Source organism: Fundulus heteroclitus, chromosome 23 (assembly GCF_011125445.2).
Source record: "Fundulus heteroclitus isolate FHET01 chromosome 23, MU-UCD_Fhet_4.1, whole genome shotgun sequence".
Classification (NCBI taxonomy): domain Eukaryota; kingdom Metazoa; phylum Chordata; class Actinopteri; order Cyprinodontiformes; family Fundulidae; genus Fundulus; species Fundulus heteroclitus.
Window position 1 is genome coordinate 7,830,137 of NC_046383.1, and position 144,179 is coordinate 7,974,315.

Consider the following 144,179-nt stretch of genomic DNA (forward strand, 5'->3'; position numbering starts at 1 on the left):
AATTAGAGAAAGATACACAGGATTTGGTCTGTGCATAATTCCTTTATGCAGGTGCGAAGGCCGTTTGTGGCCCTTGGAAGTATTTTGTGTGGCCCCCAACTATATTTCAACAATGGTACAAATTTGGCCCAGCACAGGCAGCTGATACAGGTGGACACATTTTGAGCAGGAATTTTGCCGAGAAATTATAATCTTGGATAAAATGGAAAATGTTTGATCTATCACCAAGTATTCATTGTTTATTAATCCTGTTTTGCTCTAAATTTAATCTCAGTGAATAGCATAACAAGCGTCCAGCACCTCCCACAAAAACACATTTCAAAGAGCCTTTCAAACGTTTGAGAAGTTTTTATGTCTGGGATCTACGATGTTTTAAACATAGCTTTTCTATTAAAATGAGACTCTTTTCCTGGTTTTATTCAAGTATTGCACATTTAAGTTGTAGTTGAACAGGTAAATCTGACAAAAAAAATGACAAATTATTTTAGGGTGTTCAGTTGGAGAATTTCTGTCGCCTGCAAGTATTTTCAACTTTACAATGTTGCTCCTTGTGGCAAATTGTTTGGAAACCATTGCTCCATATTGTACCCAGCTATGTTGTGTTTGGTCAGTCGATTCTCTGTGGGCAATCAGTCTTATACCACTGGGAAGCCTAATTTTCCCTTTAAATATTGTCACATTTGTATTAGTCCCCTCTGCCTGTGCCAAACAGCTTTTGGTGGTGGAAGCATGATGGTGTGTAGCAGCCTCTGCCTCATTGGAAAGGCAAGGCGTGTCATCACTGGAGCAAAATCTTGATGTAAACAGATATCCAGATGTGATTCTGCAATCAAAGTTCTATCTCCAACCACATCGGCTGACTGGATGCAAAGGCTAGTTGAGGAATTGGATGCCATCCCACAGCAGCGTGTGACCAAGCTGGTGACCAGCATGTGGAGGAAACTTCAGGCTGCTGTGGTTATGGACGTTTCTTTCACTTAATACTAAGACCTCTGTTTGGTCAATCAATAAATAGTTAAATTGTCAATATGTTTCTTCAGACTTCAATCATCCTGTCAGACAATAGTCAATGCAGAATTAGCCGTCCAATTGGCAGAGAGTAATTTTTCGTGGGCCCAACAAACACATTCAATACTGCTTTCCAACCCACAAATGCAAATTCCTTGCAAATGTAGCCACCTCTAATAGGAATAAACAGGCTATCCCATGGTATAAAGTTTATAAGCCCAGAAGCAGTACTAAAACAATTAACCAAAAAAATAAAATAAAAAAATCAAACACAGAAAAATGTCCTCAATTTCTGTGCTATGAGGGGAAAATATATGAAAATTCTGCAGATTGGGTAGGAACAGATGCGATGCCCACGGTGAAGGACGTTCTCCAAATGCGCTGTGATCCAGCCATGTTCTTAATGGTTGTGGAAGTGGGCCATAGGTTTACCTAAATCTGGTGTAAAGGGGGTCTAAAATAAAATAACCCCCACCTGTCTGCCTCTTAAAATTAAATAGAATACGTCCTAACTCTATTTATGTGATGCTTAAAATTTATGGCATGCCTAAACTGCTGCTCTAATTCATATTATAGTTAAAACCAGGCAATAATCTAATTTAAATCGAACAATTACTGAAACACAACCGTTAACCTCACAAACGTTTAGTAAAGTCTTCCTCCATTTGAAAGCCTCTAGCTGATATGCAACAAACGTATAATTGATATTGCCTTTGATTTCAAATATGGACATCTCTCAATCGTTGCTGCAAAGTTTTTCAAACCTTTTTTTCGGAACCAGGTCTTCTCTGCTGCTCAGCAGAAAACTCAAAGGCACAAACAAATTGTCAACAGCTTCTTTCTGACATTTCATCAGGCATCAGATGAGAATAAACTCAATCGTATACAACACATGGTACGACACATATTGGATTTTTAGTCATCTTGAAACATAAATGTCACATGTTATGAAACATTCTTTCATTTCTTTTTCTTAAATCTTTTTTTTTTTTAAAAACATGTCATGGTTGTAGACCAGCAGCAGGACCGTTTTGCAGCTCCAATGTTCTGAACGTTCCAGAATGAACTTTCCTTGCTTTGGATCAGTCAGGTGTGTTGGGCTGCCTCGGATAATGGCTGCAACCCATAAAGGGCATTTAGTCTTCATTTAGTGTGTTTTAGTGCACACGGTTAAAGTGTGGTCGTGTATGGCTGTCAGAACGAGGGAGCTCTATTGCTCATCGCGTCAGTATGCATCGTTACGGCTGCAGTAAAGCAGCGTTATTAAGTTCAGGCTTGTATTGCGTGAACCATTGCAGCTTTTTTACATTTTTTTTATTTTATTTTAATAAACATCGTATAAGAAGTTTCACACTGACACTCGTTCAGTGTGCGCTGTGGGCGAGGCACATGTTTGCTGCAGAGCTGCAGGTTTTCGGGGACTCTAACTGGGGTTTCGTGAAAGGCTTACTGAGTTTATTCCCACGGGAGCCGCCACCAGCAGTTTGGGGACGGGGCAGAAATGGTTTTCCATGGGAACGCACTGCAGCTCCACCGGTTCGGGGGTCAGAAGCTCTGAGGAGTCTACTGAAAGAAGCAGAAAGGAGGGAGACATGAGGACCAATGAGATTTAATGACACGCATGTCCAGAATGATGACTGCATCTAGTGCGGTGAGGCCCATTTTCCTGTAAGGTAGATACTGAATGAAGTATAGTTTTAATTTCTCCTATCAAACTTTAAATACCTCATGAAACTCCATGCACTGACATCATGGGCCTTGTGTGCTTCCAGATTATGCGATCAGGGTTGCAGAACCCAATAACCTACAGCTAGGGCTAACCCACACACATCTTTGAGCTTTTTGGTGCGATCCTCCTGCAGGCCCACCTACTAAATATGCACAGTGCTTTAAATACAATCAAAGTATTGTGCACTGTTCTCAAAATGTTAATATCTGCAACAGATTCTGCTGATCAACATATTTCTCAGATCAGATGGACACTGGAGGATGATACACCGTCTCAGGCTTTGCACTGTGACACACTCCCTCCACAACTCTGTATACAGTTCATAGAGGTTATGGGTTTATGGCTACCTCCACATTATCATATAATATAGATGAGTTGACTTCAATCCTCTCAATTCGTGCAGAGACCTCTCAGTTGATTGCCAGGCGTAACGCTTGAGCTGAAAGGGGCGACAGATTTTGTGTTTCATCCATACAAGATGCACATGTAGTTTTCAATATCTGGTCTAAAACAGCTAAAATGTGTTAGTGTTTAATATCAGGTTAACCAGAGCTAATTATTTACATCTTTGTTTGGGCTCAATTTGAACAATTTGAGCTAAACAAAGCGAATTATCCTGGATTAAAACATAATGGGTTGACCTGAAATAGGTACTTCCTTTGTTTGGGAGGGACAGTGATAAGAAAGTGAAAAAAGTTGTGATTATTTTTTTGTTTTACTCCTGTTCAAGCTAGTATCTGACCATTTTTCAGAGGAATGTTTGTAGGTTTCAGGCATAAAAAGCCCCTCTAACTAGTGAAACCGCTTTTGTTTTCACACATTACAGATAACAAAACAATGTTAAATTCATTAAAAGCATCCTGTCACAAGAACACGATTACGTCCCAGAAAATCCTATTTTAAAACAAGCTTATTGTTTTTAAATTATCTTTTATGTTTCTATTCTCTGTTTTGTTTCAATGCTTTTTTTATTGTGAAACAATTTGTGCTATATAAATAAAGTTTACTTATTTACAAAAGATGAATCTTGTATAAAAGCCTCAGCCTGCGGTAGAGGATCAAGAGAAGGATTATGGTGGACCCTGAACTTTGTATTTGTTGTCCTTTTTTTCTATATCTTATATATATATATGCCTTTTAAATACTCTTCATTTCTACTCTTCAATTTTTCCAGGCTCTTTAGTTGTCCACTTTCCTATTTTATATAACCAAGCAGAGCTACAAAATGTTAGTAAATGTTAATGCCTTAATGTTCAGGTAAAAGGACACGATTACAAAGCCGTTAAACCCCTGAGACGATATCTGAAAGGCCTTCAGAAAGCATCGATCAAATAGTTAATGGACTGAAGTTTATATAATGCTTTTCTAGCCATATTGACCTCTCAAAGCGCTTTACCTTCAAGCCACATTCACCCAGTTACACACATTCATACACCGATACGGAGTTGCGTGCCTTGCCCAGGGACACATCAGCATGTGACAGACAGGAAATTAGACTCAAACCCACAACCTCCCGGTTGCAAGATAACTACCCACTGAGCCACAGTCGCCCCTCCTTTAAAAAAAAAAAAACTTTCAAGAAAGTGTTCTCATGAGTAGCAAAATGTAAAAAAATGAAGAAATAAATGTGATTTAAGACTTTTGCACAATAATGTAGTTTTCAGATTCAGAAATTAGCTGAAGTACTTAGGTGGGCAGATAAAAATAAATAAATAGAAATACACAAATCTATTTTGGAAATGATTCATTTCACTTTTACTTAAGTGGGAATGTGCTGTGCTTTGCAGAGATGTGCACATTTTAGCAAATTACGACCACAGGCCTCAATGTATTTAGTTGGTATTTGGCATCAAGATCAGCCACAGGCACAAAGAAGTGCATGATTGAAGTGAAAAGAAAACAATGACTGCTTTTTACTTTTTTTTAACCAATAAAACCATGAAAAGAGTGAGATATGACTATATTTAGCCCCCCCCCCCACCACAACACTCCTGAATAAAATCCAGTAAAACTATCCGCTTTCAGATAGTCAGCTAAATTAAAAACAGTTGACATATGAGCAGTTTAATCTCAGCTGTTCTGTGAAGGCCTAAGAGATTTTTTAAAGAACATTTTTGACCAATAGATTCATTCAAGCTGTTTGAATAAGGCATTATTTATAGATCAGTATAAGGGATTTAAATCAGTCTTAAACCAGAATGTTTAGTGACTGTTTTAGATGTTTGCTCTAAATAAGCATTTCTTGATAATATAATAGATGACAGAGTCTACATTAACTAAGAGATTTTTTCTTGTCATATTGAGCAACATAATTAAAAGGTTTAGGTACTTTTTCTTTAAGACAATTAAAGCCTGTTAGTAAGACTTAGAAGTGAAGACTTCACTGGTAAAAAATGTCTCCCATTTTAAGTAATCCCTGTTTACCATTTGCTCGTTTGACACTAAAAAAGCGACGACAGATGAAATGTGAACAGAACTCGATACAAGCAGATGGTTCGTTAACCTAATAAACAAAAAGAGACAAGTGAGCAGGACCTACAGAGCTAAAATAAATCACAACTGAAATGAAAGAGCAAACCTGATTCGAGGCGGCGGATTCAGCGAAAGGGACATTGGTGACGGGGGTCGAGGCCGACGAAACAGTGGAGGTGGCACCGTGCATCATGGGAACTTTAATTCAGGCGAGTCAGACGAAAGACAGAGGATGGAGGGGGGGGGGGGATGCGGGAGGGAAGGGAGAGGGGGAGGAGGAACAGGGATGATATGGTTATCATGGCAAAATGTGCAGAGTAAAAAAAAAAAAAAATAAAATAATGGAATATCGAGTGATGTAGATGAGTTTAAACAGATATCAGGAGACATGCAAACAAAAGAAGAGAAAGAAAAATACATATTTCATTAGCTAACCACTTATCAAATGAAATACTAACCAACAAATAGTTAACCAAACAAGGAGATACACAACCATACAATCTGATCAGACTGGAGAATCTGATAATTGTATTTAATGAGCTGAGTATGTGTATGAAAGGAGCAAATGATCCATACAAAAATAGATATATTTTCACTTATATGAACCCGTTAACACAACTAGAAGTTGCAGAAAAGGTGAAGTTGGGCTTTTCTGGTCATATATCTGCTTTGCTTTGAACTATTTAAACCGGTCAGCCCATTTTGACTGAAACAAGTCAGCAGCACACAGCTGGGTTAGTGAAAGCTCCCTCTGCATCTCTGTGAGTTAGTTGGTTATTAGAAAACCAACGCTTTAAATGAGACGCAGCCCGTGTTAAGATGCCAGAGTCAACAAGTCACTGTTACAAACACAGTTTTCACATGGTTTACAGATTCCTGCAGATTCTCTCTAGAGCTTATAGTCAGAACCAGATCCCATCAACCAGATACCGGGCTTCATTCTTCAGTCTCCCTCAGTTGGTCTTCTCTAGGTCTGCTTTGGCAGCATCTATTTGGTACGGTCATGGTTAAAGAAACAACAATTTGAATTTAACTTCTAGTGAACAAACACAAACATCTATAATGGCAAATCAAAAATAAATCCCCGGCCACAGCGGAATAAAATCGAACACCTAGACATGCAGCGTTGCTCTTTGGAATCCAAGAAAGGTAAAAAAAATAAAATAAAACAACTGAATCAGAATCAAGTTTAATCGCCAAGTAGGTTTGCACTTACAAGGAATTTGACTTGGTATTGATGGTGCAGACAAAAAATAAGAATACAGTAAAATAAGAAGTAACAGGATATATACACGGAAGCTGTATATATCCTTTTACTTCTTATTTCACTGTATTCTTATTTTTTGTCTGCACCATCAATACCATGTCAAATTCCTTGTAAGTGCAAACCTACTTGGCGATTAAACCTGATTCTGATTCAGTTGTTTTATTATTTTTTAACTTGGGATATTGCACAGGTGGCGTCCTGTTATAACTGATACTAGAATTAACTAAGTTCCTAAGAGCAATGTGCTGGTGAAGATTATCAGTTATCCAGGTCATGATCAATCCAAAAAAGGTTAAAAAATAAAACAATTGGACTTCTATTCTGAAGCTGAAAATGTTTCTACTCCCATCCAGGCAGCTTTCTCATTTCAAAATGTCTGGAGTAGAGTGGAGTTCAAAGCTATATAGACCTGCAGGCGAGGCCTCCTTAGAGCTTAAGATTCACATGTAGATTCACCTGGAAGGCGAATGCTACACTACTCCAGACATTTTGAAATGAGAAAGCTGCCTGGATGGGAGTAGAAATGTCTTCAGCTTCAGAATAGAAGACCAATTGTTTTATTTTTTTACCTTTTTTGGATTGATCATGACCTGGATGATTGAGAATCTTCACCAGCACATTGCTCTTAGGAACTTAGTTAATTCTTGTGTCACCTGTGCAATATCCCAAGTTGTGAAATTCCCACAATCAGCTGTTAATGGTCTTTAGCTCAAGAACAATATGTGGAGAACTTCATTAAGTTTACTACGCTGAGCTGCTCCATCCAAATCCTACATCAACAACTTAATAAAGCCGGGGGCCGCGGGACTCCAGAGGAGTGGAGACTTGTTCTCTGGCATGACGAATCATGCCTCTCAGTCTGGTAAACCGATGGGCGAGTCTGTTTTGGCAGCTCTCAGGAGAACAACACTTATTCGGCTACGTTGTGTCAAAGCAGGAACAGCTTCAACATACCAAAACATGTTGGATAATTTTATGCACCAAGCTTCGTGGGAAGAGTTTGGGGATGGGCCCTTCATGTTTCTGCATGACAGCACAGCTGGTGCACAAAGCCAGGTCCATGAGGACATGCATGGGTGAGTTAGACGTGGAAGAACATATCTGGTCTCCACATTTTCCTCACCCCCTCAACATAGAACACCTTAGTGGGGACATATCATGTAAAATCCACTTTTTTAGCCCTTAAATAGATTGTTTTGTTGTGTCCTTGGAGTCGTAGGAGTGCAGAAAAGTTGAATGTAGTCTCTCCAGGTTCTGTGTAGATGTCTTTATATTCTGTTTGGTTCCTATTTTTCAGTCCGATCACTTTTCTCTGTGTTTTTTCTGTTACGTTTACCGAACAACTGCATCACAGTATTTGCTGCGGAGCTGCTAAACAAGGTCGTGGACTTCTGGCTTACCGGTTTTGCAAATCCACCATTTCTATTTCTTACAGCTGTTTTGTAGTCCAAGCTGAAGGATGCTGGAGCTACAAGTGGATAAGTCAAATTGTTTGGATGTTGGGTGTTATTAGTACAGACAACTCATGACGCCGTCCTCCACCTTACTACAAAAATGGGAGAAAGGGATGGAGGGGAAAGTTGTGCGACCAGGAAGCTGGCGGGAAGTGCCTCTTGTGCATTTAAAGAGACAGCACCAAAACGAGTTGCTCTCAGACGGACACCAGAACAGGGGTTAAAAGAGGGGCTGTGGGGAGGCAATAACGAGGAATTCACACCAAAGCATTGCAGTTCCACTTTATATGGACCACAACTCAATGATTTCAATATGAAAAGGACGGTATTGAAAATCACCATATGTCACCTTTAAAATGGACGCTTCTCTGTCCAACAGCAGTGTCTGACCTCACCAATGCGCCTCTGGAAGAATTGTTAAAAATGCCTTTAAATCCACTTCTAAAACTTGTGGAAAGCCTTCACAGAATAGCTGAAGATGTTGTTGCTACAAAGGATGGGCCAACATGTCTTTAAAGCCTAGAAATGAATGGGGTGACACTCAAATCAGTGAAGGTGAAGGCAGGTTACTTTTATAGTGTATTCCTCTGTGTCTATTTATTCACCAAACATGTGGACAAAATTAAAAGTATGGGTGTAAACGTTCCAGCTGCTTGTATGACCACCTTTAGTTGTTTTCATGACTTCATGAAACTGTGGAGGAGTTTCACTTCACTTCTTTTAGTAAGACTAATGTTAAATGATCCAGTCTGGCCTATGATTTGGCTGTCAGACAGAGGAGCTCATGTTTGACTCTACAAGATCTTTGGTAAACAGAAGAGTTCAGGGTTAATGACTGAAAGGTGGTCAGGTCCTGTGGCAACAAAATAAGCCCAAATCCTCACCCAACCACTACCATGTTTAAGATGCAACAGTGTGTTGTATTGCCAGATAGTCTTAAGAGAGAAATTTCCGTAGTAGTTTCCATTAGTTTCTCTTAATGGGGAGACTGGACACTATCATAAATGTTAATCTTTCTCATTATGGATTTCAAGTAGTTAGAAACTAGGTTTATATTATTTTCTAAGGTCATTGCCAGTACCTTACCACCTTGACATTGTGTTAATCTGATCGCTGCAGACCAACAAACTTCCTCTGTTTTTATAAAGGTGATCACATTTGCTACAAAGCCGTTTATTGTGTGAACTTGATTAACAGCATTGTTGTCTGAAACTCAAAAAGGACCTCTTTTGAATGTCAGAATGACAAAAAAGCATCCCCCAGCATAAAACTGGTAATCCTATGGCGCTTGTGCAGCCTCAAAGCCGAAATAAGAAAACAATCCGAAATTCAACTGCGTTTTCAGCAAGAAAGATTTAACACAAACCGTTTCTCAGGCTTCTGACGTTTGTTGTTTTGCTCCATTTATCCAGACAGAACCAGTATGACTGTGTCAGGTTTAAAGGCCTCCCTGCTTGCACAGCTTATCACCTCTGCTTGTATGAGACTGAGATCAGGTCTTTGTGGTGAACACTGCAAAACGTTGACTTTCTGGTCCTTAAAAATTTGGCAACTAACTACACTTAGGGCCGCTGTTCATTAGGAAGACCCATTTGCGTTTTAATCTGTACCTTCCTAGCTCATGTCATGAAATGTTGCTTCAGTTTCTCTGCTTAAAGCCATTCCCCCATAATTTCATCTACTTTGTGAAGCGCACCATTCCCTCCAGCAGCAAAACACTCACAAAGTATGAAGCTGTCACACCTGTACGTCGCAGCGGGCAGGCCGTTCCCAGGTATTCCCCCGTTTGGTACTGATGTGACGATGGTGATTATGGTTAAACACTTCAGTTTTAGTTCCATCAGACCACACTGGAGATGTCTCCACAGCTTAGGTCTTTTCCCCCTGAGTGCGTTTGCAAACTGAAATCTGGATTTTTATGTTGATTTTAAAGTTGTGGAATTATTTCACTGTGAATAAAGACTTTCTTTTACAAGCTACACAAAGCATCCTCACAAGACCTTTTGCTTTTTTTTTTAGGGTTAATACACATATTTTGACACCAAAACACGTTCATGTCTTGGACACAGAGACAGCCTACTTCCTATGCAACATAATGGCTAAACATTTGCATGCTGTTAATACTTGTTATGGCTTGAATTGTTGCGCTTTCAGGCATCTGGAAAGGATACCTAAGTATGAACCAGACTTATAGAAGTCCACATTTACCTTCCTGACATCTCGATTGAGTTCTTTTAATTTTTTAATGACGTGTTACCTGTGCTGTGAGGTGTTAAAACCCTATAAATGTTGCAGTATTGCTAAGTCAGATCATGTCTGCATTCCTCTATGAAGAGCAATATCTTTTATTCATTTATTTTTTTTCAAATGTCAGGTTTATGCTTCTTTGTGTGACTGGTGGACCCTGATGTTGCCGGTGCATCCAGAGACTCACCAGCGGGGATGAAGGCTGGTTGCTGCAGCTGCATGTTAGCCAGGGCTTGCTGGTAGTGGAACATGCTAGGGTTGAAGACGGCAGCAGCTGCTCCATTGCTCTTCTCTAAGATCTGCCTCTTTGGCAGCGACTGCATGGCGCCTTGAGCTAATGCCTGGCCAGGTGGAGAGTTAAAGAGAGGAAAAGACAGGATATCTATCAACAGTCTAAACATACCTTTAAAACGATATCTAAGGCCATATATGGATCATTTTAAAGCTGCCCGTTTGCAGCGTGTAAACACTTTCAGAGCCACAAGAGGGCGACGCTGCACAAAACGTGAATTGAAACGCTGCAGGAACACCAAAAGGTCAAATCAAAAACAGAATAACAACAGCAAGTATTCATCTCTAAAAAAGGGGCCATGCTGAAACATATAAGTGCACAAGAGGATGATCACGAGGCGCTCGTACCAGTAAAATGCAAATAAAATGATCCACATGGGATTAAATAGCTGCAAGATGCAATGCCTGCCTGACCCTGAGCTATTTTTAGCTATATTTGATTTATCTCAGGTCAAATAGTTTATAGACAGACGTGACGGTGGAGAGCAGCCAGCAGAAATTCAGTATGCAGCATTGGGCAACAGAAGCAGATGCTTGGTAAGTCTTGTCCTTGTTTTAAACATGCACGCTGCACATTTGGCCAGCTTCAAGATGGCTCATGAAAACTGTGGCCTGCTTTAGTAACGAATGTAGAGATATAGAATAAAACAAGAGAATGCGTTGTGTTGGGAGGAGATACACCGCACAAGCTGATAGAAAACATCTAAACATCTTGCATCCGGACAAGGACGAGGAGTCACTTGTTTTTTAATGGCACTCCTGGGAAGAACTCACCAAGGATGCGGGTGCTGTGTTTTGACTGGCTTGGTGCTGTGAAGCCTTGATCCTGGCCTGCAGGTGAGCCGGTGGGTGGAAGTACTTGCACTTGTCCCGGCTGCAGCGGCCCTTTATGTAGTCCATGCACACAATGACGGAGTTCTCGCTGCAGTCCACCATGCCGGCCTCCAGGGGGTGAGCGTAGCGGCAGTCGCTCTCACCCCGTGTGCAGTTACCGCGCTGGAATTCCCTGCAAACCTGCCAGGGCCACCGGGAAGGCCGATCAACATCTCGCTTTCGTCGTGCTTTGACTAAACATAGAAACACGGCAACTGCACGAGGGCTGGCATACCTCGAGCTTGTCCGTGCGAGTGTGCTTTTGTGCCGAGGTGCCGTTGCCCATCGCTGTCAGGCTGGTGGGACTTCCGGGGACGAGAAGGGGAGTGCTGGGCAGCAGCTCGGGCATCAGGCCCATGGCCGGGCCCATGTGGCTCAGATATGGACTGAATGCCATGCTGGGACTGGTTGCCAGGGAAGGCGTCACTGGAAAGGTTGTCTAGGAGCAAAACGAGCAACGGGGCAAAAATAAAAGGGACAACATTTTTGACAAAACAACTCAGTTATCCAAGTAGGATCTTAGCAATCTATTCTAATTGCTTCAGGCATTTAAAGAGGTGCAGAGCTGAAATCACATAACAACGTACAATACTGCGGAGAGATGCACAGAAAAGTCAGCTGGTGATTGGAGTCGGCGGATTTTCATCTTAATCAGACACGTTACGATACAACTGTTCAATAACAAATACATAAATAACGAAAACAGATTTAAAATGAAACTATTTTGATATGGAAGGTTAAACGGGAAGGATTTTGAAAAAGTAGAAACCCTTTGGTAGTATTAAGCACGGTATCATGTAGGGATGGACTATATACACTGCAAAAATAAAACTAAAAATAAGAAAAATCTTCTTGAAATGAGAGTATTTTTCCTTGATTTGAGCATGTAAATAAGATTATTTGCCAATGGAATAAGATTTTTGCACTTAAAATAGGGACAATTCATCTCCATCATCCTATTTCAAGTGCTGTATATCTAATTATCTTATTTTAGGGTCAAAAATACTCATTCCTTTGGCAGATGATCTTATTTACCTGCTGAAATCAAGGGCAAATACACTCATTTTAATTATTTTTAGTTCTCTTTTTGCAGTGTATCTGCATCGACATTGTTATTGGTCAATGTTTGTCATTTTTTAACTTATTGGTATTGATACCATCAGTACACCTGGGCCACTATTAATAACCAATCTCTCTTTCCATGTTCTCGACGCTTGTGTATGTGTTTCAAGAGGGTTAGGAGGTTGGTCATGTGGTATTTGCCGTGTGACAGCGACGCAGCGCAAAACTGCAAGGTATTTAATTAAGGCAGGGAATCAATGAGGTCTGGTTTTCGTAGTGTTGCAAGTATAAGCAAATATATGTAAAATATAGGGATGTGTTAAAAAATTACATTTTCCAATTCTGAATAGTTTCTCATATTGATTCCTACAGATCAATTCATAAAACCAAAAACTGATTTTTGAAAAAAGCGTTTTCCACTGTGAACTTAAATGTGAACTTAAACTCCACTCCAAGAGGTGAATTTTTATTTTTAATAATACACCAGGTCAGTGTCCAAATAACAGCTGTAGATATCTCTGGAGTCCTGTTTTCTACTCTGGATCTGTTTGGGTTTTCTGCTCCTCAGCAGGTTTGTAAAAGCAATTGTCTCAACATTCAGAGACAAGTTTGGTCCTTACAGCCACCATTAACTACTTTATTAATTTGCGGTTGAATATTAATATAATACTAGTATCAACATGTTGCATAACTACACAGTCATGTAATTCAGGTAACAGCAGAAAAAAAAAGCAATCCAGTTTGATACCGGATCAGACTGAAAAGAATCGATTCTAAATCTTGAGAATCAAAATTTATTCTATGCTTGAAGTTTAAATCGATACCCATCCCTAGTAATATATACAATATCTGTGAATATACGCTATCGGTTCTAACTGTAATATCAATATAAGAGCTTAATATCAGCCCAGATTTTGATACCAGTGCATCCTTTATCATATATAGGGAATATAACAACAAAAAGATTGCCATTTTAGCATTTTTAGTAACAGTTATGCTAAAGACATTTAAAATATTATGCTCCATTTTTCTTTCCTTTTGTTTCAAAGTAGTTGAACTCCTAGGCCTCTTGCTGCATGTCTTACTCTTTCTGCCTGTTTCCTGCCTGGTAACTATGAATAAAGCCCACCAGAGCCACAGCATCTTCAAAGTTAAGTTAAACCCTGTTGCTCTCTCATATATATCACTTCTGCTAAATAAATAGCACCAATAATGAGCTCTTGTGATTCCTCATGACTGCTAAAACTGGTACTAGCATGTCAAAGTTTTGCAAAAATTTTATTTTATTTTTTTTAAAATCAGCCACAAAACTGATCAGCGCATCTCCAGTTTTGAAACATCCTGCATTTCTTTATAATTTACTTCCGAGAACACCAAACTTGTAACTTGCCCTTAAATAGTAGCTTTCCAGGTTTTCTTTTTGCTTTTTAGGATACAAGTGATTTACCAATAAACTGACCAGACGTCATTCAAATTTGTGAGACTTCAATCTACGTCCAGCTGTTGCTGAATATGCAAAGACAAGTGGACATTTACTCAGTATGCTCGTTGCTGGGATGCAGAATCCGTATTAATGCAAATTAAAAACAGCAGAGCATGAACATCTATTAAATAAATATTTTAAAAAACAGCACATTACAAGAGAAATCTTAGATCAGTTTTAGTCAGAGTTAATGTGTGTTGTAGTCTAAACTGCTCACAATCGGCTGCAGCTGTGCTCCGGGCAGCATGAACTGCATCTGTTGAGCCAACATGGCCGCCGCGGCCTTCTGCTGGATCAGGTTGTTTCTTCCGTTAATCTCCAGCTGGGTTTTCAGGTGCGGCGGTGGGTGCAGGTATTTACAATTCTCTCGTGTGCAGCGGCCCTGAGGAAGGGGGCGGGAAAGGAGGAGGCAACGGGGGTTGACAGCAGAGCGGGAGAAAGAAACATTAAGAGTGAGAAACCAAACGGATCAAAGCTGAGTTTTGGATGAGAACGACCACAGAGCGCTCAAATTAAACACAATGTGTTAAGTTATTGTTGCGGCTCCATTTAATCATTCAGGATTTAACTACATAAGCATAAATAATTTGCACTTTCATAGAAACATCTGTGTCCAATAAATTTTGGTTAAATTACACTGAAGGCACTGCAGAGACTTTGGTTTATTTTTAAAGGTTTTCTAATGTAAGCACAATTTAAAAAATGCCATAAAAAAACAACATTTGACTTTACATTCTGACACAGCATAAAAATAAACTCCAGGGATCAGAAATAAACACACACATGCTCAACTATTGCCATTCTCTAACCGATGCTGTCCAAAAAACAAATTAAATAAATAAACATAAAGAGAACTAAAGAAAATTACAAAACATCCATCCAGCCATTGTTCTAGGCGTTGAGATTATCCGTGCAGGATTGTGGGTGAGTGTTTCTCCAGCAGTCCTTGGGCAAGAGACAGGGTACACCCTGGACTGGTTCAGGGTATACCCTGGACATTCACAGATAACAGAAGTGTAGACTAAAATTAAAATAACTCTTCTGTAATTACTCACAAAGACCAATGCAGGACATAAGTCAGCTTCTATTCCATACACATGTGTGTGTGTATATATATATATATATATATATATATATATATATATATATATATATATATATATATATATATATATATATATATATATATACACACACATAATATTTAACATTTCTGTTTAACTTGAGAGGAAGAGTAAAATTGAGAAGCAAATACTTTAATAAATGAAAACATCACGCCATCATTCATATTTCTGTTGGAACAAAACTGTTAAATACCTGAATATATTAGAAAATAAGTGTGTTTAACTTGTAAATGCAGCTTTGGTCGGTATAATGTCAAAAAGAACAATATTACAACTGTATATAACAAAGAGTGGATGAAATGGGTCAATCACTTTAATCACGCAGCTTTATTCATTTCTAAAGGGCTTATTTTGTTATTTTTACACATTTTCCGGCCTTATTTGTATTCAGGCGTTTAGCTCAAAATAGTTATGTTCATTTGTTAATTTCCATGTAAAAAGTTGAGATATGTCAAAGAGAAGAGTGGAAAATATTAGAAAATCATGACATATGGGGTTGATTTTGTCTGTGATTAACATGTGTTCCTAACCCTATCTGAGCTTTAGCATCTCAGTCACTAAATCACATGAATATATAATAGATATTTATTCTCCAAACAGGGATTTATGGCACAATCAGCACGTGACATTGGCCAGTCAACTTATTACAAACACAACAAAAAGTAAACTAGCAAAGCCCACAGTCTACGTTTATGGCAGACAATCAGCAACATTCTTTGCTTCTGACTTCTGCGCATAAACACCAAATTATACACCAGTGTTGTCCAAGTTCAGATGATACGGTAAAAACATAATCAATTAAAACATGTTCTCATAACAGAAACATAGAGAATCTAACTAGATTATTTAATTGAAAAACAACCACATCTGGGAGAATAAAAAATAGTAAATAAAAAGCTGCAATAACCAAGCTGCATAAATGTGCTCAGATATAAACTAACAATTTGCTAAGTCACATTTTGATTTAACTCCAGCCTTCATTCTGCTTGGGTCCATCAATTAAAGACAATTTGATTGACTGGAAATAAGGTTCACCATCTTTATAGGATACTCTAGCCACTTTCTTATTTCCATTCTTTAGCTAAGGCCAGAGTTTGCAAAGATGTTACAATGAAGCAAAAATAATCTCAAAAGACGAAGGCATCCACCAGAGGAAGATACAAAAGATTTCCACTGCACAACATAATAATCTAATGTTTTCTCCATATGTCTGGAGAAACGAGGAGGGTTTACAGGCAGAAGCTTTTCCTTAGAAAGAAAACATCCAAACCTGCCGAAAATGTTCCAAAACCTGATATGATGAAAACACATTTCGGCTCACTTTCAAAAGGAAAGTTTGAGACAAAAGCAATGTTGCTAATATCCAAATATCGGAGAAATAAAAAACACTATTACCACAATGACAAACGGTGGCGGCAGCATCATGATGTGGGTTACTTTTCTTTAGATGTAACAATGAGGATTTGACCCAAAACCTTCACATTTCAGCTAAAAAGCGGAAGATGAAAAGAGATTTTTGTTTTCTAGCATCCCCGCGAGTCCACACACACACACACACAACAAAACCAGCAAATGGACTTCCCTTTACTGATGTTAAATGAAAAACTGCTTATAATAAGAGTTGGTTTAATTGTGTGCGCACTGATGAAAGGTTACTGCACATTTTTTATTCTTTATTCTTTTCCCCCGAACAGATTTGTTTGTTTTCCAGCTGAACTGCACCGCGCAGACCCCTCGTTAAAGATGGAAAAAGTTTGGGAAAGATTTATCAGCTTCTAATTATTCCTGTCACAAAAACCAAGACCATATTTTAAACCTTTGAGAGCTGTTTTATATCACTGTCAAGCAGGGTTTGAATGGGCTGCACGATAATTATGGCTTAGATTTGAACTCAAAAAGATGAAGATTTATTTGCCAGGTTGTCCAGTGAGGAAGGGGAAATCAGGAAAGATGAAAGGAGACCTAACAAACCAGCACCACACCAATTTGTGACGGAGGAGACACCCCAAAACAAGCAGGAAAACATTGGAGGTGTTTGTTATTAGTCGTTTCCTTTTTTGTTGTGCTTATTCATTAGTGGTTTTGGCAGTATACTGCACAAACACCTTCAAATTAACTTCTTTATTACATTAGTGGCGTGAATATTTCCCTGACTAAGCAATAAAAAACAGCCTGGCGAAAACCTGCCACTCTTGATCCGTGATATAAAGTTCTGGGACGCAAGTTTTTCTCTAACAGCGGTCCCTAAATTGTGCAACACGCCACTACCTCGGACCTCAGCCCCGCATCAGCCTCTCAATTATGAAACCTGAGAAGTAACTAGTGTACTATAGCCACCTAAATAGGCTATTCTATTAATTTATTTGGTATATTTATTTTGGTCACTTTTTCTGGTCACTTTAGTTTATTCTTTATCATTATTTAATAACATAACTCAGGTCTCTTAAGTTATTTTTCTTAAAAAAAATTCTGTTATGGTTAAAAAAGTTGGTTAAATAAAGATTTAATAGGATTTCTGTGTTTGTGTTATTTATTTAAATCAAATCATTTAGCAATATCATAAAATGTCCAGGCAGTGCTGCACATAAAATATGGTTTTAAATATTTTTAATAATTATCGATATCGATCAATATGCATTTTTTTTTTTTTATCTATAAGCTTTTTTTCTATATCGCCCAGCCCTACTTTGGAGAACACATTCTTTGGACTGACAAGACAAGTGTTGGACTTTTAGAAAAGTGTTTGTCCCGTTACATCTGGTGTAAATCCTACACAGCATTACAGATAAAGAACATCACAGCAGCAGCCAGAAAGGTGATGATACTTGCCATAATTTAAGGAATACTTTTCACATCACTGTATTTTGGACATTTTTGGTTACAAAAACAACAGACTAAGCATGTGTTAAGCTGGTTAATTTTTTTTTTTTTATTTGAAAAGCTAAAAGTAAAACAAATTATTTTAGAAATTTTCTGTTAACACATCATTTATTAAAACAAATTTAAGCTTTTAATGTTTCAATTAGCTAACTTTAGCTGCTATGGCCAAGAGTCATGTTGATTCATGTTATTTGTATTCAATATGTTCACCCGTATTTTAAAACTAAAAGTTTCAAACCAGAATAAAATCCAGCTGTCAGTTCACTCGGTCTCTGGATGTTGTAAAAGCAGAGGGCCTCTCTGGCAGAATGGGGAAACGGTGAAGACTGCGCTGCATGAATGCTGCAGACCATCACACAGGTAGAGAAGAAACTGCAGTCTTCATCTAAATCCTGGGCCAACAGCAGCTCTACAGCCCTGCAGACAAGCTGTAAACCCGCTAATCTACCTCCACAGAGCCTCAACCAGGCCGTATAATGGAGGCAGCGCTAAAAAGGAAGGGAAAATTAAAAAGTCCGATGACGAGCTGAGGTCATATTGCGGAGAATCTGACAGTGATGGATGGGGACACATAAAACGGTTCACCCCCAGGAGGACTGCACATGACAAGAGGAGACACTGCAGAGTCTGCCTTGCCGGCATCCTTTCACGTCAGAAAATAAGCACACAGGTGAGCCTGCAGCTGCATGACAAATGGTCCGACAGCACAGCGGCTAACACGAGCACCCACAGCGGAGATGTGAGCAAGCTTTGCGTCAGCGGGCTGTGTGTTCAGGGATGAGTTAATCATAGAGAGAAAGTCCCACGAGCCCAGCACTGCTGCTCCACCTCAGAGCGACAGAAAAGCACATCCTAATGATCTCATGGTTTGCTCCTAGCCTACCTAGGAAAATAAACCACAGCAGTGTCTGAATTTGGGGCCTTGTCAGAGTGAACATGAGTAGACATAAAAATGTGTTATGTGGCTGTAAAAACTAGAGACAGAGGCCTGTGAGAAGCGGTGCTGAGGAGAGGTCAGGAATCTCCTTTTTTTTTTGGTTGCCACGGCAACACGCTACGCAACGCAGAGATGCTCAGAGAGGAGAGAGCCGTCCCATTAACAAATATGATCTCCAGGACAGCTGCGCACAGTTTATACAGTTTATATCTTTATCTAATGTATAAAAAACAGCAAAAACTCGGGCGGTTTGTTTATTAAAAAGGCTCGGGGAGACTGGGCCTCTTCTCATGGGAGACAATAAGATCAAAAGCTGAATGTTTGTGAAACGTTTATTCATCTAAATGTGTAAAGCAAAGTCTTGATGAGATATAGATATATATATATATATATATATATATATATATATATATATATATATATATATATACATATATATATATAAGGGCTGGACAATATAGAAAAAAAAGCATATTGATAAAATACAAATCATATGATTGGTATCGATAATTATCACATTTTGCTGTTGCTTAGTGACCTATTTTTAGATAATCACAAACACTGAATTCAAAGTCAAGCTTTATTCAACCAACTTTTTTACCAAAACTGCATGTTTTTAAAAAATAAAAAAGAACACTATGAAGGGGGCGGAGTTGGGTTCCCGGGTCTGCGTTTGTGATTGGTTGGGAGGATTAATGACTGCAATATCAATCTACATGATTGGCTAGAATGTGGAAGGAAGCAAAAACTTATTCTATTGAACTTTTTATTGACCCAGCCCCTTTTTATTTATTTATTTAATTATATATATATATATATATATATATATATATATATATATATATATATATATATATATATATATATAGATATATATATATATATATATATATATATATAATAAAACACAAATAAAAGTAAAAGCTGTTCAACTAGGACAAATAAACATATTTGTCCTAGTTGTAGTTATATGGGAAATAAATGTTATATTTATTTCTTAATTTTTTTTTCAGTTACATCCACAAACCTAAATGTGTTTTTTTGAGATTTTTTTGTGTAAGATCTACACAAACTAAGGAATAATTATAGAATGGAAGGAAATAAATTCATGATAATAATAAAAAACAAACGTTTGTATATAAAAGTATTTAAAAAAAACACTTAGTGGTCAACTTTGTTGAAATAAAGCCAACAGAGGTCCTCTTTAACTTCTTAAGACCCATGAATTTTGGTCCAAAGGCAAAAGGCTTTTAGACACCTGAACAAAGACTGATAAAATGAGTCCCTCTTCAAAGATATTTTTAATCAGTTGTAATTCTCAATTACTGATCTGTCAGGAGAATGGAACATATATGTTTGAAGAGAAACATAATTACATTATTAAACACAAAAAGCCTATGTTTGGAGCACAACTCTCAGCTCTTAAAGAGGATAAAGTTTGCCACAAGCCATGTACATGACACAGCAAACAACAAAGGCACTCGGGTGAGATAAAAACTAAAAATTTAACTTTTTCCCAATATACAAAACCCTGTGCGAGGAGGGAAAACTAAGACTGCACATTTCTGTGGACAGACCACCATGGTGGTAGCACCCTCATGGGAAACGGGTTACAGTTGATGAGCAGGTGGGTTGAACTTAATCCAGACTCACTCCTGCCCTTCATGTTTCCTCAGCGTAGGGAGGAGGGAACTCTGACGTCAGGTAGGGCGCGTGGTCTCATTACGCACCTCAGCTTGTAGCAAGCCGGAGAAACGCTAGCTGAGATTTGGGAAAACAGAGATGGGAATTGGTTTCAAAGCCGAACGCGACAGCTGCAGTGTGGGAGCACTTTGGATTCAAACCAAATGACCGCGGTGAACCTGTGCGAGCCGGTATGTCGCATTTGTTGTAAAACAGCAGCAACTAACCGGGGCGATGCAGCAAAACATGCAGCTGGACCTAAAACATAATCGTCCCATGCATTTTTCCCAGGTGGGGAAAAAAAACAAAAACACAACTGATGGGTTGTCTATGTCTTCCTGACGGTGCACATTTCCTGGAGCTTGTAATCGACAAACATGGCGCACACTCACAGACAGTGTGGTTAAGGTGGCCAGATGTCCCCAATTTTCAGGGACACTTCCTGTTTTGGACATCCTATCCCTAGAAATGTCCCCGATTTCAGCGTTTTATGAATGAGAACAAAGTGTTGCGCGCAACAACAGTCACTATGGTAGCTGGTGGCGCCGCTGTTAGCATTACAGACAGAGCTGTAGAAGAAGAGACGAGCATGCTGTCCCCGACTCAACCACCCACCTGCCTTACCTGTCGTCAGGTTTATATTCCCCACCTCCCATGGGTAAATAAATTGTTTTCCAGTTCTTGTGTAAATTTTTCTTTAGAAATCAGCATTTATTGATCTTTGAGAGGGTGTACCTACATTATTATGCCATTGGCATTCTATGACAATATTATTGCTTATTTCAATCATGTCAGGGCCAATTAATTGTCCGTCTGAATTTGTTATCATGCCCAGTTAGAAAGAAAAGATGAACAAAAACTAAATAATGTATCAGGTTTATTATCTTGTTGTTGTGTGTGCATATTTTCATCAACAAAAGCAGGATCTGGTTTGTAGTAGTGTTGCGTCAATGCTATTTTTTAGCCCCGATACCGATACCTGGCTGTGCAGTATTGGCCGATACCATCTGTTTGAAATTGATGTGTGTGTGTATATATATATATATATATATATATATATATATATATATATATATATATATATATATATATATATATATATATATATATAGTAGAACTTTTTATTGCCTACCTGGAAAGGGTGATAGTTGTTGAATAAACTTTTAGCTCTCAAAGGCCAAAATAGTGCAACATTCGTGAAATTATAACATGTATAATAGTAGTGCAACAGTAAGACAGTAAAATTACATTAATAATTGAATAATCTCTTTTAAAGCCTGAGTTTTGGCTCTCAAATGCCAAAATAGCACAACTTTAATGAACTTATATAACACGTATAATACTAGTCGGGAGAGAGAAGGCTGCGTTCAAGTGACATACAAACATCAAAATGGTATCGGTGCCTATTTGTTGGTACTCACCGATACCATTTTAGTGCTGGATCGTGGCGCCGTCCCATACTGGCATCTGTATCGGTATCGTTATCGGTGCAACACTAGTTTTTAGTGAAAGTCCCTAGATGTTTGTGCTCCTGTTTACTATCAAATGAAGTAAAAAGAAAGAAAACACGGTTGAGAAAAGATCAAAACTGTGTGTTGCTCCGCACATTTTCAGTTTTAAGAAGACTTTCGTTTGTATCATAGTCAAATGGCCTTGCATCAGTAAAAACGTGCTTTCCTTGATTTTCTCTGACATGTAAATATACAGCATACCACATTTATACCATCCTTGAATTGTGGGCCAGACAAAATTAACCCAAAGGCTGCGAATGACCCAAAAAAGCCTGCTCTTTGGACACCCCTGGTTTAGATCAAAGCATATGCAATAGAAGGGCCCAGTCAAAGTCAGGAGCTGATTTCAATTAAAAATATGCAGCAAGAGATGATGCTTGAAGTTCACTGATACTCTCCATCCAACTGTACCGAGCTTGATCCATTTTTCAACAAAGAATGGGCAAAAATGTCAGTCTTTAGACGTGCAAAAGCACATCAACAGGTGGTGCTACATAGCGCATTGAATTAGGATAGTTGAATACAAATACAAAGTTCACCTTTCATGTTTTTATCTGTAAAGGAAGCCACCCTCTTTCTGCTCCATATATACTTTATGTTGGTCTATCACAGAAAATCCCAACAAAATCCTCTGAAGCGTCAGGGACAACATTTAAAAAGGTGAATGAATACCTTTACAAGTCGCCGCGTCTTCATAACATTTGGAGTGAACAAAGGAAATTATACACAAACAGAGGTGATTCAAATATGACATTGTGGCTGAATCTGCTGTCTGGTGATGGGCATACGGGATTTCCACACTAATCACATGAGATGACAGCAGCACTCCAGTTAACAAGGTAAAAAGAAGTAAGTGGAGAGCCGCTCCCTCCCTCCCTCCCTCTCCGCTGAAGCCCATTCAGACCTAATGGAGGAGCAACAGGGAATGACAGCGGTGGGCTTGTGTCGGCCTGGAGATGGCACATACAGGAGGGACGGAGAGGAGGGAAGCCATTAGCAGATAAATCCGCAAAATTAACACAGAAGGGAGGGACGGGCGGGCAAAGAGTGATGCCATGGGGGACGGCGCGGCGGTTCTTGACCAGAATCAGCTGAGTGTAATCATCAAACACACCGAGGCTAAGGGCTCTGCTTCAGGAGTTGTTTGTTTACTGTTACGGCACAGGAGCCCTGATGAGGAAACTGGTTCGACCTTCAGCTGACACCGACCTCGCAGCTCTCCTGAGATGGCCAGACGAGGCTTTTAATGGTTACTACCTCTAGTTTAAAAAAAAAAAACAACAACAAAAAACCTAAAACAAAAGCCATCTTGGTGGAACCAGCTCAGAACCAGGCTGTTGCTCTGTGCTAAAAACAGCCATGCCACTCAGGACGATCAAACTGTCCAATGGGTGTTCAGTCCTGCGCTGTTGCTAGGCCCCCTCGCTCTCTCTCTCTCTCTCTGTTCTCCACCACACCCACCCCCAGCTCTGTAGGACGTAACACAGAAAAATGGCTGAATAATAAATTCTAACTCAATAAACCAGGAGACAGCAGCTGCACTCAGACAGAAAGCCCCTTGTCTGAGTCTCGATTCTTTGCTGTAGAAAAGCTTTTGGAGAAAAATATCTCACAAGGGCACTAGCATAGATGCTGGGGAACACCACAGCGGTCTGTTTAGATTCTATAACAATTGTCTTTTGGGAGCGTAAGCCCCCTTAAAACGCAGTAAGTTATTATTAATTCATGGAGTGTTTTACCCCTTTATATACACAGTGCTGATGGTGTGGTTCTGAGGTGGAGGAGAGAGCAGCAGCAGGAAAGGAGAAGCAGCACAACCAGCGAATGAAAGAGGAACGGACCTTTAATAGATCAGCTTAGGTCACATAGGTCAACTGACAAAAAATTTAGTAACAAATAATAATAAAAACATAATTCTGCAATTTATTTAGCTTTAAATGGCAATAAAAGCATCATGACAATCATTAATCATACACTGCCTTAAAATCCCGACATTTCAGAATAAAAAAACACATTTCCACCCTTCTCATTTTTGTCTACTTCTGAACTCCACTGAACATCGTTTAGACCCAAAAACTGGCTCAGAGCTCATCTGCTTTTCTTTCCTAGATGAAACCACCTATGGAGCTAGGCTGCTATTACCTTTCTGCATTTCTGTCACATAGAAAGTACTCGTGAATCAGTAATGCTGTGTTCTTTTTGGGTGTCTGCTCTTTCCCCAAAAATGTATAAACATTGCTGCGTCTCTCAATATTTCACTCTCAGTAGTGCAGTTTAAATCCCATGCAGTTCAGAAAGGCGACTGCAGAGGGCAGCATACCTGGTGAGCACCCTATCACATGACCCTATCACATGACCACGGCTCTATGCAGGTAATGGCCGAAAGCAGAATGCACAAAAAGTTAGTAAAGTTTTAGAAAATTACACTTTCTTTGATACGAAATGAACTTTTAGAATGATTTTAGGCAAGAATATTGCTGTGTAAAGGCAAATTGGTTTATCGAGATATGGCTTGGTACTCCAAAATCTCCTCGGCCCTGGAGAGTTAAGGCTGAAACACACCAAACGATGTGATCCGTCCGATCCAACGGTCTGCTTCTCTTCCTGGCTTCCAGGTTAGCAGGCTGCTGCTCTTTTGCAGAGATAAAATACCAAATGCTGAGCTCTGTGTTGGGAACCCTGGGATCTCTCATGTGATTGGCTCAGGAACCAGTAATTAAATACGGGCTACACTCTGAACCCAAGTAGTTCTGGACCGTAACTCTAGGTTTGAAAGGAGAAAAATGTGACAAAGATGTTGTTGATGGAAAGGATTGATTGTTTTTAATGCAATGTTACTTCCATCCCAGGTGACAAATGAGAATGATTTAGGTTGATTTTACAGTAAATAGCTTACTTATAGCTCCTTTAAGTTTCTTATCGGTTTTCTGTTTTGAGCTCCTATCATGAGTAAGTACACTGTTTATTGAAATGTTTTGTTGATTAAGCGCTGTACAAGTACAAGCCATTTACCATTATTTATTGAGCTGTGTGTTTCCAGGGATGAACCTATGCGGGGACGAACCTGACAGGTAATTGCGTAACGTTTACCTTTCGGTTTGGAGATTTTATTTTATGTTTTCCCCAAAGTGGATGCCGGATGTGTTTTACTTTGCAAAAGTGTCTGTCTTCCTGTCTGACTCATGGATTTCCTGTCAAAATGCTATGTAGCTCCGACCAGATCTAATTGCTACGATGCAAATTTCCATCGCATCGGATGCCTGGTTTGTTGTGTTTCAGGCTTCATGCTGCCTCCACGTCAAAAATAATCTTCAGTGTTTCATTTATCACAGAGATTAATGGTTGAGATTAGTGTGAAGCTACATAACTGGATTTTGTTTTTACTTTAATGTCTAACTGGAGCGATCAACAGTATATTTGGAAATTAATAATTTGCTCATCTTCTTCAATGTCGATGCAAGGATTAGTTATTAAACCCTTATTAACACTATAGTTTAAAATCTTTGTAAATGCTTTAAGGTCAGAAGATTTTGTTTTTAAATACATTTGGATCTTTGACGGTTTAACAGAAAAAAATATATCTTGATAGAAATAATATTAAAAATAAATTAAGTCAGTTAAATTTAAAATTTATATTGTATGGATAATCATTTATAAAAGGTAATAAATAAAGGATAGTGGCAATAAGAGGCAAAAAAAGGGACAGTTAAAGGTGTGTAGACAAGAACAAGTGAGTCAAAATATTTGTACAAGCAACTGAAGTGATGATAGAAATCATACAAAAAGTAATCATGATTAGTTGACTAACCAAAAAGCTAATAGATATATTAGTCGACTATTAAAATAATTGTTTGTTGCAGCCCTAGTTCACACTGAGTCTGGTTCTGGAGATTTCTTCCTGTTAAAGGGGAGTTTTCCACTCCACTGTCGCTAAATGCATGCATGTATGAGGGATTGCTGCAAGTGACTCAAGCAATCTTCTGGGATTCCTTAGAATATTTTTAACCGATTTGTCTGGATGATTCAAATTAACTGTTTTGAATCGAAAGGGTGCTAAATACTGTGTAATCGCTCAATAATAATAATAATAATAATAATAATTAAGCTAACGTTTGTTAAAAGTTTTCAGATGAAAGCTACAGCTCCTCATGTGAGCCACTATGAAATATTGTGCATGTAAAGTTTAGAGTATAGCAACAAGCCAGTCTCTAATTCTACTCTAGCTAATCAGGCTTTTCTGTGAGGAGTCAAAATACTCTGTATGTGTCCTGCTCTGTTTTTTTTACCTCTTTTTGGCTGCTATCCAGAGTCCACAAAGAGTTATGTTATTTTAATTTCTGTGTCTGCTGACCTTAGGAGTGAGTATGTTTTCCTGTGGTTGTTTGTCTTTGTCTCTTTGACATATCTGTGATGAACAGGAAATTTGTCCAGGTTGTATTTCACCTCCTAGTTACAGGTGGTATGTATAAAATGCACCACTGAACGGACCAACATTAAACCCCGGAGTTTATGAAACCTAGATGTGACACAGAGCGTATACTATGACTGAAACTCCAGGCTGGTTGCTATGCTTGTATCTGCAGTGCAGTATTTTAATAACCTGAGCCGAGGTTAGACACTTGAGTCCCAACAAGTTTGTGCCTAAAGGATAAATGCTTCTCAATGAGTCACTACTAAAGTACAGGCATGGGAAATGTAAGTATTAAAGATGATAGCGCTTGACAACGTTGCTCAACTTAACATGCATCAAAGCAGAGATGAAACAAGTGGAGAAGGCGTTTTCTACAGCACTCCCTGAAATTCGATCTAAAGTAAACTGCTAAGAAGACAGAATATATGGCTTCTCTCATAAAACAGTTGCATCATAAACCCTTAAAGAAGAGTCCTTCTCTAACCGTCACCTAGTCATTCAGAACTCACCAGTAGAGCCCCTGAACCAGCGCAATAAGATCAAAGCTGGAGGCTTGGAGTGGAACTCTGCAGGGTCAATGTAAAGCGTTGCAAATAACCCCTCATTCACACATAGTCCTTCATCCGTGCTTTCTCCGTTACGTCACAAATAAAAGCCATTCTACAGTAGTCAACAGGGCAGGGATCTTCAACTTCGGTCCTCGAGATCTGCAGTTCCTGCAGCTTTTAGATGTGTCCCTGGTCTGACACACCTGAGTCAAATATCCAGGTCATTAGCGGGACTCTTTAGAACTTGACTACATGCTGAGGAGCTAAATCAACTGTTTGATTCAGGTGTGTTGGACCAGGGACACATCTAAAAGCTGCAGGACACCAGACCTCGAGAATGGGAATTGAAGACCCCTGCAATAGGAAATTTCCCACAGGCTCCATGGTGCTACGGCATGATAGAAAACCCTGATGAGAAGGGTGGAAATGTGCGAAAAACCAGATGAGCCAGACAGGAAGTCAGACACAGGAGGTGTAAAGCGGATCCAGTATTATTTCAAAATAAAGGAGGGAGGGGGGCAGGGCTGTCTGAATGTATGAACAGATCCTGTTTGGATTGCTGCACGGCTTAAGATGTGTTTAAAACATCTCCTTGTTATAATTCTGGCCCGGCTGACTGAGAATATCATGACTCTCCTCCTGCAGCTTGCAATCAGATTGATCTGCTGCACCTGTGACTCTCCTGCAGCAGTGCAATCAGCTCTATTCTATTCACCTGCGCTACTGCCTGTATATACTGAAGCTTTTCAGTCAGCAGGCGCCAGTTTATTTAAAAGCCATTGTGTAAGTAGTGTCCAATGTTTTTTGCCAGCATTGCCTGTTTATGTTCAGGTTCTCGTCTTCTGGATTCCCTTGTCTGAAAGCTCACTGGCTTCTGATTTCTGGACCAAGACTAAGTATATACCCCACGACTCACGCCTCTTGCCTAGCCCTTGGGTTTGTCTGTCTGATTCTGCCGTCATTTGTATGACCCTTGATTCTCTAAATTCTAAATCCCTAATTCTATTTCATCTTATTCTAGCAATGCAAAAATGCTGGTAAGTATAGCGACAGGTTATATTAATTAACTTATCTTACCAGTGGCGTCTCTGGCATGATAAGTTAAGTGGGGCACAAAAACGCAACACCCATTAGCAGCAACTGATTTTTTTTTTTTTTTTTGTGACGCATACAACCTGACTTTGATCAATTTTAAATTAAACGGATAAATTGGCATAAACCAACACACCAGAAATCTATTTTATGTAAGCTAAATGTAATTAAATTTTTATATATAAAATCCTAAATAAAAGCTCACTAATAATCATTTATTAAACAGAAAAGATTCACTTCAGTCCTATGAGCTAGCAAGGACAAAAAACACTAGATTAATATTTGCTTTTATTCTCCATTTTCCCAGTTTTTTTTTAAGTTTTCCTACATTTTATTCCGGTTTTTTACTTGCTTTTCTTCTATTTTATTTTCCAATGTTTTAATCATGTAAAGCTTTTTGCATTGTCCTTCTACTGAAATGTGCTACACAAATACATTTGCCTTGCATAGATGGTCACTCACTGTCCGGCAGAACTTAAACGTAACGTGTGCATTTCCAGTATTTTGATTGGACGGTCTGAGCTTGGGGCCAGAGGATTTGTGCCCCACGGCTGTCTACTCAGAGCGTGTTGGGTATGCGCACTGTGATTTCAGATGTTCATTATTTATACATTGGCGGTCCATCCCCAAGACGCCTCAAGAGGATTTAGCCTACTGAGCTTGTCAGTTTCCAGACACACTTAGATATATAGACAAAAATGTTTTTATAACAGAATTTTATTGGCAAGGGAATTGGTCTTTTTTCTAATATTACTCGATCACGTCTCACTGATTATTACGAACACAGAGCGACATCTGGTTGGGCCAGACCCCACGGGCCCCAAATGCAGTGAGGCCACAGTCTCTTACTAATGAACATATTAATGCACTCAAAGGAAAGAGTCCAATTTAACATTATCTGGTCCACATGCATACTAGCAATGGATACATAAATTATTTACCTGCCTAGAAGCTGACATGTCTAATCTGACTACCGAAGGGCAGCATTACAACTGGACTGAGAGTCTTACAAATTTTTTCAGAGCATCGAAAAAGTGAGTGATGGTCACATGATACTGACTGTGCCTGCTAGACACCTTACAAAGATTTGCAAAACTTCCAACGAGTCTGCAGTCCAACACGGGGCTGACAAAGAGACTCCCAGAGACAAACAAAACAAAAACAACATGCTAGCATGCTAGCTAACCGGAAGGTTTTTGAACCGCAGGACCAAACCAGCCAAAAGGCACAAATGAGACTCTGTACCTAAATCTGGGACATTCTGGCTGTGAACAGCGCTAACCACCACACCACCATGCAGACCTTCTTTCTCTCTACTTACCCTATATTCATCAGGGAATGAGGAAAAACAAATTTAAATGTGCATCCATTCTTTTAAAACACATAGTTGGTTTAACACAACATCAGGCCAGACAAACTGGAACTTTTATATTTAAAACATCCAGATCCTGCTTAGAGTTTTCATTTCAACGCTTCCCATTCAAGAAACAAAAGAGACGTTACCCACACATTGATCAAAGACACACAAGGCTTCAAATTTCTTCCTATTCTCAGCAAAAAAAGAAAAGAAAAATCCTCCACCACTCTATAATCACCTCTGCTCCCAACAAACCATTTAAATGTAATATATCACATTCATTCTTCCATCTTCAATTATCTTCACTTACTCGCAATAGCTCTTGAACTTTAATTACAGGAAAAGTTTATAATCTGCATTTTTTTTTTTTATCTGAGGAAACTGTTTTAGACCAATGTGTTTTTGCTCAGATTCACTTCATGTGAAACCTGCAGTCAAAGTCTTTTCTGTTCACTATCTGCATTATATCTTCAACTGGATGTGCCTGTAGTTCTTATTTTTACATGTACAGATGTATTTCTGCAGATTGTTTCTTGGAAGGCACTCTTAATACAGGTGCAATGGATACTACTATACTTTGTAGTCTTGGGAATATATTATTATCCCTCACTGAGGAAATTCATGTATCCCAGTAGCAAAGTGAAGCATTATAGGGAAGAATGTAGATAAGCAGAAAGGTAAAAACACAAAGCCAAATTAAGAATAGGCGACTGTGCAGTAAGTCATTTAAGTTTGAAAACTTAAATGTGCAACTGAGTAGGGTGATGTTTAAAAATCTGTATGTATTTTTCTGCATGGGGAAAAAAAAGAAGAAAAAACTGCAAAAAACCAACAGGGATGTAAACACTTGTTTGTTGGGAGCAGCGATGGTTGTAAAGTCAAACAGAGAAAGATAACGTTCCTTTGTACTCCTAGGATGCCATGGTCTGCAACTGGTTCTGCAAGAGCTTCATGCATGGGGTGATTGACATTGTCCAACAGTGATATTTGTGTGTTATTTGCGTTATTTTTGCCAGAGTCTATCTGTATCCTACTCCCTGCACCAGCTTGAGGCAAGAGTACCGTACGGCAGTAGCAAGGCACTGCCATTTTTACAATCAATGCCGGAAGTACACACCTGTAGTCTAACAAAATCGCTAGAAGTCAGTCCCAACAGGAAGTTAATGAAGTCGTATTAAATCCACTGACCTTAGGTCTAGGTTTGTCATCCACCAATGTTAGGGTTAGCCCTCAGGGGAAGGGATAAACCACAGGTATTAAGTTAGGTTTAGGTATTAAATCCACTGACCTTAGGTTTAGGTATCTTCGTCTTTCTTTTGGTCTCCACATATCATGCAAAGAAGAAGAAACGTCCAAAACTTGGTGAACTTCTGGCATTGACTGTAAAAATGGCGGCACCCTGCGACTGCAATACTGTGCCTCTCGGTTGAAGGGGACATCCTCAGACACTGTTGGCCTTTCTGATCTAACCGCTTCCACTCAGCTACAGATCATCTGCTGCTCCAAACTACACCACAGAAGATGGCTGATGCCACCAGAGTCAAAAGACCACAGCCTCCTCAGTAGGTAGAGTCTGCCCAGACCCTTCCTAAAGAGTATCCAGTCCAGTCCAGGTACTTATAAGAGTCCACTATCTAACCTTCACTTCCCTGGATGTTCACTGTTATCAGTGCTGTTAGTTTTATTAATATATTTCTATGCATCCTGCATGCTATCTTTCACAACGTATATCACTTTGCAGATGAAACACAGCAAAATTCCCCACTGAGACGTAGAAGGGTTATTGTATTCTATGCTAAAATAACTAATAATTAATCTAAGGTCCTTCTCTGAGTGACATCATGGAAATGAAAGAAGTTAGCCAAGATATCAGGGAGCTAATTATGGACTTCAACAAATCTGGTTCGTCCAGGCATCACATGATTAAGAAAAGAAATGGGTTCTGTGTCCCAGAGATGAAACAATTTAGAGATAAAAGTGAAAATCAACAAAGAACAAAAGCCAAAGATCTGGAGAAGATGTTGGCTGAAGCTAGTGAGAGGATGTGATAAACCAATGTGAAATGAGTCTGGTACCAGCTTGGGCTGAAAGGCCAGTCAGCCAGGAAGAAGCCAACACTCCAGACAAACACAAAGAAAGACAAATCACAGTTTGCAGAATCAGACGGGGAACTTAATCTTTGGAGACATGTAATGAGGTTTAATGAAACTTAAATTGAAAACCTTTGGCCACAGTTACCATTGTTAAACATCAACCAAAACCTGGCCACAAATGGGTCTTCTAAACGGACAATGGCGATAAAAATATCACCAAAGGGTGCTTTAAGGATAACAAAGACAATGTTCTAGAGCTGCCATCACAAAGTTACAACCTCAGTTCTGTAGAAAATATGTGTGCAGAGATGAAAAGGTGTGTGAGAGCAAGGCTACAAACCAATCTGTTACAGCAGTTCTGTCTGGAGGAATGGGAAAGAAATCCAAGCAAACTACTAAGAGAGGCTTGGGAAAGGAAACCCAAAATGTTTGAACAATGTCATATAGCTTAAAAAAGTATTTATACCAAATACTAAAGAAGTAAACTTCTGAATTTAAAGAGAGTTAAAAGAACATTGTTCTGACATTTAGCAAACAGGCATAAGTTTCATAATCCTACCAAGCCTAAAATAGCAATGTCTGATTTAATGTAATGATGAGAAAAAAGGTGGTGCATCTTTTTCTAGGATAAGTAAATATCTGGTTGCGATAGTATAAATGTTCCCACGTGACAGAGGCCGACGCGTCGGACAGAGAACCCGGGGAGCAAACGAGCTGTAATGCGGCAGGAGCCGGTGTGTGCTGCGTTGTTACCTTGAGCGAATCAAAGCAGGCGATGACTCGGCCGTTCTCCACATGGCAGCTCCGGGAGGGATGTGCGAACTTGCACTCGGAGTCGGACCGCGAGCAGGTCCCTCTCTGGTACTCGCGACACACTTCCAAGGTCAACCATTTGGTGTCTCGTCCCATGGCCATGCTGACAGCCATCTGAGACGCTCACAGACACTGAGCTGTGGTGGGAGCGAGTGGATGGAAAAAACTGTCTAATGTGAGCAGGGATGACTAATAATGATTCAAAAGCAACAACAAAAAAATCCCCTTGGGGGGAAAAAAAAAGAAAAATATTTTTCCTTCAGAGCAAATAGGTAGCAGTCCCTTTTGACCGGTGTATTTTTGGGGGGGATGTTTATTAGCTGTTCCTGGGAAAATTGTCAGCTGAATTTTCACGGGGGCGAGATAACGGAGGTTAACTGTGAGCAGAGACCAGCTCTGTCTCAAGAGAAAGAGAAAAACTGCTCGGAAAACATCACTGTGGTCCACTCGTCTAGGTCTACAAACTGAAACTCTCTGTACGTCTCTTTTACATTCACGTCAACATGGTCAGGGGGAGAGGAAGTCACTGCAGCTCTACTGTCGTCGTTATTCTGACAGAGATAGAGGGGAAAAAAGCAGAACCTTACACCCGTAATGTCCTTGTAATGATGAGACAAAGCTGCAGCTCAGCTCTGGGTATGTGGGGACTGCAGCTCAGCAACGTGGGATGGATGACTTTGTGGCTGTCAGGACAAAATATAGCCTCCATTCAAGGCCAAACGCACACCGAGCCCTCTCTCCTGCTGTAGGACACAAAACCGTACTGTAGGCACTTTGGAGTCCCGCTTCCTTCTTTCACTTGAGTCTACTTCTCATCCCTCCATCTCCGTTCTCTATGTTGCCATCCTCTTCACTGACCTCTTCGCTGCACGTCTTTGCTTGCTGTCTCACTGTGAATTGCAGAAAAACAGGAGAGAGAGAGAGAGAGAAAAAAAAAGGCATTTATGATACAGTAACCGTATAGGCTAGAGACTGCTACAAGGTCTTTTAACGAATGAGGATCACGCTGCAGGAGAAGAAGAAGAAGAAGAAGGAAGCAAGCAAAACAGAGCAGAGCGCAGAGGAGGGAGGGAGGCAGCAATGAACAGGAAAGGGCAAGCTATGTCTTGATTAAGTGATACAGAGCGGAGAGAGAGAGGGAGAGAGAGAGAGAGAGGATGGAGGGAGGGACGTTGCAGGCAGGACAGAGACATCACCTCAACTCATTTACTTTCTGCCCTGCGAAAACTGGACATTAATGCAGCGCAGGGTGAAAAAAAATATTGTCCTTGGCAAAGTTCTGTTGATTCCCAGACAGAGGAGGTACGAAAAAGACAAGACGGGGTAGTTCTTCACAACTACAGCTGCTGTGTGTAATGTAAAAAGCGGCAGCCAATCCCGCGGCGTTTTACAGGCAAGCAACGCACGCCGCTGATCAATGAGAGCGCACGTTGGGAGAAAGGCTCCTCCTTTCACAGAGCCTGTCCTTGTTCCCCACTTTTTTCACACTGGTACCAGCACAGTCATGGCAGTCATGTCTGAAGCACATGCTAATATCCAAACTGTGCAGCAGCTCCGGGCAGCTTTGCCCTCACACGGGGGGGGGGCAGAGGAGTTTCTCGCGTCTCGCTCAAACATACTGCAGCGTGATGCAAGGATGATGCATGCAGCTCTCTGTTCTGCTCACACTCAGGGAGCAGAGTGACGTGGCCAGACACTAAGTGAATACAGACAGTACGCCACAAATGGAAATGATTCGTCTTCTTTTTGATTTCAGAAAATTAAATGGAAAAATAAAAGAAGCGAGTAGTGTATAAAACCTCAAGCAGCACAATAAGGAACGGAACAGGAGGAGAAGAGGCTGTTGGAGCAGATATTATCAGTCTCTATGTCTGATGGTGGCAGACACAGACGGCGGAAGCAATGGGGGGGGGGGACTACTGCGAAGGAACGAGTGTGTGTGTTTGTGTGTGACTGCATGCACAAACAACAGGGAAGGGTTCTGCTGCAGCGGGAAGGGACGCCGATGGATATGCAGCACAAAGTCACGTCCCAGGCCAAACAAGAGAGCCAGAAATGAGAGAATAGCAGGTACAACAAATGCTTTGCTTGCTGAACTATTGCGCTTATCTGTGCATCCTCCTTCAAAGCCTACAGATCAATACAAACTTTTCTCTGGGGGGGGAACCAGACAAGCAGTCCTCCTGCAGCTTCGCCTGTCCTGCTTTTCTGTCCACGTCAGTGTCAAGAGCCTGTGCTTACGCACACCCTGACGAGGCAGAATGCATCCTACATCATCAAAAAGCTCCCTTAGCAACACTCCGGACACCAAATGGTGCACAGCTGCCATTACAACCTTCTCCTGGAGAGATCTGCAGCAATACTGGCTCTTCTCCAAAGCTATCCGAGTTTGCACTGCAGCCAGTATCTGTGAAAATAAACAGGAATGACCTTTCACTCACTGATACTATGTCAAGGAGTCACTGCAGCTTTTGTGCAAGTTGTACACTTTTTAAAGTTTTTTTCACTAAGATGCATCGATCACTCTGACAATTCTTCCTTGATTCACTCTGACTGTCCAAGTGAAACACTTGGGAAAAAAGTCATGATCATTAAATGCATCACACTGACACCTAAGGGCAATTTGGAGAGACCAACTACCCTAACGGTCCGGTTTTTGGGCTGTGGGAAGCTGGAGTACCTGGAGAGAACCCATGCACGGTGAGAACATGTAAAGTCATCCCAGGTCAAGATTTAAAACCGGGACCTTTTTGCTGCAAGGCACCAGTGCTGCCAACTGCACCGCTGTGCGGCCCCTACCTGAAAACCACTGCAGCATTTAGCTGTTTGATAAAACGTTTGCCTCAGCCTGTGTTTCATAGCAACAAACAACAACAATTAGTGATAAATGGGATTTTCTGTTTCAAATATAAACAATTAGATTAGGTGCTACATTTTTGTTTCATTTATTTTTTGGAAATAGCGTGAAGCTGTGGTATTTTACTAAAGGTTATTATACTGTACTGTGAACTGTTATATATACCATTGATTCGCTCATATATATATATATATATATATATATATATATATATATATATATATATATATATGGGTTGCAGAGAAAAAAAACTATTTTGGAACTTGTTGGCAAATATTGATCAAGGTCAGATTCTGGACAGTTGAGAATTTAATATTACGCGGCCTGTCTTGATCCTTAGGGGTCTTGGTTTCTTTTGTGTCTTTGACTGAATTATTTCCCCGATGTTCATGTTCTCTAGGTGTTGCCATATAAGTTAATTCCTTTGTGTTTGGTTTCTTAGTTTATTCTTGTGTTCTGTTCTTTTTACATTTGTTATTGTCACTGTTAGCCTATTCCCCTTAAGGCTGCTTCACACAGCAAGATTGTTAGCCCAGTTTTCTCCCTGATCTCCCCCTTCACAGGAGGCGCAGATTTTATGCCGTGTCTCTTAAAATAATCTTAGGAGAATATCCTGCCGTCTGTGGTGTGTTAAGAACGATCGGGTCCGTTTGGTGGAACGTCTGCACCGCTCCAACCTCAAATCGGGGATATTCAGCATGTTGGATTGCCCTGATATCCTAGCGTGTGTTGTTTCTCCCGAAGACAAACGAGCATGGAGCCTGTTGAATGTGGCGTGTAGCCAATCAGAAAGCGAGGTGAGGGATTCTTAAAGTGAAAAAAAACAACAACAACAACTCGCCTCCATTTCATAGTGCAGTAAGCATAGAGCCCCCGGTTGCGTTGTCTCTGCTTATTTAACCAATGGCTTTTCTTTTTATGTTTTTTCTCTGTTAAAGTCAATCCACAAACTATCGCCATTTTTCTTCCTGGTTGTTTATTTTTATTTACTGAGAACTCACCTTTGATCTTGGGAGGATTCGCCAGATTTGCCGTCTGACATCTGAATGGTCTTAAGTGAAATCTGTTCCTGTGTGGTGTGTTAAGCTCGCCGTCTGAACGGACACCACACACTGTACGAACAAACCTGTTTCATCTAGGATTTTTTATCATTAATTGTGGTGTCTCTCAGGCTTTGAAAATCGGCCGACTATTTTAAAATCCTGCCGTGTGAATCAGCCTTTAGTTTGATAGCTTCTTTGGGTCTTAGTTCAATTCTGTCCTTTTACATTTGTTCCCATCCCCCAGTCTCCCTGCTTACCTTCCACCTCAGCTGTTCCACATTTTCCCTGATTATCACATCTGCGTCCTGTGTCATCCTCCACTCGTCCCTCAGTATATAACCTCACTGGTTCTCATTGTTCACTGCTGGATTCCTCCGTTCCATTGCCATGTGTGCCGTTTCTCTTTGGTCTGCCTGTGCTGTATGGCCTGTTCTCCTTGTGCCACATCACCTGCAGGTTTTCTATTTTGATTATTAAAAACCCCTTGGCAGTCTATATGTGCACTTGGGTCCTTCGTCAAACCACCAATAATGACACAGCCTCACTCATCAAGTCACTGTGAGGAATTTGTCATTTAAACACTACCTTCAGCTAATTTAGAGTAAAAAAAAAGCAACATTTCCCTGAAGCTAAGATTCCCCTTTCAGCTGATTGACTTCAATACAGTTCTTGTCACTGTGAACAAAATTATTTAGACATAGCACCATTACATCAATCTGTATCTTAGCTTCAATATGAGCCAGTGATAACATATGAGAGCTTAAATTTTGTATAGAAATAATGTTGACTAACAACGTTTGTCCAGGTTTTACACTGCAGTCTAAAGAATAAAAATAAATAAAGAGTATTAGTTATAGCTATCTTTGAGCTTATGCCTTTCCTCCGGGTGTCTGTGGTAAAGCTGGGTAGTCTGGCGGTGTGGAAGCGGGGGTCAACATGCAGGTGGAACCTGGCTGGGGTGGCACGAGGTGGACATACGACAGCAACTGTTGCTGACACAACTGTACCGCGTCCTTCATCAAACACTGTGCACCAAAGGGCTTCTGACAGCGTAACCTTCAGCTAAGCTCTGACGTCTGCATTATGGCTGCAGTGCAAACCGAGTGCCACCTAAACAGGCAGAGCTGTCCCGGTAAGCCACAGACAGGCACAGAGAAACATCAGAGCTTATTGTTTCAAATCTTTCTCTCTGCTTTATCGTCTGCAAGGTTTCCGGAAAAAAAAAAAATTGGTTTATACCAGCAGTATGTTTGTGTTGAGTGTCTGGGGGACTACAATGGAAACGATAAGCTTTATGGTTTCTTGTGTTAATATCATCTGTGATGATACTTGGAAGTGAAATAATCTTTATTGTCCCTTAGCGGGGACCATTGACATGACTGAGCCGTGAAGCTAATGTTGCTTATTTGTGTTATTGCCAAAATAAATTCAATAATAATAATAATAATAATAATAATAATAAACCAGAAAACTTGAAATTTGAGATATTTAGCGTTTAATCTGTAAAAAAACAGTAATTGATTTCTACTAAGTCTAAAGGTAAATAAACGCTTTTTTATCTTTTATGTCTTCATCTTCTGTGTTTTATGCTTGTTCTCGCTGTCAACCCTTTTGTCTCCTTTTACCCGTGAAAGGTTCTATTTAAATTAAGCTTACTTACTTACAAAATAAGACACATTTGTCTTACCTGCACAAAACTAATGAAATTTGTTGGTTGGAGAGAAAACAACCAGAGAGAGAGAACTGTTGACTGGACAACTTACAAAACATCCAATCATTGTTTAAACCTGCAGAGTCACAGGGGAGGGGGAGGGGGGGGGGGCGCTATCTCAAGCAGTCATGAGGGTTCAACCTGGACGGGTCACCAGTCCATCACAGAGGGAAACAACCATGCACACACACAACTGAGCACATTTTTAGAGGCCAAATAACCTAACAGGCATGATTTTGAACTGGAGAGAATTCAAACACATGAACATGCAAACTCCAGGCAAAAAGACCCCAGGCCAGGATTCAAACCTAAAAGACCTTCTTGCTGCAAGGCTGCACCACTGTGCAGCTCTGTTACAAAACATTTATGTGTTTGTTTTTCTCATAACTGAAAAGCTAGATGGGAAATACTGACATATAGCTTGCAAAACTATCCCTCTTGACCTTTTTTTCCCCACATTTTGTTGTTACAACCACGGTTAATGTATTTTATTGGGATTTTATGTAACAGAAGTGAAAGAATTAATATAAATGAGAAACAGTTTGCCTTCATTTGTATTCAGCCCCTGTTGCTGCAATACCACTAAATAAAATATAGCCCAACTAATTGCCCACAAATCAGAGCATTTCCGTTTAATGTTCAAATTCATTTTTATTTTAACTATCCACGAAATGTGTCTGAAAATGAGCTATTTTGAAAGGAAATGGGCAAAAATTAGTCTCTATAAGTGTAAAGCTAGTAAAGTCAGATCAACAAACTTTAAGCTGTAATCGCAGCAAAAGATTAATCTAAAAAGTAGCGTATAAGACTCATGTAAGACTCTGGGAAGCTGAATACAAATGAACGCTACTTGTTTTCCCCTCCCACTTCACAATTACGCACAGCTTTGGTCTACCATGTGAAAATCCCCAAAAACCACAATGCAGGTTTTGGGTTGCAACAAGAGAAGTTCCAGCTCTATGAATTGTTTTCCTAGACACCATCAATAGAAAACACTACAACAAACCTTTGATTGACAATTTGGGAATACCCAAACAAATCCCTGTAACTCAGAAGAATGGGAACACCTGTTAAAAATGTTTATTCCATTTATTGTAACCATCAAACTCTCACTTCAGTTTTCAGAACACTGGGGATTTTTTTTTATTTATTATTATGTCTATTTGTTTTCCCATGAGAACATTAGTTCCTTGTGGGACTTTTTATTCAAACTGGAGATACCTCAGTCCCAAAAGCTTGGTGAATTCCAGCTTTAGAGGCGCAGACGGTTGTGTAACAGCAGCTAAAGCTGTGAAATCTTTATCTACATTGGCTCAGGGTTGCCTTTCACAGCGTTGCCGTTCACCAAGTCAAAAACTGTTTTTCAAGGATGAAGGCAAAAAAAACAGTCCAACATCAGCGGCCACATGATTGATTTAAAAAGCGTAAGGAAACCAATCCATAAATCACAGTGTGAGTGAAAGCCAGTAGCTTGAAAGGGAGGGAGCAAAGTAATTAGGTTAAGTATCGGTAATCTTTTCAGCTCGTTAAAAGCACCACAGCTCCAAATCACACAACCATACAATGGCTTGCTTCAACAAACAGATCGGCATCACTTACACAGAAGACAATATGCAAAATGTTGGAAAATAACTAAAGATAAAAAAAAACAATGTTTTTCACACTCAGTTTGGATAGTTTATCCATATCACCCCATTGGAGGTTAACGAAAACAGACTCCTTTGAAGGAAAAATTATAATATAAGCAATCAACAGCATATGTATGTGTGTGTGAGTGTGTCTGTAGGGAAATGAAAACAGGCTGCGTGGGAAAGGTGACTGCATGCACTCCTGTCAGCGTGAGCATGGTTTGTCAGTTTATCTTGTGTTTATATTAAGTAAAGAAAAACTAGCCAGACAGGTACAGAGTCCACAGCCGGAAGGGGAGTGTGAACTTGTCTTGACTGGCTGTATTGTTAAACCAGACAAGATAAAGGGCAACACGTCCAGCAGGATGCAAACCCGTAGTGACAACACAGCATGCCATGGTGGCTTAAGTCTGACCCCTTATAGGACAGACAAGGACGAGACTTCACAACTCCACTTATTGTATGAACAGACACGGTCAGCGAAATCCTGCAAACATGCGACTCAACAGCCAAAGAGCAAACCTGCAGGGGATCTCCATTTGTCTAAATCGGCAATATCTAATTGAAAAAAAAAAGTAAAAAATAAAATAAAAAAATTACTCTCAATATAGCCAAAAATCAAAAACAAACCTAAAAACATAGTTATTGTTAAAGGCAGCTTATGCTGTCTCATAATAAAACAAGCCCCCACATTGGCTGGAATATGGAAATTCCTCCCCACATCATTTGTATCCAGACAGAGGACTCCCAGACGCCCCTATCCATGTTAAACAGGAGCGATATGACTAATTTGCCTGTATTGCGCCCATCTTTTACAACAAAAGCCAACCCTTTGCGCGTCCGTGCAACAGGCAGGAGTTGCAGAAGCGAACAGAAGCACAACGTGGGAAAAAAATAAATAAAAAACAAACAAATAAAAAACAAAATAAGGGTATTTTATTATCATTTTTATACAAATGCGCGTTAAAAAATGCTGCAAAATGCACCAGGCGTTTCCCGGCAGCTCACCTGTTATCAGTCCCAACAGATCAAACGTCTTCCCTCAAATGGACGTCGGCTGAAATATGCTTGCTGGATCGGTGTTTTCCGCAAAGACTTCCTTATTTGTCTGCAGGACACTGTAATAGCTCCGCACTAAAGCGTAGGAGGCGCAGGCAAGAAATGATATATAAAATCAGGGGCGATTCAGCAGCTGCGGAGCGACAGGCAGAAGCGGCGGTGGCGGCGGCGGCAGAGACGTAAGCCGTAGCCCCGCGTTAGCAGACGGCACTCAGCAGATAGCAGAATTAGGCAGGAAAAAAAAAAGGACAGAGGGAGGGTTTTATCAAATGGGAGGAGATGGACGACAGGGGAGTGTTTTGTTTATTAGCTATCATCAAGTCACGACAATACGCACGACGGTGCAAACTGTAGGTCATAGGATACAGTTGCGTAAATGAGTCCAAAAAAGAGGGGGCATATTTCATAAACAACTAAAGCTGCGAGGTTTAAACAAGTTGGACACCACAACTGCGCAAATGCTGTAGTTAGCAGGGCCGGTACCACGGTTCTGCAGGGCCTGAGGCAGAACTTGATTTGGGCCCCTATTTTTTAGTTCAGAACATCACCACTAACTGAATCTGGGAGAGGCGGCAGCGTTTAATTCGCTACTTTTAAAGGCAATAACAAATAATTGGTTATTATTTATTAGGATGCATTTTGAAGAAAAAGAAGAAGAAGAAGAAAAAAAAAATGAAGCTCAAACTTGCAAACTCCTTTAAACTTGAAATTTAAACAATTTTAGAATGTATTAATTTACCCATACAGCAACAAATCAAATCAAAACTAGAATATTCTCTTTCTCAGTGAGCAAATATAAACATTTGAGATCTGTGTTCAAAAGTGTTCAAGCATTTATGGGAGGCCCCTGATGTTTTGCGGGCTCTAACAGCACCTTAGCTCGCTTGTGCTTTGTGCCGGCTTTGGTAGTTAGGAGCTTATTAGTGACATTTTACAGTTAAAATCACAGTTTTAAAAGCTGTTCATAAAACGGCAAAAGAAATGCAGAATTTTACATTTTGATCAGAAACTGTCAATTTCAAATGTTTAATATTTTGTACAAATTATTTTGAAATTTACAATTTTTCATATGTTAGCCAACTGATTTGCTACTACAAACAGTAGCAAATCCCACCACCATGTTTTTCATATCCAAATCAAACTGATCTAAAAAACTGCAATCTTTTCCCATTTTGTCAGTAATATTAAAAAAAATGAACATTGTAGTAGTAGTAGTAGTTTATTCAGTCTGCATAATACACAACAATATATAAACAGGATCATAGATCATGTAATGAACGAAAGGGTGTACGCTGAAGTAAACAGATATTGTTTATCTAAGTATATGGTCATATGGCATCTAGTACAAGCTTGCTAAATTTAAAGTGTGTAACCTACCTGTGACTTGACAGATTCCAGTTTGTTCTGTTAATAATAAATCTTCTGCAAACATGGGGTTCAATCCTTGGACCAATTCTCTTTACTATATATATGCTCCTGATTGGTAAAATTATCTGACAGCATGGGATTAACTTCCACTGTTTTTATTTATATGTATCCATATATCCTGACAAATCCAATCAATTACTTTGACTACAGGCATGTCTTCATGACATCAAAACCTGGATGACTTTAAATTTTCTGCCTTTAAATTCTGACAAGACAGAAGTTGTCATCTTTGGACAAGAGTCTTTAAAAAATAAATTTCTTAATCAGTCACTTAATCTGGATGGCATTAAATTGGCCTCTAATAATAAAGTAAAAAACCTTGGTGTTATTTTTGGCCAAGACATGTCATTTAAAACCCATATTAAACAGGTTTCCAGAGTTTCCTCTTTTTACTTCTGGAATATTGCCAAAATTATAAATATTCTGTCCATGGAGGGATGCTGAAAAAATAGTCCATGCATTTGTTACAAGACTGAGCTATTGCAATTATTTACTGTCAGGAAGTCAACAAAATACAGTTTAAACTGTTCAGCTGACCCAGTTCTGATGAAAATCAAAAAGAGGGATCATATTTCTCTAATTTTAGCTTCCCTTTGTTGGCTTCCTGTTAAATCATGAATAAAATTTAAAATTCTCCTTCTAACGTATAAAGCCCTTAATAATCAAGCTCCATCATATATCAGAGCTCTGATTACCCCGTATGTTCCTAACAGAGCACTTCGCTCTCAGACTGCAGGTCTTCTGGTGGTTCCTAGAGTCTCTAAAAGTAGAATGGGAGGCAGATCCTTTAGTTATCAGGCTCCTCTCCTGTGGAACCAACTCCCAGTTTTGGTCCGTGAGGCAGACACCCTGTCTACTTTTAAGATTAATCTTAAAACTTTCCTTTATGATGAAGTTTATAGTGTGGCTTCGGTAATCCTGACATATCTCTATAGTTATGCTGCTATAGGCTTAGGCTGCTGGAGGACATCAGGGTCTATTTCTCTCACTCTGCTGAGTTCTCCTACTGTTCTCAATTGTGTATTATTTGTTGTCATTTCAACTTTTAAGTACATCTGGCTTGGCATTCTGTTTAGCCATGACACCATCCATGGGGCAGATCAGCTGCCATTACTCTCTCTAACATAAATTATTCTTTGATCAGTGCTTTCTGTGTCTCTGCTCTGTCTTCTCTAAGCCCCAGTGGGTGGAGGCAGATGAGCGTTCACACTGAGCCTGGTTCTGGTTCTGCTGGAGGTTTTCCTCCTTGTTAAAGGGGAGTTTTCCTCTCCACTGTCGCTTCATGCATGCTCAGTATGAGGGATTGCTGCAAAGGCATCAACAATGCAGACGACTGTCCACTGTGGCTCTACGCTCTTTCAGGAGGAGTGAATGCTGCTTGGAGAGACTTGATGCAACCTGCTGGGTTTCCTTAGAGAGGAAACTTTTTGACCAATCCGTATGATTTGCACTTTGTAAAGTGTCTTGAGATGACGTGTTGTGCATTGGGGCTATATAAAATTATAACATTTAATCGAATTGTATGTGTTCGGTCTTCTTCTTTTTCCCAGGAGACAAAAAAAAAAGGAAATTAAAGATTCTTTTAAACCTATGAAGTAAAGGTTGAATAAATGTTAAATAAAAAATTAGTTTAAAAGATGGCACGTTTGCTAAAAGTTAGCTGCTACAGTGACTGAAACTAAGATTTAAAATCCAAACTTTAATGTCTGGTTATATAAGAGCTTGAGAAATTGCTATAAAATATCTCCTTCATATTAAGTTTCAAACACAACACAACTGGCAGCAGTCATTTCAAAAGATTTCTATATTTATTTCTTAAATATTAATGTAATGTACAAATTCTCAGATGTGAACTGATCTGCAATACCAACAAGGTCCTCTTTTAATTCTGTTTTTTTTTTCATATTACAACCAAACTGATGCTGAAGAACTGTAATTTCTTTTATTTTATTGGCAGTAATAATAAAAATGTGCATGTAGTAAAAGCTTGCTAAAGTTAAAATTGAAATAGGAAATAATTGAGCTCCAGAAATAGCATTTAAAACAATATTTCCTTCATTTTAAGTTTTAAAAAAGACTAGCAGCTACCTTTAACATTTTTAAAAGCAATTTATATCTGAAAATGTTATGATATTCATCATTTTTCAGATGCTAATTTGCTGGTAATCCTAACCACTTCCATATTAAAAGTAAACATGACAAAAAACATCATGAATCTAGTGTCTAAGCTTCCTAAAATTAAAAAAGGTGATTTTTTTAATATGAAACTCACTACCTTCACCAAATCAAAAACAAGAAATTAAGGTTTGCTGAACAGTCTTTAACTCTTCAATATGAAGGGTAATATGCTGTAAAGACAGTTTAAATGATTGAGTTTAAAACTATATTTTCCAAACAGCTGCAAAATCAATAAAACATTCCCTGCATCCTTACCTTATAAACACAAATAGCAACGGTTATTTTAAAATATTCAATATATTTTTGCTTAGAATTGGATGAAATTCATTATTTTCACATGCTGCTGTAGCCATTTGGCTGAACCTATTGGTTATCAGTACATCTGTGTTTTTTATATTAAAACCAAACTGATGCTGAAAAAATATTGTACTTTTATTATGAACAGTAATAATATTGATGTATTTTCATCTAAAACTATATTAGTGATATAAAATATTAATTTTAGATACTTCCATTTTCTGTTTTGGTTTTCCAGCAGACCATTTCACTTTTTATATAAAACTCATGGTCTTGACCAGAATAAAAATAGAACTGAAATTAGCTGTGCAGGATTCTCTTTTACTCCTATTTTATAGATAAATGCCAGCAGTACATACAAATGAGAGTTTACAAGATGGAGGGTTTAGCTAACAGTCGAGTATTTACCCATAGATATAGAATCGCCATTTAGAAATCAAAATAAAAAAAAACTCAAAAAGCCGATTAAAAAAAAACCCAAGAATAAAGGGTAAACTTTAAAACATTTTATTTCTCAATTCTACATTTTCAGCTGCTTGCTATTCATAGTAATAAAACTAGCAGTGCCATTCTTCCTTTGTCATATTAAAAAAACTACTACTAAAAAAATCTATTCAACCTGAACTTTATTACTTTTTTTTTACTTTAAAATGTTTCTGTTTGGCATCAAACTTGGCAAATTAACAATATAAGTTATGCTTTTCACCCCCGTCTAGAAAAGCATGTACCTCTTAGAAAAAGTTTGATGGCCTTACCGGATATAAAATAGGAAATTAAAGTTATCCGACCAACATTCTTTCTTTTGTGTTGGAGGGCCGGTCAGAAGTTCTGTTGGGGCCGGTGTTGCCCTCTGATGGACTGGGGACCCTTCCACTCCTCAGATTAAAAGTACCATTTTAAAATAATTATCAATGTTTTCAAAATAATAATTTTCAATAATATTTTTTTGCATAATTTTCTATATATTTTAAATATAAATGTTCAAAAGATATTTAAAATATTAATATTTAAGTGAAATAACAGGGGGGAAAACATGTCTGTGTTTAAATAATACATAAAATGTTTGACTAATGGAATTCAGTTACTGCAATAATGAACATTTCAATAATATTCAAAAGTATTCAGTATGACTGTGTATATAGGAAATGTCTGTTTTTTTTATTTATTTACAAGCAGCTGTTAAAACACAAACTTTCGTAAATTAAAAAAATAATAAAAATAGTCAAGGAATCAGCCAGAATCCTATTTAACTGAATTTGCTAAATAAATTGAGCTTTCAATTCATCTGTTTGGCGTCTGTACAAAGGACATTTTATGACAATAAAAGTACTTTACCACCCCCTGCTGGTTAATCCCAAGCTTGCAGCTGCAATAAAAACCCATGCAAGAATAGAGAGGCAGTTTGGTAAATGTAAAAGCATAATTTATATATAAAAACAGACATATTCCAATGTTTTTCAACATTAGCAGGTAATGCCACAAACTGAGGTACTGATGAACTCATTTTCCTTTTCTGCTGTGAAAAAGACACAAGACACATACATTTTAAAATATTCAAGACATCATTTTGGCAAAGTAAAAAGACTGTTGATGACAAAAATGTAGCTTTTTTTTGAAATAACAATGATCCTTGTCTTCCTAACTGTATCATCTGAGTTACCATGTGTTTAAAGTCCAGAAAAAGCAAGCTTAAGGCTGGTCTCATGACTGAAAAGATATACAGCTTTCCTACTTTTATTTTCCCTGTGTGAAAGGCCCTGATTAGAGTGTCGGTTGCAACAAAGAAGTTAAAATAAATTACAGTCACATTTAAAACAATTCATGGTCACATAAGAATAAGAAGAAAAGGCAGAAAAATAACCTGAATCAGCAATAACTGCCGAGGCAAACCTTGGTCCATTTGCCCGCCGCTACCACTGTTCAACATTTCCCATGTAGTCCTCCATGGTGCTGTTCTCATCTACGTCCCACCAGTCTGGGAGCAGCACTTCTGCCTCCACGCTGTCCTCCGCCGCCGTCTCACTCCGATGCTCCCCGGTCTCCACGCTGGCCGAACGCGCCGCCGCTCCAGTCGTCTTCGCCCGCCTGCCCGGTTTTGACGAGAACCGTCCGCGGAGCCGCCTCCTCTCCTGTTGTCGCCGCTCCCTGGCCTGCCGGCGCTCCTGCTGTCTCGCCACCTGGAAGCGCTGCAGGAAAAGGTCACGGGCGTAGTCGTACAGCTCCACGTCCCATCGGTTTAGCCCACGGATTCTTTGCTGCGTCTCGGGCGGCACGTCGACGCTGGACGCACGCGTCCCGTTCAGCTGTGTGAAGGGTGCGATGAACTGCAGGTCGAAGGTCCTCTCGAAGAGATACTGGGTCTTGCTCTGGTATTCGGTCAGGCCGAAGAAGGCCATGCCCTTCAGGTTGTGCTTGGCGCTGTCCAGAAGCACTGCCCAGCGCTCGTCCTCGCTCATGGCGGAGACGTTGTAGCAGCCCACTAGACTCAGGTCTGCCAACATGCGGGTCTGTCGGTTGTTGGCCAGGTTGTAGGGGCAGTCCATGAACTCCTGCAGGGAGCAGCCGGACCAGTCGTCTCCCGAATAACAGCCCGGCAGCTCTGACAGTGTCGGGGAACGCCCATCGCACACGTGGAGCGAGGCCTTCCACGTGGCCCCGCGTTGCACGTGACGCCACTCACTCAGGTATCGTGAAACTGGATCTCTTAGGATTGTAATGTAGTAATAGTTTCTGCTAAAAAAAAGAAAAAAGAGAGAAAAAGCGTCAGATAGTTTGTTCTCACAATCAGAAAACACTGTCAGAATTCTCCCAAATTCATGCCACCTGTGAATTTGCGCCACAGCCGTTTGCTTTCATGCAGGAGACTTCCTAAATATTTTTGATTTTTGCATTTCAACCTTTTACAGACTCAAATTTTTAGATGTTTTTTCCCCTGCGGTTTTTATAACAGTCTTGATTTTTGAGTGCAAAATATTAGCTAGCAAAATTGTATTATTTGTAAGTGCCACAAGTCACAAAAGACACATTTTATGAATTTGGCTTTTGGTTTTGTAGTACAGGGAAATGTCACAGCTTTACTTGCATCTGGATGAACTTTGATCAAGTCGAGTTAAAAATCTACACCTTTTCAATTAAAAATAAGACGTGGAGTGTGTAACACTTGAGTACCAACCAAAGTATCACTTGAAACATTGGTACCTTTGTTTTCCATAAAAAAAACATATATATATATATATACATATATATATATATATATATATATATATATATATATATATATATATATATATAAATATATATACATACACACACACATATACATACATACATACATGTTTTACATGTATACTAGATCAAGTTAAAGAACCACAGTAAGTCAGTATTAATTCTTTTTTGCACCATTATTTTTGCACTATAAACATGGTGGAACATTTTTCTGCACACTTTAAAAAAATAAAAGAAAAATTGTGTTTTTCTCCTGCACTGTTACATCCTTATCACTGCTGCACTTTATATTGTAATGCTATTTTATTTCAATTGCAATCTCATTACATTGTCGTAAGCTGTATGAAACAAACTGTCGTTTTGTGTGCACTCTGTGCATACAAAATGACAAAGTTTGTCTAAGTCTAAGTCAGTAATTTAACAACCAAAGCACTGCTAAGTAAAATTATATTGAAACATGATAGATAAAATTATAGATTAGAAATAAAACCAATGCAGTATTATTCTTACTTTTCAGAAATTGTTATAAAAAATGTCTGGAAAACGTTAACATTTCTCCACCCTCTGTTTTCATTTTCATACTTTTTCAGATGTGCCAAATGATCAAAATAAATTTCAGACCATCCAAGATAGTGTGGGGATCCCGACGGTCATTCAGGACGATAATTTCCCCACAACGAAAAATATGAGGAGGTGCTAAAGATAATAATCACCAGCCTTTTACTCTTTAAAATTGTTCATGTGTGTATGTTGCAGATATTCCTGTTTTATTTAACTAGTAAACTTTCTGGCTTTGTAAAAATCTTTACAAAGTAGGGCTGGACGATATGGCCTAAAAATAAAATCTCCGATTTTATTTTACTAAATATAATTAATTGATTTTTCCCCTCCTTTTCGTTTCACAAAAATAAATTATTTTCAAATTTCATCTGGAAGTTGATCTAAATTCATAGTGCAACTATTTACAAGCTGTAAAACATGCTTGTAAAACAAGATGGCGGCCCTGTCGTTGTAAACAATGAAAATATAACTAAATGTTTGCTGCTAGTGGTTTTACACAATGAGCAAAGAACAGAGTTCACTTGTGTAACTTCAAACTTGCCTTGTACTATGGTCTTTACAATATATTTTCCAAACATATATTCAGTATTGTATGCTATTCTCTTCATTGAAGCTCTATAAGTGCATTGGCAAAATAAAATCCAGATTTTCCAAGAATTAAATCTTAAAAAATTGTAAATTCAAATTAATCCATTAACCCCCCAGCCCTATTACAAAAGGTTGAAATTAAAAGATAATATTTAATGCCATTTTTCCCTTAATAGAAGGAAGAGTGTTGACAGATTAGTTTTGCAAAAATTGTTGTTGGTTTCTTTTAGTTTTCAATAAACCTTGTCTATTTATTATTTTGTCTATTTATTTCTTATTTCCTGAATTTTCCCGTTGTGGGACAATAAAGGAATTTCCTATCTTATTTTGGTCTTATAACTGCATATGATGTGATACACTTAATATGTTAAACTCCCTGTTTATGTTGCATGTTTCTGCATCACAAAAACACGTCAAATTCCTCATATGTAGCAAAAGTTTGTCAATGCACTGAATCCTACGTAATTCTGATTAATTTTTTTAACATTAAGCAATGCATCTTGTTATAATCACCAATAGTTTTTTTTATTATGTTTTATCTAAATGATAAAACATGATGTTTTTAAATGAGCATTTTATCATTTCTCTCATTGTAGGAGCCCAGTTTTTCATTATTAAAAAAAAAATCTTGTTTCTAATGAAATTTTTCCTTTAATGCACTTTAAATTACATTGTGTATGTATATTGTAATACATTTAAACTTAGATTTAGCATATAATTTGAGCAAAAATTACTTGCATCCTTCTCTTGCACTCAGAGAAGGATGCAAGTACCTGGTTCGATCCCCGGACCCGGCACTCTTGGTCCCTGAGCAAGACCCTTAACGCCAGATTTCTCCCCATGCGCCGCACAGTGGGAGCCCACTGCTCCCCAAGGGTGATGGGTTAAAAGCAGAGAACAAATTTCATTGTAATGTATGTTTCAATGTATGTTTCAATGACAATAAAGATGATATTACTATTACTATATTACTATTACTTTAATACTGTTATGTTGTGATGCTTTCCCTAATGTCTCTGATCTATACGTGATTTTGATTTTCCTTTTCTTCCTTGACTTTAGACATAACTTCCAGAGGGCAACCGACATCGTCCACAAACCATTTTAATCTGACATATTGGGTCTTACTTGTGTCAGAGCTGAAAAAAAATAATAACTTCACTACTATATTATGTTGAATATTATACAATTGGTAAATGCAGTTTTTATTTTTATACAGTTTTATTTGCATATGGACACAAAGAAGTCAATGAGAATCAACAACAGTTTCACTTTACAGGTTAGTTTGTAGTTTCTAACACAGATGCTCTTTTGCATGTTTCATTTTCTTAATCCTGTCCCTCCATGTTCCTTCCCTTGTTTCTGTCCTTTGATCCTTGTGTTCTGGCCTTCCTTCATTCCTTGTATCCTCCTTCCTTAATATTGTTCCCCCCCTCTTTCCTTCTATCCTTGGTTTGTTCCTTCCCTGTGTCCTACATATTTATCCTTCTTTATTATTGTTTTTGTTTTCCCAGTCTCCATACTTGGAGTCTGCCTTGGTGATTTTACAATTTTGGTGAGTTTATCGTTTTAACCTAAATGACTTAGAAACTGTGGAAAAGTCTGAACATCTCACATGCAGACGTGCAGGAACCCATCTTCAGAACCTTATACGCGCTTAGGACGGGTACAAAAAAACTGTTCTTCAGATTGTTGCACCGCTGAATCATCCTGAGAGTGAATATAAGAACGTCTCACATCTTACTAACCTGGGCTGGTTTTTCTGGGTCTCTCTGGAGTCCATGCGTGACGGGACACAGCTGGTGAGCTCGGTCCAGTCTGCGTGGAGCCCGCAGCTCCAGCCGGTGGAGAACCGAGAGAAGAGCCAGGTCTCCTTCTTGCCTGGCCGGAGGCAGGTGCACTTCTTCTGGCCTGCGTGGCACTCGCAGGGCCTCTCCAGCTGGATGTTACGCACCAGGTGTCGGCCAAAGGTTGTGCCCCCCGTCTTTTGGATGTGCAGAAACACGATGACGTCATCCCCTTTGATGTTGAAGTCCACGACGCGGTTGAGATCAGCTGCGGTGAAGTTGAAGCGAGGGACGAAGCGCGCCAACGCGCCGTCCTCCGCCACGTAGGGATCCTTCTGGAGCCCGTCCTGCGGTTCGCCGCCGCCGGTTCGGGTCCCGGGTTTACCCGGAAGGGTGAACCAGGCCCCCAGCTGGTGGAGCGTGTGGCACTCGGAGCTGCTGGGACAGGCATACTGCACCATAACAACGCCAAAGATCAACACCATGAGCAGGAAGACCAGGAGCCGCTGGTGGCCGCTGCTGGACTTCTCATCCATCTTCCCGGACCCGATGAAAAACCATCCCTCAGGCCCCCGTTTCAGCTGGGCGCCCCTGAAGAGAGCAGCCGGGTGGAAACAATAACAATGCAGCTGAAAGCCGAGCACCGTTAGGTAGCCATGCGGTCAGACCGGAGCGCAGCGCGATCTCTGGGTGCAGAACTGATGTTTTCACTAGGAGAACCAAGCGGGTCTGTTTACAATAGCTGACAGGTTAAACGTTAGGATTCAACTAATACTATAAAAGCGGTAATCCTCTTAACAGAGCTAATGCACATCCCCAGCATCCATCTATTCTTGAGATTTCTTCCCATAAACCACTGCGCGTAAAGTGGGCGTGAAAACTGCGTCTTCTTGCAACGTCAAAGTGGACTCCATTTCCTGTGTAGTTTTTTTTTGTTTTTTGAAGGGCAAGGAATTGCCTACAAAAATAATTCCAAATCTGACCATGTAGTGATTTTGTTCGGATATTTTTATTTATTTGCTGAAATAGTCCTGCAGGATGGGCTGCAGGATGGATCAGTGCTGGGTTTTCATCAGTCCATCTAACTATCCATCCATCCATCCATCGTCTATACTCCCATATCCATGCAGGGCCGCAGATGTAGTCGCTTCAATGTATTTTGTACATTGAAAATTGAATAAGGCTACATTAAAATAGATATATTTTCCACAGGGTACATTTGGCATTACACTTTTCTTCCTCAACAAGCAAAAAAAAAAACAAATGTGTGCTGCAGGACCGATAAGAGTGTACACAATACATATGGGTTTATACAATCACATCTAAAAACTTGCTTCCTAAACGAAGGTCCATTTCTCAGTGGAACATTTAACCACTTCATAAATTAAATGCCAAGGGATGGGGGAGCTGGGTGATATGTAAGATGGGTGGTGGGGTCACATTTGCTAATTTTCAGTCCATAGATTATGCTGAGACATCCATCCGTTCATACCCTTCTATCCTTGAAGGTTTGCCAGCGGGCCGGTGATTATCTCCAGCGGTCATTGGGCGAGAAGTAGGAAAAACAACTATGTGCACTCGCTCACTCACACCTAAGGACATTTTTGGAAAGACCAGACGCACAGGGAGAACACGCAAACTCCATGCAGAAAGACCCCAGGCCAGGACTCCAACCCTGACCAGAACCAACAACAGCAACAGCGCTACCAACTGCCTCACTGTGAACTGGACTATTAATTATTAATTAATTACTGAAAATAGCTTCATACTCTTCTTAGCTTTCAAAAAGCATTTGATGCACAACTTTATTTTCATCAGTCTTCGTAAATTCAGCTTTGGTCGTTTTTTTCTGCAACACAGTTAAAATATGATAAAGCTAACTGTTTTGTCAAATAAAAAAAAAGGTACCTAGAAATTAGGCAGCGTTGCCCTATTTCCCTTCATCTTTTGATTTCAGCCATGTAAATCCAGTGCTGACAACATTTCTATAAATCAACTAAAAGGTATTTCTATTGTTGGTAAAGAAATCTGGTCAGTCAGAGCAGCTTTCTGGTCTCTTTTTAAAGAGACAGCACTCAAATTTCCCCTTCTTTAAACTTAATCCAATTGTGCTTTATATCCCTGTTAAAGAAAGTGTCACATATTTGGGTATAGTTATCTGCAAGAGCAACTCAGAAAGATGTTCATTCCATTTTGCTCCCTTAATCGATAAAACCCCAAATCGGCTGAATCTATGACTTTAAAGAAACCTCTGTCTTGGAGGATGGGTATTGTTATCTAAAGCGGATGGTAAATCAAGGCTGACTTATTCTGCTCTCTTCCTGCATTTATACCACAAGCTTATAAATCTGTTGACCAAATACTATTACATTTCTTATGGAAAATGTTATACATTACTCTTCTGAAAAAGGACAGTGGTGGAGCCAGGCTTTTTAACAATTCCCCTACCACCCTTCTGTAAGGGTGTGCACCAGATTGGACGGATGCCTGGGTTTGATAACTGACAAAGGTTATCTAACCAGATTCAATTAGGAAACGCCCAACTTCATCATCACATGTACCCCTTTGAAACGAAGTACTACATCAGCTAAAACGATTTCTTAACTGTATCCCACTTCCCCCTTAGGAGGGCAAAAATAAAATTCCCTCACCATAGACCATTAAGTCACATTTACTGCACAAAAAAAGAGGAAATCCTAACTTAACATTCTTTAGGAAATGGGTCTCTGCTTAAACTGCAGTGAGCAAATATGCACACAGTTCCACTCAGTCAAGTTCAGAACTCACAAGACCTTGAAGAAAGGGCAAAAAAAAAAAAAAAAAAACGCTGCAGGTCTGTTTAAAACATTTATATTTCCGTCTTCATTCCAAACATTTATATGTTCCAATTCAATAGGCCTACCTGTGAATATCTGTCCAAACTAATGCATGTTTATGATAAGTTCTCAAACTTTCATTCTTTTTTTTTCCAACCCTCTTCACTGCCTCTGGATAACTTATCCTATTGATTGTTTACTTTTCCTGACTTCCCCATACTCTGAGCTGACCACCACAGCTATTCACACACATGTGAACAAGAGACTAGAGAACCACATAGGGAGATGCGATGTGACATCATATCATAGTCCATCTGAAATATTACCTTCAGTGCTTCACATACTTATTTGTTTGGTTCTTTCTATGGAAAATAATGACATTTTGCTTACTGCTCCATTAATCTTTTCTGGCATTTCAAACATAGTCTGGACAACAAACATGACTCTAATGACAAAAAAAAAAACATGATTTATACACTTTCTTCAATATTTACGTTAAGAATCCGTCTGGCTTCTGTTCTTTTGCATAAATGTATGTTATTAGCCTGTCTTGTATTTAAAGAAAAATTGGAAAACAAACTGCACCATTAGGTCAACATGACGGGAACAGTGACAAAACAATGAAACTTTACAGAAGAAAGAAGAAGAAAAGGTCACCTGTGATTGGGGCCTAAAATACGTCTAATTATAGCTCCTTCTCCTAGCTCCTAGGTCAACAATAGGAGCAATATTGTGGGCAGGAAAGGAGCTTTGAACTGCTGTGTCAATTTCGGACTGCCTTTAAAGCTATAGTTGGTAATCCTGTTCAGAAACACTTTTTGTTATACAGGGTAACGTGGTCCTTCCATCCTGAAAGTAGTCAATACATCATGTATTCAGAAAAAGGAGGTTAAAAAAATATATATCTCTGTGAGAGCTGCAGCCCTGTAAAAACTCTGACCAATCCCTGCTGTTCGGTTCAAAGGGCAGCAATTTTTCAGAGTTTTGGTCCTGCTTTCACTCTCCTCTGTCCCTCAAGTTCCAGGAGTATCGCCTTATCTATTAGTTGCCCAATGTCACTCATTCTGACACGCTCATGTATCGGCAGTGTGTGTTAATTGTGCCATTAGTGAAGAATAAAAAAAAATTTTGGGGTTCAAAACATCAAAGGAGCAGTAAGAGAAATTTCATTATCTGAGATAGAAAGAACTAAAAAATAGTTTTGTGAACAACTAGAGGTATGTGTTTAGACCACTGAGCTATATTATACACTGGAGTGCTAATCGCCCGCTGTTAGAACGAGTCGCTTTGAAGCCACCAGCCGCCATATTGGTACTCCCTATTTTCCTCCAGTAACTAGGGAATATATGTGCTACACCATCGAATAACAAGGATTTTCTCATGTTCAGGGGGGTCTTAAAACTTTTAAAATGTCAAATGCCATATACTTTTATGTTATGTTCTAAAACTATCAAGTACTGAGAAAGTCATGTGCTGAAATGTTTTGCATTTTATTTATTTAAATATATATATATATATATATATATATATATATATATATATATATATATATATAAATAAAACATTTATAAATATATAAATAATAAATAACAATATACAAAAACATATATTTACATATGTATACGTATACATATATACATATACACACACACACACACACATATATATATATATATATATATATATATATATATATATATATATAATATGAATAACATGTAAAATATTTCAGCACATCATTTCCTAGTAGTTGATAGTGTTAGTACATCCACTGACTGTAGAATTACCTGCGAAACGTTTTCAAACATCCAGAAAACTGCTTGTTGTTGCAACCAAATCCTGTGGGATTCTGTGAGAGTAGGGAGTAGCAAGATAGCGGCCAGTGACTTCAGTTTTTCGGCAAAATCAGCACTCCAGTGTATTATATAGCTCAGTGGATGGTACCCGACATCAACATTCATTATGGCTGTGCTCAAGCCCCACCTAGTGGTGAAATATAGCTGATTGCTCTTTCAAGCATAGACTCTAAAACAAACTTAAAGAAGTTAATGCATGACATCTGATATGCAATGAAATTACCTATTCATGATAAAATATGTCAAATAATGTGAAATGGTTTCCCTTCACATTTTGTCACTGAGCCTTATGGCTCGTGTAGTTCCCCCCACAGTGACAGTGACAGTGACAATGCCCACGTGGATAATTCTAAAGTTAATAAAGGTATACCATCATTTGTTGAAATAATGATAGTAATTGACTGAAAACAAATATGTATTTTGATGCAGGCTGATTAAACAAAACCCACAAAGATAAGAACAGAGAAGTCACCAGGATTAACTAAACCTGACTGTTAGCCTGGTCTTGAACAAGTTAGCGGCACAGACTAAATCGCCAAGGTAACTGATGTGCTACTAATTTTGTGAAACTGAATCAAGGGTCGATTCAACCACGATAATCCGTGTAGAAAATAAATAGTCGACATAGAATATAAACAGTAAAACAAGATTTAATTAATACTGACAAAAGTCAAATATTAAACGATACAAATTATTATAAAACACCATTGGCAGATATTACACAGTTATTTAAAATAAGTTTTTAAAATGATAATTTAAAATAGCTCAACCCCTGTTTTAGATAGGTCCTATTTGCACATGTAAATAAGATCGATTATCAAATACATTCCTAAACCGTACCATTGGGGAAGATTAGACTCGTTCTGCAGTTCTTTAATTTGACCACTTGATGGCACTGTTGTACTTTTTAATTGTAAACCATCTCATACGCTGTTATGTGTGTGTGTGTGTGTGTGTATATATATATACATATATATATATACATATATATATATATATATATATATATATATATATATATATATATATATATATATATATATATAGATAGATAGATAGATAGATAGATAGATAGATAGATAGATAGATATGCAAATCTTTCGCTTTGAGTGACGTTTCCTACTGAATGCTGATGCTTATAATTACCAACATGCAAAATTATATTGGGTCAAATTATTATATATATATATATATATATATATATATATATATGAATTCTTGAGTTGAGGAATCTTAGTCCATGACATCACTTTCACCGCCCACGACCCCAGTTGCGAGTGAGTGGGCGGGGCTTATGGAACTTTTTGTGACGCAACAGACCTTGACGTAAATTCTTTGCATCAAAACACAGAACAGTCACATTCCAAGTTAGTTCCAGTAGTTCTCTCTTCAACAGATCTGACTTCAAGCCAACAAAATGGGTCGTTTTGATAAACCACTTGCATTGAGAGTCGAGGTTTTAATCAAAAGCCGTGTGACACCTGCCATCAACAAATTTGTCAACAATTTACAAGAAGACGAGTGGGAAAGTTTGGAGTTGGGAGATCCAGACGAAGACACCAGGTACATGATAGTCCACCTGTTAAAACACATAGTTAACTCCTTGTCAGGTCTGGTTTTGGACACAATCAAGAACTTTAAATACAATTATGGGAACGTAAAACACATAATTGGAAACAGAATTCCTGAAGCCTTTGCTCAAGTCATGGGCATTGAAGAAAACTACCAATCTGAGACTACAGAGATTTTTAATGTGCTTTTCATCAAACACGTGATCACAGAGGTCACACGTCGCTTCAATGAGGAAGACCCAATACAGTGGCTCAACGTAAGCTTCCGATCCAATTCTTTGATTCAAAATGTTGCCATCATGCTCCAAGAACTGATGGCGAGGAAACACGCGATCGACACAGAGAAAACAACAAGACCTGTTCATGCTGTGGAAGAGTCTCCAATGAAGTTACCAAGAAATCCTCCAAAAAGTAAGACCAGGAGAGTACATTGGAGACAATCTCGTGTGTCACCAGCAGATTTCCCAGGTACAAAAGACACCCAGGTGAAACACCCAGAGAAGGTAACAAACACTCCTAAGGATGGGATATTTGAGTTTACACCTCGGGAGGATTTTGAATCTGAAGAGAAGAAAGACGATATAAGGATTTTTGTGAAGTGGTTAATGGGTAGAAGCGTTGCAAAGTCAAAGATGTCTTGCTGTTTTAATGCACTTAAAGCCACAGAAGAAAGAGTTGTTGAGAAAATCTGGACTAAAATTAAGGGACAAAATCAAATCAAACAGAAATGGTTTCCAAGCCTCAGCAAGAAGGTGTTTGATGACGTAAAAAAGATGCTGGGCTGTCCATCTCAATATGTGTTGGGTTTCATGCTGTCCGAACACAAGTTAATCGACAACGCAATTGTATCATCTTTCAAAAATCAACTCTGTAAGCAACAGGAAAAGAGTGCTTGTTCAATCAAAAAGTTGCTTTCTTGTATAGGTAAGACCATAATGACATGCAAACTCTTTGGGAAAAAGTCAGATGGGAAATCTGCAGTTTAGTGCTGATGAACTACCATGGTGGGGAAGGGGGGGGGCGAAGGGTGTACCCTGAAAAGATAAAAGATCCTCCACCATGCCCAGTAGCCCTAATTAGGGCTACTGATTAGGGCTACTGGTTGTCTTTTATTTTTCAAACACTTTGGACTCTGGCTTCCTCCCATAGTCCAAAAAAGACAGTTTGCATGTTTTACTTATGTGTGTCTGTGTGTGTGGGTTCTCTCCGGGTACTCCGGCTTCCTCCCAGAGTCAGAAAAACAAAAAAGACAGAGGTAATTTGGTCTCACCAAATTGTCCTTAGGTATGTGTGTGTGTGTGTGTGTGTGTGTGTGTGTGTGTGTGTGTGTGTGTGTGTGTGTGTGCGGTTGTTTGGGCACAGAACAAAAGAATGAAACAAAATAACGGCAATATTTCACCGTGTGGGTTCTCTCCGGGTACTCCGGCTTCCTCCCACAGTCCAAAAACATCGCTGTTAGGTTAATTGGCCTCTCTAAATTATCCTTAGAGGTGAGTGTGTGCGAGAATGGTTGTTTGTTCCGTCTCTCTCTGTGTTGCCCTGCGATAGACTGGCGACCTGTCTAGAGTGTACCCCACTTCTCGCCCACTGACAGCTGGAGATAGGCACCAGCAACCTTCATGACCCCAATAGGGATAGACGTGTTAGAAAATGGATGGATGGATGATCTGTTGTGTAATTTTGCATGTTTTGAAGTTATTTAATGTTTATTATATCATAGTCTGGATGAATACTCAATTCTGATTGGCTGCTGGGTGTCCGTTAAAAAGTGCTAATAGACACTTATAAAATAAATTCCTGTCAAACAGCCTGATTGTTCTAAATCAGGGGTCACCAACATGATGCCTGCGGGCACCAAGTAGCTCCCCGAGGACCACATGTGGTGCCCACGAGCCTGTTCAGGAAAAAGCAAAATCCACCATTGAGCTGCGTCTAAAACTTTATTTTATTCCATTAGTCTTCCTGTTTATTCACACTTGCATGTATATAGATTTAAAAGTGAAAATATCTATAACTATAACGGGCTCCATGGGCAAAAGCCCTTGGAGCCCGGCCGGGCTCAGCCTGAAGAGGCGACATGGGTCCCCCTTCCGATGGGCTCACCACCTGTCGGAGGGGCCAAAGGGGTCGGGTGCATTGTGTAACGGGTAGCAGTAGAGGGCGGGGACCTTGGCGTTCTGATCCCCGGCTGCAGAAGCTGGCTCTTGGGACGTGGAATGTCACCTCTCTGGTGGGGAAGGAGCCTGAGCTCGTGCGCGAGGTTGAGAGGTTCCGGCTAGAGATAGTCGGACTCACCTCGACGCACCGCTCTGGCTCTGGAACCAGTCTCCTTGAGAGGGGCTGGACATTCTTCCACTCTGGAGTTGCCCATGGTGAGAGGCGCCGAGCTGGGGTGGGAAAACTTGTTGCCCCCTATCTCGGTGCCTGCACGTTGGGGTTTTCCCTGGTGAACGAGAGGGTGGCCTCCCTCCGCATTCGTGTGGGGGGACGGGTTCTGACTGTTGTTTGCGCTTATGCACCAAACAGCAGTTCAGATTACCCACCCTTTTTGGAGTCCTTGGAAGGGGTACTGGAGAGTGCCCCTCCTGGGGACTCCCTCGTTTTGCTGGGGGACTTCAACGCTCACGTGGGCAATGACAGTGAGACCTGTAGGGGCGTGGTTGGGAGGAATGGCCCACCTGATCTGAACTCGAGTGGTGTTTTGTTGTTGGACTTCTGTGCTCGTCATGGATTGTCCATCACAAACACCATGTTCAAGCATAAGGGTGTCCATATGTGCTCTTGGCACCAGGACACCCTAGGTCGCAGTTCAATGATCGACTTTGTTGTCATTTCATCTGATCTGCGGCCGCATGTCTTGGACACTCGGGTGAAGAGAGGGGCGGAGCTCTCCACCGACCACTACCTGGTGGTGAGTTGGCTCCGATGGCGGGGGAGGAAGCCGGTCCGACCGGGCAGGCCCAAACGTAATGTGAGGGTTTGCTGGGAACGTCTGGCAGAGTCCCCCACTAGACGGAGCTTTAACTCCCACCTCCGGGAGAACTTTAAACACGTCCCGAGGGAGGCGGGGGACATTGAGTCTGAATGGACCATGTTCCGCGCCTCTATTGTTGAGGTGGCTAGTCGGAGCTGTGGCCACAAGGTTGTCGGTGCATGTCGCGACAGCAATCCTCGAACCCGCTGGTGGACACCAGCGGCGAGGGAAGCCGTCAAGCTGAAGAAGGAGTCCTACCGGGCTTTTTTGGCCTGTGGGACTCCGGAAGCAGCTGATGTGTACCGGCAGTCGAAGCGGCAGGCGGCTCGGCTGGTCGCCGAGGCAAAAACTCGGGCGTAGGAAGAGTTCAGAGAGGCCATGGAGAAAGACTTCCGTACGGCTTCGAAGTGATTCTGGTTCACTATCCGACGTCTCAGGAGGGGGAAGCAGTGCAGTACCAACACTGTTTACAGTGGGGGTGGTGTGCTGCTGACCTCGACTCGGGACGTCGTGTTTCGGTGGGTGGAATACTTCGAAGACCTCCTTAATCCCACCAACACGTCTTCCATTGAGGAAGCAGAGCCTGAGGACTCTGGGTCTGGTTCTCCCATCTCTGGTGCTGAGGTTGCCGAGGTTGTTAAAAAGCTCCTCGGTGGCAAGGCTCCGGGGGTGGATGAGATTCGCCCTGAGTACCTTAAGGCTCTGGATGTTGTGGGGCTGTGTTGGTTAACACGGCTCTGCAGCATTGCGTGGACATCGGGGGGCAGTTCCCCTGGATTGGCAGACTGGGGTGGTGGTTCCCCTATTTAAAAAGGGGGACCGGAGGGTGTGTTCCAGCTACAGAGGAATCACACTCTTAAGCCTCCCTGGTAAGGTCTATTCAGGGGTTCTGGAAAGGAGGGTCCGTCGGATAGTCGAATCTCGGATTCAGGAAGAGCAGTTGGGTTTGGTCTGCATTGCCGGCAGTAAGTCGGACTCGTTTCCAGTGAGAGTTGGACTCCGCCAAGGTTGCCCTTTGTCACCGATTCTGTTCATAACTTTTATGGACAGAATTTCTAGGCGCAGCCAAGGTGTTGAGGGGATCCGTTTTGGTGGCCTTAGGATTGCGTCTCTGCTATTCGCGGATGACGTGGTCCTATTGGCTTCATCAGGGCGTGATCTACAGCTCTCACTGGAGCGGTTCGCAGCCGAGTGCGAAGCGGCCGGGATGAAAATCAGTGCCTCCAAATCCGAGATCATGGTCTTGAACCGGAAAAGGGTAGAGTGCCTTCTCCGGGTTGGGGAGGATGTGCTGCCCCTAGTGGAGGAGTTCAAGTATCTTGGGGTCTTGTTCACGAATGAGGGGAAGATGGAGCAGGAGATCGACAGGCAGATTGGTGCAGCGTCTGCTGTGAAGCGGGCGCTGTACCGATCCGTTGTGGTAAAGAGAGAGCTGAGCCAAAAGGCGAAGCTCGCGATTTACCGCTCGATCTACGTTCCTACCCTCATCTATGGTCACGAGCTTTGGGTCGTGACCGAAAGAACGAGATCCCGGATACAAGCGGCTGAAATGAGTTTTCTCCGTAGTGTGTCTGGGCTCTCCCTTAGAGATAGGGTGAGGAGCTCAGTCATCCGGGGAGGACTCAGAGTAGAGCTGCTGCTCCTCCACGTCGAGAGGAGCCAGTTGAGGTGGCTCGGGCATCTGGTCAGGATGCCTCCTGGACGCCTCCCTGGTGAGGTGTTCCGGGCACGTCCCAACGGGAGGAGGCCCAGGGGAAGACCCAGGACACGCTGGAGGGACTATGTCTCTCTGCTGGCCTGGGAACGCCTTGGGATTCCTCCTGAGGAGCTGGCCCAAGTGGCTGAGGAGAGGGACGTCTGGGCCTCCCTACTGAAGCTGTTACCCCCGCGACCCGACCCCCGATAAGCGAAAGAAGATGGACGGACGGACAGAATACCAATAACAAAGCATGAAAAATGTGCTTATTTTACATAGAGTTAAGGTGAAGTCTGACTCTTCTAGTTCAAAGGTCAGTACTGGTAGCCTTTCGTATGACACAACACTATTGAAGTACTGTAGCTCTCAGTTTCATAAAGGTCGGTGACCCCTTTTCTAAATTATTGTGCTGGCTCAAACAGCAAGATAGTTGACAGTTGAAACAAGAGATATTAAATAGTTATCTCAGCCGCTTCTTGTGAAAAGCCTACAGTTTTAACTGTGACAAAAACAGAGTATTAATAATTGATTTAATATTTCTTTCTTTTGTAGGAGTCCATGGATCCTGCCCTTCAAGGTCACTCAGCACCCAATACCTGGGTGTTCACGTCAACAACAAACTGGACTGGACGCATAACACCGTTGCTCTATACAAGAAGGGCCATAGCCACTTCAACCTCCTGAGGAGGCTGAGGTCCTCTGGAGTGAGCAGACCCCTCCTTAAGACCTTCTATGACTCTGTGGTGGCCTCAGCCCTCCTCTATCGTCTGCTGGGCCCCTGGTAGTGCAGAGCGGGACAGAAAGAGGCTGAATAAGCTGGTGATGAAGGCCACTTCTGTCCTGGGCTGCACTTTTGACTCGGTGGAGGAATTGGCCGAGAGGAGGGTGTTGTCCAAGCTCACATCCATCATGGACAACACCTTCCACCCCCTGCACCAGACTGTAGAGGAGCTGAGCAGCTCCTTTAGTGACAGACTTATACATCCTGTCTGTAAAAAGGAGCGCAACCGCAGGTCATTCATCCCTGCTGCTACCAGATTATACAATGCTGCACTATAACTGTAACCATAACTGTAATAACTAATGTGCAAAAATCTATTTAATACACTGTGCTAAACCCGTGCAATAATCCTTTGGTGGCCTTAGGATATATATATATATATATATATATATATATATATATATATATATATATATATAACGCAGATGTATGAGGTTGACAGCTTTACTAAAATGTGGTTTTAATAAAAAGTTCCCCACCATACTATTGTCCAACAAAATTTAAGAAAACATTTTTGTTTTCTAAAGCTATTTTAAGGACCTCCTATTTTCATCTTTTCCAAACAAAGTAGGCTTACAAACGGAAAAGATGTAAACAAATATGAATGCTCAACAAATATATTTAATTTCTAATAATCATTTTTGTGGTTTTTTTTTTTTTTTACTTACTGTATTGTAGAAGCCTATTTAGCTAAATTTCTTTTTTGTAATTAACAAAACATTTGGCCCCAATTTAGCTCCATACCCCGCCTATTCCCTCTGGTATACTTTGTTACATATTATGTTCTATTCCTTGTTATAGCTTTGTACTTGTACTCAAAGATTTTGTTTTCAAAATTAAGAAAAAATATTTCTGTTTTGGTTGCAACAATGTACTGCTTGGAGTTCATGATATCAAAAGAAAAAAAGAGAACTATATGTTAGAAATGTAATAACACTATTACTACATTCACAAATGTAAGTTTAGTCTTCATACTATTCCATCTTTTCTGGTGTTTCAGAGTCTGGGCAAGAAAAAATTCTGACTAATAAGAAAAAAAACTTTAAGAAACACCTGGTTTACGCACTTTATTCAATATATGCGTGAAAAATCTCTCTGGGTTCTGTTCTTTTGTGTACATTTATATTTCTAGTTGTCTTGTAGTTACTTTAAAAAAAAAAAAAAAGATTTGGAAAAACAAACTGCGCCATTAGGTGAGAAGGACCTCGCTGCAGCCTTGCGGAAAGGGGCGGGGACGGACCACTGTCAGTCCCATACCTTATATGGAAATGGGATTATTGCACTCCGGAAATGAAGGGGGCGCTATTTTCATTATCACTAGTACCTTAAAGAAGCGGAGTTGAGAAGTCGATTAAAAGAAGTAGAGGTTCTTCCACTGATGTTCGGCACACGATCCATAATGCAAAACCTACGAAGTCAGCAAAAGGTATTTTTACCTTCTTAAAACTTGTTTTCACATAGTAAATCATTTTTTAGATTAGGTTTAAAATATAATTAACAGCTGTAGACAAGTGAAATTCGTAATTTATACAGCGAAGGCTAACATGTAGCATAGATAATTATTTTCCTGCAGGGCACCATTAGATGGAATTTGTTTGTTATTTTAATCACACAGATCCACGCATCTATCTATTTGCAACATATTGATGTCCCCCTTGCTCATACAATGCCGATGAGTCGCACAAGGTACAGAACCATATAGCAAAAGCTGCTATGGCTCAACATAACGGTATGTAAAGTAACACTTGAAAAATATAAAATATTTTTTTTACATGCTTATCAGTTTTCAAGTGTTTTTCTTTTATTTTTAAATGTGTTTTTGGAACATGAATGTTACATTTCTGGAAAGTCAAATATTTTTTATAAACTAACAGCTGTCATCATATGTGGGTGTAGTACCCAGATGTGATGCTCTAATAACGAGTAGCACTGCTTCAATATATTTTTAATAAGTAACTGTGCAAAAAAACAAAAACAAAAATACACACAAGTAAGAGTAACAAAGTATTTTGTGAGATGGCTATTATTAAGTCCTGTTTTACTGATCATAATGTGCGATGTAATATTGCCCATTTATTTTAGCAGACATGAATAAAAATGAAGTTATGTACACTGTTCGGCATTTTCTAACCAAAAATGAAAAATATTATTACAAGAAAACAAATTAAGGTTAGAAGAAACCTAGCATGAACAACATTTATCTGTGTATCGTGTTTTATTTTTTTGTAGGTTAAAATGTGTTCTTCATTCAGTTAAATTACACGCATTGGGTTGCGTATCAACAAATTTACTCAAGATTACAACATAAGGAAAAATAGACCTATTTTTTTTATTTTTTTTGTCAAACGTTACAGAATAATTGAGTAAATCTAATTAGTTAATACCTGCCCTTGGCTGTTTGAGCAATATCACTTTTACAATTTCAATTAATTTTTTGCAGAATATATATCTGTTAACTGGAAGCCATTGTGACTTCTAAAATTAATTGTTAAATCCTACAAAGCAGTAACAATAAAGTTAAAAAATCTACAGTGATTAATTTCAAACATGCCTTTTTTATACCAATCATTTGTATATTTCCTGATGAGTACTAACCTTTTCCTTTTATGTCAGTAGCTATTACGATTTGTCCTTAAATTTACGTTAAAGTTAAATTTACAATGTGCAAATGACACTAAAACCCTAAATGATTTAAAACAAAAATTAAATTCATTATTTGGACAGCATTTTTTATACCATTAGAGATGGAAAGGATAAGATCTTGAGCGATATAAAGTATTAACTAGCGTTTAATGCTCTTCACCATGCAGGTGCAAAGGATATCGCCAATCTTACAGGTAAGATTCACTCATAATCACGTGTCATAGCTATTCTTCTGGTATGACTGTCTTGCAATGCACCTGTTTTTTTATTTTTTTTATTTTCAGATGCCTTTGAATGGACTTGAAGCTGTTCTCCAGGAGGTGGTACTAGCACAGGGAGACACAGCTTACCTCACCCTGGCATGCCAAGACACACCTTGGCATCGACCTTCAAGTGCTTTGAAGCCATTGTGTCTGACCCAGTTTCCGGGAAGAAGACTCACTTTGCTTGGCTGGATGGTAAGAACCTTTGAATATTTTCACTTTAAACATGCAAAATTAGATTTGAACTACGTGAAATATATTTTTTATTAACAGGTGAGATCCACTGGGATAAATTTTAAGAGTCATTCAAAGCAGAAAATCGGATTCCTTTTGGGGTCGAAACGTGTTCTTCCTGCAACCGGCCATATAAAGACTGTGTGGGCTTCACCAGAAATGGAAGGGGAGTACCCTCGTTACTACTGTGATGCCATACCCGGACGCTGCCCTGAAAGTCAATAATGAATGAATCAGTTGTTTTCCATATTTCTGTTGTCACACATTGTTCGTTTTTTTTTTTTTTTGTGTGTGTGACATGCCATTTTAAAACATTTCTGATGAAGCACATTTGCCTTTTAACTTGTGCGGTCATTCGTTTTGAGTTATTTCAATATTATGTAAATTTTTGAATGTTCTTTTTGTTGTAGCTCATTCATTCATTTAGTTTTCATAGAAATATTGTCGGTTCCAGAAAAAGTTACATTGTGGCTGTAAGATGTTCTAAAGAGAGTAGAACCAATAAAGTTATTGTAACTATACTGTAACAGCATTGTTTAACATTTTTATAATCTTGTTTTAAAAATTTGACATACAATCAAAGTTAATAACTTGCAATATTTTATATGTTTAAATAAAATGTTTCCTAAAATCTTTGAAAAATGACTGGAATCAATAGAAATTTTCTTTACAAATCCGACATACAGCTAAGTTGTTTATGTTTTACCAGTCAGAATTAGATTTTTTTTTTTGTAATAAAGCAAGCACAGAGAAAAACATTGTTCGGTTACATAATCATATTGCAAACATATGATTAATGTATGCTGAACAAAGGTGGAGACCAGATGGAGGTGAGGAAAGCTCAGGTGAGGAGCAATTGCACACATCAAGCCGGACTTTATGAAGGGTGGAGGAGATGAGACCGCCGCCGTTAGGCTGGGACAGAGGTGCATGATCAAGTGATTCGCTGAGCAGATAAGATGAAGATAGTTATAGTTAGAATTTACACATTGGTTTAACTTATGTATCCAGTGACTTTATTCAAAAAGGTTTTCATGTAGAAAAAAAACCCTCATCCACAGCAGATCATTCTCTCTGCCGGTTACCAGCACCATGTCTACTGACGGATTCCGAGCGCCAAAGATTATTTCTTGTCAAATAAACTTTCTAAAACCTATCTCTGTGTGAGTCTTTCCAGGTTGAAGTTACATTTAAAGTTTTAAATAAATCCCTTTTGGTTTAGCAAAAAGTGGATATTTAAGGTATTTGGAGCGCAGTTTATGAATCGATTGCAATTGGTAGAATTGATGTGGAAATTCTAAATGGAATAGTGGGACACCAATCAGTTTTATGTAGAAAAGTTTCCAATGAGACATTATGGTAAACAATGATAATAGTTGAGCCAGGTCGCCTGCAAAGAAGTATATCTTAGTTTTCGGAATGCCACTTGTTAGAAGTTCAAAAGTCATTTGGTTTGTTTGTAAATTGTATTCACAATGTGAATAATAAGAGAAATATTTGGCAAATAAACAGAACAAAAGTGCACTGTAAATGGACATACTAAATTGGACAAAATTGTTGTCTAAATGTCTTACCGACCAAACCTCTTTTCTATCTAGTCCTTATTAAATAAGGCAAAGGCTATTATATTTTAGATTTGAATTTATTTATTTTAAGAGTACCATTCAAACATCAAAATCTGTTATTCGAACTTCAGCACTAGCAAGTATTTGGTTATATCTGTTTTCTTACTCAACGCTGGAGATAGGCACCAACCACCCCCGCGACCCCATAAGGGATTAAGTGGGTCAGAAAATGGATGGATGGATGTTTTCTTAATCTGCGATGGACTGGGAATCTGTCCAGGATCCACCGCAGCAGCCCTAACGATCCCACTATAGGGATAGGTGTGGATGGATAAATGTGTTGTAAATGTAATGTACATTTGTCTCTAAAATATTAATTTGATTTATGGTTGGCAAACAAATGGCGTTATTAATATTATAATTATTATAACACGGCTGGTACAGGAAATACTGTCACTGGCGCCCCCTTAATTTCCGGAGTGGAATGGTCCCATTTCCATATAAGGTATGAGACTGACAGTGGTCCGTCCCCGCCCCCTTTCCGCAGGCTGCAGCGAGGTGTACTTGCATTAGGTTGACATGGCAGGGACAGTAACAAAAAAAACAACAACTTTACCAAACAAAAGAAGAAGAAAAGGTCGCCTGTGATTGGCCATAAACACGAAGGAAGTGACGCACAAAGCCAGAACAAACGATTAAGCGGGAGTGGAAGGGTGCAGAAAAAAATAAGGGAATACGATGAAGAAATATATGTATTTATTTATATAAAAAGTTTCTTTAAGGTAAGTAAGCACCGATAAGTAGGGGCGTCTGGCGACTGGAGACCAAATCTAGCGATTCAATTTTAAGGGAAACTATCGGCAGCCATTAGTTGCAAGTCAGAAAAGCGTCAGGGAAGGCTTTAAATTACATTCGTGAAGATGATCATCTATACTGCAAATAGACCATTAAACATTTGGGGAAATTGCTTGTATTTTCACTTTATAAGCAGACTAGATGCGATCGCTTTACGATTGCACAGACAGGCGTGTAGAAGTGCTGGAGGCCTTGTTTATGGCTCTGCAACGCTCATAAAAAAATACCTGGAAACATGTTTAGTGAGTGAGTTTTACTGAGTTTACGGTCGTTTTTAGATGTTAGAATAAATATCAATTTAATATTAGTCCTATTATCCAGCAGAATTTGAGTATGCATATATTTTATATAGCACATTTAAACCCATTTTAAACTATTTAAAAAGGGAAAAAAAGCAAGCAACAATAAAGATAGGCCATGAAAAGCAAAGCAACAATTAAGGAAAACTATCAGGGTAGAAATGCTAAATTAAAAAGGTCACATTTGTAATTGTACAATATGATGTTTATAAACAGAAACTATAAAAAAAATGTCATTGTCATTATGTAAGGAAATCTTGGCGAGACACCGGCTCAGGATTCACACATAGCGCACAAAAAATAGTGTTCAAATAGATTAATACCCTGACAAGACTTCCTAAGAAGCTTATGGTCTGCAAATGGTCTTTAGCATCTGGTAAGATTTAAATGTTCCAGTCTAAAAAGACGAGTAGTTGTCACTTTACAGCACAATGTAAGTTACTGTGCTGTTGCCTGAATGTATAAGACAAAGCACTCCCTGAGAATTTAACAAGTGTCAAAATAGTAAAAACAGGGTTCCCCCAGGTCCTTGAAATCCTTTTAAAATGTGTGAATTTGACAAAAAAAAAAAAAAAAAGTTCCAGGCATTGGGACTTTTAAGAATAATAATAAAAAAAAGCACCAGTCCTTGAAAGTCCTTGAATGTTTTTTAGAGTTGTGCATGTATGATGACCGCTGTCAGCATGTCATTTTTTTAATGTGTCATTCTGGTATTTCCAGAGTGACACATTAATGTAGTTTTAATTGTCTAATTTAGCTGTAGCTGGTCTTTAAAATCTGACTCTTTCTCACTGTGAGCAGGAGGGAACAGTGGCGTGTGTCTGTATCATAAAACCCACGTCTGACCTCCAGCTGGTGAGCTGCCACTGCTGAGCAAGTGTTCGTTCCCATGGAGAATCATGTATCCACATAATGACCGATCGCCACGTGTACAGCATCTAACTTTACATAAAATCATATCCTTCTCCCCTATGAACTAAAAAATCTCTTTTCTCGCTGTGACGCATTCATTAAGTGTGAGCAAAGCGCCGCATTTTTCTCTCTGCACCTCTCAAACTGCGGTCTGAAGCTGGTTGTTTATATTAGCTGGTTTGAAATCAAGTTTTGATACTTGTGTAACATTTGTCATTGTTGTCATTTTTATAATGTAAAAGGAAGAAGAAAAATATCGGCTTCCAAGAATCGGCCCCAAAAAATTGGCAGCAAATATCTGGTATCGGTTAGACTGATGTCAGAATAATCGCTATCGGTCGATCTGTGCTCTGTTATGACTGATGCAGTAACACGTTGTCTTGATAGGTTGCTGTGGCTGTGACGGGTTTGGTGTTCTGCTATGAATCAGTTTGAGGAGGACCGAGAGGAGGCCGGTTCGTTATGGAAAATGGTTCAACGTGGAGAAGATGTGAGGCAAAGCACAACTCAAAGGTGGGAGGACTGAGATTCAGGTCAGAGTAAACGCTGACAGGCGGGTTTTTAGGTTGTAAAAGGGCTGCGTGTGTAACCCATGCTGGTTGGGCTTAAGTTGGGGAGCAGAGTTTCCCAGCGGCCAGCGCACTGGAGGCTCTGGTTTAATCCTGAAGGAAACTAACCTCATATTATTCATGCTTTCTGATGTTCTGAAGCTCAGAGATTCAAGTTCCTGCTGAACCTGAAACCGAACCAGGACCCGTTCCTGAACCAAGCTGTGTGTCCATGAAAAGTGACCGGTCCAAGCATTCTCCTCCTTATTTCTCTTCTACTATTGATGGAAGGTACGACAGGACAAAAAAAAGTTTGAAACATGAAACACAGGGTAAGATCGTGTTGTTTTTAACGACCCGTGTCTGTTTTGTTTCAGAAACGACTACAAAAAACATCCTTCAGCTTCCAGCTGCCTGTCGTGCAGGACAGACATGTCAAAGGAGGACATCATTAATTTTAAAGGAATTCATCTATCTGCAGAACAGATGTAAGCTACCGTCGTTCAAACGGATTGTGTTACGATTTAACGCTAATAGAATAATCAACGGCGGTCTGAAAACGAGGATAGCTTTGATGCAAGTCAAATTTACATGCTCAGGCTATTTGTCTTTTTGTTTTGTTTCAATGTATCCAATCAAAAAGTCCTGCTTAATAAACAAAGGTTAAAATATCCTAGGAGCGCATATAAGTGTTATGGTTTGATCCAGTACTCTAAACCTTCTAGTTTTGTTGCCGTTTCCCCGGCATCATCTGTTGACAGTAATTAGTTTGCAAATTTGTAAGAAGACTGTTAATGTTGCTAAGACATCTTTTTCCTCAGCAGAAATTGTCAGAGGAAACTTCGTTTTGAACCAAACGGCAGCTCTGATGATGGCTGCTGTCAGCAGAATAAATGGGAACCGTCTGCAAAGAAGTAAGCTCCTGAAATTGGGTTTACATTTACAGGCTCTCAAAGTGATCAGTCCAGTTTAAAAAAAAAAAAATGATGTACAGGGTAGTGAATGTTAAACCCACTATGTACAAGAAGAACACATATTTTCTGTCTACTGTGGTTCCCTAAGAGGATTCATGGTTAGTGTTGTAGTAACACAAGGAATTCAACAAATGTTTTTTAAAAAAATTACCACAATAACAGCAATGGTTCAGATGTGTTTGACATCTGTGTGTTCATAAGGAGGAAAATGGACTTTTCAGACGGCAGTGGACCTGATCCTAGATTCAAAAAGAGTGACCTGTGTGGACTCCACAAAGGAAATCCCAGGTAAGGATTTTAGAGAAACACAAGATCCAACAATGCAGACGACCTGAAGGCTGTCACTAAAGCCAACATAATCATCAGTTACCCAGCCTAACACTTTAAATAGATCACTTGTGTTGTGTGTAATTCATTTATATAATATTCAATTTTATCTATATAGCGCTAATTCACGATACACATCACCTCAAGGCTCTTTCCAAAGTCAGACTCCATCAGATCCTCCAGGTTGGTCAGAAAGTTTCCTCTCTAAGGAAACCCAGCAGGTTGCATCAAGTCTCTCCAAGCAGCATTCACTCCTCCTGAAAGAGCGTAGAGCCACAGTGGACAGTCGTCTGCATTGTTGATGGCTTTGCAGCAATCCCTCATACTGAGCATGCATGAAGCGACAGTGGAGAGGAAAATTTCAGGAGAACCAGAACCAGGCTCAGTATGAACGCTCATCTGCCTCGACCCACTGGGGCTTAGAGAAGACAGAGCAGAGACACAGAAAGCACAGAAGCTCACATTGATCCAGGGGTACTTTCTATGTTATATGGTAATAGTGGTTGATCTGTCTTTCCTGGATGATGTCACAGCTAACATAACGCCAGACCAGGAGTACCTACTATGAAGAGAAAAAGAAAGAGAACAAAAAGTTAATATATTAAATAACAATCAAGCAATGCAAATTGGAGAACAGTAGGAGAACTCAGCAGAGTCAGAGAAATGTCAGTTTTACTTTTTAGAGTATTTTAATCTTGGCAGTTTTTAAAAAAAAACTAAAACTTGGAAAAATCCATCAGGAATGACACGGACACATGAAGAATTGGTGCCAAAAATGACTTTAACATCACAAAAATGTCTCACTTTTAAAGCAAATGTAAAGTAATGAGAAGGGCTCCTTACTTTAATGTGAGCTGTTTAAATTTTTTTTTTATTTCCTCACAGATTTGAAGACAAGGGCATGGAGGTCACCAGGCATCAGTCAGAGCAGCAGCACCTCAACTCCATATTTGCGGTGTGTACATTGACAACACTTTGAATAAAATCTGGTTTGCTTTGCTTCTGTTTTTATACTTAATTGGCTTTCAGTCGGTTTTATCCATGTCTAAATCTTTATTTTTACCTCCCATATTTCAGCCGGCCAAGGTTAACCAAAAATGATCTGTTCCAGGTTTTGGAGAAAAACATTGTTGCTTTTGCGAGGAACGAGCTGAAGCAGATGTCCAGGGCTTTAACTCCGGGTTCCCCTGATGACAGTCAAAGGGATGAGGAGGAAGATGATGATGAGGAGAAGAGGAGCAGCAGAGAAGCATTTCTGAAAATCAGCATTTACTTCCTGAGGATGATGAAGCAGAAAGAGCTGGCCGAGCTTCTACAGAGCAGTGAGGATTTCGTTAAATGACGTGTAGAGAAATCAATCTTCTGCTTCCTTTTTCACTGACGCGAGAAATATTTTGACTTGCTCTGGTCTCTTAGGAACTCTCGCCGCAGTTGGTCAGCAAAAACTCAAATCTAAGCTGAAGAGGAAGTTCCAGCGTGTGTTCGAAGGGGTCGCACAGGGAGGAAACCAGACGTTTCTGAATCAGATCTACACAGAGCTCTACGTGACCGAGGGCGGAGGAGCGTCGGGTGGCGACCGGCATGAGATCAGGCAGATCGAAGCGGCGAGCAGGAAACCGAACGGAGCGGGAACGAAGATCGCGCCGGAGCAGATCTTCGAAAGCGCTCCGGAGAAACTTCGACCCGTCAGAACGGCGGTGACAAAAGGAGTGGCGGGCATCGGCAAGACGGTCCTGACGCAGAAGTTCACCCTGGACTGGGCCGAAGACAGAAGCAGCCGGGACGTCTGCTTGGTGTTTCCGTTCATGTTCAGAGAGCTGAACGCGCTCAGAGACAGGCGGTTCAGTTTGGTGGAGCTGGTTCATCACTTCTTTACCGAAACCAAAGAAATCCGCAGGTTTGAGGAGCTCCAGGTCGTCTTCATCTTTGACGGCCTGGACGAGTGTCGCCTCCCTTTGGACTTTCGCAACAGCGAGATCCTCACCGACGTTGAGCGGCCGGCCTCGGTGGATGTGCTGCTGACGAACCTCATCAGAGGGTACCTGCTCCCCTCCGCTCGCCTCTGGATAACCACGCGGCCCGCGGCGGCCAGTCAGATCCCCCCCGAGTGCGTCGACAGGCTGACAGAAGTCCGAGGGTTCACCGACCCGCAGAAGGAGCAGTACTTCGCAAAGAGAATCGGCGACGAAGAGCAGGCCCGGAGGATCGTCTCCCACGTCAAGACGTCCAGAGCCCTCCGCATCATGTGCACCATCCCCGTCTTCTGCTGGATCACCGCGACCGTTCTGGAGGACGCGCTCGAAAGCCGCGAAGGAGAGCGGCTGCCCAAAACGCTGACCGAGATGTACATCCACTTCCTTGTGGTTCAGACCAAAGTGAAGAGCTTTAAGTACGACGGAGGCGCTACGGCGGGTCACCCCTGGAGTCCAGAGAACAGAAAGATGATCAAGTCTTTGGGGAAGCTGGCCTTCGAGCAGCTGCAGGAAGGAAATTTGCTCTTTAACGAATCGGATCTGGATCAGTGCGGCATCGACGTCGCGTCCGTCTCGATTTCCTCAGGAGTGTTCACTCAGATCTTTCAGGAGGAGAGAGGAGGCCTGTACCAAGGCAAGGTGTTCAGTTTCATACATTTGAGTGTTCAGGAGTTTCTAGCCGCTCTTCATGTCCACTTGACGTTTTTCAACTCTGACGTCAATCTTCTGGAAGAACAGAACCCGTCGTCGGACTTTGGAGATTTCTACCAGAGCGCCGTGAACCGGGCCCTCGAGAGTCCCAATGGGCATCTTGACTTGTTCCTCCGCTTCCTCCTGGGTCTTTCGCTGCAGAGCAATCAGGCTCTCCTGCAAGGCCTCCTGAGAAAGGGCAGTGTCGTCCCGCAGATGGACGTCAGCCCGATCACCGTCAGCGAAACGGGCCAGTACATCAAAGGAAAGTTAAACGAAGCTCTCTCCGTGGAGAAGAGCATCACGTTGCTTCACTGTCTGAATGAGCTGAACGATCGTTCTTTGGTGGAAAAGATTCAACAGTCTCTGACCTCGGAGCAGCTTTCCACAGACGAGCTGTCGGCGGCCGACTGGTCGGCGCTGGCTTTCCTGTTACTGTCCTCAGAGAAACATCTGGACGTGTTTGAGCTGAAGAGATTCTCCGCTTCCAACGAGGCTCTCCTGAGGCTGCTGCCCGTGGTGAGAGAAGCCAACAAAGCTCTGTAAGTACCGTAACATTTAGATTGCTTCTACTTTACCATCTTTATAGTTGAAAAGGATTCAGATGGACATTAGTTACAAAGATCTAAACGATAAAACTGCAACATACAGTTGAAATGAACATGGAGATTTCTTGTGGTAACAAGTTATATTTCAGTTCAATTAAGAATGACTTAATTAATCTCGAAGGGGAATTAAATGTTTCTGTTAACGAGTTGTAGATTAGGGCTGAACAATTAATCGCATTTTCAATATAATCGTGATTTTAAAAAAACGCAATTCCCAAATCGCAGAGGTCTGCAATTTTTGGCTATGTAACAATTAGGGAATTAGACGCGTCCATTAGGTGTTGGTAAAATGTTTGAAGTGGGTTTGCCTCCACATGGAAGGGAAGACAGTTGCAGCAGTGAGATAATCTAATTTTATTACTTGTTTTAGAGTTTATATAATCATACAAAGCATTAAGTACAGGTCAATCAGTTTAATACATAGACTTGCTTGTTGGTTGGACTTTATGTTCAACAAGGTTTGATGTCCAATTAAATTAAAAGCTGTTCTCTTGAATAATATTCTGATCAATAGAAACATTAAAATTTCATATTTAAAATAGTCTCTCCATTGAGTCCAGATCCTGGTTAACGCCTGAACTTTGAGAAATGCTGACCTAGACCTGTGTAAGAAGACTAAAAGTGTGAAATAAATCAATGCAAACATTCTGTAAATAGTTGCTCTCCAACACTTTATACCCAAAAAAAATGGATTTTAGTCCAACTGCTTTTCTGTCGATGCATTTGTTTTCAGGCTGAGTGGTTGTAACCTGTCAGAAGGAAGCTTTGAAGCTCTGTCGTCGGTGCTCAGCTCCCAGTCCTCCGTCCTGAGAGAACTGGACCTCAGTAACAACGACCTGAAGGACCCAGGACTGAAGCAGCTGTCAGCTGGGCTCAGGAGTCCAGGCTGTAAACTGGAAATTCTCAGGTCCTCTCCACTTTTATTCACAATATGTCTCCTCTGTTTGGGGGTTTTATACCTGTTGCGTAATTTCTATAGGTTACTTTTTTTTTAAATTTCAATATGAAGGTCAGATTTGGTGGACTTAACAATTAATGGTAAATTGTAGCAACTTGCACTGCAAAAAGGGAACTAAAAGTGAGTACAACTTTCTTGAAATTTGTGTATTTTTCCTTGATTTGGGCAGGTAAATAAGACAATTTGCCAATGGAATGAGTATTTTGATGCCTAACATAAGATAATTAGATAAACTGCACTTGAAATAAGATGGTGGAGATCAATTGTTCCTATTTTAAGTGCAAAAATCTTATTCCATTGGCAAATGGTCTTATTTACCTGCTCAAAACAAGGAGAAAGACATTAATTTTACTTACTTTTAGTTCCCTTTTTGCAGTGTTTAGCTATCAAGTGCTGGTTTTAAGATAATAAAAACATTCTTATGATTATCTTGTAAAAACCTAAAACGTTCTACTCTTGAACTGTAAACAACCTTTTGAATTTCCTATTTTGATTTAGTTCAGTCTAATTTTACGTTACTTCCAATCAAGTCCTTGTTTTTATGTTAATGGTAGTGTTTTCTTTATATGAACAGGTTGACTCTGTGTAACCTTTCTGAGAGAGGCTGTGGGACTCTGTCTCTTGTACTCGGCTCGCCGTCCTCTTCTCTGACAGAGCTGGACCTGAGCAACAACGACTTGCAGGATTCAGGGGTGAAGCTGATCTCGTTTGGACTGAGGAGTCCAAACTGCAAGCTCAAAATCCTCAGGTCAGGATGCAATGTGTGTGTGTGTGTGTACACTGCAAAAACGGATCTAAAAATAAGTAAAATGTTCTTAAAATTTGTGTTTTTGTCCTAGATTTGAGCAGTTCAATAAGATTATCTGCCAATGGAATGAATATTTTTACCCCTAAAATAAGATAATTAGATATACTGCACTTGAAATAAGACGACGGAGATGAATTCTTCCTATTTTAAGTGCAAAAATCTTATTCTATTGGCAGATCACCTTATTTACCTGCTCAAATCTAGGACAAAATCACAAATTTTAAGAACATTTTACTTATTTTTAGTTCCGTTTTTGCAGTGTAGCAGCTGCTAACAGAGCTCTAAATTGGAAAGGAATCCTGCCTGATGTCCGTACTGATATAGAATGGTTGTTATGTCGGAAACTGAGGGACTCTACTTCCTTTGATGGAAGTGATCTGCCCACAGGGCTTAACCTAAAGTCACACAGAAAGTAAAACAGAAAAAATTATTTGGCAAGCTAGTCCACACTGCAAAGACGGATCTAAAAATAAGTAAAATGTTCTTAAAATTTGTGATTTTTGTCCTAGATTTGAGCAGGTAAATAAGATTATCTGCCAATGGAATGAGTATTTTGACCCCTAAAATAAGATAATTAGATAAACTGCACTTGAAATAAGATGATGGAGATGAATCGTTCCTATTTTAAGTACAAAAATCTTATTCTATTGACAGATCATCTTATTTACCTGCTCAAATCAAGGAAAAATACACTAATTTTAAGAACATTTTACTTGTTTTTAGTTCCGTTTTTGCAGTGCAATTTTCTGAAATGTCATTACAGCAACTCCAAATAGTACTCAGCAGTTTGTACGGCCCCAATGTGCCCGTATGCGTGCCTGACCATGTCGGGGCTCCTTATGCGATGATGAATGGTGTCCTGGGGTTTCTCCTCCCAGATCCTGACCAGGGCGTCATTGAGCTCCTGGACAGTTTGGAGTCCAACCTGGTGGCATTGGACGGACACACTGCAAAAATAGAACTAAAAATAAGAAAAATCTTCATGTTTTTTGCAGTGCATAAACATGAAGTCCTCCAGATGTTCTATTGGCTTTAGGTCAGGGGAGCATGGAGGGCAGCCAGCAGCTATGTTTACATGCCAAATCTCCCCGACCGGATTGAAATGTACAACCCCTGGCAAAAATTATGGAATCACCGACCTCTGAGGATGTTCATTCAGTTGTTTAATTTTGTAGGGAAAAAAAAACAGATCACAGACATGACACAAAACTAAAGTAATTTCAAATGGCAACTGTCTGGCTTTAAGAAACACTAAAAGAAATCAAGAAAAAAAATGCGGTAGTCAGTTACGGTTAGTTTTTTAGACCAAGCAGAAGGGAAAAAATATGGAATCACTCAATTCTGAGGATTAAAAAACAAAACGTATTCTGATTGTGCTGTTTATATGAGCACACAATCAATGAATCCGATCATAATGTGCGTGTATATGCACCTGGCTTTATTCAGAATAGAACCACGGTGACATGCGCGGTTATCAAATTCCCCTAAAAACCACAGAAGAAGAAGAACTTCCTTCTTTGCTGAACAGCAAAAAATAATAAACAAAGCAGGATTACACAAGTTTCTTTGTCTTTGGAGCGCCCAGTCTGGACTTGCACCAGTTGAAACGTTACTGAATAAATTATAATTTTTACTGAAAAAATTATAATTTTTACTGAATTAATGATCATTTTAAGCTTTTTAAATGTATCAAATACAAAGGTTGTATTAGGAGCGCCGACAGTTTTGCTTCCCGACGTTTTTCTGCCATTCAACTTGGAAATGTGTCACGTTTACGTCGGGCGCACTCGGGTCAGTTTGCCACATCTGGAATAACCTGACAAGCGTTTACATGCACATTTATCGGTTTATTAATCGCCATAAACCACCCGTCTCATTTGGATTACAATTTAATTTCTATTGAGCATCATCCTTTGACAATATTCTGATCGGGGTGTTTACATGATGCATCTTTATTCCGACCGGCACTTTATTCCGATTACTGCTTACTGTCCATGTAAACGTAGCTACTGTGATTAATTCGTTCATCCTCCAGAAACTGCCTGCATACTCTTACCACATGAGTCCAAGTGTTATATCATGCTACCAGCAGTTAGACTGACCTTTGTGAAAAGCAAAACTGCAGAAAAGCAGTAAAATAACATGAAGTGGGGAAAAAAATGTGTGTGGCCTGACAGCTGCAACAACACAACTTGATGTTTTACTCGGATTAAAAATTGTTCCTTCGTTTTTTTTGGGTGTTGTATAAACATTATTCAGATCATTTCACATGTAAATAAAAAAAGCTTGGGTCAGTTGCATGCTCGAGGGGTCTGGGTGTGGTAGGGGTTGTATTACATCCATTTTACCCTTAATATTGCTGCAGGTGTTTGGCTACTAGGTCACCTAATTTAGATTACCTGCCAATGGAATGAGTATTTTGACCCCTAAAATAAGATTATTAGATAAACTGCACTTGAAATAAGATGATGGAGATGAATCGTTCCTATTTTAAGTACAAAAATCTTATTCTATTGACAGATCATCTTATTTACCTGCTTAAATCAAGGAAAAATACACTAATTTTAAGAACATTTTACTTATTTTTAGTTCCATTTTTGCGTTGCAATTTTGCAATTTTCTGAAATGTCATTACAGCAACTCCAAATAGTACTCAGCAGTTTGTACGGCCCCAATGTTTTTTTTTTTTTTGGGTGTTGTATAAACATTATTTAGATCATTTCACACGTTAAATAAAAAGCTTGGGTCAGATGCATGCTCGAGGGCTCTGGGTGTGGTGGGGGGTGTATTACCTCCATTTTACCCTTAATATTGCTGCAGGTGTTTGGCTACTAGGTCACCTTCAGTGACATTTGAAGAATGAAACCTGCTGAAACCATAAAGCAAATAACCAGATACATTATTGGCATACAGAACGTGAATGCATGACTTGAAGTGTATCAGTTCTCCCGATGTTGTGTTGTGCAATATTAAAGCTCAACACTGATGTTGTAATGAGGATATTTCCTGTGAGAGGTTTAGCATTGATTGGGCCTTGTCTGTCTGCAGGCTGTCGGGGTGTTTGATCACAGAGGAAGGATGCAGGTCCCTCTTCTCAGCTCTCAGCTCCAACCCGTCCCATCTGACAGAGCTGGACCTCAGCTACAACCATCCAGGAGACTCGGGGGTGAAACTTTTCTCGGCAAAGCTGAAAGATCGAGCGTGGAGGCTGGATGTCTTGAGGTGTCAGTGGCGCTTGTAGAAGGCTGAGATTTACAATCCCAGCTGTTTTTAGTTTTTAGGGACGAAGCAACAGCTGTGCTTAAAGAGATTGTTTTGTTCTGTCTTCCCTTTTTTTTTTTAAACAGGATGGAGCCCTCTGGGGAAAAATGGTTGATTCCTGGCCTGAGAAAATGTAAGTGTAGCTTTAGCAGAACAACTTAACAAAGGTTCAGCCCAAACTGTACTTGTAGCATGCGAGCAGCTGAACAGATTTGTTCTGTTAGCTGTGACATCATCCAGGAAAGACAGATCATCCACTATTACCATCTTGCATAGAAAGTACTCCTGGGTCAATGTGAGCTTCTGTGCTTTCTGTGTCTCTGCTCTGTCTTCTCTAAGACCCAGTGGGTGAAGGCAGATGAGCGTTCACACTGAGCCTGGTTCTGGTTCTGCTGGAGGTTTTCCTCCCTGTTAAAGGGGAGTTTTCCTCTCCACTGTCGCTTCATGCTTGCTCATGCTTGCTATAATGGGCCAAAGGCAAAGTTTCCAGAGCCAGTCTTTTCCCCAGGGTGGAAAGTTTGATTTCATGATGCAAAGAATGGTCCTAAAAGCATGACATGACTGAAACATCATTAGTTCAACGTTGTAGTCCAACTGTTTTTAATATTTGCTTTTAGTTTCTATTTTCCCATGTTTTATTTTGTTTCTACATTTTATTCCAACTTGCTTTTATTTTGTTTTATTTTCCTATATTTTAATCATGTAAAGCACTTTGCATCGTCTTTGTACTGAAATGTGCTATACAAATAAATTTGCCTTGCCTCAGTATGAAGGATTGCTGCAAAGCCATCAACAATGCAGACTTAGACTTAGACTTAGACAACTTTATTTGTCATTTTGTATGCACAGAGTGAGTACAGAACGAAATTTCGTTGCATACAGCTTGTAAAATTGCAGTAAAAATTAAATGACAGTATAAGGTGCAGCAGTGATTTAAAAGTAAACAATTTAAATGTAGACAATGCAGGAGAAGTCACAGTGAACAGGTGAGTATTTTTAAAACCATTTGCAGAATTGATTGTGCAAGACGACTGCCCACTGTGGCTCTACGCTCTTTCAGGAGGAGTGAATGCTGCTTTGAGAGACTTGATGTAATCTAGTTGGTTTCCTTAGAGAGGAAACTTTTTGACCAATCTGTATAATCTGATTGAATTTGACTTTAGGAAAAGCCCTGAGATGACATATATCATGAATTGGCGCTATATAAATAAATTGAATTAATGTCTGCCGCTGTATTCTGTCTTGTTCTCTCTCTCAGATTACTGTAAACCCACAGTTGACCCAAACTCGGTTAACAGCCAGTTAAAGCTGTGCGACAACAACAGGACGGCCATGCACGTCAGAGAGGACCAGTCGTACCCGGAGCACCCAGAGAGATTTCAGGACTGCCCTCAGCTGCTGTGCAGCGATGGTCTGACCGGTCGCTGTTACTGGGAGGTGGAATGGAGTGGATGGGTGGATGTTTCGGTGAGTTACAGAGGAATCGGCAGGAGAGTGGAAAGGGCGGACTGCAGGTTTGGTGGGAATGAGCACTCCTGGAGTCTGAGCTGCTCAGATGGGGGTGGTTACTACGTTTATCACCAGAAGAAAAGATTATTTATCTCGCCCTGCTGTGCTGCCCAGAAGAAGATAGCCGTGTATGTGGACCATCCTGCAGGAAGCTTGTCGTTTTACAGAATTTGTAACGATGCTCTGATTCACCTCCACACCTTCAACACCACATTTACTGAACCGCTGTATCCTGGCTTTGGCTTCAGATTTAGACTCAGGTCCAAGAATGATTCCTTTGTGTCTTTATGCTCTCTCTAGGAGTTTTCCATTTAAAAAAAAAAAAAAATAATCAGTTTAAAGATTAACTCCAGTACCAAATGGATGATTTGCAGAACTGAAATACTTAGTCAAGAAGTACTGAGAAATGAAAGCAGTAATTATAGATCTTATAGTAGAAAAAAGGGCTGCACCATATGAGGGAAACTTGTTCTTGCTACATTTTTGAATGTTGTGATTAATTCTTAATCTTGTGCAGCAGGTAAAATAACTATTGAACGTGTAATGCTTTTCGCAGTTTAACTATAACTAATGGGGCAGCTGCCATAAATTTCACACCAGATGTCAGTAACAACAATCAACGTATGTAAAGAAATCAAAGCAACTTAATTTGCAAGGAACGTCACACTGCAAAAAGAGAACTAAAAATAAGTAAAATATTCTTGAAATTGGTGTATTTGTCTATGATTTGAGCAGGTAAATAAGATGATCTGCCAATAGAATGAGTATTTTTACCCCTAAAATAAGATAATTAGATATACGGCACTTGAAATAAGATGATGGAGATGAATTGTTACTATTTTAAGTGCAAAAATCTTATTCCACTGGCAGATCATCTTATTTACCTGCTCAAATCAAGGGCAAATACCTCGTTCCCCTCTGTGCAACACTTTGGTAATGAGAAATCTTTTTATAGGCCACCAGTTGATGTGAAACTAGCTGACACTGATGTGCTTGAGCACATTATATTTCTATTAGCATTAAATGTATACCAGATGTTGATTTAAAAAAAAAAAAAAACAAGTGATCCACACATCCTAAGAGAAACGATGACATGTCTACTGCCTATTTTACCTTTAACTGTCAGACACTTTGTGGCAACAATGGTAATGCTATAGGAATAAAATTTGGAAAGACAGAATTGATCCATATTTTCCTCATTAAGGCAAGGCAAATTTATTTGTATAGCACATTTCAGTACAGAGACAATGCAAAGTGCTTTACATGATTAAAATATAGGAAAATAAAGCAATAGCAAGAAGGAATAAAATGTAGAAACAAAATATAACAAAGAAAAATAGAAACTAAAAGCAAACATTAAAAACAGCTGGAATACAAAGTTGAACTAATGATGTTTCAGTAAAACAGTTTAACTAGAACAATTAAAGGCAATCTTAAACAAATGTGTTTTTAATCTTGATTTAAAGGAACTCAGGCTTTCAGCACTTTTTGACAAAGCCATGATCGGCCAATACTGCTCAGCCAGGTATCAGGTATCGGTATCAGGGCCAAAAAATGGCATCGGTGCACTTTTACAGTTTTCTGGAAGTTTGTTCCAGATAAGTGGAGCATAAAAAGTAAATGCTGCTTCTCCATGTTTGGTTCTGGGTCTGCAGAGCAGAGCTGGAGCCAGAAGACTTGAGTGGTCTGGAGGGTTTATACGCTGATAACAAGTCTGTGATGTATTTAGGTGCTAAGCCATTCAGGGATTTATAGACTAACAGAAGTATTTAAAGTCTATTCTCTGAGATACAGGGAGCCAGTGTAAGGACTTTAAAATGGGGTGATGTGCTCTACTTTCTTGGTCTGAAATCATTAATCTCATTTTCCGTCATTAAAATGTCCCCACTGCTCTATAGGTTGATGCGTCTGAAACAATAAATCCGTAAGAAGTGAAAAGTCTTTCCAACTTGGCAAACATGGCAAGCAGAGTATAACTGCGCTGCACTTAGAATAAAATAGCAAAAAAAAAAGGTTCCTGTGTGAGAGCTATTGCAATGTTGTTTAAAATGTAATATTTCGAGCTGCTCTAAAGATTAAAAAAATTAAATTACTTGCATTTGTTTTCAAAGAACCTATTACTGTATATTACTGATCAATGATCCAGTTGTTGGGATGGATGCCTCAGGAGCGTCTCCCTGATGCTCATGGCTTTATTTTTGTTTTTAAACTTTGGAATTAGTCACCTTAAACCTTCTCAGGATTTATATTTCTTTAAGCGAAAGATGAACACTTTAGACGTGGATGCACTTCTGTTTTACAGTCCAGTTAGGTTGTGGAATAACTTGGTCAATAATTTCGTTTTTCGCTAATTAATAATTTCTCTCATTTGTGACCATGTTTTAATAGCCCCATTTATTAAAAAAAGTAATTTCTTTTAAAGAATAAAAAGTAGTCTACACATTTCTCCCATTTAGCCAAAGCTGCACTCAGAGCAATAAAAGTCCAATAAAGTGAGAATTCCACCAACGCTAGAATTATTAAGGCACAAACTTTATTAAGTCAAAACACATTTCATAAAATCTTTTAATCAAATTAAAATATCACAGGGTTTGTACCTGAGTGTTGTAGTTTCCAGACACCTTTCATGACATCCCCTCTAGTTTTTAATCAAAACGTTCTGTGAATTTTTCTTTTCCTTTGCACATTTATACTATATTCTGACACTAGCTGATTAAATCAGCCAATCATGTTTATTGCACATGTATTTGTGTTCTTAATCTTTTCCAGGTTTTATGTCTGTTTCTTCTTTAAGTTTTTTTATCTTTTTTTTTGCTATAAAAATTTCTAAATGTTTTAACTGTTCTGTTTAATTTTTGCTGCAATGTCATTTAAATGGGAAAGAAAGTGCTTTTTGCTTATTAAAAAAATAAAATGGTTTAAACACAAACTTTTACTTGTTTCTTTTTACGTTATAAAGGAAACTATTTTGCCATGTGTCATTTTACTGCAAAGTTTAGTAAGTGGAAATTTAATTATAAGCCAGTGAAACTTGAACTCTGCTGTATGAAATTTTAGCACTGCAAAAAGAGAACTAAAAAAAAAGTAAAATTTCCTTGAACTGAATGTATTTGCTCATGATTTGCGCATGTATATAATTTTATTTGCCAATTGAATGAGTATCTTTACCCCTAAAATAAGATAATTAGATATACTGCACTTGAAATAAGATGATGGAGATGAATTGCTCCCATTTTAAATGCAAAAATCCTTTTCCGTTGGCAAATAATCTTATTTACTTGCTCAAATCAAGGAAAAAAACTATAATTTTAAGAAATAATTTCTTATTTTGAGTTCTATTTTTGCAGTGAGTGTATTTTAAAAGCTGATAGTTTGCTGAAGATCAATAAACTCAAACTAGTGCAGAGATCATTATCATGTTGGATCAGAAGATGGACGTCGCCATAAAGGGAAGGGCATGAATGACAGCAGTGCTCAGGTAAGCCATCACATTTAAACAAAATTCAGTTGCTACTACAAGTTGAAAGTGAAATAAGTATCCCCCACTTCAGCAGCCTTAATTGTTGAAACAGGTTTCATGTTTACACCAATTTCTGACCATATGTTTGGTGACTGAATAGTAGCCTCAGTTTCCTGTTCTAAGCTGACAGGGGTGGTAGTGAGTGCTGCTGTAGCCAATGTGCTGACAACTGCATAAGCAGACAAACAGCATCTTTAAAATATATAATACTCAGTGCATTCTGAGAAGTTGTCATTGGTAAAGGAAGTATGAAAAAATTCTGATAAATTACATTATTTTAAATGCAGGGTGAGCGGGTGAAACAGCTAGAGTACTTTCTGTTGTGCCTGGCGCCCTCTGGTGAATTTTGTGTTGAACGACAGCAGAGCCGATAGAGGAAAAAAGACTTTCCTATCTGCATCAGAAATGTTTGAATAAAAATGTAGTTGTAAAAGGAACAAATGGTCGTGTAAGTGATGGGTGTGTTTTCCCCCCCTCTCAAACAATTCCCTTACCACCCCTCTATAAGAGTGTTGACCAGAACAGAGGGGGGCCTGGGTTTGACAACCAGATCCAATTAAACCAACATCACCATCACAAGTAGCTTTAAAACAAAGTACTACATCAGTTACAACTATTTCTTAACTGTACATTTTTATTTTTTTTATAAAAATAAAAGTGTGTATATATATATATATATATATATATATATATATATATATATATATATATATATAAATAAATTCCCCTTACCCTAGACTGTTAAGTCACATTTACTGTACAAAAATAAAAAAAATAAAGCACTGCATTCTTTAATAAATTGGTCTCTGCTTAAACTGCAGAGAGAGCAAACATGCACAAAATCACTAACACAGTTCAGTACAGTTTATTACCTCGAAGAGGGGGGCAAAAAAAGTTGTAGGTTCAAACTTTCCTTTCTTTTTTCAACCCTCTTCTCTGCCTCTGGATAACTTATTGATTGTTTACTTATTGAATTTCTACCACCTTTTCCTGCACATCATCTTCACATTCTTAATTAATGATCAGCACCACATCCCAACCCAGGACACCTGGATTATCTAAAGGTCATGTAGGACACTAGGACAAGGGACCAGCAGCTGCATGTCCAAATTCCTCTTTCCCATCTCTTCCACAGAGACAGTCATTAGGAGCCTACAGACACAATCAGGATGTTTTTCTACCAACTATGAAAATGAGTGGTACGTTTAAGTTGCAACATGAACAAGAGCATCCATCATGGATTGATTTATCTGACATTAAATGTTTATCTCCAAGTTAGATCTGAGACACATAATCACGACTCACTGTTAGAAAAGCAAATTCAGAAATGAGACAAGGCTAATAAGGTGTTTATAAAGGATTTATTTAAGTAAAATAAGACACTTCTGGCTTTTCAACATCTGGTAAGGCAGTTAAACATATTTACAAATATATACATGAGGATGAAGACTTAAAATATTAATATTTCCATTTGAATTCCCTCTTGTGGTGCTAGTGTTGATTCAGTATCTGAAAGTGTTGATCTGAGATTAGCTGCAGAACAAAAGTAAACTTAAAACGACGTAACTGTACCGCAGTGGCTCATTTGCATCAGAAACATTAGAAGAAAGTTGTAATTAACTAAAGTAAAGCTCACTTTTCTTAATATAAGAAACACACAAACACATGTAGAAGCAGACAGCATAACGTCATTTTGAATACAATAATCACATTTGTGTTTAAAATTTCACATCTTCCATTGAAAAGAATCGTAATTTCCCCCAATTTAATGATTCCTTAAAATTTAAGAAATATAACATTTATTTACCTATTTTGTCCAGCACATCATCAAATGAATGCTGTGTGACACTGTGCAGTAAAAAACGATTATGTGCTTGTGTTTTTCCACACAGGAACACATGGCATCAAGAAGAAGAGCTGCAGATGTGCAAACCCGGCACAGATTCAGCTGCAGGACTGATCCATACTTTAATCGCCACAAACTATCTTAAAGGAATGCACGCATGTTTTGGTAAATAAAAAATTAAACTGTCATTCATTCAAACAGGTTGTTGACACCAAAGTCGCCTCGTGTCAGTGTCAGTTTACTAATTTTGGGTAAAGACAGAGTTACAACCTAAAAAGGGCATTTTAAGAGCGACAGTGAAATAAAACCACAATTCTACGTTGCAGATTTCTCTCACAGTGAAGAACAACGGTTTGCTGGTGTTCATCACTTTGTGTCCCTGTCCTAATGTGCTCCATACAGTGGGAGGCGTTCACAGAACAACTGCTGAAAACACATGACATTATTGGAGAGAATGAAAAATAATATTGACAACATGGATTTCTTTTTCTTCATAAAGGAGTCGCATAACAGCAGTCCTTTACCTTTAATATTTTAGCAATGTGCAAAAACTCTAATTACTTTAGATTTTCCTTTCAAGCAGCCAGACGTTCCTGTAATAATTTAACGTGATCTAAATCAGTTAAATTTTTTCAGTATAATGTTTTATAATGATAGTGATAGTGACAGAATATAGTTCAGTTTAAACCTAAGGAAAATGTGAACGTGGTCAATTTGACCAAATATCTACTTTAAAAATTGGTTTATCTGGTATGTTGTGTGTTGATAAAGCATTAGTTCACCTTCAGCAATTAGGCTTTTTGTGCCTCGACGTGTTATTGTGCACAGTAAGGGTGTTTAACAAACAGGAAACTAAAGGATGAACGTTTTAACTTGACTAAAAAAAAGAGCAAACACAACCAAAGTCTAGAAAAAACTTTTAAAGCTCTGCAGGAAGTCTAGAGAACTGTTGATCAGGAGGATTTCATGCGATTACAAGAACTGAGTTTTAGTCCTAGAAATATAAACCACGAAGAAAGGATAATGCATCCATTTGAAGAGTATTGAATAAGCGTTGTTACAACAGCGATAAAGCTCTTTTAACCTATAAAACCAACTCCCCCACCCAAGCTAAATTGTAACGTTCTCTTACGGACCTCCAGGCTACACTTAGCCTCCCATCCATAAATGTATTTTTATCCTCCTTTAATATTTTATCAATTTGTGCAACTTGTTTGCTTCTACAGCCAATCATTGATAATTAAAAAAAGATCACAGATCATCTTGTTACATGGCATGTAGTTTCACGTTTAAAACAAATTCATTAAAAAAGGATCACAGTTCAGTAAAAAACCTTCAGTGACACTTTGACAAACTTTCCTTGAACTATATTATCACATCTCTGTCTCCTCCAACACCTCTGTGTGAGCCTGCTGCTCTGAGCTCAGGTGTCAAAGCAGGACAGAAACACACGCATCACTTTGGAGATCCGAATAATCCGATTCGGATCATTAAATACTAAAACATCAGTCTCCAAGTAACCCAGATGTGATAGACCTAAAACATTTGATTAAAAGCTGCTGACTCAGCCACTCTAAAGTGCTCACAATCTCTCGTCTTAAGCCAACCGGCTCCGGTTCACTCTCCTCCCAAACAGCCGAATCCTTGCAGTCTTAGTGACCCCTGAAGAACTGCAGCGAGAGTTCGTACATCAGAAACATGGTGGAGCTCATCGGGAAGCCTCGGATGGCGTTTACTGAAGCTCCCCGGAAGAAAACCTGCAAAGAAAACAGATCGGTCACTCAGGCTTTCAGTTCAGTTATTATTATTTTTTTTTTTTAAACAACATTTCTAGTTTATAGATCGTAAAAGCAAAGTTTTTTAACCAGTTTGTCCCAACAGTAATCTAAGGCGTTATCCCATAATCTGCAGCTTTATTACAGATTTTTTTTTTTTCAGGTGGAGATCTAAATAGATGATCTTTCAGCTCCATGAAGATATTTTAGGGGTACAAACACTTGCAAATACAAATAGTTTACATGTTAATTTTCTTCTTCACGGGCACCGACATTTGTAACCTCTAGGTTTTATATATATATATATATATATATATATATATATATATATATATATATATATATATATATATATATATATATATATATATATATATATATATATATATATATATATATATATATATATAGTCACCAGGAGACCACAAGATGTCGCTGTTTGCTGGAGTTTTCCAACAGAGTAATATATTTACGTGCAGCAATGACTGTGTTAATCACTTTAACTGCTGTAAACAGTCAAATGCATTTGTGCTTAATGCTGCATGGTGGATGCATTGATACTGTTGGAAGTGCCACCGTGCATTTGGGAGAATTGAGGAAACGCAATTTCAGGTATCAAATATTTCCTGGCCAATAATAAGGACTGGCCAACATCCCGCGTTTGACTCCAAGCATCACGTTCTGCTATAACCTAATCGCAGGGGAAACCTCTCATTCCTCTCCCTCCCTTTTCTGAACGTTGATCTGAACGCACGTCTTTTACCTCTGATCTTCACATTTAATCAACCTCTCTCTGAATCTTTCTCAGTTTCTTTGCCTGTTCTCTGTGTCTGCCACATCACCATGATGAAAAAAAAAGATCAGCTGACCCATTTTTACCACACATTAACGTTCATGAGGTGCTTTGCATCGATCATTGATGGTTGAATCTGGGCGTGTAGAAGGCAGAACCTGAGGCGGAACCAGGTACGCAAACGTTCAGGCGCAGCTGTCATCTATAAAGGGAAATTGCGTGCTGTTGTGCGTGTGCATGGTTTTATAAAGCTGAATATTTTTGGTGTAGATACACTTTTAGTAAGGTTTCCACACAGGGTTTTCTAAATGAGACCCCAGGTCCTTAAAGGAACAATGGCGTCACTCAAGCTTTTATAAGCTGCCTCAGCATTGTCCTTTGAACTCAGCTCTCCAGTAAAAGGCCTTAGAAGCACGTCATACAACCAGCAAATGCATTCTGGCATAATTTTATATAACATTACTGCGTGATAGTCACAGGTTACACCTCAGCTTACACATCTTGCCTGATTTGCAGAATGATGACGTGTTTTAAAAATCTGACTCAGATAGTGACAAATGGTGTAAACTCCAAGAATTACACACAAACTAAAGTGGTCTCTTAAATGTTGGATTTTCCTTTACTTAAACTGCATATATATCTATGTATATATATCTATACTGACTGTTGCTGAACACAGGCTGGTAGGACATTCTCAGGGAAGATAAACCTGTGTAGAAACACCAGAGTTTCACAGTATCATGGTGTCATTTTACACATGTGAGGTGTAACAAATAAAAACCTAACATCTGGTAAATGCAGAGCAAGCTTTTATGTTAACTTTAAAATAAAATGTAGTATTTTTTTAATCATTATGTACAGAGATAAAGTGACGAGGTTTAAAATAATTTGGCAGGAATATTGAGAAATAAATAGAGGAAGACACCTGTATAACACTTAAGTTTGTTCCTGTTTTTCCTGCATATCAATAGATTTTCAAGACAAGAGCTAGTTATTACACATGTGAATGTTGAAATATCCCTGAATCAGTTCAAAAATATTCTCATATTTATATAATTAAAAACAAAAGATCAAGTTGTTCCATATTTGAAAAACATTAGTGAGAACCTAGATTTTCCTTCTGTTAATTGCTGGTACACAAAACAGTCCATTTGGTGGCATTATGCACCTCAGCTGGTCTGCCAACCACCATAAAATGTCAGAAGAAGAAAAAAAATTTGCTGCTTTAATTTCCTCAACATGACTGTCCATGTTTTATTTATATTTAAGAGCCAAATGTCTTGTAGATGGTGAGAAGTATTCTCCTTTCAGCCAGCTGACCTGCAGTGTGCAGTAACCAGTGTGGGAGGGGCATCCCTGCATTATTCTTTGCTTGATGCAGCCAGATAAAAACAATGTTGCTCGTTCTGGGGCTTAGTAAACATTGATGCCGACAGACGGCCCGTCTCTCACTGTTGCTGGTCCAGTCAGCAGCCAGATCGTAAATAGAAAACAGACAACTAAGCTGCTGAGATGGTGGTTTTCTTCAAGCATTTCTTTGTCTGAGTACAATCTGTCCTAAAACCAAAATACGGCAAAATAAGCACAAACGGATCAGGATTAAACGTCATAATCCTCACAGCAAAGATTTTTATCCATCTTTATATTCAATTATTGCTTGTTTTTGTTTGCTTTTGCACATATGATTAATTTGCTGTGTGTTTGAATGACTTTCTCTCAGGTATTTAAAATAAATGCATTCAGTTCACACAGAGCCACTTGTTATTTAACTTCGCAGGACTCTGACCTGTTATGACTTGAGTTATTGATCAGCGGGAGTCCGGCTGCACAAACAACGTCAGTCCATTTTCTCAGAACATTAATGATCTTCTAGTATTGATCACATGACTGCTGTGTGCTTTTTTTTTTTATCCAACACTGATGCTGTGACGTTTTGTCCACGTAGGAAACCACTGACACAACAAACAGCCTGACCATCTGGACGCAGCGTTTGGCAGAACGAGGCCGGGTTACAGCCGCTCAGTCACCTGATGTACCCTCCAGGATTCAATCAGTACGGGGCACAATGTCACCAAAACATGTCCTGTTTGAGGAACACACTTCTGCTTATCAAATCACGACTTGGTTTCCAGTCAGGGTTCATTTCTCAGTAAACTTCATGTGATAAAACAGACTTCAAAGGAATTCAGTAGTGAACACACGGCACGTCTACCATCAGGGTCTCAGCTGGGATTTTAACGTTCAACAATCCAACCATTAAGGTCAGGAAATAACCAGTTTAATGATTAATACAAATGTCTGGAAACACACGATATTTTTCTTGTGAACAAACTACTGAAGCATGTCCTTTAGTTGGTGGTAAAGAACAAATACAAAGCATTTGGTCTTAACATTGTTTCATAACATCAAAACTTTTTAAACTGGATTATTTGGCTGCAGAATGACAAGTTTAAATAATTTGTCCCATCATTTCTTGTTTTGATGGCACAGTGGCTTGCAAAAATAATTACATCCCTTAAACCTTGCAGTGCGGTACACTATAACCAGAACATTCTGTTATTCAATCCTAATTAAATAAACTTAAACTGACAGCTAAATTGTCAAATATAGAGACCAAATGTAATGCCAATTGGAAGTCTGTGGCGTGAAGACATGCACATTGCTATTTGCAAACACTCTCCGTGGATCCTGACAGTGCTTTAGTTTTGTTATGCAAAAAAACCTAAACAAAATGGGTAAAAACTTGATTTTCCTTCCGCTTCACTATGTGGTGCTCTATGTTTGTCCATCACATAAAATCCCTATACAACACATTTAAGATTTGGTTGTAATTTGATAAAATGTGAAAATTTCATGGGGTATAAATTAGTGTTGCACCGATACCGATACCAGTATTGGGCGGGGCTCCGATCCAGCACTAAAATGGTGGTATCGGTATCGGCGAGTACCAACATATAGGGCACCGATACCATTTTGATGTTTGTATGTCACTTGAACGCAGCCTTCTCTCTCCTGACTAGTATTATACATGTTATATAGGTTCATGAAAGTTGCACTATTTTGGCATTTGAGAGCCAAAACTCAGGGTTTAAAAGAGATTATTCAATTATTAATGTAATTTTACTGTCTTACTGTTGCACTACTATTATACATGTTATAATTTCTCAAATGTTGCACCATTTTGGCCTTTGAGAGCCAAAAGTTTATTCAACTATTGTCACCCATTCCAGGTAGGCAATAAAAAGTTCTACTACCCTAAGTAGTATGTAGTCTTCATATATACACACACACACACACACACACACACATCAGTTTCAAACAGATGGTATCGGCCAATACTGCACAGCCAGGTATCGGGTATCAGGGCCAAAAAATGGCATCGGCGCAACAGTGGTATAAATACTCTCATAAAAAATTACTTTTAATTATAGTTTCTTTCTTTCTGTCACAGCTCACCTCTGCACCCTCGGTTCTGTAGCTTTGGACAATGCAGTGTAAAACTCCCTTATATTTCCGGTGCAGCTGGGCATCGGCCTGCATTCGGCTCTTCACCACGTCAGCTGGAGTGGCCGTGACCCAGGAAATGGACCCTGAGGAAGAGAAGAGAAATCAGATGGGCAGAACAAACACAAGTGTTCTGGATTAAACGACATGCTGCAGGACATGCGGGATTCAACAAGGCATTCATAGTAATCATTCTCTACTGCTTATCTGAAACCGGGTCCAAGCAGAGATCCTTCTCTATCACTTCCTCTTCCACCTTTTCCAGAAGCAAGATGTTCCGTTCCTAAGGTCCCTTCACATATAATCTCTCCGAGGAGTTTCAGGTCTGCTCAAACGGCTCCTCCGGGGTTGTTTTAAGTCTGAAGCACCTTCCTCAGAAGATTGTTTTAAAAAGGCGTGATTACTGGGTACTCCTGTTGGCCATCGGGTGAACTCTGCCACGTTTTTTGGGGCGGCCTATTTAGTCACCCTCCAGAGCTGATGCCCACAGGCGGCGGCTGAAAGGATCATCGGCCGGTAAATCAACAGTTTAACTCCTTCACTCAAGGCAGCACCACAGTTCCAAACCACATTGGCGTCTGACCTTCTTTGACAGAAGTTTAGTTTCAAAGTTGCGGCAGCCGTTGCAATGAATGCATGCCGGAGGTCTCTGGTGACGAAAGACCCCACCATCTAAAAACAGCAAAAAAAACAAAAAACTCCACCTCCTGGATGCACAGCCAATGAATGAACTAGAAGAGGTAGAAGAATAAAGCTGAATCAGTGACCAAGGATAGCCGCGGCTGAGTTGAATACCAGACTGAAACGAGTTAGACTCTTGAGCAAAGCCAACCAAGCTCTGACTTCACAGGAACCAAATGGCTTTTTATCCCAGATTACAGGACCCCCCCCCCCCCCCCCCCCCCCCCCCCTTCCCCCACATAACAACATGAGGGACGTGGCCGAGCCAACACGGCCTCCTGCTGGGTGGACTTGGTAGAAGTCCAAGACGAAATGCACTGACGTCTCAGCAAAACCTGGCTACGGAGACAGGAGACGATACATGTTTATTTGGTGCTGTGTTTTTGATTTGAGCCATAAAAGACCAAGAACTTTTAACATTTTTAGAACTTTTAACATTTTTAGCAATTTTATATGCAAAACAAGAGATGGGTGGAAGTTTACCAGGTCCCTCTAAGAATACACGTAGGGAGCGTACCAGCAGAAACCTGACGAATAACACTCACCAGCCTCTTTATTACGTACATCTTTGTAGTACTGGCTCAGACATTTGTTGGCCTTCATTGTTCATTTAACAAGGCGCCATTGTTCAGTGACTTTGTTTCATGTTGACATAACATAATGCAGATGCTGCAGATTTATCTGTTGCATTTCCCACATCTCCCTTTCTTCCACCTCCTGGTTATGACGTTTAAGAAAACATCGATTCCTACTAAGGGGTTTCAGGTATGCCAATAAATTATTCCCCACACCAGACGCCACCAGCAGCCTAAAACGGTTGACACAAAGCTGGATGGATTCATGCTTTTTCGACCCTACCATCTAAAAGTTTCATTTACAGATTTCTTTTCAGAACTGTTGTCTGCAGACTTGCGTGGAAATCCCAGAGGATGAGCAGTTTCTTAATTACTCAGACTTGCCCATCTGGCACCAACAACGAGACCACATCCGAGACCCTTTTTCCCGCCCATTCTGATGCTTTGTGGGAACTTCAGCAGATCCACATCTATGTGCCGAAATGCATTAAGCTGCTGCCACGCGATGGACTGATTAGTTCTGTCAACAGGTGTACCTAATAAAGAGGCCGGTGAGTGTGGTTTTGCTGCTAAAATAATTAAAACAACATGATTGTTACTTTTAGGTTTGAAACAGAATGTAATCAGATGTGACAACAAAATTCTTAAAGGAAAACATTTTACATCAAGGGGCTGCACGGCTGATAGCAATGTTGCCTTGCAGCACAAAGGTCCTGGGTTTGAATCCCAGACTGGGATATTTCTGCATGGGGCTCAAATGTTAAGATACGATAAGATAAGATAGGCTTTATTGATCTCACAATGGAGAAATTCACTTGCCACATCGGTTCATACAAGAAGGTGCAGAGTAGGAGAGGTGCATTCAGTTATATACAGTGAATCTTCATATATACAATGGATCAAAAAGGATACAAAAAAATACAAAAAGAAATAGGAATGGGCATATGATGTCTTATTTACATACATAGTGATCTATATGTATATAAACATATATACACCTGTACAGATAAGTGGGTAAAGACGATGGATGGAAATATTTTACATCATGTCTAAATGAGAATAAATGGTAGATTTAAGAGATTAGTTCATTGAACGTTTGATTAAAAAGGAAAAAATTGAATCTGGGTCAAACCACGTGGCTTTAAAGGCTCAGACCTTTGATTTCTTTGCAGCTCAAGCCATCTATTGGGTTTGTGTTCCAGCATTTTCTGGTTTCTCTTTCCCTGTCCAGCAGCACAGCTTGATTAAGAACATTCTCTAGGTTTTGGCTCAACTGGATCAGTTTGAAGGAGAACCATCCCATACGGGCCCCAATGATTTACAGCAGCTGACGGAGCCTCTCCGTCCTCCGCGGTCTGACTCGGTCACGTGTTCGTAGCTAGTCGGCCTGCATCTGGAAGCAATCCTGCCTTACCCCACGGTGTTTGTCTACAGTGCACATACAGCTCTTCTGGGCTCCATCTGAGCTTTCTGATTGGCTGCAAATTTACACACCCTCTCCTCCTCAAGCATCTGTCGCTTAAGTTTCTCCTTAGAACCCCGATTTCAGATCCTCAATCTTTCCATGATTCTTGGAACTGCATTCCCTGGAAATGATCTCACTGCACTTTTAAAACTTATAGGCTGCAGTCTTGTGAATTTGCCTCATATTTATGAGGGAAAAGTCATGAGTGAGTCTTCAGGGAACGAAGAAGATAAGAAAACAGAATGTAGGACTAAGCTAAAATGCAACATTTTACAAGTTTCTGACCAATGTGAGCAAAGTTTGACTGTGGTTAAAGTTAGAGGTAGAGAATCCAGGTTCAGAAAGTAAAGATCCTGTACAGAGATTAGTTCAAACCATTTGCATTTCCAGCTCCACAGCAAAGACAGAGACTAATGTTTAAAGCAGAGGTCTCAAACTCAGGTCCTTGAGGACCGGTGTCCTGCAACCTTTAGATGTTTCGACACACCTGACTCCAATATGAGCTCTGCAGAGCTTGAATGCACACAGGTGAGGACGTTTAGCCATTTGATTCAGCTGTGTAGGGTAAGGGACAAACCTAAGAGTTACAGGACCCTGGCCCTAAAGGGTTTTAGTCTCAGGCCACTGGTTTAAAACCACCTGGCTAAGTGAACACAATGAAGGAAAATCAGGCAGGATTTTCACTTACTAAGGAATTACCCACCTCTGTATAAGTTTCACTACTCACAACAACACATTTGCTCTGTGTATAATAAGGAAAAGGGACGATTTTGGCTCTACAGTAAAACCAACAAAATCATTTTTCTCACAAATTGAAACCCTGACTTCCCGTAATGCATCCATCCATCAATCCATCCATTGGGGGACGGGACTAACCCATTTCCAAAATCTTATAATGCATGACTTAATTTATAATCTCACAGGTAAACAATGTTTTCATGGGGTTCAATGGGAGATTTATGAGCTCATATTTAGAGGGTAGGTAATTATATGTCGGATGCTAAAGAAAGATAAAAGTAAATATTTTTGCTAATCCTTAAAGAAGACATATGCTGCTTTTTAATGCCTTCCTTTTCACATTGAAATAATTCAGTTGTGGTCTGCATGATGTGGAACTGCAATGCTTTAGTCTGAATTTCTTGTTATTGTAGCTTCACATCAGTATGGTTGAAGGTGGTTTAGGGATTTATACAGAAATACAAACATCTGAGGGTTTGAATAACCAATTTTCATTACAGAAACAATCTAATAGCATTATTTATACCTTGTGAATTCACCATCTAATTCTCAATGACCCCCAAATACAAAAGTCACATTAGTAATTGTAAGCAAATCTAAAGCTGCTGTTTTAATTAATTTTAAAGAAATACTTTGGTTTCAAAAGCTGAAGCTTATAATCAACATGTTTTGTTCATCTCAAGCCTGTTTTGTGGCCCATTTGGAATATAAGAAACTTGGTTATTCGTGTTCTAAAGGAGTTTCTGGATTTCTGACACAATGCAGGTGTACATCTGCCTCTTTAAGCCTCTCGGGCACTGCAAGTAGTATTACGACCGGAAAATGTTGTAAAATCTGGTTCAGTTGTTTTTAGGAAAGGCAGGAAGCCTGCACTGATTTTCTTCTTGCACGTAAACCTGGATATAAAGAGCAGGAATGTGCGGTTAGGACATGCATTTCTCGTAATTGCTTTGTACTTGTACAGCGCTTCATCAAATGTGAGGACTCCAAAGTGCTTCACACTACATTCACCTGTTCACTATATTATAATATAGCCTTAATTTTATCTTTTTCATCTATGCTTCTTTAACTTGTCATGGAGAATATGTTGTATTTAAAATAACTGATAATGACTGCAAAGTCTATAACTTGATGCAGTCAGCTGGTCTTTCTTAGATTTATCACTATTTTGTTTGCATTGTGTTATGAAAGGATTAAGTTGGATTGCATCATAATTCTATGTGAATCTGACTATTTCAAATTAACTGGATTGATATAAATTTTATTTGATTCAACATGGCTATATATATGAACTGGGCCGGTTTGTGTTAAAGAGTACCTCAACGGGGCATTTGTTGTAATTTGGAGTTTAATTGCGCTTGTGCCAATTTTCATTAATTAATTAAGTAAGAGACTGAGTTTTTTTTGCTCATTTTTTCTTTCAGATTTAAGTTAAGTGTTAAAAGCATCACTGACTTTTTCTATCTAAACTACACCATGCACTTTATTTTGAAGGGCAGAAATATGTGTCATTTACCAGCCAAGCAGCCATGCCTTCCAATTTACACACACATATAATATTACGCATTTTCCTGGATCCACCTCAGTGACAACAAATCAGATATAATGAGTTAGATGTTAATTTGGCATATTTGCAGAAATCCTTTCCTGACCAATAGGAGTCAAACTGTCAAGTTATCAAATAATTTCTTTGACCTCTGTAACTGACCATAGGAGGAACAAAAATTACATTAGTTAATGTTATTCACCCTTTTCTACCATTGATTTAAGACATTATATTACTTACAGATACCACCTTGTTCTGTTGACCTTTTAGTCTGCGGCTGCTTTCATAATCAGCTTCAGGTCAATCAGTTACCCAGACTCAATCCAAATACTCAAAGCCAAGTAATGATTTCACCATTTACCTGCTAATCCTCCTGCGAGCCAGATGGAGATGGGATGAGGGCTGGACGAGGTGGACGGGGTCAGTAAGTTACAGAAGATGGCATAGGGGATGAAATAAAGCGCGTATCCTGGGACGTCCCTCAGAATCATGGCCCCGGCTCCTCTGTAAAGTCCCTGTATTCCCTCGGTCTGCAGGATGGTGCTGATGCAGTGGATCGGGCCTCTGTAGAGTTGCTGGTTGGGAATGTCGACGGAGCGCAGGGGGATGTTGGTGCCATTGGGCACGTTACCAGCCAGCTGGAGGTTCTCTGGAAATGCAGAAGCAGAATGATTCATCTTTATGTTGGTTTGGTAACTGTATCAGGAGCATAACACGAAGACACAAAGAAAGTAAAGACAAAAAAAAATCTCTTTTTGTGTTTTAAAAGGTGATATATCATGCTTTTAAATAACCTGACTCTAGCCATATGGATTTCGCTCCGCCTAGCTTCACTCACATCCATCTGGGACATCTCCCATAGAGAGTGATTTCTCTAACCCATTTTATTGTCCAGCCAATCAGGACGCAGGGCTGGAGTTTCATAGATGTGACGTAGTGGAGAAGCGATCGTGACGTGAGACTGTTTTGAATCAGAAAGCAATGGCGGCTCCCATCGAGGAAGCAAGCGTTAACATTGATGCTGCTATTTCTTCCGTGTTGTCCAATCTACCTAATATTGTTTCATTAAAAGAACATCAGAGAACGGCTCTGAAGGCTTTTGTTGGTGGAAACAATGTTTTTGCCCTTCTCCCGACTGGATTTGGCAAGTTTTGTTTTGCGGGGCGCACCCGTCGCGGAGTGGTTAGTGCAAACCATGTTAGGAGGCCTTTATTCCTCAATGCGGTCGGCCCGGGATCGACTCCGACCCGCGCCGCTTTGCCGCCTGTCTTCCCCTCTCTTCCTGTCAGCTCACTGTCAATAAAACGCATGCCACTAGAGCTGCAAAAAACATAAAAAAAAAAGAAAAAGTTTTGTTTTTTCCTGCATCGCTCTCACAGCGTCACGGGTTGTCTTCGGTGTTAGTTGTTGAAATAGCACGTCGATAAAGATGACAGACAAGTGGCTTATCCAATCATATGCAAGGATTTTTGATAAGGCCCAGCCTTCTGAAACGCCACTCCAATGAATCTGTCCCAGATGGATGAGTGGAGCTAGGTGGAGCGAAATCCATCTGGCTAGGGTCAGGTTAGCTTTTAAATCCTTATTGTTTACATTTAAATCATTCAGTTGGTCTATATAAAGTGGAACTGCAATGCTTAGGTCTGAATTGATCGCCATTGTCGCACACGGCCCCTCTTTTGCCCCAGTTCTGAGGTTCGCCTGAGAGCAACTCGTTTTGGTGCTGTCTCTTTAAATCTAAAAGGAGGCACTTCACAAGAAAAAAAAAAATACAAATTTCAAGAAGATTACACTTACTTTTAGTTCTCTTTTTTTAGTGTTCTACCCTGACAATAATAAAGGGCACTTGTCAAGTCCAACTGAGATGTTGCTGCATGACCTTTAAGAGCCTGTTAATGTCAGGAAATTCTTGTATTTCCTCAGGTTACCTTTGTTTGTTAGATGGCTTGTGATAAGTGCGACAGTTATGCTGGCAGATACTTATAGGCAGCACTTTTCCAAAGCCCCCGGTGAAAATCTGACAAACCTGGATAACCTGACCAACAATATGTGAATCCCTGCTTCCTCTAGTCTGTGTTTAACTATTGAGAAACATCAGTTCCACTAGGCTGACGTCCAAGCTCTGACCTGAGATCAGGGAAACTGTCTGACCCTTTGCCCCATCATAAAACAATAAAAAATATTTTAAAAGCTACAGCCGTAGAGCCTTTGAGGAACTATTTCATGCGATGAGGAGTAAAAGGCGTGAAGAGGCAATAAATGTTTCATTTACCGTTTTATCTGGGAATTGACCTACATTAACCTTCATTTTATTGGTTTACTGTTTAACAGATTAGGGCAGACCAAACAACCCAACTCCAGCAACAGATATGACCTTCAAGACCAGATAAAGGTAATCCTTTCAAGCTCAGACTACATCCATTTATATCCCTGATAAAAAAAAAAAAATCTAGTCTATAATGTAAACTTTATTCAAAGCTCATCTAAGTTTTAGCAAATATACTAAATAGGTTCAATAAGAAAGACAGAAATGAGGGGAATTTTACACACATATAGTTTGAAAATTGGTCTTTTTGTGTTTTAACTACTACTTGAGAAAGTTATGTTCTTTATGTTCTTCAAATAATGTCTTATTTATTAATTTATTTATCTATTTTAGGACGGAAACTGATTCTTTGGTCCAAAGATGAAGTTGTTTGATGAGAGTATCAACCAGAGAACAAAAAAACAAAAAACCTGGTGAAGATGCCGGTTGAAGCCAGAAAGACATTGTCCTCCTTATCCACAGCAAATTAGGTCCTGTATCAACATGGGCTGAAAGGCCACTCAGCCAGGAAGAAGCCATAACCTCAAAAGTGACATATATAACCAGATACAGCTTGCAAATGTACTCAGGAACAAAGACCATCATTTTTGGAGACATGTCCTGTGGTCTGCAGTGGTGGCAGCATCATGTACGGGTTTTTTGCAGCAGGAGAGATGGGTGCGCTTAACAAGATAGTAAATCCCAAGACATCAGCCAGAAAGTTAAAGCTTGGGCAAAAATGTGTCTTTCAAATGGACACTGACCATAAGCTTGCATCCAAATCAGTTACTAAGTCAATATTTCAGTCCCACAGAAAAAGTGTGGGCACAACTAAAAAGGTGCATGAGCAACGGGGCCTGTAACTATAACTTAGTTACACCAGTTCTGACAGGAGAAACATGTCAAAGTATAGAGAATAGTTTGTGAAAATATACATAAAACATTAAATCCAAATCAGAGTTTGTAAAAAAAAAAATTCCAAAAAGAAATTCTGGAGTCTAATTTAATCTGATCTGCCAGTAAGGTTAAGTGTCCTTTTACCCAGTGGGTATAAAAATCTACCTTCAACTCTCTCTTGTCCATTTCCAGAGTTGGCAGAAAGGTTTCAAACACTGGTTTTGCTCAATTTGTCAGCAATAAAATAAATCATCAAGGGTGTCAAGGGAGGATTTGTAGGTATAAAGCAAATATGTTTGGGATAACCACGGCAGCCAGAGCACCATTTTGCTGGACTGAGAGAAATAAAAAAAAGGTTTCAAACTTGGCTGACAGTGACAGCAAAACCTCTTCTATGGTTTAAATTCTGATATCCTAACTCCTAACATGTCACAGTTTAAACAACACTGACAGGTACTGCACAATATACAGCTTGGGGAACTCCACATGTACTGAAATAAACGTATCGTTCACTATTTGTCATTAGAGAAACATTTTAAAGGTTGGACAGTTTGTTCTACGTTGATGTCACCTCTTAAGCAGCAGAAAAGCTGTTACTGAGAGGTTAGTGGTACAGAAAGTGTCTGCAATCGTCCCTTTAGATATGAATTTAGATATGTATGTTCTGAATTTAATACTAATAATAATTATACTTCATTTGTCAGTGCAACATACATCCAGTGAAATTTGTCCTCATCATCTGACCCATCCCTTTTAGGGCACCCGGTGATTCTCGGAGTCTTGCTCAGGGACTCAGAGTAGCAGTCTGTGGGATTCAAATCGGGAACTTACAGCATCTCCAGGCACCTTGCTCTGACCACTAGGCCACCACTAATCTTGTGGATCCATCAGTAGCTTATCGTCTGGGTACAATAAACTGAACATTTTGGCAAGTATGTTTTTTTCATGTTCGGAGCCAACAGATTGTACAGGATTGCTGCCAACTGAAGGTCTCCTGGTTCTTTTTTTCAATAATTAACAGCAGAGATGAACTCTATGACATCCTAGCAGATGGATGTTATACACTGTTGAGATAGCAAAAAAAAAAATCAAAATCAAAAATGAAAGTCCCCAAAGAGAAAAAAAAAACAGATTTACCTGCCAGAACCATCTGCGTCTGCATCTGCAGTCTGATCTTTACCAGGTCCACTGGAGCGCCGAGGCCCACTGACATGAGTCCGGTCAGCATGCTGGCCACAGTCAGGTCCAGCATGCCGCTGGGATGGCGTCCGTCCCCATAGCGATACTTGCTTATGAGTCTCTGAGTGTTGCTGAAGAAGCCAAACACAACTGAGTTGTAGACAGTGATGCTGGCGAGCGGGAAAGACATGCCCTTAAAGAACCCGGCCACCTGAGCGTTGCATTAAAACAAAGAAAAAAAAAAATCAGGACAGTTGGTCCATTTCAACAAAAAAAATAGAACAAAGAGATGAAAGTGTAAGGCAACTAAAAGACAGATCCTGTGATCTGTGGGAGATTTCAGTCGGTCACTGAGAGCTGAGCAGAAATTATTTACACTGGACCATCAATCAAATGTCCAAAAATGAAAAAAAAGAAACACTTGTGACAGGAATATAGTGCAAAATATGAACTTATTCTTAGACACAAGTGGTGAATAGTTGTAAAAACTTTGGTTAAAACATCCCAAAGGTTGAAGTCTAAAACTCATCACAGTGACAAACAGTTTTTTGTATATTCTATAACGAGTATGGATGAAACCAACAGGTCTCAGCACCGATACGCAGGTGCTTTAACATGGAAGACATCTGCAGTAAATATGGAGACTGAGAAGAAGCCCAAATGTTTACCGTCTCCTTCCTGTAGATGGTCAAGATGCAATGGAGCGTACTCTGGTACCCTTTTCCTGCCTGGAGTCGCGTCTGGAGGAAACAAACCACACAGAGTCAGAATCTAAACTGACAGGGGTGAAAACCATCCATCCTTTTATAAATCATCCATGCATCCATCACTCCTCAAAGGTCTCCTTCTGCTGGGACATGCCTTAAGATCTTGCAAAGGGAGAGGCATTCTGCTCAAAGACCACTACCCCGACCTTCCTCACTAGATTTCTGAAACTGTGGCAAGCATTCCTCTGTTTTCCAGTTGAGAACCAGTTGGATAAATGCAATTATCCCACCTTAGTTAAAACCAGTGGAGCAAGAATTCAATCTAAGAGTCGTTGCCTCCAAATGATTAGAGTTTATAGAAAGCTGTGCTTTTGTTGCTTCCAGTTTTTTCCCTCCGATATGTTTGCCAATATTTAAAATTTTCACTCATTAGATCCTGTTGCGTTGTGTCTAAAACATCCAGATATGTTTATGCAGTAAAAAGTCACTTTATTGATATTTCTGGTTAGTAATGCCAAAGACAAATTCTCATCCCTCTCTGAAATTTTATGAATATTAACCCTGTTTTTTTTTTAAAAGGAGGACGTATGTTTTTTCACCCCTCTTCATTAACTTTGTAGCAGCACATGAGAAAATGAAAGGAGAATGTCTGAAAGGTTTTAGTGCAATGAGGTAAGAGTAATTGTGCAACAGGTGGTAGCGTCTTTATAGAAGCTTTTATCATGCTGTAATCAGGAGAAGACAGCTGTAAAGTTTGAGAAATGGGGCCGTTCAGTCTCAGTTACCTTCACTGTGTCCAGCGGATGTCCTACGACCACACTGGAAGCGCCTGCAGTCAGCACACAAACATAAACAGACACACTGAATACAGAATGTACCAGAAGAAGAAAACAGGAGGCACTTTGTTGTAGGGAGAAAAACATGGCCGGGGGGAACTTTCCAGGAGTTTTGTTACTTTCGCAGATAAAAAAAAACATGCTAAGATTAAACATCTCTCAAAAAGAGCAAGAAGAAACATTTTTCTGTTAATTTGCCACATCTGTCTGAATGGTAGTGAGATGATGGCACATCCGGAGATAAGCAGAAAGGTTTGCATGAACATGCTCTGGTCAGTGTGAAAACACAAGGCAGATTTATCTCTACCGTGTCTTTTATAGATAAAACATGGAGACCGTTAGACAGCTGCATAAAAATACCCTGGGCAAACTTAACCTCCCCAAGCTCCATGTTCCTGCCCCATTCAGGCCCACAAACACACAGCAGCACAGTGTCCAACCCTGGAACCAAGATAATGACTAGCTCTGCTAACCCCTCTGGGCCCCAGCAAACATATTTAGGACATAAAGATTTTACAGTGGGTCAGGGCGTGGATTTTCTAAGCTCTGGGCGCGATTCTGCACATGACGTTTCTGACATATCTGAAGATAAAGCTTTCTTTATCGTTCTGACGAGGTTGGTATGTCAGAAAGTATGAAGGCGAGGCCTCACTGCACATGCAGCTGTTACTGATGCCATGCTTATTATCCCATGGTATTTACAAAAAAAAAAAAAGAAGAAGAAAAAAACAGCCTCCTGTGCTTTTACTCCAGTGTTTGTTTCCCTGAAACAACTAAATATAACTCGGAAAGATGCGGCCTTGCAGAGAAAGAGTCGAGTATCCTTCAGTCCAACTGGGGAACTCAGGTTGCAACAGTCTCACTTTGAGTTTAGCAGTAAAAAGGGAGATGTTTTAACTCCCTGAATGTTTAACATTTTAGTCACAGAAAAGAGCAAGAAGGAGATACTTGCAAAGACACATCATCAAGTATAAACACAAGGAGATAATCTTGTTTTTGCAAAATATCAGAACTCAAGTCAAATTCTTCTTTTGCAACATGTTTTGATGATTTAGCTTACTGTTTAATTCATTAGCTAATAACTCTATAAATTAAACTGTACTTCGACGACATCCTTAAACTGAGAAATCTAGTTTTAGCTCTGCAGTCACTGTTGTGACATAAGTTTTAGTTTTTTAAAGTCGAGTTCAAAAACTTAAAGTGCAGAATCTTTCACTATCTGAGCTGTTCCGAACTGTATTTTGCTGTTCAGAAAATACAGAGGAGCTGCAGCAAAATATATTTGGCATGAAATGTATACAATATGCCAGAAACAAGGCAGGTAATTCACACATGCAAAGAAATCAAATGTGATGAATCCATATATTAAGTTATGCTTAATATAGCAGAACATCAGCATGGGATACATCGACAAAAAACAGATGCAAAAAAACAAACAAACAGACATCCAAGAAAATAATTGAGATCTACCAGTACTTACAATGCAAACCAGCTTCATATAAGTGCCAATGAATATAAACTAGAATAGCCCAATCAGCTTACCTATAAAACAAGATCACCTTACCTGAATGTTTATGTATGCAGTACACATTTTGCCATCATTATGTAATTTCATTTATTTAATTTGATGAAGCTATTTTGAGGCATGGTAAATAAAATAGAAAAACGTTTTTTTTTTTTGTTTTGCTTTTTTGCTACAAGACAAACAGCCAAAGTGAAAATCAAGTTTCATGATTCCATATTTTTTAAGGCGCATATATTGATGCATGGATTTACTGTACAATTTTACACTAAAAAAACAAAAAAACAAAATTACGCTTTACATTCATATTTTTCCAGCCTTTTGAATGGATTTCTTTCAGTTTAACTTTTTCAGTCTCTTTGTGCTTTTTTTTTTACTTGCAGAATACAGTAATCCCTTTTAATTGAGTAGAAGTCCTTCACCTATTTTAACGGGTTGCACAGTTTTATATTAAATAATGAACTAGGCAAAATGCTTTCTTTATTGGACAAACAACCACTTGATTGAAGACTCAGACCTACTTTTCTATTTGGGTTACGCAATGATATGGGACTAGGCTTTAGTGCCCCTGGTGGTCATTTCGGTCATTGCAAGCACTCAACTAAAAGCGGATTTCATAGCAAGAGGAACAATTTGTACGCGAGCAGTAATGCACAAATAGTCACAGAAATATTTTACATAAGCAAAAATTATGTAAAAAAAAATCAAAACTTCATTTAATTTCTGATTATAAAAGGAGGAGAGAGTTTTCATGTGTGGTGAAAACGGAGGAGGGAGGAGGAGGAGGATTCCTGCACAGACCCCCTTTTGTTTATACAGGATGTGGATGCAGTAGTTTTCCATCTTAAAAGTTGCTGCTGGACATCAACGGAAGCTTGTGCAGGTGTAGGAAGCAGGTTATTTTACCACATAAATGCGATTTAACAAAAATAATTAATGGTATAGGAGGAAAAATGAGAACGAAACCCCGTTTTATTGTTTTTCCTCCCTACAGATCAACTGAGCAGAGCGTTTTCTGACCGAACAGAAAAAAGCAGAGGAGTTTATCTCTTACCGCCGATCCATCCTGCAATAAAATCATCCAGTCGGAAATTCTTTGAGGTCATCTTCAACTCAAAACTTTAGCTCAGCAGTGCAGCGCATCTAAAGGCTCCGCCAGTAATTCTCAGTATCTGCGAAAACAGGCGAGCATCGCCTCTTATCGTAAACCAGCTGACTTCACGCCTTTCTGACACAAACAAAACTATATTTTACGCACTGTCTGAATTGATAAAAGAGAGAGCGACGCAGCCCTACGCAGCCAACCAATCAGAACAAAGAGCTGGTCTGCGGAACAGCTCCCCTGTCCAATCGGAGGCGGAGTCTTGAAGCCGAGCAGCCAATAGGAATGCCTTCATGGTAATGAGCCATGAGGAGGAAAAAGCGAACAGGAGAGCAGCATTTCTCATGATGGGATTTGCAGCTCTTCTTTGGGATCCGGGCCATTTGGCTCAGCTCACTTGGAAGTGCTGGTTCTTTAACATCCTTATTTAATGTTTTAATTAGTACTAATCCCAATATTTTAACCAGCAGTATGTAAATATCTTTTTTTAAGATGCACTTTTAAACAGTTTATTTTCAGTGTTTGAATCAATACACAATACACTGTGAAAACCTTAAGTAAAGCACTTTACTAGACAAGCAGATCCAAATACCCAGAAATACATAATCACAGTCTAAAACAATTGAACTAGTTCAATAATACAATAAAGGCAACTGGGAAGAAGTTGTTCTTGACTTTGCAGCCTGAGCCTGGATGCTACACTCTCTAATGCTATATATATATATATATATATATATATATATATATATATACGCACACAAGACTTGTGTTTAAGTAAAGCTGATTTTCTATTTTGTTAAACGATCTAGAAGCCCTCTGACAAGCATCATCTCCTGCCGTTCACATCAGTGAGTCCGATCTGACCACTAATTCGAGTTATGAACTTTAAGCTCCTGTCTGTGATCTGATACACTCTGAATATGTTACAGGAACTCATGAAACATGTTCCTTCCTATTAGACCTGTCTGGTAACTGAGAAGAACTGGTTGGGTGCCTGGGAATAAATTTCAATACTAAGGTCACCTTCTGGAGCTGAGAGAAGCAGCAAGAGGCCACATTCAGGAGTTAAGCCTGTGAACCTGCACAAACTCACACATCGATGGGAACAGACTGAGACTGACTGGGATTCAAACTCTCACTGAGATGACACAAAACTGCTCAGATGGGAAGAGATGTACTGATCTAGGGTCTCTTTCTGCATTCCAGCTATATGATTTGTGTTGTTTTCTTGTGTAAATGAAAAGCTTGAGTGATGCTCTGTCTTATCCTTTTAAGAATAATAACGTCAATAGGTTTTTACTTTTAAAAACTTTAGAAATTCACTTTACACCTATAAACCTTCTCTGAATCCCTTTAGCTTTCAGTACTCTTTAAGGGAAGACACGTTCACAATCAGGATTTGTCTTTAACTCAGGTACCCATTAGCAACATTCTTTCCTGATGAATTTGACTAGAGTCAGGAACACCCTGACCCAAAGCAATGCTGCAGAACCACACTACACATTCCTATAATCCAGACCAGAATGTCCAGTTGGACAGCGGGAGCCAGAATTATTATTAAATTTTTTTTTTTTAGCTTATATGTCTCTTTAAACCACCTTACCATCTACAACATTTCAGACAACCAAAACAAAACTTACATACTTGATAATTATGCTGTTTGATTCCTATTTTCTGTGAGCCACTGGTTTCAAAAGGATTTGGCTTTATTTTCTTTACTCCAGTCCTTTGAAAGTACTTATAAATGGATATCTGTCTGAATTTTAAAACCTTTAAATAAATAGTAGTGATGCATATGCTTTTGTATTTCAAGGACTTTCATAAACCCCCAGGCAGCATTTTTTTTGTTCATTACTTGTGTTAGAAACCAAAAGTTGCATTGAAATTGAAGGTTGACATGGGGCATTTAAAGGGTTAACTGGTCTGCAAACATATAGTCTAAAGTAGTTGAAGTTAATGTTTAAATATAATTAATGAAGGACACTCCACATAAGTCCCAACACAGTGATAAGATATGGAAAAAGACAATAAATCAACTATAAATACATCACCAGCCACCACTGTTCTGTTTAATTAATACAAAATGCATCAGATTAACAAATAACAGCCTCTTAACTTTATTAAAAACAACTGCTAAACATTATTGGGTCAGGCCAGTGTCTCGCAAAACAATCATAAATGGCAAACAGTTGCTATTGCTGACATTTTCACTTGATGTCAGTGAGAGCGGTTCACACAACATATTCACGCACGCAATCTTGTCTCATGGTTTGACTCTGGACAAGATTGATCTTTGTTTATGGACATTTCTGAACCTTCTGATATGTTCTGTGAGATAAACCAGGCTTTGATAAAATCAATTCACAGCTAGATAGAGACTTACTTTAGCAGAGGATTTACAATAAAAAAATGCACTGGATGTAGTAAAACTATTTCAGAGAAATCTACCAGTTACCTATGAACATACAAAGGAAGCATGCAATGTATACACTAAACAACTCAAACAATTTTCACCCAAAGCCTAATAAGTTCTGTAAATATATAAATGCACAGTTATGGTATAAACCAGTGGTTTGCGACCTTAAGGATCCAAAAAGACATTTTTTCCCTCAGTCCAACTGAATAAAACTTGTTTATAGCTGCAAATGTTGTGTAAGCTTAAAAAAATATTAATATTAACTATAGGGAATTTGCCATACTGCAGATCTAAACAAATATTAAAGGTACTTTGCTGTCACTTTGATGTGGAAGTTCAATGCAACTACCCACAGAGAAAACAAAACACTGCTAAAATCTGCATTTCTCATTATATAAACATTTAAAAACATTTGTTGATTTTTTTATCATATTTAGCTAATGTTATTAGGGGAGTGGGTGCTCCAAAGAGCTACTGGTGGCTCCAGATCTGTAGGCTCAAATAAATTAAATCTAATCACAATTCAGGTCAACCTGCATTTCTATGTAATGCAAATTCCCAGCAAATATCTCAACAATCTGAGAAATGCAACCAAGAGATGTAACTATTGTTGCCTAACTGGGAAGCATTATAATCTTTGCCATCTTCTGCAGTGATAGGCGGAGATAAGTCAGCTGCTCCTCTTCTTGGGAGTGGACGTCCCTTTAAATTCACCCCAAGGTCCATTTGTGTAATGCTCAGAGAAATTACCAAAACAAAAGCAATGGCTCCATTTAATGGCCTCTACAGGCCTCTGTTGACAGGAAGATTGAACAAGTTTGACTCGTTCCAAAAACCTGAAAGAGGAAGCCTCCTCTTACCATAAAGAAAATAATGGCATGAGTTTGGTTGGGAAAGTTGTTTCTGAATGAACCACAGGACCTCTGTGATGACAGAAGTAGAGCTGTTTGCCCATCACCTAGCACTACGTTCAGAGGATAACGAAGCACTACACATCATCACAAACACCATACCCGCTATCAAGATGGTGGAAGGCGGATGATTTGGTTTTATTCTGTTACACTCCTTTAAAAAGTATTTAATCAATATTCTATCTTGACACTAATTTGATTAAAGGTGTTTCCTGGTGTTCCTGTCCTGATTCTACTCCATGTATTTAAAATGATGGTAAAATTGCATCCTGAAGTATAACTTAAATTCAAATCAAATAGAGACAGCTATTTTTGTGTTACATTTTACATTACCATGCTGTGATAAACAGACTGCCCAGTTAGTATAAGTTCTCAGTTATAGTTTTGTGTTACATCTGGCAAACAACAATCATAGAGAAAAATACACTGCCTTTACTATTAATCTCAGTTTTTAATCTCAGCTATTAATCCCAACCTTTGAAAATAGATTTTGCAGAGCAGGGGAATGAACATTTCACAGGCACATCCGGTCCACTGCAAAGTAAATCTTTAACCAAACTCTGTTTATTCCTGCTGTAAATGAGACCTACATCATTGGAAGGGCCTTTAAGACAAGATGTGCATTACAACATCAAGCAACCATAAAGTTGCAGTCATGTGCAGAGCGTTACGGATTTTTCTTTGTGTTTCTGGATTCTTTTGAAAGGACTGGAGGAAAAACAACGTAAATCCTGTACTTTTGTTTTATTTCCCATTTTTTATTTTTTATTTTTAGACAGAGGAAATGCATCTTACTCTACAGCGATAATGTTTTTGATTTGTTCCTCCCCCCCATTAAACTGGCTTAGTTTAGGTTTGAGGGACTTAATTGATTTGTAAATGTTTAGTTTTCAGTTTAAAGGACAAGTTGGTTAAATGAGTGAATCTAGATGAATAAAAAAAACAGGCAATCGATGCATTAATCATGCAGTCAAGTTATCTGTTTACTCTTGATTCCAGATTATATTCTAATCTGGGCCAAATATTAACTCGCCACAAAAAATAAACAGACTTCTGTTGTCCCAGCTGACCATTGCCCTTTTGTTTTACGTTACATGAGTGATTAGTTTCATAATGCGACACATTAGATTTAAGTCTTTATGGTTCTGACAGTTTAGAATATTTAATTATTTCCACATGGGCAGCATGGAGTGAGTGTGAGGAGTGTTTCTGAGTGGGTGTGGGTTTGCTGATGATGCATCTGACATTTTCTCTGTGTCACATTTCACAGAGTTGCTCCCTGATTATTGACTCGGGTCAGTGAGGTCAGAACCAGCCGGTAGCTGAACTTAGAAGTCCGATCGCTTTCTTATGTTAAACAAGCTAAAAAAATAATACATTCATCAATTAAACTCAGTTAAGCTTAAATGTAACTTTTTAAACCAGTTTTCTGAAAAACTGAAATAGTTTTTTTTTTAGCAACAATGTTTATTTATTATTTATTGAATTTGATTTGTAAAGTGTATTCCTCTTATTATAATAAGCCTAAGATTAAATTCATTAAGATTTTGTTTCTCATCTCCCTAATATTCTTCAAATATTTGGTATATTACTGTGCTTTAGTATAAAGATGTTGCAACATACTGTATAATGTAAAGGATAGCAGTTTGTCTGTAAGTGTCAGTCCCATCTAATTGTTTTCGGTTACAAACTTTTAATCAGTATAATTTTGGAGCATTGTTTTGCTGTCCAGGTGATTCACTGAACCTTTTTTATTTTAATTCCTTTCCATAGTTTAAACTACTTTTATTGAGTTGCAAGAGAAAGTGCTCAGAGTTTTATTAAGAATCAAGAGTCTTTGTTGTCATTGTGTAACCATTGTGAGACTTTTGTTGAGAGAACGGCTCAGAGTCCACATATGATACTTAGACACAAATCAAATACATAAATGTTCAAGTTGAGTACTTGTGAGAACACAAAGAAAAATATAAGGACAGTGATAAAGAGCCGAGAGCATTGGGAGTCTGTGGAGCCCCCCACACCAGCATCTTGTGAGTTTTATTCAGTAAATGCAGCATAGAGTGGTGCTGCCCCTCCCCCACTTGTTGCTATCACAGCCATGATATCTGCCCTTTGGTTAAAGGAAAGAATATCTTCAACATGTATCCTTCATTTAAATAAATACAGAATTGGCTGTTTTACATAGAACCAAAAAAAAAAAAGAAGGCATTTTTATTGCTGAAATGCTATGTTTTGGCCATCATAATCAGGGATCTCCACAAGGAAGGTAAGCCACAAAATGTCATAATTAAAGAAGTGTGACGTGCACAGAGGGCTGCACCCAAATGTATCACTGTACCTTTAAGTGAAAGAAAAATGTTTAGTAGAAAATGATACTTAAACCGATTGAAGAGTGGCAGAAATTCACAAGATGTTGACTCCAGGTGGAGTTAGAACATCCACAGCCACCATACATGATGCATGCTGGACATGCAACCTCTGTTCCTGCATAAATACAGCGAGCACCTCATTCATTTTTGTTAGCTTTCCAGAGCAAAATTACATTTTTGCAATCTTCTTTGTTAAAACAGAGAAAAATAAAGCACAAAAGCAAAAGCATTCTACCAACTTCAAACCCATGTTGTTTACATGTAACCTTATATGTTTAGTCAGCGCTGCTGCTCTGGTTCGGATGACATACATTAGCCCGACTTTTCTCCCAGTATGATTCCTACCCGGTTTTATCAAGCGTGACCAAAGTTCAGATGTTGATAATAACATAAGAACAATGCAAATGTTAACATCCCTGTAAAACAAGAGCACACGTTTAATCTCTCTGAACCTTGATTAGGACCGACATGCAGATGTGAGCTGCTGATTGGTTTCTGATGTGGAGGCGTGGCTCATAACAACAGAGCAAGTCAGGTTGAGTTTCTCCTTTCCATAGAAAATGAGTCATCAATGCAGAGTGGGTGCAATGTGCAGAACTACGTCAGAACTGCATCCACTAAGACGTTTTAGCTTCAACAACAAAATAGGTTTTACTTTAGGGTATCAAACCTTTAGATAGCATAGAACTCAGAGAAAAATGCATATGATTAGATCATTTTCTTGATCATCACAGGTCAGTAAAAACCTGCAATTATTCTAAGCAATGAAAATACTCTCATATCAAAGCTGTTAGTTAGTGCCATAAATGCATATGAAGATATAAATGATTGAATGTGCATGGAGTTGGCATATGTTGAAGAACGGGTGGCATAATAAGAAAAAGGTGACTGTTACCTGAGCGCCCAACAATCAGTGAAAACAGTAAGTGAAGGTCACCGGAAATAGGAACACATTAGGCAGCAATAAAGATATTTCAGTGATAGCTTTGCATTGTGGGCGTGCATAAGTGTGGATGGTTGTAGCGTCGAGTTAACTAGCTAATGAAGAATACACTTTAAGACATGCTACATGATGACTTGACATGTGGAAACTAGATTGTGCATGTTAGATGTGCCAGCACCTCGTAAATTAAATCATTGGGAAACCAATCGCTAGACTACACATGATGCTTAAGGTTTAATTAGTGCCTAAATTGTCAAGTAAACAGTCATCAAGGGCCAAAAAAATTTATAGTAAAAAAACTAATATTACCAAAAAATAATATATATTTTAACTGTTCCATAAAATATGAGCATGAGATTTTATGTAAAAAAAAAAAAATCAGATTTTCCGTAGGAACGCGATGTGTGTAAATCATTGTAGATCCAAACACACTAAAACATGAATTTATCCCTACAGTGATAAGATCTGTTACATGTCTTTCTTTGTGTTTTCAATCAATTGCCTCAAGGGGGTTAATGAAGCTTCTTTAACTGGAACCTGAAAAGGGGTTTAACACACTTGCCTCATCAGCAGATGCTCATTCAGTTTGCAAATTCCTCTGGGCTTGGTAAAAAAAAGTTAATTCTTTGTGTCTATTCTCAGCAATAATAACTGGATTTGGGTCATCGTTGGATAGCTGTGGCCCTATTTACCATGAAATCCAAGCTAATGTAAAAAGCGTGTTTATTAAAAGACACTTACTTTATTTTGTAACCTCACATTTTCATTTGGAAGAAGATTTGTCTGCAAAAATTTATCTTTAAAAAGTCCTAATCTGCATGGGCCATATCATTCTTAAATTGCAGTAGGGGGCCCATGATATCAGTCCACCTGGACCACACTTTGGACACACCTGCCGTGGAGAAAAGAAGTAACTTTTTAAAATGAAATGTCATTTAAGGCATAGAAAATCTCTTTTGGGCGCTTTTTGAGCGGATGTAAAAGTTGCTATTATCTGAAAACTGTTTGCACAGGGATTAGCAATGTTGCCTCACAGCAAATCTGGAATTCCAACGTTAACCTTTTGGTGTGCAGTCTGCATGTTCTTAAGTTTCCCTCCACAGTCTAAGAGCATGCTAGAGATGGGCTCCGGCTTAGATTTGTACAAGTCTGGCAGCAGGGAGGGACACGGTGCTTCTAAGGCTTAGCAGCAGTGCGTCAAATTAAGGGCAAGTGGAAAACTTAGCCATCACTAGATAAACTGTGTAGTACATCAACACAAGGGGACCATTCAGCACACTTACTGGAAGCTCGCAAATGCATGAGCAACAGTTAGTGGTACAGTCTCAAATGTATGTAATCTATGGTGATCGGTCAACAAATAATGATACAGTCAAGCCCAGTTCGTTACACCCTTGACAGATTTAAAATTAATCTGAACTATCCAAAAAGTTCCATGCTTTTTCCAGGATCTGTGACCTTTAGCCGTGATCTATTAGTTCAGGGGTTCCCAAAATAAAAGTGCCAGAGACTGGTGACCCCCGTTTTGGCAGGTTGGAGTTTTTTTTACTTTCATGGGGTGAAATTATGAGAATTAAGTCATATTACAATAAATAAAGTTGCAAAAATACGAGAATAAAATAGCATTCTTACAAAGGAGTGCTGCCTTCCCCTTGCGTTACAAGAGGAATGTTTAGCATCTTGTACAGTTATACTTTGGTGTCAGTTTAGCAAATAAGGAAATACTTAATCTTAGCATATCAGCATCAAATCATCTCGTGGCCCCCCAAGAGATGTCTTGCGACCCCCAGGGGGTTCCTGACCCCCACTGTGGGGGACCTCTGCATCGTCATTGGAATGTAGAAGATCCAATAAATCAAGCACTTTCAGCTAAGCGCCCTCTTCACCACGACAGGCTGGAGCAACACTCACATTACTGAAGACTAATCTAGAAAGTAGCCATCTTTCTCCTGATCTATTCTCCCGCCACTTTACCACCCTTCTCCATAGGAGATAACAGGACTTGATGTGCTTCCAGAAAGATCTCATCTAGATTTTTTTTTTAAATACAATCCTGGCTGACAACATATTATTAAAATTTTTTTTCAACTTGTTTGTTCAAAGGAGTGGGAGCTGCTTGTTGCATCAGAAGAAGTTCAGTGACATACGTGACGTTTAGAACTCCCTTGATGATTAAGTCCTCCTTTTTACTAACAGATATGGACAAAGTGGCCGTCATGCTACCGTCAAGTACTTTAAAACACGGTAACATGCCTGCTCTTGGGTCTGTGATAAGATAATAAAATGAAGACAGAATGAAGTCATAGTAGAAGAAAAACCCAGTGTGTAAAGTTTACTGACCTAATCTTCAGCTATCTGTTTGTTCAAGAATATCAAGTGGCTAAAGAACATTTTGTCTGAACTGACAGAGGAACTGTTTCTGATTCATCAATGAAGTCAATGAGTCAACACTGGAATCTTTTTTAAAGGTGATCTCAGTAAATTTTTGCCTTTATTAGTGAATTACAATAATTTCACTTCTTCACTTACCAGTTCATAGCCTTTAGGAAAATACATGTACCGTCTATTCCTCCTTAGTTAAAAAAAAAAAACGAATTAGTTACTAGATTATTCAATTAAACAAATATGCCCTTTGCAGTCATGAGGCTGTTAAAAAAAAATCCATAACCATATGAGACATCATTGTAAAGCCACGCTTCCCCTCAGGGCAGAAACCATAATGCACGTGTTTCCACAAATCAAGTTTGTGGGGTCAAAGGTCGGAATGTTTCAGTGCATTTTATAGAAACTCCCAGAACTGCATTTAGAAGCTGCTGACCATTTGAAATTCTTCATCCCACTTGCGGGCGGACATGAACTGTTGCTGGCACTAGGTGGCAGAAAAGGTTCATGTTTAAACATGGGGATGGAGCATTGATTACCGTCGTGTCCTGCCTCTTCAATGTCACACTTTCAATTATGGACGACCTTTTATTGCCTTGCACGGCAGCATTCGTGCATTTCAATGGAATTCCTAAAGCAGCTCCGGTAAATATATGTGACCTCAGAGCAGAAGCACAAAAATGGGGAATTACTCGGAGGCAGAAGGAGCCCTTAAAAAAACACAAAGGGCATTGAAAAGGTCTTGGCAGCCTCTTTTTGAAGCTTTAAGCTGCTTTTAACATAGCTTGGGACAAAACGAGTAAATAATTCAAAGGATGTGATCAAATATAGTTTAAATTATGATTTTAATTTTTTATTTTAAACAACAAAACATAAAGATGAGCACTGTAAAGAAAATCCAATATTTAAACAGTTCAGAGGTTGTATTTTGTGATATTCAGCACAGACACAGCAGCCTATAATCAGGATAAATACACAAAGCAGATTAAGTCATTTCAAATGATTTTGATTCAAAATATTTTTTTATTATTTGTGCAAATGATAAATCAGGAGGGGCTGCATGGCTGGTAGCACTGTTGCCTTGTAGAGAGAAGGTCCTGGGTTAGAATCCCAGCCTGGGGTCTTTCTGCATGGAGTTTGCATGTTCTCCCTAGTGGGGGCTGATGCCTATCTGCAGCGGTTATTGATTCAGGGGTGGGGTAGACCCCTGGACAAGTAGCCAGTCGATCATAGGCAAACATAGAGATACACAGGACAAACAACCTTGCACACACATCTCCCTGCTGTGAAGTACAGGGGCGGTGGTATCATGGTGTGTGTGTGTTTTGCTGCGGGAGGGACTGCTGTTCTTCAACAGATAGCGTCATGAAGAAACATTTGGAAATACTGAAACAACATCTCAGCACATCGGCCAGGAACAAATGCATCTTCCAGGTGACCATAAAAGCAAAATACCAAATTATCTACAAAGGAGCTAAACAAGGACAAAGTCATTTTTTGGAGTGGCCATCTTAAAGTCCTTATCAATAAAAAGAAAAATGTAGAAAGAGCTGAAAAGGTGTGCGCGGGGCGACCTACAAACCTGACTCAGTTACATCACTTCTGTCCGGAGGAATGGGCCAAAATTCCTGCAAACTATTCTGAGAAGCTTTTGGTAGGATACCTAAAAGATATAAGACAAATCATACAATTTGAAATTGTATGATTATGTAGTGTATGATTACACTACGGACTACTAAATAATAAAGAAATACATGTAAACTTCTGAATTTGAAGATAGCTATAATGAAATTGTCTAAAGAAACGTTCTCCTGCTTCTTATTTGAGCATTCAGCAAATAGAAATAATTTTGGTAATCCAAAGTGATCTGAAAAAGGAAAAGTTGGGTCTGATTTTATGTCAAACGGGGAGAAAAATATGTGATATATATTTATATGCAGCACATGTAAATAGGTCTGTGCACTACTGCATTTCCATTAAAGTTTCAGGTTTAATGATTTGATTTCATACAAAAACAGTACCCTAGGCTCCAAGATGTTGTGATTTAGTATCTTTCAATTCCATGAAAGTTATCAGAAAATAATCTAACATGCATAAGATTCTGTTGTTGCTACATTATTGTAACACCTCAGAGGAGTTTCACGGCAATAAAAACACCTGAGACGAAAAACTGGAGCTACAGTTGCTTGAAGAGTGAAATCAGTTCGATACTGAGGATCTCGAGTTGTTTATGTTATTATAGTTTATGTGGTGCATCTCATGCCATGCAAACAAGCATTGGGACACATTTTAGCACTTTGAGTTTTTCATAACGCAGAGGTGAAAAGTTAGACGATTATCACTGCGATCTCCTTTTTTTAAAATTGTTTTGCATCCCAAAAAAAGATCCCAAAATGTATGGAAGCTAAGTTATAACTACCAACATATACTCAGACTTTACCATTAGATGTGGGGGGGAACAGCTTTTGTCCAATGGATCTTCATGCTGCACTGGAAAAAAAACAGGTTAAAATTATACTCCAATCAAACCATCTGTTACCTTGTGACTGTAGCGACCCCGAAGAGTTTCAGTCTTTGTGATTGGATTAGTTCAAAGCAGTCACCGGAAATGAATCCAGTCACCAGTCAAACTCAGGGACTCAAGTGTAAACTGAAGATGAAATTGAAAATGTTTTAATTTTCATGAAATGACGGAAAAAAACTGATGGACTTCCTATTATTCTTTTAATCATTTGACTCTGCTTGTGTTGACACTGTTATTTACTATTACAATCATATTACTATATCCTGATAGTATGGTCTGTCATTTCCAACTTCAAGCAAAGCGTCTGAAAAACATTTCTCTCTGAAACAATTATATCTGTTCAACATTTGCCCAAATTTTCCATTCATTTTCTTTTAGTTTCAGGGTTTTTTAAGCCTTAACGCTAACATCTTGCATGCAGGCAATGAAAACTTTTCACACGCAAGGCTTCAGTGAAGAAAAGACTCTGTTCAGTCTGGGTTTTGAATTTGCCATACGACAATAAATCCTGCAGGTGAGATGGGAATGTTTGACAGGAGACTGAGCACACACCGAACGACTGAGGGCATCTGGTGGGAGCACAGAGCTGAAAACAAACATTATTATAAGCTGAGATACACAGTTCTTGGAGCTGGTTGGAACAACCATGGAGGAGCCGTTTCAAATAACTGTAGGCCAGTGCTTAAAGTATTAAAGTTTTACTTTTTTTTTACCATAACACAAACATCTTTAGTCTTACAGAAAGTTTGCTCATGCTGGCTACAAGTCATATAGAAAAATATATGACATTTCTTCCAAAAATAAAACAAAAAGTGCAGAAATCAAACCGATGCATTGCAATTACAGAACTAATAGATGTAATCGCAGGCCTGCAGGTTCCCAACAGACCCACCCACTCCTTACCATTAACACCTAATGCACCAAACACAAGACAGCATCCATAGAGTAATATAAAACGGCAAAATGCAACTTGAGCTTAAAGGGTTAAATAACTATTTTGGTTAATAAACAAATACATTTAATTTAGTGTTAACAGCAAAACAATCCAGGAAATTAAAAAGAAATTGAGTAGGTCCTCTGGATGGGTTCTTCTTTGTTGAAATATTTCATCTCTTCTCCAACAGATGCCTTGAGTCTAAGGAGTAAGACTGAAGAAGTCTCTTAAAGAAGAGACAAAGCGCTTCAACAAAGAACAACCCATCCAGAGGACTTATGCAACATACTTTAGATTTTTCTACCTGGATTATGGAGATGCATCAGGACGATCCAGGAAATAGTCCTCCCAAAATTTTACAGTCTGTGTGGAGTGGATATAAAAAGTGCAAACAACCCTGTTATGAACCGACTCATGCTGAAATAGTGAAACTTTTTCTTAGCAGAGCAGTTTATAAACAGCTGCGGCAGTATTAGGAAACTCCGGGTCATGTAATGAGGAATTCTGATTATTTTACGTAGTGCAGAAACCATCACAGAGTCACTGTTCAACGGAACTGGGTCTGCAGCACTATATTACATTTTATAACTTCGCTCGTCTGCAAAGCAAAGGCCAAAGTTGATTATCTGTGAGCTGATAAACACCCACACCGCGGCGCTCACAAATACATTTAAAATGTGTAGCGAGGCTTGGCCATATGTGTGAAAGCTTAATGATGATACATGTGCAGAGCTCTGCCGGTTGAGACACAAATCAGATCAGCTACTGATGCAGAGGTTTCTTCTTCAGATCCTTTCGGCCAAGGCACAGAGACTGTTTTCACCGCTTCTCTAATAGGCGGTTCATTTTTTTTTATTCTGTTTGTGTCCTGATGAGTCCAGAGTAATGAGTAAATCTGAAGGTGGTTCTGTTTTAGCAGTTGGAGAGTTTCTGGGTTCCCAGCAGCTGCAAACCCTCAAGAGAGATGAAATCTACCAGCAAAATCCCAGATACAATTGAAAACCAGCACTGTTTTTATTTTGATTTGTAATTTAATTTCTAAAAGCTGTTTCTGTATGCTGTGTCTCACAAAGATAGTCAAACCCCTGTAGCACAAACTTCAGCATGTTTCACTGGCATTTTATGTGACAGCAACAGAGAGAGTAACACACAATTGGGAAAGGGAAGGAAAATGATAAATATGCATGTGCCGTTTGGGGTTGTGATCTATGCTGCTAGAAAGCTTAATGTGCCATTTATGTTTCATGCAGTTGTGCCATATGTGGGGGGAATGAACCAATTACTGCTTTCACCAGCCTCTGCCTCGGTTTACATCTGCCCTGTAATCCAACTATCAAAGAAAGTGTTGTCACACCTTCACAGAAAAGCTTTATTCATTCTGAGATTAAATCACAATTGCACTTCACAGTTGTGCACTGCCTTGTGCTGGTCCATCTAAATAAAACCCCAACAGAAACCTTCGACATTTATAGTTAAAAAGTGAGACTATTTAGAAAGGATCCAGGGGTAGGAACACTTTTACACACCAGTGTCTGTCGATGTCAGATTTGCAGCCTTGAAAACAACAGCCTTTATATTTTCACAGAGGTTTTAGACCAATGTTTACCATAGGCATCCGCATGATGTCTTTGTCAACTAACCGCTAGGATCATAAAGACATAAAGCACTGGTTGAGATCAAACTTTTCCACAAAAGAAAAATGTCTTATTATGCTTGCCATATCGAACACACAGACTTTAGAGTTTAGCAGAACAACCGAGTCTTAAGAAGAGAGAGAAGCATAATCTCATCCAGAGTTAAAAATGTCCCTGAGTCTAAGCATGGCATCTTCAGACAGGATGAACCGTGTGTCTGAAGAGAATTTGTCCCTTCGAGCTGATGTCAATCCCTTAAACCAGGAGACGGTGTTAGAAAAGAGTCGCCGTGGGCAGATCACTGAATGGCAGAGGCGCCTCTGTGGGGTCACGTTAGACAACTAAGGCGAGATCACACCCTGACTCGGTCTTTCTTTAGCTCAAAAGGAGGCAGAGAGGTTGACTTTGATTTATACAGCTGCACAGAATAATGGCCCCTGGAAAACAGAGCGCCATGAAACTTTCCTCGTTGTGTTTAGCTCTTAAAAGAAGTCGGGAACAGTTAGAGAAGAACTCAGCAAAATTGCATAAGTGTGTGATTGCTATACAAGCTTCGTCTGTAATCCCTAATTATTGTCCTCCAGGATTAGCAAGAGAAACGAAAAGCTTTGTGCAGAAAGTTGTTGCACCAGGCAGGAGGCAATGAAAAATTAGAGTAGAAACACAGGAAGAAGTTACATTTTTTAAACATTTATGTCTACAGTTTAGCCTCTTTAAAATGTGCCCACTGCAGGTAACGTCCGGCCACCAGTTGATTATCCTCCTGTTCAAACTAATGAAATCAGAAACCCTGATCTCAAACATGTTGCAGTCATCTTTATTAATAAATGTGACATGAAATTGCTTATATCATTTGTCACAGCAAGGTGAAACATCATCTCAGCTTAATGGGGCCATAAGTGGTAAAACGGCAGCTTTTATATGTGTTAAAGGTACGGTTTGACAGGCTGGATTATATAAAAAACTGAGACAGATGAAGACACAGAGTTTACCTGAGGTGTGTTTGTGCTATAGCACTGTATGTGCACATGTGCATAATTTTATCGGCGTGTTTGTCTATAACAAACAAATAATTTTTCTCCGTTTTTGTTAAATATACATTTCCTTATCACAATCTTCCAAATATATCCCCAGGCCTCCCCTTCCTTACTGGATAATCTGAATTGCTTCTGATTTCATCACACACTTGAACTATTTCAACAGAATATCAACTGATCATAATTTACCTTATTTAATGTACACGTCTGTCCTAAGAAACTGTTTTTTTGTTTAAAGAATCTTCTCTTATACAGCTTCCTCAGATAAAAGATGGTAGATTGGCGTCCAATGTAAATTTTAGACAGAAAAAAGGCAATTTTCAGTTCAATCCATGCCTACCTCCAAATACTATTGAAACACCTTGAGGAATTTAGAGCCAGGTCAAGTCTTGGTTATCCATATAAACTCTCGCAGTTTCCTACTGTTATGGAAACATATAATGACTTAGACTTAGACTTAGACAACTTCATTTGTCATTTTGTATGCACAGAGTGCGTACAGAACGAAATTTCGTTGCATGCAGCTTGTAAATTGCAGTAACATTTAATCACAGTACAGTATAAGGTGCAGCAATGATTCAAAAGTAAACAATTGAAATGTAGACAATACAGGAGAAGGGACAGTGTACAGGTGAGTATTTAAAAAAAAACATTTGTATGTACAGAATTTGATTTGTGCAAAGGTCATTTGTGCAAGAATGCATTTACAAACTAAGAGTTTGTCAGCATTTGTAATGCTGGATGGAGATGCAATGATGCAAAATGTGCAAATATGTGAATGTTGTGCAGAGTTTATGGGTTATAGTTCAGCAGTTCAACAGCAGTTCAACAGTCTGATGGCAAAAGGGAAAAAGCTTTTGCAGAACCTGGTGGACCTGCAGCGGATGCTGCGGAACCTCTTTCCAGAAGGTAGCAGGGAGAACAGTCCATGGTGGAGGTGTGAGGGGTTCCCGATGTTGTTAGGGGCTCAGGACTCGCAGTGCTGAGATAAAATGTCCTTAATGGAGGGTAGAGGAGCCCCGATGATCCCTTCTGCTGTCCTCACCACTCTCCTCACGTTCTTCCAGTCGGAGGCATTGCAGTCTCCACACCACACAGAGAGACAGCTGGTCAGAATGCTCTCTATGGTGCTTCTGTAGAAGGTCGTGAGGATGGGCGGCGGCAGGTGGGCTCTCCTCATCCTCCGCAGGAACTATAGTCGTTTCTGTGCCCTCTTCACCAGTGACTTGGTGTTCACAGACCAGGTGAGGTTGTCTGTGATGTGCACCCCCAGGAACTTGGTCCGCGGCGCCGTAGGCCCCTGGGACTCATTCCCGGAGAACTCCATAGCTGCGTAAACAGTCCATCGTAGTAGTGGTTACGAGTCCAAAAACACTGCATGGCCGTAACTCCAGCAGGCGCTGGCGATCGTGTACCAATCGGCTGGGTAGATGAGTAATTTCTAGCAAGTTTGGCGGCATTATTTTATGAAAAATGTCCGCCAGTGGTCGGAGCTGTATGCTTAGCCGCTGCCCTAGAGCACAGCCGTTTTTGTGTTAATAATGTATTTTGCTTAAAGCAGTAAAGAGTTACCCAAGTTTTAAATAATATGGTTAAACTGTGTGGCTTGGAGTGATAGGAGAACGGAGTCTCCAGACTCACTCAGCAATGAATTCACCCAAACGTCTCGTGGGATACTAGGCAAAGTGAGAGTCACATGAGGTTTTATGAGGTACCCTTCAAGATGGTTTACAGCTTGAAAGCTTTTTTATTGTTCTTGATTCTTCCTGTTAAAGGGGAGTTTTCCTCTCCACTGTTGCTACTTGCATGCTCGGTATGAGGGATTGCTGCAAAGTCAACAGCACAATGTAACCGATTGTCTGCTGTGGCTACGTGCTCTTTCAGGAGTGAATACTGCAAGTCAGAGACTCAATGTAATCTACTGGGTTCCCTTGGATAGAACACTGTAACCAATCTGTCAGTATGATTTGATTGAATTGACTTTGTAAAGTACCATAAGATGACATGTGTTGTGAATTGGAGCTACAGTATATAAATAAAATTGAATTCAAACTACATCTCTCTTTAAAAATCTACAACATAGATTCATGTGAAGTTTAGTTTTTCTGTTTTTGGTGATTGTGTCTGACAGGAAGTCTTATGTAAAACAAGTTTATTGCTGCAGCCTCCAGGAGGAGGTTTGAGGGTGAGCATCCTGAATGTGGAGTGACAGACGCAAAAAGAGAAGAGGCTTCCTGTCCTTTGGCATCAGTTCCTGACATGTTTCCTGCCAAAGATGAATGTGTGGACTGTGTTTGTTAGCTGTGAGGTTGGAGAGAAGCTTTTTCTTGAGTTTATATATTATAAAAAAAGATTTAATCCCTATATGTCTATACTTGATGTCTGTCTGCTGTGAGTGTGTGACTGTAAAATTCCTTGTGTGTGTGGGCCAACCTGGCCAATAACGCTGATTCAGAGTCCATAATATAAATAAAAAAATGGTGTAAAATGTATTATATGACCAAATGAAACATATTAAGATCCCTTTGAGATAATTAATATGACTTAAAAACTACGTAGTTACTATTTCAATGAAAATCTTTCTTTAGAAGTTCTCATACAATCATGTCATGAAAATAAAGATGCTTACTTAAGTACTCCATGGCCACTATGGCCTTGTATTGTATTTTTGGACCATAAGCCGGTCCTGCTGCTGTCCCAAAGTAGAAGAGCTTTGCCGAAAGAGTGACTCAAGCACTGGCATTCTTATAACAGCAAACTCTGCACACATATGGATTAAATGACTTACAACGTCTCTTTATATATAAGAATTTATTGACAGAAATAAATGCTCATCCAGGGAAAACTATTATATAATGTTTGCCTGAATACACAATGCATTTCAATCAAATCTTCTCTACTAGGCTCGTGAAATTTAAGTAAAACTACTTAGCTAAATCAGCATTAAAGAAACTAAGGAACTATTTAGACAGAAATATTAGATAAGAAAATATTTGAAAACCATCCCCATAAAACTGATTCAATGAATTTAGAGTTGGCTGAAAATCTAAGTTAGAGTACTAGGATGAGGTTAAACTAGCTAAAGTAATTTAGAACAACATTTGGTATGCATCCCACCCATTCACAATGCAACTCAGAGTAGGATAAAACATTTGAGACCTTGAGTGGTTTCTACAGCAAAAACATTTACTTTTTATTTGCATAATCAACTCTCAGTTTGTCTTTATCTTGCCTGTGTAGTGCCTTTGCTTTATGTTTTGCTACTTATCAAATGATCATTATTTTGGAATCATAACCTGCATTATACATCTCATCACCTTACACCTATTCATGACAACATGCACACATTCGATTCTTGAGAGTAATTTTTCTGCCGTGCAGTTTTACCTATATCAGCCTGAACAGCTGATATAGGTAATTACAAATAGTTACGGATTAAAAGCCCGTAACTATTACACAAATGTTCAAGGTTTCATTCTGATTTGTTAAATTATTCTTTTTTTTTATCTCTGGTGTTCTTCAGAAAGTGTTTACCTGCAGGAAAATAAAGATTTTCACTTGAAACAACTCTGGACTACAAAATAAACAAAACATAAACTGCCAAACATCCTGGAGCAGAATATTTCCTCTTGCATACAGATTGTGTTCATTCATATGGTAATCTGTTTTGTAGAGGATTCTCTCAGTCCACTTACCAATAATTCTTGGGACTGCTTTTGTTTTTCTTTCCTATCGGGTTTTTCTAGAAGACAGCTTATATGTTTGTTTTCTCTTTCCAAGCAGCTTTCTTTGATTCTGACACTTCATTCTTTCTCCTGCAACTTCACCTTTTTGCATTTTACTCTTTTCACCTCTTTTATGCCTCCTGTCTCTACCTCTGAGCACCTCCTCCCTTTAGTCTGCTCTCCCTTCATCTCTCTCCTGTTCTCCACCCATCACTTTCTGTCTTGTCTTCTCCCCTTGCCCCAAAGACCACCAGGATGAATAATTAATTAAAGAAACTTCTCTTCTTGGTTCCTCAGGGTGTCTTGTTTTTGTGTTTGGATGTGTGTGTGTCTGTGCTCTCGTCTGATCTCTCTCTCTCTCACCGACAACGGGCCTGTGAACAGAAAGTTCAGCCTTTGACTTGACACCTGAAGTAACAGACATGAGCTCTCCAAGTCAACCACTGGTCATCCGAAATCTATCAAACTTGTTAACGCATGTCTTCTCAGGGAAGGGAGTCTTGTCTATTGCATGTAATGGAGATCTGCTCTCGCGCACTTCATCTGAATTAAATCTGACTCTCAAGTGATGATCACTTCAGAATAAATAACATTTTACAAGAAAAACATTAAAAAAGATCAAATTAATTAAGGATTTGCATTCCGCCTTCCACCCGAGACAATAATGTGAAGCAAAACTCTGAATACAAACAGATGCTTTACCAAAAAAGATACACACACCCTGTAACACAGTATAAACATAAAAGCTATTGTGTGAGGAGGTCAACACATAGGCATGGTTAGAAATAAGTCATATAAGCCAGCAGCAAATTAAATAAACAACTTCAAGGTAGGCTTGCTGTCTTTGTGAACCACCTGTTCAGGCTGCACACATGGTTGTAGATAAACTATTTTAATCTGTATTGGGACCAGGTAGTAATTCCCCTTTTCCTCCCAGCTTTAAACTTAATGACTGCATCTACACTGACAACCCATGAAGTGACATCAAACCTATGAGTTTTATTGTTGTTCTGTCACCAAGCCTGGTTCATCATGCATCCTACATATTTGACAGAGTTCAGATCTTCAGAAAAGAGACAAATTTTACAAAACAATCTTTGAGACATTCTGCCACTTTTGACCTTTTTATCTGTTAAATATAAACTAAAATTAGGCTTCTATTAAAGATAGAGTCTGCGATTTTTTCGAACGTTACCCCAAGTCTCTTTTTAAATAACTGTGCATGCACAAGACCGTCTTACCTTGCTCTTCCCCTCCTCAGGGGGATCGCGTGAAAAAAATCTTCCAAATCCACTCTGGTCTTATTTCTTTCTACAGAGGCCCTCCTCTTCTTCTAATAAACTCATATACGGTTCGCCTCTTGGGACTTTCAGCCATGTTCAAAGTATACAGTGTGAGCAGCGGAGCAGAACAACATGGTTTTTATCATGTCCCTGGATTCAACACTTTTCTGACCAAAAATATTTAACACTCATTTCCAATGCAAAAATGTAAACAAAAACAGAATACAATGATTTTTAAATAATTTTCACCTATATTCAATTGACTACACTACAGAGACAATATATTCAATATTTGAAGTGATAAACCTTATTGTTTATTTTCTTTTTTGATACCTCTAATATGTTCCAAAAAAAGCTGTCAGGGAGCAGAGAGCACTCAGGGGATGGTGCGGCTCCACGGGTTCAGAAGACACGAATCAAGTCAGTGTGAAGCTTCCCAGAGCATCTGCTGAGTCACAGTTCATCTAAGCCTGTTCAGATGATAACAGAGGAGAGAAAGGCTCTAACACTGCCAGGGTTAAAGGTTTAATGTCCGCTGAGAAGCTTTAAAAGGTATTTAGCCACGTAATAAGCTTATAAAAAAGACCAAAAACCATTTGATCATGATAAAATAAGGTTATATACATCAAGCCTCCATCTTGATAGTGTTTTAATGGTCCTTTTTGAGCCGAAAAATGATTTGCTCTCGGGCGCGATAAACACATATAAACAGACGTGGCGACATCTAGCGACAGAATCGCAGAACTATCATAATGCCGGTTTGCTTAATTTATAAATCAATTGTACATAATGTCGCACCAAGCCTGGCCCTCTATAATGCCTCGCAGTAAAGCGGCAGCTCGGCCTGATTGAATACCAACAGTTATTTGTAATGATCAGAGGAAGCGGACCCAGAATTCAGCCAGACCAGCAGAGGTTTCTTTAAAAAGGAGGATCTTTAATAACAGAAATCAAAACAGAGACAAAATCCAAAAAGCCTGTTGCACGAAAAACGGCAGCCAACAGTCCAGTTGGGCAGGCAGGGCAGGCACAGACAGGAACAGGATGGGTCAGATCACTGGAGACAAGGGGTCAAAAATCCAAAAGCAAACCAATAAACAGAAACTTGCAGGAGGAGACTCACCCATATTCAAACAGACGACCTGGCACTGAACAAAGGAGTGAAGCAGGAATAAATAGGGGACTGAGCAGGTGAACAGAGTAGAAACCAATTAGAGAAAACAGGGGGAACTGATCAAAGGAAGGGAAGTGAAGCTAAGAAGGACTGAACAGAACACAAGCATATAATGCAAACAAGAACTAATACTAGGATAAGAACCAAGACAAAGTACAGAATAGAAACCACTAAGACTAAAACTCATGACAGGAAAAACTACAACCGTACACAAGCAATACAGGAATCCAAACAAGACAGAAACCAAAAACTGAGGCAGGAGAGAGGCCTAACTGATTAAACAAACCAAAACAAAACCCAGAATATGACAGTTATTAATTAAATACATCAATCTACAGCAAGTTTAAGAGCCTCATATTAGAACATAAAGAAGATCAGAACCTTTACTGATGTCAACCAACACTGCAGTCACATCTGAGCCTCGGCAGGTTTAGCATCAATGAACACAAACGGTCATTGTGTATTCCCAGCGACATTCCAGTTTTTTCTCTCTTGGAATCTCTTTTTTTTGCACTTTTTTCACTAGATATTGGACCTTTCTTCATTGTTTTGCTGGGAGATGCCAATAGCCCTTAGCTGCTTATTTGTTTTAACCCCTGCTGCGCATTTGCAGTACGTACTTCTGTTAATATCATAAATAAACAAAAAAGGCTTTATTTACTAAGAAATTTAGCTGAAATAATGCATAAAACATCAAGATAACAACTAATACGGCAGCCGGACATGATAATCTTTCATAAATACTTTGTATGCTACCAGAGTGAGCTACTGACGTAAAAAAAACAACAACAAAAAAACAAAAGTCAAATAAGGTGGCTATGCACCTTTAAATGTTCCTATCACAGTCCTAGGAGGCAGCTTAAGAGCCTGTGTCTGCCAAGTTTTTCACACATCAGATTCCCATTATAGAAAAAAAATCAGCAACAGGGAGCTTTAGGCAAAATACATAACTGTAAAAAGAATCATGCAAAAAAGAGAAATAAAACCCTTTGCATGCAAGTACCCAGATAAATGTTCTGTAATATAATCTTTGTAAGGGAAGTATAATATTGTTGACATGCCCAAACTGTAAAATCCCATCTTAATGGCCTTTCATCCATCAACCTGTTTCAGTTATTTTGAAACGGGTTTTCTACTCTTCTCACTGTGCATTTGTGAATTTTGTTGGATATTATATCCCGACCCACAGCCCCAAACTATACAGATAAAGTTCATACCACCTTCCTTCTCTTCCCTTCACAGTTGATGGGACTTAAATGTGCATTAAAAAAAGAAAAAAAAATCTGCCAGAACATGGAAAGCTTTTTCGTGGTCTAAATGTTCCTGAGGTTGCAGCAGAGCATAAAGTAGGACCCTTTCACACTCCCACACACAACATGACTAGGGTGTTAAGACATAGAAAGAGGACAGGCCAAGCTGAAATCAGGGCTTGACAAGACCACACCAAAATATTTTGTAGAACCACCTTTTTGTTGTTGTTAAATCCTTGAATCCTTTGGGGTTTAACTCAGGAAGTACCAGCTTTGCACTTCAAATGACTGAATGTTTTGCCTCTCGACTTTCACTTGTGATCTGCTCCAGTTGAATACCTAACTGCATAGAAGTTGAGATATGTAATTTTAGGCGGAAATTGGTCCTAAAATTCTCTGGGCTTAAGGGGTTAAACTACCATTTATAGCAACTAAAGATTTCTGCAATATTTACAACAGTTTCATTTAAATAATAAATCAGTTACATTTGACGTATTGCAAAAAAACAAAACAAAAAAAAAAACATCCATGACATTTTTAACATGACACATAAACTTTTTAAAGTTATGTTTAGTCCCCAAATTAACCTACTCTTTCTTTACCCATTTATGCTTTTTAACTGATTTATGCTCTTTTTGCCTTTTAATCTGTTTATGCTTGCAACTACAGACCATTAGGAGTGTAAGCCCAAACCCCAAGGTGTTACATAAGTATGACATATGAAATATAATATGTTAACATTTAAGATAATTAATGGGTGTGTCTTGCAAATATTTAGTTTACCCACTACAATTGCCACGTAGCATAGCAGAATTAATTTGATCATTGTTTTTATTTGTTTGCTGTAAAGTTGAACATTTTAAATAAAGGTTGTATGGAATGTATAGTTAAGACCCTAGAGGCCATTTGAGGAACTCCAGCTTTATCTATTCCTGTAGAATCAGAATCAGACATACTTTAATAATCCCAGAGTGAAATTACTTTTGTTTTTGTTATATATATATATATATATATATATATATATATATATATATATATATATACACATACAGTGGCGGCTGGCCCACAGGGGGCGCTTATTGTGGGATTGTAGTAATTTTCCGACTTTTAATTTAAATGCATGTACTGGGTTAGGCAGGGAAATCTATTGGCCAGCCCCACCAAGATTTTTTTTCACCACTGTGTATATATATATATATATATATATATATATATATATATATATATATATATATATATATATATATATATATATATATATGACTATAGATCCAAATAAAGTGATAATGAATGAATGAAGAATGAAACATTTAAAGGATTCAAAATCAGACTAACACTTTGTTCTGAGATCTAACCGGACATATTCATTATGCTGAAGCATTCCTGCTGGACAAGCTTTTATGCAACTGATTAAATCTGAAATGTAAATCAGCAAAACTTCACAGCAGCGGCTGACGAGAGAACTACTCAATTCAGAAACATGGCCTCACCCAACCATAGGTGAACTGTATCACTGAACTTGTTAATCTTTAAATAAAATAAACTACTATTAAACATATTGAATTTCAGCAGGAGTTAAACTTCTCTTCACTCTAGTTAAGCTGCACAAACAACTCCTGAACGTATCACACAGATCGTACTGTTTATCCATTTCAAGGTTGATATAATCTGTGGATCAATACGGCCTTAAGTTGCCTGAAAAGCAAATATGTCACAGTGTACTTAAATAACGATCAGGGCAGATCTCATGCCATCCCAGGGGAAGGCATCCTTGTTTTTCTAATGTGTATTATTTGTATTCACTTATCCTCACCTGGAGGTGTGTGTGTGGTGTATTATGAAAACTAAATATTGAATTTATTTGTGAATGAATCAGTCTCAACACTCCTTAGAGGTACTTTTTGGTATAAAAAGTAATCACAGCTGAATGGAAAACAATGTGTTAGATTTACGGTGTATTCACATAAGGAATGTCCTTTGGTTTGCTTGTTTGGTCCGGACCAAAAGCGGACTTTATTTTTTTTTTTTCGTTTGGTGAGGTTTGCTTTTACATTGTACTTTTTGCTTGTGTACTATAACTTGTAAACAAAGTCACGCATGTGATGCTTGTTGCTCCCATTGGACAGAAATGACTAGGGATGGACGTAGCACATGAAAATGGAGGAAAACCGCTATGGAAATCCTGCGTGCAGCACCTTTGTTTTGCGTAATTGTGCTGTTATTACAGCTGATTAACCATTGTGTCATGAGCAGCCCTTTCAACGCAGCTTCTAAGACATTTTCTCTTCAGGGAATGCGTCCCGCAAGTGGAAGGAGTCCCATAACATGATGGAAGCAGCATTGCTAATAGAATAGAATAGAAAGCCTCACAGTGCAATGAGATTTAAGAGCAGCTAGGGTTGTCTATATTGATACCCAGGAAAATATTTGATACTGGATACCATTTTCAATACCATGAGAAATAATTAAAGGCATAGAAAATATTTTATTAACATAAAAAACTCACCTTTTTCAATCAGAATCACAGATGCTTGTTAAATAAGTATGCAAATAAATGCAAGATAAATAACCCAAATATAACACAACTTGACAATATTTTAAGATTGTCTGATGTATTATTCTTTTAATGTGCAAATAATCCATACATTATCCATGAAGTGGTTTTTGAGAAGGATGAGCGTACAGTAAGAAGATTTAGCTGCATGAGAAGTTGTTGGAACCCAGGTTTTTCCACTGTTTAGATATGAACCTGATCCTCACAGATGTATTTTGCCACATTACTGTTAAGTTTCACAGCTTCTGGTGACGTTGGGGCATATTTTCTCTTCTTGTCGAATAGAAGTGCTAGAGTTGGCTGCGAGTGCTTCTTCTTAGTGGTTGCAGCAGCAGGACGGGTTTTAACTGCTTCACTCTGCAACTTTAAAGGAAGACAACACATTTAGCTAGCTGCGGATAATAGCAAATAACAAAACAACCAACATTAATTGAGCAGCAAACTAAACATGGCTAGCACGACCGAGTAGCATATTAGCCGCAGCTAATCATACAACATTAATGTGGACCACTGGTCGCGCTAACATCAGTAATATGTTTAGTATCTTAAAATAAATTCTGAATGTGAACTTTTATTAAATTATGAATGTGAACTTTAATTAATGAACCTTTCTGAATTCATCATGAAGAGCAGGTTGTCAGTTCTTGAGCTGTTTAGCCAAGTTTTTTCCCGCTTTACTTGATTGCCGCCACTTTAAAGAACTGTTTGCACACAGGCTTGTCAAGATCTTTGCGTTTTCCTTCTTCGTTTGCCTCACATGCTAATATACATTTAGTATCGATACCCTGCCAAATTAGTATTGTATCTGGATACAGAGTTTGAGTACCAATACTGTTCAGAGTATCAATATTTTTGACAACCCTGTAAGCAACAGAAATAATTTAAGTACTATTTGCGACTGCTACAGTGGCTTGTTAAGTCCAAAGAGATATGTTTTCTGTAGTTGGTTCGGATAAAGGCTGTTTCGTATTCATACCAGAAGCAAACTGCACGAGACTCCATTTGGAAGCAGTCTGAGACCACCTCAACAAGTGGGTCTTGGTCCGATTGTTTGGTCCAGACCAGGGTTCGCTTGAGTGTATTCACACCTGCACAAAAGGTCCAGACCCAGGGGGAAACAAACTCTGGGCAAATGTGACAGGTGTGAATACACTTTTAATTAAAGGAATGAAAATACAAAGAGATAGAAAGAGTACTGGGTGAGATTTACAATGTAAAAGTATCATTCAAATGTAAAAACTATTCTAACAATAGCAGAGAATCAAAAGTACTCAACAGGTTTTTCTTAAAACAAAGCTAATAAAGGCTTTTTTTCTTTTTGAATGCTGTTAAAGTTGTAAAAATCAGGTGAGGGATAATGTTGTGGAGATGTTTAGGACAGAGTTTGACTATTAAACAGTATCCCAAGTTTTGGATTGTCCTATCCTTTCCCACCTATATGGCGCCCCTGGCCTGGGATCCTGGTTCTGGATCAGATAAAGGTAGACTTCACCTTACGAATTGAAGTCTAGTCTCTACTACAAAAAGGGGAGCTTTAAGTATCTCATTCAAGAGGAGCATGGAACAGGAGATGGAGAGATGGACCGGTGCTTCGTCTGCAGTAATGCAGGCGGTGTTGGGTTTGTTGTGGTGAAGAAATAGCAGAGCCAAAAACTAAAGCTGTACATTCCAACCCTCACCTATGGATCATTACCCAAAGAACAAAGATCCTGAATGCAATGGCCTAAAGAAAGCTGCCTATACCTAGGGTGGCTGGACCTTATAGATAGGGTGAGGAGCTCTTTGATCTTTCTTTGATAAAACCTTTGGCAAAATGAAGATGGGTTAATAACAAATAATGGATTTAACTGAGTGAATCAGATTGCGTGAAACTCTGGTTGTTTTTGGTGCTGTAGTTTTAATACAGTGTTGGAATCTGTCTAATAAAAACAGGTTGGGTGCATTATCTTTACAGAAATGTCTTTAATTTGTTTTGTACGATGATTTTACAGTTTGAATACTTTTAACTGCTAGCTTTTGTTTGACAGCTATTCAAAACATAAAAATCTAGGAAGAGATACAGCAAGAGATCTAAGGAACTAGAAACTGTTTTTTTTTTTTTTCATCGTTCACTTGTTATTGGTGACTCAAAAGTATTCTGATCAGTGAAAACATCAAATGTAATCCCTACCAGGTTGTGATAACAACAATCAGTGTTTAAAACAGTCAGTTAAAAGAAGCATAAAAAGAATCTACAACATGTTGAAACATGCCTGCAGTTCATTCAGGCGCTGGGTAAGTAAGGGAGAGTATAACCTTCACCAGATAACAGGAACGCTCAAAAAAGATCTGCAAAGGTGGTCAATTTATATTTTTGAGTGCTTGAAGTTCTTCAGCATAAACCAGAATCAGTCAAAACTGGCTTGAAGGTAATGCTTTAGTTTAAAACTTCAAAGAATACTTCATAACCATGGTTCCGGATGGGGACGGTTCTAAAGTCCTTACACTGGCTCCCTGTATCTCAGAGAATAGACTTTAAAATACTTCTGTTAGTTTATAAATCCCTGAATGGCTTAACATCTAAATACATCACAGACTTGTTATCAGTGTATCAACCATCCAGACCACTCAGGTCTTCTGACTCTAATCTACTCTGCATACCTAGAACCAGATCTAAACAAGGAGAAGCAGCATTTAGTTCCTATGCTCCACTTATCTGGAACAAACTTCCAGAAAACTGTAAAAGTGCAGAAAGCCTAAGTTCCTTTAAATCAAGATTAAAAACACATTTGTTTAGGATTGCCTTTGACTGTTCTAGTTAAACTGTTCTACTGAAACATCATTAGTTCAACTTTGTAGTCCAACTGTTTTTAATATTTGCTTTGAGTTTCTATTTTTCCCATGTTCTATTTTGTTTCTACATTTTATTCCTACTTGCTTTCATTTAGTTTTTTTCCTGTATTTTAATCATGTAAAGCACTTTGCATTGTCTCTGTACTGAAATGTGCTATACAAATATATTTGCCTTGCCTTGACGGGCAGCTTGGGCAGTGCCCAGCTGATGATGATGATGATGATGATGATGATGATGCAGATCAGGTGTGTAGAAGGTATCAGCAGAGCTGGCTCCACAGCGCCCTCCAGTGATCATCTACGTGAAACACAAGTACTACCACAACAAATCCTGACACTCTTAAGTTCAATGATCGATGTATAATGTCTTTTAGTTACATGTCAAGTTGTTTCTAATCAGAAAGAGCTGAATCCTCTTATAACAGCATTACAAGCAACCCTGTCATGACCAAACTGCATAACTTTTAGCATCTGATGAAGCCAGAGCACCATAGTCAGGAACACAATTACATTATATCTTTTACTCTGTCTTAATACAAGCAACCCGGCAAAAGACAGAGGAAGTCTGCAGAAGGATCTACACGAAGCAAAAGACAGTTGAGCCGACGTGACGTGAATTTCTCCAATGTGAGATCAATAAAGCCTATCTTATCTTATCTTAAAAGAATAGTGGAGGTTTTCATAATATTAGAACTTGATTATGGGTATCATATACGTTTTATATGTCAAAATCTTACCTGTTGAGTTCTCTTCAACTCATAACAACATGACATTGTGAACAAAAAGTCCTAAAATCTACAAAATTTCTGGAAAATCTGTAAATGTCTGCCAAGCCATGTTTTTCTATGCAGCTGAAGAAACTATAATCTGTCTCTGAACAGGCATCTTCACTTGGAGTTTCAATAAAAGAGACAATTTAGATGCATTTCACCAGTAGAGATACTTTCTTAATAAAGGAATATCAAGTTGGTGGACTTCCACATTTCCAGCATAAACTTAATGAGCATCTTTGCTTTGGTGATGTGCTCTCTCACTTCTGAACTGGTTAATTGTGAAATAAATACTGCATTTTTAAAATACAGACTTTATCTTGTGGATTAACAAAGCTCCAGCTAAGTGTCAGAGACTATAGCACAGCACACAACCAAAGCAGGCAACAGGCTGCTCCAAACATCCTAGCATCTCATCTCTGAACAGCAAGATAACAGTGACTAAAGTTGTTCTTATGTACTGATAGAAGTCCAGCATGCACTTCTTAGATTTCCCAACCTGTCGTCTCATTTTGGTCCCCTGCAGGGCTTCCTCTGGTTGTTTGTCATCCCAGCGTGAGAGGAGGAACAAATGTGAAAACTGAGAAAGTCAGACAGGGATGCTTCATGTTGAAATGCGGTGGTTAAACATTTCCGTTTTGTCTTTTTACTCTTTGAAGACGTTGACGTCTGAAGTAGTTGGAAAATGGGAATGATCACAAAGACAGCAGAAAGGATTCGATGAGTCAAGGAACTGTCTGACCAAAACGCTGTATGTGTTTGTCTTTTGGAGGTCAGGATGCTACAAGAGAAATCAACAGGAGCATGAAACTTAACATTTTACCTGAACAATAAAGTAACTGTAGAAGCCAATGTCTGTAAAGTTTATATAAGACGGGAATTGATGTTGTATGGATGTGTGTTTCACCGGAAAAGTCAAATTGGTTTTGATCGCTTGGCCAGGAAACACTGCCGTTTTGTATTATCTTTCGTTTCATAAGAAAGCTAAAGTGAGAAAAAATCGGCTTTTAACTACAAAAACAGTATCTGGACATTTCCTATTTACCATCTCACCCCGGCAAATGCGTTTAAAAACACTCCAGTGGCTTTAAGCATCGACTTAGCCACTACTGTAACATTGAGTTTTAAAAACTTATTTGGTTGAATATATGGCTTGTTTCTTTTCTCCTACCTCTGGCATCAAGCTGGGTTTACGTTGTGCCCTCATTACCTCTCTACTCCTCCCCAGATGGCAGAGGAACTGAGAGAATTAGTGTAATTCAACTTGCAGGGAGTTTCATGAAACAAACGTCCCAAACATCTCTGCGCAGGGTTAGTGATTTGAACACAAATTTAAACACATGTAAGTCATAAATTCAGTCCGTCATCTGACACTGAAACTATTCACTGCTGAAAAAAATTTGCAGGCTTCTCAGCCTCAACACCTTTCGGTTTACTTGTTTCTTTGGATCATACATGCAACAGCAATAACATACAGTTAAATCTTTATTCATTAATTATACATAGGTATCTTTAAGTACTGATCTTGCTTTCTGCATGTTGTCTTCAGAAAGGATAACATGCAGTAACATCTTAAAATCTGATGTTCTGCAGCTTCAATTGCCCAAAATTGACAGTTTCCTACGAACCAGTTCATTCTACTGCATGAAATTCACATCATATTTAGGGTCACATGCAGATGATGGATTTACCCTTTGTTTAAGTAGCTACATGTTATATAAGCTGACAGACTGTTGATGTTAATCTCTGAATTTCTACCAACTCTCCAACAGACTAAACGAAACAGTGTGAGCCCTGTACAGTTTGGGGAACTAAAGGACTTTGAGCTCTAACTGCACAGGTATCCTGCAGTGCAAATGTTATATCGGTGGCTCAAACGCTAAGGCATAAATTGATATAGGTGGACATGATTTACATTAACCTCTTGCACTGATTAGTTATCCAGAGGCTGACCCTATACTCCATTACTCCTGAAATTAGCTGCTTTCAATTGTGTATTGGCATGTTGGTGTTTAAAAAGTTTTAAAACGTTTAAAACACAGTTGCCAAACAGTATATAGTTATGTTCTATTTACCAATTAGGACAGATTACATACAGAACTGGTCCCTCTTATTCACATCTTGCTTTAAAGGACAAAAACTGTGTTTAAAAGGACACATGACGTGAAAAAAAATCTTAGAAAACCCATAGGAATTCCCAAACAAATCCATGTTTTTCTTTATTTCCTTAAATGTACCTGATCTTTGTTTTTTACCCGTGGTCAACAGGCAAGAGGTGAGGCACACCCCAGAAATGAAACCAGGCCCATGATTTTCAAAACATTTTACATTTAAAGTGTAACTCACCTCCGAAACAAAGCCTTACTCTGTCCAATCTCATACATGAAAAATGTGCAGAGAGGAAGCGATCCCCAGTGAATCAGGAAACATGAATGCTGAGCTAATAAATCGCTAATTTAAAAAAAATCGATAAATGGACCGAAAAACTCACCATTCAAACTCCAACTCGCTTCGGAGGCATAAGACAGAGGTGCTTTTGTACCCCTTAGTAACATTAGTTTCTCCAAATAAGGTCACAAAAACGTTTGAACCAATTGAAATATTGATTCAAAATTAAATGCAAGACGACCATTTAAGCCTAGGAAGGCGCCACACTGATGGCTTTAGACACAAAAGAAGGATTTAAACAAATATGTAGTTAACTGCTAAAATAATCACCAGCATATGTAGACAGCACTATTGTATGCGCCCGCCACGGACGCGCCCCGGAAAACAAAACTTGCCAAATCCGGTCGGGAGAAGGGCGAAAACATCGTTTCCACCAACAAAAGCCTTCAGAGGCGTTCTCTGATGTTTTTTTAATGAAACAATATTAGGTAGATTGGACAACACGGAAGAAATAGCAGCATCAATGTTAACGCTTGCTTCCTCGATGCGAGCCGCCATTGCTGTCTGAATCAAAACAGTCTCACGTCACGGTTGCTTCTCCACTACGTCACATCTATGAAACTCCAGCCCTGCGTTCTGATTGGCTAGACAATAAAATTGGTTGGAGAAATCACTCTCTATGGGAGATGTCCCAGATGGATGGGAGTGGAGCTAGGCGGAGCGATATCAATCTGGCTAGAGTCAAGTTACTTATTTCCATCATTTAATGGCAATTGGCTTTGCTACATGAGTCACGCAATGTTTTGTCTGGCTTACTATTCCGTCCGTCCGTCCGTCCGTCTTCTTCCGCTTATCCGGGGTCGGGTCGCGGGGGTAGCAGCTTCAGTAGGGAGGCCCAGACGTCCCTCTCCCCAGCCACTTGGGCCAGCTCCTCAGGAGGAATCCCAAGGCGTTCCCAGGCCAGCCGGGAGACATAGTCCCTCCAGCGTGTCCTGGGTCTTCCCCTGGGCCTCCTCCCGGTGGGACGTGCCCGGAACACCTCTCCAGGGAGGCGTCCAGGAGGCATCCTGACCAGATGCCCGAGCCACCTCAACTAGCTCCTCTCGACGTGGAGGAGCAGCGGCTCTACTCTGAGTCCTCCCCGGATGACTGAGCTCCTCACCCTATCTAGGGTGAGGAGCTTACTATTCCATCAAAACAATAATTGCAGCTTTTGAACTTGGAAAACCAAAATCCTCTTAAACTTTTAGCTTTCAATAACATAAATGTTATGTTCAATATTCCTAGAAAGATTAACTGCTTTTAAATAAAGTTTTCCAATTAAAATGTGTAAACTGGTTACTCCTTTATGGGATAGATTTTAAGAGATGAAGTTTGGATAGCTCACTTCAATGTACAACAAATCAAACTCTTCTGGTAACTAAACAATCGTCTACGGTTTTGGTTCAAGCTAAACTCTGAATATTAACACACAAATGCTGTTAAACAAAAAGATCCCATTTGTTTCTTTAGTCATTATATTGTGATTTGAACTGACCTTTATGACAGGTCTTTCCTTCAGGAAAGGTAAAAAATGAGCAATTCATGACCTTCTTTTCAGCTGGCAGTGTAATGAAAGAGCGGCTGATGACTCAACAACGAATCAGAAAAAAAAAAAAAAAAAAACTTGACATGAAAAGCAATGCATCAGCAAATATATCTAAAGGCTTTGATTCATTAGTGAAAAATAAGACACCCAGATGAATGTTTGAGTCTTGATCATTCATATTGTATGTATGTATACAAATAAAGGTTTGTGTATACAAACTCTATTGACTGTGATGTGCTGTAAGTTGTTCCTAGTATACTGTTTATAACAAAAATAGCATAAACTAGGAATTGGAGCTGTACTTTCTGCTAGATTAGCAGCTAATGCCAACGGGACTTTGCTGAGGTTCTGGCAGCAAGGTGCTGCTATAAAGCAGAGACTGTGGGACGGACTACTGGTTGCAGAGGGGAAGGATCCGACAGAGCCGGAAGAGGATTAATGCCGACACTGTCAGCAGGGTTTGGCACCATAGACAGTACACAGGTAGGCGCTACCGACTAGAGCTGACGTTTCAGCGCGGCCGCCATCTTGGATAGGTCTGTAACGAGCCGCAGTGCATTCATTTGAACCAAGCAAGCTCCAAAAAAGGTTAAAAACAAAACAACTGGACTTCTATTCTGAATCTGAAGACGTTTCGCTTACCAACATTTCTGGAGTAGTGTGGAGTTCCAAGCTTTATAGAGCTTAAATTCACCTGGAAGTAATCACCCCTCACAATGGCGAGTCGCGTTAGGCTCATCGTTAGCCTGGCTCACAGTAGAAATGTTGTGGTCACATGCATGGAAGTGTGACTTGGGGTTAAACTTGGCAGGAATTGAACCTATTTTGGGAACCCTTGATTTAAAGACATGTCCACAATCAAGGGTGTTTATATTGACCCCTTTCTGAGCATGTGAAAGAAAAAAAGATGACAGTTTTCTTTGTAAGACCTCTGATGGTAGAGAAAATGTCTGGATATTCTCCCTTAGTTCTGTTGAAGCTCCTGGTTTACTGCACAAAGTTCACAAAGCAACTTTTTCATGCTTTCATAGATTAAATAAAAACGGTTCTGGTCTGAGTTTACGTCAACAAAATCCTATTTCACAAATTTCTGTTGCTGCATGTCTCCAACTTGTTGCCGTTATTACACGTCTTGCATTATCACGCCGAGTGAGACATCAAGGTCTTGAAGCACATAAAATAATGAGCCGACTGACTCACGGCTAAGATGGTTCTGACTTTTAAAGGTCAGCATTAGCTTTCTTTAATCCCTGCTGAATACCAGGCTCTGAACTAACCTCAGTTTCTCTCCATTATTCCTCTCCACCAAGAAGAATGAAAATATTTACAGCTCTTGAATTATATTAAAAGCAAAAGATTTCTTTTTCTCCGCTCTGTTTAATTGGAGCCACTGTTCGACCTTGAGGAGGCCAGGCTGTGTGCTCATTTGCTGCTCCTGTGGACAGATTTGAGAGATGAAAAGCGGAAAAGCACTCCACCGTTTTCTGTGAGCAGATATCGGGAAGCAATAAGAAGTGGTTATCTGAGGCTGTTGCTGGCTCTGAGGAGCGTGTTGTAGCTGCTTTAGCAAACATTAAATTCCTTGTTGCCATTTGGTTAGTTTGCTCTTGGAAGAAGCTCTAATCTTGTTGTGAGGAAGTTACAAAATGCCCTTGGATGCTGCTGACCTGTAAGTATCAGCTGAGACAATAATAAAAAAAAACAATCAGTCACTCGGGACCCGCTTTAGAAAACAACCAGACTAATTAGTTGTGTAAAAGCAACTCTTCATGTACTTACAGCGGCTTTTCACAGGCGGGGATAATCTCTGAGGAGAAGGTCTTAAGTCTGTTTGGGGGTGTTTTTCTATTGCTACTACAGTATCTTGTATTAATGTGGAAGGTTTGGCCTTTACCACACACTCAAACTTTTGGAACTCTTTACTGTTTATGTTTGTTATTTTAGCTAATCCCCCTCTTTAAATGACCCTGAATACTGACTAAAAACTGTATCACCTTCTTATATAATGAGCTGTTTTAAGAAACTGGCTCAGCGTCACATCCCTTCCTGTCTTTCTCTCCCTTGTCCGACCTCTTTCAGTTTGCTTGCAGAGTTACACAGACGGATGGAGGACGACACCATCACAGCGTGCCGCACTGTCGTCTCCCACCTGTAGCACTGGGGTCCATCCTGCTTCTCTTTGTCAGCTTCAGCTCTGCCTTTAGTACAATACTTCTGGACTTGACCCCTCGCCACCTGGAGCTGAGTCAGAGGTTTACTCACATGGACACAGACTTTCAATGGAACACTAACACCTTAGAGGCTGCAAGAAAAGCTAAAAACTGACTCAACTTTTTGAGTATCTCCATGAGGATCAACATGAAAACAGAGGTAATATCTTCAAGGCACGTGTTGTTTATTTCTTGGCTAAACTTGCTGAATGTTTCATTGTTTGCACATATTCTATTGTTTACTCTGTCCTTATTATTCTGTAAATATGGTCCAATACATGTTTGTTTTGCACCAATGTGGGGAAATTCTTTAATTAATTGTGCTATTTTATAATGAATGTCAATAAAGTTGTATTTTATCTTAGAAAAGCAGGTTACTTTGTCTTGCACAGTATTTAACTTAAACAAAACCCCATAAAGATTCCAGTTGCTGCCGAATTGACGCATGTGAGAAAATAAGATTTGATAAATTGCCCATAAAATAGCTATATAACTGTATTCATTCACACAAATAAAAGGGTTTGGTGATAGAATTAATCAAGCTAATGTCCAGCTGTTAAAGAAACGCTGCCTGTGCAGTTTAAAGTTAATGTTGAATACATTCAATTTGCCTGAATTTTACTGAAAAATGTGTTTTTGTGTGATTTGTAAATGAAAATGTGTAAATGTATGGGAATCACAAAAACCCAATACTATAGACTTGTATGTCTTTAGGGCAATGTGACACATCTTTGAGCAGATTAGACATCTGTCCATCTGACAGGACGCAGGGAAAACAGCTTCTGCCACCCTCTTTAAGGCTCAGTCTCAAAGGTCAAAGAGTTTGGTGATGTGATCGCTCTGACAGGCATTCAAATGATTCCACATCTTCTGCTGTTACAGAGAGACTTTCTCAGAGAAACCACCTTTAGCCGATCATTGGTGTGTGAAGGCTCAGTCAACTATATAATCACGCTTTCTTTCAGAAAGTCTTCTTTCGACATTAACTTTCTCCTTTTACTGCTATAATCGTATGCTTAGCAGGTTTTTCAGACATTTATCTTTAGCGAGTCTTTCTTGGTTAGTTGCCTCATTCTTCACAACTGGCTATCATCTAATGTTACTGGATAATATCAAGTACACCCTTGCTACTTCCACTGAATTGAACTTGTAAGATTAAGGCAGGTGCTCCTAATCAAATGTATCGATTAAATGATCCACAGCAAGATTTCCCACATCTATAACAGCAGGGGTATTAGCAGTTTGCTGCTGTGGACCATAGAGGAATGTGCTTACACAACATCAAGGGTAGAAATATATAGCAAATTGACTGAATTTGCATATATAGATAGCCCTTTTCTCACCATACCAACCACTCAGCACAGTTTACACTAGTGCCACATTCACCCAGTCACACTAACTAATGTGCACACATTCATATACCAATATGCAGATTGGCAGGCAACTTGTGGCTCGTCCAGGGGTACATCGACATGTTTTCTTGCAACTTTTGGATTGCAAGATAGCTACCACAGATGCAGCAATCAGCATCAATCAACAGCTTCTTTTGTTGTTCATCGATCTGAGAAGAGTTATGAAACCATTTCCAAACCAAGTCAGTCATTCTACAGTCTTCCTAGGAGTGTATGTCACAGAAGGCTTCGCCCCAAGTTCAGATCATGCAATGGTCAGAGAAATTGTAAAACACCCTAGAGCTCTATGTCATCAATTCATCAGACTCTGGAGCAGGCGATAACTATGGTAAATGGCTTGTACTTGTAAAACACTTTATTAAGTCTGACAACCCTTACACTACATGCTCTGTCAGCAGGCAATGCAGGTGAAGTGTCTTGCCCAGAGCTCCAAGTAAAGTTGAGTCAACCCACATAATTGAGGTTGGCAGGTGTTTGGCAGTGTTGTAATGTTTGTCTTTTTCCTTCCAGGTGATGAGAGCTGTGTACCATTGGAGGATGGACAGACAGGTGAGTGAAATGAGGGTAGTGAAAGGAATCCACACAGCTTATATCAGGAGGGCTGCCAGAGGACCGGTGGAGGGGAAAGGAAAAGTATCCAGGTTTTTTCCAAAGAGAAACTAGTAACAAGGAAGCGGTCCACCGGAGCCCAGGACTTGGACACCAAAGGTAGGATCCAGTTTCTTCAGGAGAGACAAGGAAGGCAGGTATCGGTGTAATGATTCCTGTCTGTTCCTGCCTGAGATGCTGCAGTCCTATGACGTCATTCCCTGCTCCCTGTGGTTCACCTGCAATCAAGTGTGAGTGACTACACCTGCGACAGCTCTGATTACTGGGAGCTGTTGCACCTTGGTGGAGAACTATGTATTCCTGGTCCTCCCAGTGTGTAAGTGCCAGATTCTTGAAAGCCATTGGGTGAGCAAACCAGCCAGCGTTCCTTGTTCTGATCTCCTGTGTTTTAACCTGTCTCGTTCCTGTTTCTCCTGCCTGCCTTACCCCTGTTGGATACTCCTGCTGGCTTCTGATCTCTGGACACTGACCTCCTGCCTTACCTATCGACCAAACCTGTCTGCCTGCTCCCTTGTCTGAATTCTCCTGACAATCGGTAACAAACCAAGCTTGGACCTCGGACCTGTCTCCTGTCTCTGCCCTGCTTGGATACCTCTGCACGGTGCATGTGTCGGGCTGTTACCAATTCTCTTGCCTGGACCCCGGGATGCCCTCTTGCCTTGCTCTTCTGGTAATTCTGCCCTGTGGACTATCTATCTGTGTACAACCTATGAACCAACTACGATTTCCTTGCTTGCTCTTGCCCTGCCTAGCATCGTCAAGAACCGAATTAGTCACCCAGTGATCCGGTTCCCCAAGACAGAGCCATATAGATCAATCTTCAGAGCTAGTGCAATCTCCCATCATCTGAGAAGGTTAGTGGCCTTTTTTTAGTGTCTCTGCATCTTCACTGAGTATTTCCTGGCCACTAACCTAGCTCTCCTCCTTACAGTGACCCTGATATGGTTTCCAGCAGTGTTGTATAAAGTACTGAAATTTCAGAGTCAAGTAAAAGTCTAAGTACCTCTCCAAAATATGACTTTGGTAAAAGTCCAAGTCACTGACTGAAATGTTACTTGAGTTAAAGTCTTAAAGTATCTGAAATGTCTTGTAATTAAGTATGAAAATTACTGTAAAAATAGATGTACTCAAGTAATGTAATAAAAAGTATAAGTAAAAAGTAAAACAAAGCAAATGCAGTTTGAATGACATTTTTTGCGATTTTTGTAAACTTTGAAAGTCAAATTCACTTGAAATAATATAAACAGCCAAGTGCAGGAGAAATTTAGACCAAGTTTAGACAGAAAATACAACCTTTTTGTAAGCTTTCAGTTTTCCTTCTTCAAGTAAGGTCAGTGTTATGCACTTTAAAATTGTACACAACCAAGTGCAGGCAAAGGGGGTGTATACTTAACATGGTTAAGTGATAAACCAGGTCTAGTCAAC

At 39.3% G+C, this 144,179-nt stretch overlaps 4 protein-coding genes and 2 long non-coding RNA genes across 11 annotated transcripts; 3 read left to right on the top strand and 3 right to left on the bottom strand.

Moving 5' to 3' along the window:
* Positions 1–1,899: 1,899 nt before the first annotated feature.
* mbnl3 (muscleblind-like splicing regulator 3) lies at positions 1,900–40,877 on the bottom strand. Of its 3 annotated transcripts, XM_012861721.3 has the most exons (8): positions 40,583–40,875; positions 32,276–33,225; positions 14,104–14,268; positions 11,577–11,780; positions 11,243–11,482; positions 10,365–10,518; positions 5,316–5,407; positions 2,456–2,574 (listed from the first exon to the last, which is right to left on the bottom strand). In XM_012861721.3, the coding sequence occupies exons 2-8, from the start codon at positions 32,447–32,449 to the stop codon at positions 2,572–2,574; spliced, it is 1,032 nt and encodes a 343-aa protein (XP_012717175.1). In that variant the 5' UTR covers positions 32,450–33,225; positions 40,583–40,875; the 3' UTR covers positions 2,456–2,571. The 3 variants fall into 3 exon arrangements, with proteins under 3 accessions (XP_021171683.1, XP_035982941.1, XP_012717175.1); XM_021316008.2 differs by lacking the exon at positions 5,316–5,407 and having other exon boundaries at positions 1,900–2,574; positions 40,583–40,877; XM_036127048.1 differs by lacking the exons at positions 5,316–5,407; positions 40,583–40,875 and adding an exon at positions 34,484–34,653 and having other exon boundaries at positions 1,900–2,574.
* Positions 40,878–45,942: 5,065 nt separating this feature from the next.
* On the bottom strand, positions 45,943–51,602 carry hs6st2 (heparan sulfate 6-O-sulfotransferase 2). Of its 2 annotated transcripts, none has more exons than XM_021316069.2 (2): positions 50,659–51,602; positions 45,943–47,266 (listed from the first exon to the last, which is right to left on the bottom strand). In XM_021316069.2, exons 1-2 carry the CDS (start codon positions 51,231–51,233, stop codon positions 46,447–46,449), a joined length of 1,395 nt encoding a protein of 464 aa, XP_021171744.2. In that variant the 5' UTR covers positions 51,234–51,602; the 3' UTR covers positions 45,943–46,446. The 2 variants fall into 2 exon arrangements, with proteins under 2 accessions (XP_021171744.2, XP_012717121.2); XM_012861667.3 differs by having other exon boundaries at positions 45,943–47,269; positions 50,659–51,578.
* Positions 51,603–68,867: 17,265 nt separating this feature from the next.
* On the top strand, positions 68,868–81,129 carry LOC105925763 (NLR family CARD domain-containing protein 3). 3 transcript variants are annotated; one of them, XM_036127300.1, is made up of 14 exons: positions 68,868–69,463; positions 69,550–69,675; positions 69,873–70,001; positions 70,088–70,198; positions 70,532–70,624; positions 70,886–70,972; positions 71,897–71,966; positions 72,123–72,333; positions 72,428–74,216; positions 75,016–75,189; positions 75,815–75,988; positions 79,097–79,270; positions 79,396–79,442; positions 80,568–81,129. In XM_036127300.1, the coding sequence occupies exons 2-14, from the start codon at positions 69,584–69,586 to the stop codon at positions 81,116–81,118; spliced, it is 3,702 nt and encodes a 1,233-aa protein (XP_035983193.1). In that variant the 5' UTR covers positions 68,868–69,463; positions 69,550–69,583; the 3' UTR covers positions 81,119–81,129. The 3 variants fall into 3 exon arrangements, with proteins under 3 accessions (XP_035983193.1, XP_035983192.1, XP_035983194.1); XM_036127299.1 differs by having other exon boundaries at positions 68,868–69,675; XM_036127301.1 differs by having other exon boundaries at positions 68,868–69,675; positions 70,535–70,624.
* A 6,582-nt stretch (positions 81,130–87,711) lies between these two features.
* slc25a48 (solute carrier family 25 member 48) lies at positions 87,712–105,966 on the bottom strand. Its single transcript, XM_036127189.1, has 7 exons — positions 105,762–105,966; positions 103,135–103,178; positions 102,311–102,382; positions 101,601–101,853; positions 97,623–97,910; positions 92,209–92,342; positions 87,712–87,941 (listed from the first exon to the last, which is right to left on the bottom strand). Exons 1-7 carry the CDS (start codon positions 105,811–105,813, stop codon positions 87,837–87,839), a joined length of 948 nt encoding a protein of 315 aa, XP_035983082.1. The 5' UTR covers positions 105,814–105,966; the 3' UTR covers positions 87,712–87,836.
* LOC110368485 lies at positions 93,929–100,354 on the top strand. Its single transcript, XR_004927801.1, has 3 exons — positions 93,929–94,063; positions 99,593–99,653; positions 99,921–100,354. It is a non-coding gene; the product is annotated as an uncharacterized LOC110368485 (long non-coding RNA).
* A 34,523-nt stretch (positions 105,967–140,489) lies between the features above and the next one.
* LOC110368481 lies at positions 140,490–143,084 on the top strand. Its single transcript, XR_002428114.2, has 3 exons — positions 140,490–140,893; positions 142,656–142,694; positions 142,929–143,084. It is a non-coding gene; the product is annotated as an uncharacterized LOC110368481 (long non-coding RNA).
* The last annotated feature ends 1,095 nt before the right edge of the window (positions 143,085–144,179 follow it).

Excerpts from the sequence above, each read along its gene's own strand:
- LOC105925763 (XM_036127299.1), top strand. The coding sequence starts at position 69,584 with ATGAATCAGTTTGAGGAGGACCGAGAGGAGGCCGGTTCGTTATGGAAA. Across the intron at positions 70,625-70,885 it reads TGGGAACCGTCTGCAAAGAA|GAGGAAAATGGACTTTTCAG; the intron begins GTAAGCTCCTGA and ends TGTGTTCATAAG. Across the intron at positions 72,334-72,427 it reads GGCCGAGCTTCTACAGAGCA|GAACTCTCGCCGCAGTTGGT; the intron begins GTGAGGATTTCG and ends CTGGTCTCTTAG.
- slc25a48 (XM_036127189.1), bottom strand. The coding sequence starts at position 105,813 with ATGACCTCAAAGAATTTCCGACTGGATGATTTTATTGCAGGATGGATC. Across the intron at positions 101,854-102,310 it reads CCATCTACAGGAAGGAGACG|GTGGCCGGGTTCTTTAAGGG; the intron begins GTAAACATTTGG and ends TGCAACGCTCAG. Across the intron at positions 97,911-101,600 it reads GACGCAGATGGTTCTGGCAG|AGAACCTCCAGCTGGCTGGT; the intron begins GTAAATCTGTTT and ends CTGCATTTCCAG.
- mbnl3 (XM_021316008.2), bottom strand. The coding sequence starts at position 32,449 with ATGGCTGTCAGCATGGCCATGGGACGAGACACCAAATGGTTGACCTTG. Across the intron at positions 14,269-32,275 it reads CCTGCTTTGATTCGCTCAAG|GGCCGCTGCACACGAGAGAA; the intron begins GTAACAACGCAG and ends CCCCTTCCTCAG. Across the intron at positions 11,781-14,103 it reads GAGCACAGCTGCAGCCGATT|ACAACCTTTCCAGTGACGCC; the intron begins GTGAGCAGTTTA and ends TTTTGCTCCTAG.
- hs6st2 (XM_012861667.3), bottom strand. The coding sequence starts at position 51,233 with ATGGATGAGAAGTCCAGCAGCGGCCACCAGCGGCTCCTGGTCTTCCTG. Across the intron at positions 47,270-50,658 it reads ACCCAGAAAAACCAGCCCAG|CAGAAACTATTACTACATTA; the intron begins GTTAGTAAGATG and ends TCTTTTTTTTAG.